This window comes from Salminus brasiliensis, chromosome 5 (genome assembly GCF_030463535.1).
Source record: "Salminus brasiliensis chromosome 5, fSalBra1.hap2, whole genome shotgun sequence".
Classification (NCBI taxonomy): domain Eukaryota; kingdom Metazoa; phylum Chordata; class Actinopteri; order Characiformes; family Bryconidae; genus Salminus; species Salminus brasiliensis.
The window spans coordinates 9,466,276-9,572,036 of record NC_132882.1 but is presented as its reverse complement, the minus strand read 5'-3'; the positions used below and the strand labels follow the sequence as shown (position 1 = coordinate 9,572,036).

At 42.6% G+C, this 105,761-nt stretch overlaps 3 protein-coding genes across 4 annotated transcripts; 1 reads left to right on the top strand and 2 right to left on the bottom strand.

Annotated features, from left to right (window-relative positions):
* Positions 1 to 11,390: 11,390 nt before the first annotated feature.
* On the top strand, positions 11,391 to 23,682 carry LOC140555959 (uncharacterized). The gene is made up of 7 exons (XM_072679354.1): positions 11,391 to 11,797; positions 13,604 to 14,233; positions 17,306 to 17,605; positions 19,068 to 19,196; positions 19,995 to 20,105; positions 21,821 to 21,925; positions 22,100 to 23,682. The coding sequence occupies exons 1-7, from the start codon at positions 11,611 to 11,613 to the stop codon at positions 22,189 to 22,191; spliced, it is 1,554 nt and encodes a 517-aa protein (XP_072535455.1). The 5' UTR covers positions 11,391 to 11,610; the 3' UTR covers positions 22,192 to 23,682.
* A 1,691-nt stretch (positions 23,683 to 25,373) lies between these two features.
* Positions 25,374 to 82,809, bottom strand: rreb1a (ras responsive element binding protein 1a). 2 transcript variants are annotated; one of them, XM_072679353.1, is made up of 13 exons: positions 82,399 to 82,809; positions 57,712 to 57,791; positions 46,185 to 46,313; positions 45,776 to 46,002; positions 40,187 to 40,276; positions 39,931 to 40,094; positions 35,385 to 35,532; positions 35,075 to 35,217; positions 32,778 to 32,967; positions 30,078 to 32,610; positions 29,829 to 29,993; positions 28,402 to 29,154; positions 25,374 to 28,021 (listed from the first exon to the last, which is right to left on the bottom strand). In XM_072679353.1, exons 3-13 carry the CDS (start codon positions 46,309 to 46,311, stop codon positions 27,498 to 27,500), a joined length of 5,064 nt encoding a protein of 1,687 aa, XP_072535454.1. In that variant the 5' UTR covers positions 46,312 to 46,313; positions 57,712 to 57,791; positions 82,399 to 82,809; the 3' UTR covers positions 25,374 to 27,497. The 2 variants fall into 2 exon arrangements, with proteins under 2 accessions (XP_072535454.1, XP_072535453.1); XM_072679352.1 differs by lacking the exon at positions 57,712 to 57,791.
* A 15,028-nt stretch (positions 82,810 to 97,837) lies between these two features.
* ly86 (lymphocyte antigen 86) lies at positions 97,838 to 102,524 on the bottom strand. The gene is made up of 5 exons (XM_072678710.1): positions 102,333 to 102,524; positions 99,531 to 99,620; positions 99,166 to 99,294; positions 98,227 to 98,276; positions 97,838 to 98,128 (listed from the first exon to the last, which is right to left on the bottom strand). The coding sequence occupies exons 1-5, from the start codon at positions 102,460 to 102,462 to the stop codon at positions 98,045 to 98,047; spliced, it is 483 nt and encodes a 160-aa protein (XP_072534811.1). The 5' UTR covers positions 102,463 to 102,524; the 3' UTR covers positions 97,838 to 98,044.
* Between the last annotated feature and the right edge of the window lie 3,237 nt (positions 102,525 to 105,761).

Below are 105,761 nucleotides of genomic sequence, written 5' to 3'. Positions count from 1 at the left end.
AGGGCCATGGCACAGTCAATTTAGCTGTCTCGCTCTGAACAGCAGCATCGTCAAACCCAGATGTTTTTTTTTTCAGCCAGTTTCTGAGAGCAGAACATTAGAGAAGTGATTTAAGCCGACAGGTGTAATCAGCAGCTTGTTCATAATTATAAATGGCAAAGATCAGCGGGTTGTGACCTGCTGCGTGTATTCAGGAGCTCATTTTCATAGGAGCAGAGCACACCTCGACCCCTTTTGAAAGGCTCGAATGAAAACACACGCTTTTTGTGATCTGTAAAAGCTTTCTTTTTTTTCTGCTGACATGTTAATGTCTAATATTTCACCGTTTATGGGATTTCGCTTTGGATGTTCAGAATCTAGCTCACTGCAGGGACGTAACGAGAGCTGCTGTTAATTGCACGTTATTTTTAACCTGCAGAACTCTGTGTGAAGCCCTGCGGCTGACCTCTAGAGAGGGCCTATGCTGTGGGCCGCTGGACCACCGCAGCGCTGATATCGATTCAGTCTTTAGCCTGCGCTGTCTCTCAGGTACCGCTATCAGGTCCAGACACATTCTGCTGAGGAGAGAAGCAGTCAATACGTGGCCTGCCTCACCGTCTGCGCCACATCTCACCTGTTTCACAGCACGGTGGGGTGGGGAGCGGTTCACACACAGCTACAATGAGAGTGTGCACAGAATTCTAAACACCCTTCTTAAGGACTCAAATGTCTTTCCTGTAACCTTGATTACAAGACTCAAAGATAAACAGAGTGGATTTGAGAACACGACGGCAAACATCAGACAAATATTTCTGTGAGTAGGGATATTTAATTCTGAGAATATATCTGCGATATTTTACGGTTGGATAAGTCATATAAACCCGAGGTTATCTTTCTCATTATTTATTTACTGGCATACATCATTAAGCAGTACTCTCAAAGTAAGCATTCAGGTTTTTCACACTTGTGCTGTAAGTCAATCTAAAAGCAGGGGAGAGAGTTTTCAGACTTTGCAGACAGACAAAGTTAACGAGACTAACAGATACAAGACAGAGTTGAGTTAACTGTGTGATACCCTGTGCATGCACCCAATTAGACACAAGACTCTAAAGTACGGCTTAAAAAAGCACTTCAGAGGGCTCAGAGTGGCTCAGTGGTTTATTGCGCTGCCACTATGGCCTGGGGGTCCTTACCCTCCTAGAATGGGAAGCATTGCAAGTGCTAGGGAGACTATCTAGGCTTAGATAAGCAGGCTAAACACTACAGCACAGACCATGTTCCAGCTAATTGAGGCTCATATCACACGTTTAAAAGGATAAAGCCTCATACCTGAGAGCAAATGGTCTTTGGACAATTTTCGACTCTTTTCAGGAACATTGAGGAGACTGATTCATCCGGGTTTGCTTGCTCTCCCTTTCAGTCAAACTCAGCAGGTCGCTAAACTCACAATGATGATGGGATTGTTTTTTGTTATTGTTTTCAGAGCGTGACTTTACCAGTTAGTAAGCTTCCACAGCGTCCCACTCTGTGGTTCTCCTGAATGAACATGGAGGAGACAGAACAGAGACACACATCGTAATTTTGAAATACTGTCCTCATTTTAAGATACTGTTGAATACGGTACTACCGTTATACCATCCAAACCTAGTATAGATCTTAGAAAAGTCCCACATTGAGTTAAGCCCAGATAGCCACACTTTCTCATTTGGGACACATAATGAAAAAAAAAACAGTTCACTGGACAAAAAAAATGCTTGAAACAGCTTAAGGTAAAAGCTTTATGGCGTTTAGCTGACGCTCTTATCCAGAGCGATTAACCTTGTAAGCAAACTTACAAGGTTAATCGTATTACAGAAGAGGGCCAACGTAGTGTTGGGAGTCTTGCCCAAGGACTCTGGTGTAGTGCAGCAAAGTCACCCAGTCTAGGAATCGAACCACAGTCTCCCAGGTGGTGTGGTAGCTCACTTGTTGGTAGAGGTGTTTTCTGTTGCACCACACTAATATATGCTTACAAAGATTTTTGTGTAAAAATCTGTGACTAGTTGTAAGTATTAAGTATGAGAGTAAGAGTGTCTAAATAAATCTTATTATGAGAAATGTCAGACATATTCAGAGGTGTGTAGAATACCCTTAACCTAAAAAAGCCATATTGTTAGTTCTGTGGAATAATGACTTGAGTAAAGGTTCAAGTAGCCCAGCAAAATTATATTGAAGTAGTAAAAGTAAAAATCTCTATTCTTCCTTTCTTAACATAGATTTGGTCTGACAAAATGCTAAACCTCCAAAGAGAGATGTGGCAAACTGCAAGGTAGTACAATAAGCCAAACAGCTCAGAACAAAAGGAAAAAGTAACAAATATCTTAACTGTATCAGGATAGATAGAAAGATTCTGAATCGATTCACTAAACCCCAATCCTGCATAATCTCAAAGACGTTATTATGAAGTTGAATTCACAGCCAAGGACTTCATAAAGCGGAGAACTTTAGCACAGCTGGGTTAGGAGGATGAAAGAAAATGCCAGATTGCAGATGATCTTGAGATGGTGAACCTACTGGATGGTAAAACAAGTACAAGTACCTTTAGCCTACATTCAAATTTCACCAAGAAGTGATTCCCTGATAAAAATAAATAGCTGGTCAACAAACATAAGAAACATACAACAAACATAGTCTTCATGTTTTCAGTTGACTTTCTAGCATGATCTAACAAGCTGATCTATCTACGTTAGTCTTATTGACATTCTGAATTGAAATTTCAGAACTTTGTTATTACACCGTATGTCTGAATGTTTGTGGACACCCGTTCTAATGAATGCATTCAGCTACTTTACATTGCACCCATTGCTGACACAAATGTGCAAATGCACACACACATAGCTTGTCTAGTCCTTAGAGAAGTATTACCAATAGAATAGCAGATGAGAGCAGATACACATGGGCCTATTTCCATCATACCTAATGCCAGGCATGGGGTGGGGTGGGGTAGTTATCCAACAATATTGTTACTGCATGCAGTCAGATCCGCACATCAGTGCTCCGAAATGTAGTAGAAAGTCTTCCCTGGACACTTTTTTAATACTTTTGATTTCAGAGGAAACAAGGAATGCACATATATGTATTTGCACAGTAATGGCTTTCTTCTGGCGACTCGACCATGCAGCCCTTATTATGCATCTTAAAAAAGCCACACCACTAGTTTTCAGAGAGTCCTGTGTTTCAGCTGATTATTTGTGGGTTTTTCTTTGTATCCCGAACAATTTTCCTGGCAATTGTGGCCTAAATTTTTGTTGGTCTACCCGGCCGTGGTTTGGTTTTTACAGAGCCCCAGATTTTCCATTTGTTAATCACAGTTTGAACACTGCTGACTGCCATTATCAATTCCTTGGATATCTTTTTGTATCTCTTTCCTGTTTTATACAGTTCAACTACCTTTTCCCATAGATCTGTTGACAATTCTTTTGCTTTCAGTGGCTGAATGAAAGGTGCAAGAGTCTGTCTGGATCCCAGAAACTCACTCAGCTTTTATGCATGTACACTGATTACAGGCAAACAGGTCACAGGTGAGGATGTTACCTTTAGTAGCCATTCAAACCCATTTGTGACAACTTCTGTGCACGTTATCAGGCCAAAATCACCAGGGTCATTTGGATGTTTTGGTTGTCATTATGATGATGATGATGACAGTCGTTTGACAATAAATGGCTTCAACCACTAAAACGTTTTTGTGTTATCATTCATATTCTCTGATAAAAGGCCAAGAAAGCATAAATTCTGCCAGGATATATATATATGCAATACTTTTGGGATGATCATTCAACTTCCTAATGATATACCTAATGATCTAATCACTGAATGCAATTAAATCCTCAGAGCAATGCTCCAAAATCTAGTGGAAAGCTTTCTCTCCTGGACAGTAGAGACAGTTACTCCAACAAATACAGCATAGACTCTCTTGTTATTGGAAGAAACAATGACTAAGCAGATGTCCCAAAACTTTATGGATGGTTTGTCATCCAGCCTGTCAAACACAAAACCATCATCTAAAACCATCAACCAGATAAACTTGGTCTGCTGTAAAAAAACAAATGCAGGACAAGACCATCATGTAGGCCGTAGAAATCAAAAAAGTTAGATGCATAGAGAAAAGGTTCAGAAATTCGTCTTGGCATTTTGAAAAGCCCTACATAAATACATTGGAGCTGAATGGAATTGGATTGGGAGATGCTGTTGAGATTCCCAGCCCTGCTCACACTGAGAGTGTTCTGGAGTGTCTGAAACCAAGATATACAATCTACAAGCACCGACTGCTATGAAAGCGCACAAGTATGAGTGTCTCCTGCTGCAGTGAAAGAAAACTAGCTGCCTGCGAAGGGCAGTGAGGGTGAAGCATGTGCCGAGAGAAACGGGCACCAAACCAGCTGCCTCCTCTCTGAGTTAGCCGGATAGTGGGGTAAGTTTTCTGCTGTGCAAGGCAGTTTAAGAGCCCATAACTGACAGCCGAAACACACCTGGGAGAGCAGATGGAGTTGGTGAACAGGTTTGACAGGTGTTGAGAAAGTGCTTATGCACTTGCTTTTTTAATGCTTCAGTGATGCACACCCACATACGCGCACACACACACACACACACACACACACACACACACACACATACACTCACACTCACTCAACTCTGCTCCTTCCTCCTATCCCCATGTGCAAACCATCTCTCATCTGTCTCACACACGTTCTCTCCTTCTGGCTCAGATGGGCGTATGCAATATGGAGAACTAACTCACCTTGTCTGGGATTCTGTTTCCAAAAAGCAACAGTATGTTCTCTGCCTCCGCTCAAGTGTGAAAACTTATTTCGCCTCGCAGAAGGCGACGTAGCGTGAGGTGTGTTTCTTGTGCAGAATGAGAGAAGGAGCCGTTTGCTTGTTGCTGTGTCTGGACGTGAGCCAGTTTCTGAGAGAGAGAGAGAGAGAGAGAGAGAGAGAGAGAGACTGACATGACAATGGAATATAATAGAATATGCTACAATAGGCAATATTACAAAATAGTAATGAAATATATTGCAATGCATTTTTCATTTTTTATTTGTGCGACCCAGAGAGACCTATAAGGGATGTACTAGAATGCAGTAGGCCTCTTGAGATTTACCATAATATGAACACCCGCCATCAGCAGTTCGCTTTAGTAGCCTTAGCTAAACACTGCCTGACTTATGTCCTCTTTCTGAAAAAAAATAAGGCAGCCCTGCATGGAATCGTCAATGGCATTTCAACAATGGGGAGTTTGGGGCCTTGCCCTTAGAGCCTTAAGGTGTAGACCACATATTTGCTAGTTAGTAAGGGCCCAGGACTAGGGCCCAGGACCTCATGAGCATGGCTTGTTACTAACACTGCAGTAGCGCTGATGTGTGAGTAGCGATGATAACACTGTGTTACACTGCACTGATGGATGAGGCAGACGGCTGGTGTGGTAGCAATGCTAAGTTGACATGCTATTGCTATGGACTACAGCACACACATTAATGCCACAGTATGTCTTTGCCCAACTTCCCTTTACAATAATATCTCAAGCAAGGAAACTCAACCTCAGCTTACCTAAGAGTTCATCTCCTCTCAGCAGCACGTATACAACACATATACATAGCTATGTGGCAAATTTGTGGTCCTCAAACCTTCAGTACGAGAAAATCTACAGGCAATCTCTAGGCAAACAAGAGGCAGTTCTTGCACATGTACGTTTCAAGAAGGTCCGTCAGTCAGTCAGTCGGTCACTCAGCCAGTCAGCTAGGTCAGTCAAGCGAAAATGTGTCCGGCAGGGATTTCTAGATGTAGGCGTAATGTCTGCTTTCTCGCAGTTACTATTGGTCTACATGGACCTGAATCTACATCACCCATTTCTGAAATTGAAAGTTTCCCACCACAGCTGACTAACCAGAGCCTAAAAATGCCTAAGCAAATGTAAATGTACACAAACAGACGGAGGGGACTTGGTCTCTCTCAGGGCACTGCATTGGTGAGTAGAGTAGTGGAGATGCTTTGCATGTGCATGCAGATATTGTGGTAAATCTGCAGCGTCTGTAGAAATGCCAGAGATGATGATAAAACAACTGTAATCAATAAACTATGTTTCACAGCATATCTGCTTCTGCTGTGGCTTTAAGTTTGGCTGCTCAGGCTTTTGGCTCTGCTGCTGCTCTGGCTTTGGGCTCTGCTGCTGTTGCTGTGGCTTTGGGCTGAGCTGCCGCTTTGACCTTGGCCTCTGTGCTGCTGCTGGGGTTTTGGGCCCTGCTGTTGCTACTGGGGCTTTGTGCTCTGCTGCTGCTGATCTGGCATTGGGCTCTGCTTTTACTGCTGGATCTTTGGGTTCTGCTGCTACTGCTTCTGCTGGGGCTTTAGGCTCTGCTTCTGCTGGGGCTTTGGGCTGTGCTGCTGCTGTTCTGCTTTAGGCTCTGCTTCTGCTGGGGCTTTGGGCTGTGCTGCTGCTGTTCTGCTTTAGGCTCTGCTTCTGCTGGGGCTTTGGGCTGTGCTGCTGCTGTTCTGGCTTTGGGCTTTGCTGCTGCTGATGCTGCTCACGCTTTAAGCTCTGGACCCTGCTGCTGCTTTGGGCTATGCTGCTGCTCTTGCTTTGGGCTGTGATGCTGCTGAAGACTACAGTGTGCCACTTGTGACTGGAATTAGAACATGTTGGTGCTGTGGGATGACTATTCTGTAATTTGTTGAGGGGGTGGTATCAACTGGAAGGAACAACAGGCTGCAGCACATGAAAATGAACTCGCTTTGACAAGCAGATTTTCTTAATAATCAATTAAGGTGCCGAAATGGTGTTTCGGGTCATCACAGCCCACTTCAACCTCTGTATATACCCCACCAAAACCTTCTCAATTGCCCAACCTAACAAGAGTCTACAAATAGACCACAAAAAGGGCCATCCTGCTTCAAGGCAAAATCTTGACATTGAGCTGAGCAGCTCAGCTTCAAGAGCATTCACTTTCCACGGCTATTCTGTGTACCACCACTCACACAATCAAACTCACATCAAGGTCCTCCAGGAAACCAGTGGCTATTAAACAGACAAAACATACCTTGACCATGACCATGCCTGACCTCTGTGAAAGTGCCACCAAGGGCCGTGTTCTAAACATCCTCTGCATAGAAATATATTTAGCTTGTTTTTATTTGGACTACTGTCAAGTATTATGAAGATCTATAAATCTGTAATCTGTAAATATTATATAAATAATAATAATAATAATAATAATAATAATAATATAAATAAATATCTTTGTCAATCAAATCAATCAAAAAACTTGATACATGTCCAGCACAATTTCTGAGATGTAAACTGTTTTTATAAGTTTATAATTATAAAATTAATACATTTTCATTTTTAATGTCCTGCAAATTGACAATGTCCCGCAAACTTGGGCTAGGGCTCGAAGGGTTAATATCCATAGTTATTGTCACTTCCATGTGCCAATCTCTCATTAGTCAACTATGCTAAAGACATTTTCCCCATTCTTGGAATTTGATACAAAATATGATGAGGCTAACATTCGTTACCTAGTTTTAGAGTTAGGGCTTTTTGGGGCACCAATAAAACTCCTAACTCTATATTTAACTGCCTCTGATTGATGGCATCTGCCAAATGCCATAAACGTAAATGTAGGTTTACTCTGTTACCTTGAGGGCACGTTTTATATTTAATACCACTGCTTAATTCTATTCTAAATAAATAAATAAATCATTGAAAGGCAAAGCTGGACAGTTACAGCTGCAGTGAGTGGAAAATGAAATGAGTGACGGGAGCAGTCACCCAGAACCCCACTCATGCTCTTCTCAACAGGCTGGCTAGGACACTTAGCTTATAGCCATCAAGTCTTCACACGGCATTGCAACAGTGTGTGTATGTGTGTGTGTGTGTGTGTGTGTGTGTGTGTGTGTGTGTGTGTGTGTGTGTGAGTGTGTGTGTATTTGTGTTCTCATCAAGCAGAAGACAATTGACAACAGATCGACCAGATGAGTGAAGCGCTGGATGAGATGGGGTGTGTATTGACTATGAAGAGCAAGTGATTTTAAAGGGCAATTCCACCAATTTTTGTAGGTTTCTGCACAAATCTTGAGATGAGATGGGAAACAGGGGTCTTGATGTCTGATGTCAAATATAGCCAATTCATTTACTACCTGACACCACCAGTAAACCTGCACGTGTCTTCTGGGTTGATGATAATAATAATAAAATAGCCATGCAACACCCGTCTCTCTATACTTTTTTTAATTGTAAAAACGGTGTGCTTGGCCAAAAGTGTCTCTCAAAACTATCGTACAACAATGTCTCAGACATCCAGCAGTGTCTTCATAACCATTTTATGTAATTGTCGCGATGTCTTCCCCCTGGGGGTAACAACTTTATGTGATGTAGCTTTTAGAGGCATTAAAGGCTTCAGTGATTTTGTTCCTCATAACTGCTAAGCACAATTCTCAACTTTCTCTACAATGCCATATTTCACACTAGGCCACTCTGAATGACTGGCTTTACCTCATAACAAAAAAGCATTGGTTTATGTTTTAGTGCTGCTGCCACTATGACCTGAGGATCGCTGGTTTGAATCCTGGATCATGCAGCCTGCCATCAGCAGCCAGGGCCTGAGAGAGCACAACTGGACTCTCTCTCTCTCCACACATCACCTCACTGTGATGCTGGCCGTGCCGGCTACCCGATGCATCAGAGTTGGGTTCCTGGCACTGTTGAAAAGAGGCGGTGGCTCTGAGTGTGTTGGTTGCTGATGCAACACCTGGTCAGTCGTCTGCTATTACATGTGATCTGGGAGGGTACTGATACATGGGATAGGTAAAACTGGGGAGAAAAATGCCACAGAATCATGTCTGCTTAGGGGTGGATTTTGGGGGCAACTGTATTTCCTATCTTTAACTTGTTAAAGTTATTGTTAAAGTAGTGTATTTCCTAAATTGCTTTAATTGTACAAATGGATATTTGTAATAAAAACAAAAACTGTAATTTTGTCCTTATGGCTTCTTTCCACAAGGCCGGAGCTAAGTGGACTGGCGTAGCCACTGGCATCCCTGATGTTTGCTGTGCCAAGGTCCTAGCAAGGTCCTTAGTTGTCTTTGCATAATTTCTCAACGCAGTCCGCAGCAGTGTAGCAAAAATCTGACTCGTTAATGGATCCAGTGGCATTTCGAGGAAAAATGTATGAGCTTTAGAAAATTTTGTTTACCACAGGGCATGATAGCAGCGATTTTCACAAATCCAATTTTTATGGAATTACATATGGAAATGCAGCTCTGCAGAGAGCTGCTGGATGGACCCAGCTGGTACCAAGGGGACATGATAGCCATGATTGCTTTGAGATGTCTTCACTAACTGCAGCATTTCAAAGCTAAACTAAATGTGGGCAACTACAACAGGACGATGTCCAGACGATGTTCTCAGACATCACATGTCTAGTACAGTTCTGACCTGAATACCTTCACCTTTGCAGTGCAAGCAGACTTCCTGAACTGGAGCAGTGGCCTGTGTCACCCTTTTGCTGTACTACTAAATGTGTAATACTGTCTGTTGTTACACACAAACATGGTATCTTCTGCTGTAGGTCATTGACTAATTCTGCCGGCAATAAATCAGTGTATAATTACAGGACTTTAGTTTACAGTACACAATAAAGTATACAGTATATAAGCAGAGACACCAAAGCTTCACTATAAATGAGCTCCAAGCCAAAGGAGACAGTGCTGTACAATGACTGCCATCTTGTGGACGTTAGGTCACATTACTCCTAATCTGTGTTATTCAGGGGCCATTAAATGACCCTCCAGTAAAACTGAAACGTATCGTTGAATTAACCTGAATGACAAATTAAACAACAAACCTGAATAAATGAGTGGAGGAATGTAGGACAGATGCTTTCAAACAGGTGCATTATTACAGTGCTGCTAAGCTCCATCCTTTGGGCAGTGGCAAACCTTTGGGGCCTTCCAGGCCTTTAGAGAGCCTAACTGTTTTTCATTTATTTCTGTAATTTAAAACAAATATATTTAACATTTTTATTATTATATAAGGGATTTTAAAGAGTTTATGTTTTTAAAATTCAGTTTGGGTAAAAAATAAACTATTATACAATATGCCTGAAAAACAGTCCAGTCAGGATCTTTTCTTTAGTAAATAAGCTACGTTCCAAATGCTGCAGGCTTTTGCTCTATTTAGGTTAGATTTCTGGACTTCTATGACTGGACAAGACAAGACAACCATATTCACCATTTGGTGGAATTTGGCTTCCGTCTTAACCCATCCATGCAGTGAAACACACACAGTCACAGTTATAACATGCCATTGCTGCTGCGCCCGGGGAGCAGAGAGGGTAAAGGGCCTTGCTCAAGAGCCCAACAAGGATGATCTAATCTGAATGATCCTCCCAATACAGCTGAGAAATGCAGCCTATGCTCTTCTTCTTTTTCTTCTTCTTCTTCTGTCAAAAAAGAAACATCATAGGAAAAGGAAAACACCTTCTTAACTTTCAAAGGTCAGTTTAAAAATATTTGACATATTCCAAGTTATTTTGGAGCATTTCTATTGGTTTATTCCTCAAAAAAAATTGAAACAAACTAAACAAATTGAAAGAAATTTTATGCATTGCTCCATTTCCACATGTTATTGACTTGTGCTTATTGACTTGCTTACTGACTTGTGTTTAGTAATGTCTAAAGCTTAAAGGTATCTTTGAACTATTAGTCTATTCTAACTAGGTTTTTCTTGGGTAAATAGCAAAGCACTTTTGTAAGTCGCTCTGGATAAGAGCGTCTGCTAAATGCCTTAAATGTAAATATAAATGTTATGAATGAGTGTGAGAATGAATGAGTAGGTGTGTAGAGGGGACGGACTGACTAAAGGAAAAACTTGACATTATCTTATTATAAAAACTAAGATACATATAATAAGTTCATACTAATCTCTACTAAATCTCCACTTTTAATATTTTCAAATTTACCTTTAATTCTAGTCGACTTGTTTAAAAAGATAATTTGTTGTTTAGAAGACTGACCTTCTTAGAAACTCTTAGAAAATATTTAATATTTTGTTATTGTTGTTTTTTTTTTGTTTGTTTTTTTTTGTTTTTTTTTGTTTAATACCAGTGGTTTTTAGAATTTCTTTTAAGAGGAAAGGTAAGACAAATATAATTTATTGTTTATTTAATTGTATTGTATTGTTTTTATTTTATTGTTTTATTTTTTTATATTTTAACAAGGCACTTCTGTAAATCCAGTCCCTGGTCTTTATAATATATGCCTATATTGTTTCAGTCTATCTAAATTAGCTGTCTTTTCTTTTTTCCAAATAAAAGTCTCCATGGTTCACGAGCAGTAGACACTTTTATTTTGAAGCAGATTCCGCTGGTGTCTTTGTTGCTGTCTTCACGTGGTTGCTTGCGTGCTTGTGTGGCTGTAGGTGTTGGGGGTGGTCGGGAGGAGCAGCTGACGGAGTGTCTGACTGTATTTAACGTTGTCTTTACTCTCTTCTTGTTTATAATAAAGTCACTGGTCAAACCCGGGCTGACAGCTGAGCATGCAGTGGCCAGCGACACAGGCTTCAGGGGCCTGTTCACGTGCTGTTAGACAGTGATAGGAATGGACCCTGTGGGACAGAGAGTCAGTGGGACAGAGAGTGAGGGTGAATGTGATGCACCTGATCAGCACCAGTCTGAGGGGACAGCAGTTGAAGTGAAGATCAGTGGAGAGTCTGACTGTAACCTGGAGGAGCTGGAGAGGAAACCTGCTGCAGCTTCTTCAGCAGAGCCTGCAGCAGCTGGCTGTAGTGAGTATTTGAGGAGTTTGGTGAAGGTAGGATAGGATCTCCCCATCTCACTTATCTCCTCTTCTAGGTGACAGTGTGAATATACAGATTTAATGATGATATCTGCATCATCCATTTGTAAAGGTTTGATTTTCTAAACTCAGGCTTGTTTGTTTTCATGCTTTCTGGCTTTGGTGGACATTTCAGATGATAGACCTGTGTGATAGACCTGTGTCCATGCAGAAGCAATCCAGCAGGGCTTATTAATATTATTAATTCATGTTAATAATTAACATTAACATTATTCAAAGACATTGATGTGTGTATATATATATATATATATATATATATATATATATATATATATATATATGGGAGATATTTTTATGGCATCATGATACATTTGGTTATCGTGATACACTATATTTTTTCTGTATTGTAAGTGAACACTGATCAGCTGCAGGTTTCATTACCAACAGTGTAATTAGGTTGGTTTAATTGGATGACGTTCAGCAGATGTTGAATAGAAATTCAGTATTCAGTACGATGGAGTATTTGAAAACATGGCTACTATATTCATAATGAGAAATATTGTGTATTAATTGGATGACGTTCAGCAGATGTTGATTAGAAATTCAGTATTCAGTACGATGGAGTATTTGAAAACATGGCTACTATATTCATAATGAGAAATATTGTGTATTGTGAAAATTGCATTTAAATATTGTGTATATATATACTTTTACGTTGTGTAAATAGATGTTACCACAACTCTTAGACCAAGATCAGTCTGAGGAGAACTTTAAATAATACTAGACTCCATGAGGAGAACTTTGGAGATGTTCTAATGATGAACACAGGGATGGAGAACCTCCACCACTTTCTGTAGGAGTGTTATTAGTGTTTATTCTAATATCAGTGTTTTACTGAGTAATAAACACTTACAGCCCACAACTCTTAGACCAAGATAAGTCAATGTTCTGAGGTAGCGGTCATCAGTCACCGCTGAGCCACCGCTGAGCCACCACTGCCCCTTAAAAGCTCGTCAGAAGTGGAATTTGGGGAGACCCCTAAATATGCAACTACTGGTATTTTCCATATTGGTTCATCCCTACTATGCTGTCAGTATAAGTAACAGTATAAGATCCCTGAGGGACTTTTGGAGGTTCTTCAGTTTGAAACTGTGGAGGAACCCCTTAGGCTGCTTCAGGGAACCTTTTTCTTGAAGGTTTCTCCACAGTTTCAGATTAAAGAACCTCCTACTTTTAACCGTGTAGAAATAATCCTTGGCACCTTCGCATATTTTTTAGAACCTTTTCAATAAGGTGTCTTTTTTCACTGTTGAAGCTCCAGATCTCATCAGAACAGATGCAGGTAAACATAGATACAGTAAAGGGAAACAAGAGCTTCTCATTCTGAAGAAAGTAGTGAGATCTTTTGAGCTAGTCTGAAGAACAGAGCTCGGTTCCTCCAGGTTTCTCCTGGACGCCCCCCAGTCCAGCCAGCACAGCGTGGAGGATGTGTTCAACTCCATCAGCAGCAGCAGCAGCTCACCTGATTTACCATCATTAAGCCCTGATTTACCACCAAACCAGGTGTTGATCTGAGGAGAACTCTACATAATACTAGACTCCATGAGGAGAACTTTGGAGATGTTCTAATGATGAACACAATGATGGAGAACCTCCACCACTTTCTGTAGGACTGTTATTAGTGTTTATTCTAATATCAGTGTTTTACTGAGTAATAAACACTTACAGCCCAGTGAATTGATCACTATTTGGTTTACTTTTATTAATATTAACAGTGACTTTTTCCTCCCGTTAGGGAATGATGACCATGATGGGAAGTGCTTCACCTGCTCCTACTGTGGAAGAAAGTTTGCGCGGCGTCAGACATTGGAGCAGCATGAGCGAATTCACACCGGAGAGAAGCCTTTTCGCTGCTCCGAGTGTAACAAATGCTTCAGGCAGCGGTCAGCCCTGCGTGTGCACAGGAAAGGTCACACAGGGGAGAAGGCCTTTGAGTGTTTCGTGTGCTTTAAGAGGTTTTACAGGTCAGGAGATCTGAAGGCCCACTTAGGAATACACACTGGTGTGAGAGAACACAACTGCTCTGTGTGCTCCAAGGGCTTTGGACGTCCCAGTGATCTGAGAAGACACATGCAAACCCACGAGGCCGAACCGGTGATGGTGGACGTAGACAAGAGTCCGCACGAGTGCTCTCAGTGTGGGAAGAAGTTCACGAGACGAGCGCAGGTTGAGATCCACCAGCGCGTTCACACAGGAGAGAAGCCGTATCAGTGCACTCAGTGTGGGGAGAGTTTCCGCTGGAGGCAGAACTTCAAAGCTCATCAGCGTAATCACACGTGCGAGAAGCCTTACCACTGCTCGGACTGCGACAGACGCTTCACCTGCTTATCAGCACTGGAAAAGCATCACGTTCTGCTTCATTCTGGTAAGAGGGCGTTGTTTTCATACTCGAGTCAAGATGTCCAGTAGATGATTTTCTTGAGGTATTCTCTGTCGTCAGCTTCTTGATGAGATACACATTATTTGACAGAAGTTTTGGGACACCTTCACTGACACCTTTCTTCTGAAATCAAGGATATTTAAATGGAGTTTACCCTGCTGTTGTTGGAGTAACTGTATCTGCTGTCCAGGAAAGAAGGCTTTCTACTAGATTGCTGTGAAATTGCTGTGAAAATTTGATTACATTCAGCAACATAAGTGTTGGATGATCACCAACTCCCCAACTCCTCCCAAAACTATTGGATGTGGCACCATAATCATTCCAGAGATCACAGTTTTTTTCCCCTCTAGCCCACACCTGGCATTAGGCATGGTGATAAAAAGTCAATGGTTATCTGCTCCAGAGAGTCCTATTCTACTGGCATTACTTATTTGCAGGCACTAGGTAAACTCTGTCAGCAATGGGTGGGACTTCAATGGGTAGGACTTCAAAGTAGCTCAATGCAGTTATTAGAAGGAGCGTCTATAAACATTTGGACATATATATATATGTGTGTGTGTGTGTGTGTATTTCCATGCCACTTGTACTTTTATATTTTTTTTAATTTTTTTTATATTTTTTTATAATTTTACATAATTGCAAATAATTAGAAGGAAGCTGTCAGTGTATTTAATATTAATACATTAATTTAAGCAGCACTGTGCAGAAGGTTTAGGCACCTAATCACATTATTTAAAGCCATTAGTCTCAGTGTTCAGTATGGAGTATTTAGTTAGATGCTGAAACACTGTGGTGAATAATAATCATTCCATAATCATTCCAGAGATCACAGTTTTTTTCCCCTCTAGCCCACACCTGGCATTAGGCATGGTGATAAAAAGTCAATGGTTATCTGCTCCAGAGAGTCCTATTCTACTGGCATTACTTATTTGCAGGCACTAGGTAAACTCTGTCAGCAATGGGTAGGACTTCAAAGTAGCTCAATGCAGTTATTAGAAGGAGCGTCTATAAACATTTGGACATATATATATATATATATATATATATATATATATATATATATATATATATATATACAGTGAGTCCAAGAAGTATTTGATCCCTTGCTGATTTTCTTCGTTGGCCCACTAATAAAGACATGATCATTCTATACTTTTAATGGTAGATGTATTCTTACATGGAGAGACAGAATATTAAAAAGAAAATCCAGAAAATAAATCTAAGGAATATATATTAATTGATTTGTATTTCATGGAGTGAAATAAGTATTTGATCCCTTAGTATTCATTAGCAGTTCTGGCTTTTACAGACCAGTTAGACACTCCCAATCAACTTGTTACCTGACCTGAAGCCACCTGTTCTCACTAATCACTTGTGTGAAAAACACCTGTCCACAGAATCAGACAGATCACACAGATTTCAAGTCTCCAACATGGGTAAAACCAAAGAGCTGTCACAGGACCTCAGAGTCAGAATTGTTGACCTTCACAAAGCTGGAATGGGCTACAAAAAGATTAGTAAGGTGTTGGATGTGAAAGTAACAACTATTGGTGCAATTATCAGAAAGTTTAAAGAGTATAACATGACAATCAACAGACCTCGGCCCGGTGCTCCAAAGAAGATTTCGCCTCGTGGGGTGGCAATGATGCTGAGAACAGTCAGAAATCGTCCTGCAACCACTCGGCAGGAGTTAGCAAATGACCTGAAGGCAGCTGGGACCACAGTTTGCAAGGAAACAATTGGCAACACTTTGCGCAACAATGGATTCACATCCTGCAGTGCCCGAAAGGTACCCCTGCTGAAGAGAGCACATGTGGAGGCGCGCCTCAAGTATGCCAATGATCATTTGAAAGATGAACCAAGTTATTGGGAGAAGGTTTTGTGGTCAGACGAGACCAAAATTGAACTTTTTGGCCTCAACTCCACCCGCCATGTGTGGAGGAAGAAAAATGCTGCCTATGACCCCAAGAACACTGTGCCCACCGTCAAGCATGGAGGTGGAAGCATAATGTTTTGGGGGTGTTTCTCTGCCAAGGGTACAGGGCTACTTCACCGCATCACTGGGAAGATGGATGGAGCCATGTACCGCACAATCCTGAGGGACAACCTCCTCCCCTCTGCCAGGGATCTGAAAATGGGCCGTGGTTGGGTCTTCCAACATGATAACGACCCTAAACATACAGCAAAGGCAACAAAGGATTGGCTCAAGAAAAATCACATTAAGGTCATGGAGTGGCCCAGCCAGTCGCCAGACCTCAATCCGATCGAAAATCTATGGAGGGAGCTGAAGGTCAGAGTTGCCAAGCGACAGCCCACCAACCTTTATGATTTAGAGAGGATCTGCAAAGAAGAGTGGGCCAAAATTCCCCCTGGTGTGTGTGCTAAACTTGTGGTTAACTACAACAAACGTCTCACCGCTGTGCTTGCAAACAAAGGCTTTGCCACTAAGTATTGAGTGTGTTTGGCAAGAGGGATCAAATACTTATTTTCCTCATTGAAATACAAATTAATTAAAATATATTCTTTAAAATTATATTCTGGATTTTTGTCTTGATATTCTGTCTCTCCATGTTAGAATATATCTACCATTAAAAGTGCAGAAGGATAGTGTCTTTATTAGTGGGCAAACAAAGAAAATCAGCAAGGGATCAAATACTTCTTGGACTCACTGTATATATATATATATATATGTGTGTGTGTGTGTGTGTGTGTGTGTGTGTGTGTGTGTGTGTATTTCCATGCCACTTGTACTTTTATATTTTTTTTAATTTTTTTTATATTTTTTTATAATTTTACATAATTGCAAATAATTAGAAGGAAGCTGTCAGTGTATTTAATATTAATACATTAATTTAAGCAGCACTGTGCAGAAGGTTTAGGCACCTAATCACATTATTTAAAGCCATTAGTCTCAGTGTTCAGTATGGAGTATTTAGTTAGATGCTGAAACACTGTGGTGAATTTAAATAGGATGCAATTTAATCCTTTTTAATTGGACTAATGTGTTGTCAATTAAATAAACCCTTAATGTGGTTTTATTTTATTTTTTGTCCTAAGGAGTTTTACTCCAGAACTCCCAGTGCCGCCAACGCTCCTATAAAGAAGACAGTCGGCATCAGTGCTGTCAGTGTGGGAAGAGTTTCAGCCAGGCGAAGGATCTTGTGGTCCATCAGCGGATTCACACTGGAGAGAAGCCCTATAAGTGCTCTCAGTGTGAGAAGAGGTTTCGTCAGATAGGACACCTAAAGGAGCATCAGCGGGTTCACTCCGGCGAGAAGCCGTACCAGTGCTCAGTCTGTTACAAATGCTTTCCTTACTCGCAGTCCATGAAAAAACACATGCGTGTGATTCATGAGGGTAAGCAAAGTTTGTGTACTGTACTGGATCATTGGTTCTGTTACTGTACTGTGCACTGAATACTCTTGTATTCATAGGATTTCAGGGCGGACGTGAAAGTGACGTTGTTACCCACACATTTGTAAAGTGCTTTTTAAAAAAGTCGCAAATTTGGAAAAGATTTTATTGGAAAGGACAAAACCACTTTGTTAGTTAATGTGGTCAGGGTACGACTGGCTGTTTTGTACCACTGAATTAGGTGATTCTTGTTGTTCTACAGGTTTTGCAGTCTTTCTGCAGTCAACTGCAATTTTATTCAGATTTCAACTATTTATTTTAATGTTAAGATTAAAAGAATAATTTTTATACATTGATCCCAACCAAATTGTTGGGATTTATATTGACAATATTATATGGTTGAGGGGTGATTCCAAACATTTAAACATCAGTGAATAAAACACTTCACAGGGATAAGTGTGATGATAATTAGGGGTGCTTAGTATCTGCATCTGTCCGATACTGGACAAAATTACTGGGAGGGGCTGCTTCTTTCTCTTTCTTGCACCCAAACACTTTAAATTTCAGAATAAAATCCCTGAGGCCATATAATACTTATTAGTAATAGTAAACAAATAGTAAAAGACCTTCAGGGTCTTTTTTCAGTAAAGTTAAACTCCCTTGGAGAAATATCCTTTTAATGTTAATCAATAACAATAACTATCAATTCTTGCTTTTGCAGCATAAAATCCATCAATGTACAGACTTTACAAGCAAAACAAAAAAAAAGTAGTGTGTGAAGTAAATATTTGATCAAGAAGTTATAGTACAATAAACAAATTGGTTAAAAAAGGGGGAAACGATGGCATCGGACTGGACTAGAATGAAAATTGCTTTGTTTCCAGGCAAGAATTGCTTCTAGAAATCAACACAGATCCTTCAACACTAATCTCTGAAAGGGAACTGCTATTTCATTCACAAGCAGTGAAACACATCGGCTGTCTCTGTCCGTCAGTTTCGTATTTTAGACACAGTTCTGATGAGAATTTCCTGTAGACTGGGATTTTTGCCACTGCTGGTAGACCCGTATGACCGTCTGCTTCCAAATCACTCCTTTTAGCTAAGCAATAAGCAATAATCTACGATCCATTTTCCACACATGGAACGAGAAGCTTACTGCACTGTACCACCTCTTCTCAATCTGTGAATCCCATCACACACCCTACAATCTCGTCCAATGCTATCTGCAGGAGCCTGAAGTTACTACCACCTTGAATACACATGGTGATCATTTTTTTGTCCAGGGAGTTTAGCCTCTGGTGCTGATATGATTTTAAACATCAACGACGATGTATGAATCTTGTGTGTGTGTGTGTGTATTCTTGACATTATACAAATGTGTGTGTGTGTGTGTGTGTGTGTGTGTGTGTGTGAGATTTTCAAAACTATGTGCTTCCTTTTTATTTATTTTTTTATTTTTTTGCAGCACGAAGAGGAAACCCTGTAGAAACAAACTTCTCTTTAATGGATGATGTGGAGGAAGTCAAAATAGGTTCAGCTCCATCCAGCCCATCCTCAAAATTCTCTGATGACCCTGAAGCTTCTGATGAACTTAGTCAGTATGGGTGATGGTTCTTAAGTAATGTGCAGCTACAACGAGCTATTCGCTTGGACCCAGTATGGGTTCATTGGTTTGATCAGATGATCGGCTGATGAATACACATTACATACATGTGTCATATCCTGGAGGTGATGTTTTCAGTGGCGTCTTCAGAAAAGACTGATTTATTAGCAAACCATATTAGACCTAAAGACCTGTGCTTGCCTTTAGTAATAAGTTTAGACCCTGTTTGCACCTGGTCACTTTATGAGTATCAGGATTATATCTGGATAAGGCCCAACCACATAAAAATGCCTAAACAAAGTGTAAACACACCCAAAACGCTTTAGACCAGATACAAATCCCATCTCTCAAACCACTTCAGGAGGTGGTCTGAGGCGCATTTGAGCCACATGTTACATATCTCTTCAGGATCAACATCCAAAACCCCTCCCAGTACAACCAAAACACTGATAATTATAGCTGTGCAAACAACAAATTAGCTTTTTCTGTCCCACACATCAGTCAGACGCATCAGTCTGACTAACCAGAGATGCATTTCACTAGCGAGGGTAAATACATGAGGCTAAAATCTTATCAGGATACAATCTAGGTGCTGGTCACATGAAGTGAGCAGGTGTAAACAGGGTCACAGACACCTCCTTATTCAGACTGTTCTGATGATGATGAAGGTTCAAATGAACTTGAAGGGTTTTTTTATTATTATTATTATTTATTTGATTAAATTAATGGGAGTTTATAAGTCATAATGTGACTGCTGCTGTAGTTGTAGGCTTTATATTTGTTTTACAGCACAGCATATAAAAACTGAAGACAGCTTTCTGCCATTAGTGAAGGGAGGAGAAGAGGGTTTGACACCACCCTCAATGCTCTCTAAATATTCTGCAGTTCTGGATGAATGTTGTGAGTATCTGAGATCATTTTTCTTTTCTGTTTGAAACAAATGTTCAATTCACTGATTGTTCTTTTTACCTTATTGTTCCCCACTTGGTAGAGAATATACAGAGTCTCCATCTGAGAAGCAATTGTTGGGAACTATGTGCATTCTGTTATACTGAAGGCTGGTTCATACTTACTGCAGATGCGCCACAGGGCGCAGTGATGTAATTGCGGACGAAGCGGCCAAGCATGGAGGGACGGAGGCCGCATATGACTGTGTGTACCACGCGGAAACTGAAACCGCGTGGTCAGTCCACGTTGAGATGCAGCCACGCTTCAATCATTCATTGATTCAAATTCACACTTCTGCCTTTCAGAGCGCACATGCCTCCGCTTTCTCCGTCTGTCAGCCAATCTCAACAAAAGCTTTGACCGTGGGTGATCAGTGGGTGTTTACATTGGTCTTATGGTTCATCAGTAAATTAGAATTAACATAATTTTATGCTAATATGAAATATAATGTGATCTCTGGAGAAAAGGGGGCCTCCTCACCTTCACTCTGTTATTTATACAACCCCAAATTCCTTTACATATGAACACTGGAGTCTGTTCCCTTTGTTCCTCGTTTGTACTATGCTGGAAAGAGCAGCTTCCAGCTTTGTGGTTAAATAACTCTCCGCCAGTGTCCGTGGCACGAGGTATTAACAATTGTATCTACGATGTATTGAGCAATGCAGACAGTTGGGGGGCTACTGCATGTGCACCGTGTATGAACCAGCCTTTATGGATCATATAACTTAGATGGAAGAATATCTTCTAATATTGAGGATTCCCCTAAAGCATAAATACCTGTTTAATTAGAATACATGTAGTAATTAGAGCCACTTTAGACACAATAAGTGCTTATGATATTAAATATATATAATAAAAAATGTGTGTGTGTATATATATATCATCTTCCCTTATTGGCACTATGAGCCTCTACCTGTGAACCTATGCTGTAAGACCTGAGTCCAGTGGTCACCAACCCTTCTCCTGAGGATCTACCTTTACACAGACTTTAACTTTGACCTTTGTTTGGACAATCCATTGATTTTGGCCTTTAGAAGTCCCTACTACTTCAGGAGGAGAGAGTTGGTGATCAACACAGGACAATATATGACAACTATATTTACACAGATAGAATTTGGCTTCTGCTTTTATCCCGTCAGTGCAGTGCACACACACACACACACACACCGGTAAAACACACACAGTGGACAGTGAGCACACGTGTCTGGAGCAGTGGCCAGCCATTGCTGTGGCACCTGGGGAGCAGAGAGGGTGAAGGGCCTTGCTCTGCTAGAGGGCCCAAGAGTGGCAGCTTGCCGAGCCTGGGTTTTAAACCCACAACCCTGTCATCAATAGGCTGGAGCTCTAACCGCTGAGCCACCTCTGCCCTCTCTGACCAATGACTGAGACTCTGACAGACTCTAAGGGCTACAGTTTAAGAGATGATGTGGCTTTAGCCCAGTCAAACCCGTCATCACACCCGTCATCAGAACTCTCTTAAGCTGACCCAGGAGTGCCACAGATTACTGGATGACTGGAAGTAATCAGGATCAGTGCCATTCAAATATTAAATTATGTCTGATTTGTCAACCATCATACGAGACCCTTGGACCACCCCTGATCTGGAGTGTTTGCATAACAGTCTCAATTTGGAAGCCCTTGATTTTTTTCCCAATTTGTTTTCACAGCACACTGTGTTAAGTCTGAGCAGGACTTCATTGTGGAGGACGGTTCCACTTTCTCCAGTCCAACATCAGAGCTCTGTAAATATCCGGAAGTGTTTGATCGACTTGGTGAGTGTGTGATGAGCAGTGGCCTATGGGTTAATAAAACTACTGCTATTAATCTATTAATAAGAGTGACTCTTAAGCTGTGGTGTGGACTAACAGTGAGGATAGCCCTAACTCTAGTCTTCAGTTTTCCTTGATGAAAAACCTCATTTTTGTTCCTACTTGATCTTTCAACAGCTCATCAGGTTAAGATTGAGGAGAAGTGTTTAACCATAATGGATGATGTGGTGAGAGTAAAAATTGGTTCAGCTCCAGTAGGAGCTCTTTGATGACTGGGAAATTTCTGATGAAATGGGTGAGTACTGGTCATTTGCTATTCTGGCAAGTCCCTTCTTTTTTGCCAGTCCCAAATGTCTGCCACGGATGTGGAGTTGCACTCCTGTGTGAATTATACACGTCGTCCAAATGTTAGTGGACACCTTTTCTAATGAATGCATTCAGTTACTTCAAGTTGCACACACTGCTGACATGGATATGCAAATGCACACAAACTTGGCTTGCTTGTAGAAAAGTATTGCCAATAGAATAGGATTGGCAATACTTGGACTATTGGCAGCATGCCTAATGTCAGGCATGGGCTAAACCTCAACAATGAATGAGTAGATGTGCCTATACTTATAGTGTATCATAGACTATAGGTCCAAAGGTTTATGGACATCTGCTTATCCTAAGTTTCCTAAGGATATTAATAGGGAATTTACTGCCGTAACAGTGTCTGAAACGATGCTGCAGGAGCTTTACACCCTTCTAGCTGACACTTGGCACTGGGCAAGGTGACCTTAGACTCATGTTTGCCTATTCTTCCTGCTTTAAACACACAACTGACTGTTCACTTGCTGCCTAATATATCCACCCCTTGACCAATGCCACTGTGGATGAAGATAATCAGTGTTTTTCACTTCTCCGGTCAGTGGTACTAATGTTATGACTAATCAGTGTAAGTATACACAGTAATGTTGCTTGTGGAATCTACTAAATACTTTCATTGTGTTTACCCTTTCAAAAGTCATCCATTATGCACTTAAAGAAGTCTCCATTTTCAGAGACCGCTCAGAGGTGGCGAAGACTGAAGTCGGCTGCTGAACCTCAGCATCTTCTCTAAAGAATAACGCAGATGATACAAACCCATTTCAACAGCAGCACTTTCTGAAATTACTGAACTTTCGAGACTGAGCTTATGAACTTCTTCATTCTCAGAGACTTGCCTCCTTTCTGTGAGTTGGAGAAGACTTCTGTTAACTGAGGAACATCTGCATTTCAACAACCATTCTTTCAGAGCCTCTGAGGTGCCAGCTGTCCTGAGGCAATTCTTCCAGTCATTTGTGTGTGGTGTCGAGGTTCTTACACCTTACATCTTCTTTGAAATCGTCTCACCATACAACATCTTTATTTACATTACATAACATTTAAACCTGGTTGAGCTCCTCTGAGAAACATCTCATTAGTAAACCTGAAACAACACTTACTTTAGCAGCTTCTTTACCACCAGCAATATATAGAGCTCTTCATTCCCCTTAAAAGAGACCAGTGGTGGAATACTTACTGCGTACTGTATGTCTCTGTGATACCCATCACTGGCCATCACTACAGACTGCTTATTGAACATTGAAATCCATGCTTATTAAAAGTATTCCTAATTGTCATCATCATTTCTGCCCTAATACATGTTCTGTGTAAACCTTCACAGTAATAATGTATCATTTCAAATACAGTCATGTGATACACACAGGCAAATAAAGAGAAATTCAGATTTTTGGAAATGGCTTATGGAAGTTATCACACTCAACAATCCCAAAAGCTGGAAAGACATTAGACTAAATTGTGTTTACAGTGAAGAGTTGATGATGTTTAGTCCACGACTGGGTCTACAGTTGCTGTTTCACAGCTAACCATAAACAAGTGCACTTGTTCCATAAATACACTATATGGACAAAAGTATTGGGACACCTGCTTGTTTATTCTTTTGTTGGAGTAACTGTCTCTTCTGTACAAGGAAGGCTTTCCAATAGACTCTAGATTGCATTGCTGTGAGAATGGGAGTGCTTTCAGAAACAAGCGTAAGTGAGATCAAGACGTTGGCTGATCACCACCCCACGTCATCTCAATCTCCCCAAATCATCCCAAACATATTGTATGGAGCCAGAGAACACTACTACAGAGAGCTCTACATCCGAATGCTGAAGGGGCTTTATACCCCAGTGTCAGGTCTACATCATCGATGTAAGAAGCATGCTGGGTATTGTAGGCAGAAAACACTGAATGACCAAAAAAATAAATAAATAAATAAATAAAAAACACCACAAAAGGTTGCACTACAGACCATTATGAAACATGATAAATGAGGTTAACCACTAATTTTAGATTAGTCAGAAGGTCTCTTCTTTGAGAACTAGGTGCTTTTACAGACAGCAAAAGAACATCAGGCAAGTCTTGTGGAGTGTTCCCAGTATGCAGTGGTCATTACATGCCACAAGTGCTCCAAGAAAGGACAACCAGTGAACCGGCGACAGGGTCTTGTTGATGCACTTCATGGAGATCCCATCTCAGAACTTACAGGACGCAAAAGAATCTGCTGCAAACATCCTGGTGCCAGATCCCACGTCCATGTCTCAAATGGACAGATCTGTTGTGGCAGCACAAGGAGGACCTACTCAATATTAGACAGGTGGTGCTAATGTAGCGTCTGATAGGTGTGTAGTCTTCGGGTAGTGTAGTAGTAGACAAGTGTCTTCTACTAGTCTTCTTGTCTGAGTCAGATGTGATTGGACTACCGATGATGTTAACTACCGGACACGCTTGTTGGCTTCGACTGGTTACAATAACAGACGTCAGTTCACATTCTTTTAATAGGACTTTATTGCTTTAATAGTTTTGATACAGAACAGCTTACATCTCTGATTCTGAAGCACTCATTCAAAGAGCAGTAGTGTACCAAAATAGTCTGGATTATTCTGGTTCCATTCATGTCCAGTAGAATTATTTGTGTGTCTGTGTGTGTAGCAGCGACGCAAAGCTCCCTTTGATATGGGTCAGAACTTCGGACAGTGACAAACCTGCCATTTCATAGGCCAGTCCAGGTGTTTTCTGTTATTATTGTTCTTCTTCTTTTCTCATGAGAGAGCGATCGAGAAGGAACCAGCAGTGGGGGGAAAAAAGACTGGAAAAATGAAAAGTTAATAAAAATAATGCAGGGTGAGAGGAATGCGGGATTGCTTGGATTCAGTAAATCCTGCCCACTGGTTTGAATTCACAGTCAAGTGCTAAAAGTAGTGATTGACAGTTCGACTTGTTCAAAAATAAAAAGGAAAATCATAAGTTGGGGGGAATTTTTTTTGCAACTCAGGAAAAATTGAATTTTCAGTAAGCATTTTGTAAAAACCCTGAGAGCAAGACAGTGTGGGAGGGGACCAAAAAAAAAAAAAAAAAAAAAAAAAAAAAAAAAAAACAACACCCATAACTGAACAACATAAAAAGGTTAACATGCAAAAACTACCCTAAAGATTCACCCATAGCAGAATAACACATTTCACAGTTTTATATGCCTTATATATCAATCAAAGAAAACAGAACTCTTATCTCTCAGCCAAACTGATAATAATGGAAAACAAAAATCCACACAGTCTATAAAACACATACAAATGTCTACATAAAGCTTTTGGATCAATAGTGATTATTGCTAGGAAAAAGCCCAGTTCTAAGCTGAGCCACTCTGAATCTAGGTACTGAATCTACATCATTTCTCTCTGCAGCATAATCGCGTTAATACATGGCTTCTCCACGTTTCACTTCTTCACCCACACTGGGCTACAATAAATACAATTAAAACAGTCTGTGTGCATCCTTAACAAGAATCCCGACACACAGCCACACAGCCATGCGCATATATACACACATGCGACACACTCTCTCACACACCCCAACCCAGGGAAAAAAAGGCATTAGGAGAAGCAGAGTCCCAGTAATGTCATATACAGATTGAGAAAGCGATTGCATTTGTTTTTTTTTTTTCTTTTGTCCGTTCAAGTTCATTCAATACTAGCCTTGTGCCTGAGAAGCAGAGTCAGGGAAATACTAGTGTTTCACAACTAGAGGGCACAAGCGCACCTTGTGGTTTGGGAATCTGTCATCCATACTGGTTGCCCCGTCGCTTATCCCAGAAAGCCTTGCTTGTTAATACTCTGTTTCATGCTGCACAAAGGTCACACTATCCATTTTTTCCCTGTCACACCAGCACAGACTGCGGTCAGAGGGAATCGTCCAGTCAGCTGACGACTGGTCCGGAAAACAGGAGACGCGCCGGTCCTAACAGTCCACTGTCGTTTCAAGTCTCCGCGCCTTTTGAGGTTTGCTTTGTTTGAGTCTGAGGTTCACACACTTTGAAAGGAAAGTAAAAAATATATAATAACAATAATAAAATATACCCAACACCAGAAATGCTAACGTGATTGATGTCTTGAGATCCTTCTCGGGGGGAGGAGCTCATGAGGATGATGGACCCACAAAAAACTGGCGCCATATCCAAAGAGAGGAGGCAGCAGGGTGACAGTTTTCAAGTACACGTCAATGGAGAAAGAAAACGCAGCCTAGTAGACTAGTAGACTAGTGTTCGCCCAATAGGCTGAATGGAGGCGGCCTATGTAAATACTATGTAAGAAGAAGAAACACTAGTAAGGCTTGAAGTAGAAGGGTTTCGGGTTTTGGAAGACTTTAAACCTGGACACAGGGCCCCTTTTAACGTTCCTGACGGATACAATAGATCTGCTCATGTGGGCCTGACATTGGTTTAGAGGGAGAGCAATTCTTGAGCCCTTTATTATAAAAAACACTGCAGTTCCCTCAGTAAAAACTTGGTTCCTTCACTTTCTTCCAAAAGAAAAACTGACATGGTCAGCGTAGCTGAGAAACTCATGATATTTCAGGCAAATATTGCCCATATACTTAATGAAGAAAGAGCTGTTGCACACCACTCCAACAGGGGCTGCCAACAGAGTGCAGCCTGATGAAACCTTGCGGCCTCCTTCAGGGAGAACACACTTCGTTACTGTTTCCGATGCTCTGGAGGCATTTCTACCATTGGAAAAACGATAGGCTGCAACTCAGCCCATGAAACAGCCCTTTGACGAGTAGGCCAAGTTTAACGTATTCCAGTTATGCTCACATTCACAAGCCTCGACACTGTGGTCTCAGTAGCCATATGCCAGCTTGTCGTCTTCTGCCTCTGCTGGTTTACCATCAAAACCAGTTGTGTTTTTTTTGTATGACCATTCTCTGTTCAGTCACTTAATCATACAAACCATTGTACTAAATTGTTTATTTATTGCTTAATGCAGTTGCTTTCAAAGATTCCAAAAAAAAAAAGAATCATCTTATAAAATACTCTAAAAATCAACTAAATCATCTGGTAGTAGATAAAGATATAGCAAAAAGTAGCAAGGCACTTGGAAAAGTTCATAATCTTTGTTTCTCTTCTTAAAAAAGTTTTGTCATAATAAATGTACTCCTATAGCGTATGGCACAACCTCTGGAGTGCGGTGTGACGCATTCCTGCCAGAGGATACTGGAGAACAGAGGGTCTTCACTCTACCCCCAGCAGAGTGGGCTCGCTGTTGGAAAGGATGCGCTCAATGTTGGGCTTGGAGTGGATCTCCAGCAGGCCTTCGAGGAACTCCTCTGACTTCTCCAACGCAGTGACTGTGGTGGTTTCCGGGTCTGTAGGTTGTTCCTCTGTTGGAGGTTCTTTGGATTCGAGGTTCTCGACTGCTGCTGGTTCAGATTGTCCCCCTTGTTTCCCCTCAGGGCCCTTCTCCAGTACCTCAGGCTCTGCAGACTCTACATCGTTCTCCTGTAAGCATGGACCCTCCTTAGTTATTTCCATGCCGTCGCTCTCGTTCTCAGAAGGAGGGTTGGTGCTGGTGGGGGTACATTCTCCCTCGCTGGCTGAACGACCGCTAAATGCCTCCTCGTCCCCACCTCTGCCCGTGATCTCATGGCCCTCTCCATCTGCTCCGCGGGGCTTCTGGTGGACCCGCTGGTGCCTGACCAAGCTGTGCTTCAGGGTGAATGTGCGCTCGCAGGTTTGACACTTGTACGGCCGCTCGCCTGGCGAAAACATGGGAAATCAAGAGGTCAGAATACTGTCTGGTTTTGTAGGTTTGCAGTGTACATTGTGGCGCAGCAACCATCTTCTAATATCAGGTCTGAATTCTGGATGTTCACTATATGGACAAAAGTATTGGGACACCTGCTCATTAATAGTTTCGTCTGAAATTAAAAAAAGTTTATTCTACTTTTGTTGGAATAACTGTCTCTACTGTCCAGGGCCCATTTCTCTGAGTACACCTCATCCAAGTATTGGCTAGAGCACCAGAATTCCAGAGAGACAGTTCCTCTGTCCAACAGTTCAATGCATATTGTATTATCCTCTCACTCGCTCACATAATACATTACGCCATAAATAAAGTTATTACTGTATTTCTCACCAGTGTGAGAGCGCATATGTCTCGTCAGGTCCTGAAGGCTCCAGAAGCGCTTGTTACACACACTGCATATTTTCTTCCTCTTGTCAGTTTTGCTTCTGGTGGGTCCGGCCTCGCCTTCACAACTCTTTGGTTCAGCTGCGCCTCCCTCATCATCACTCCTGTCCTCCTCAGAGCCACTGTCTATAGTGCTGCCTGCTCCTTCACTCTCTGCAGTCCCCTTTTGCTCCTCTTTCTCCATATCCTCATCCACTACTTCCATCTTAAGCTCAAAAGTCTCAGCTGTCTCACTGGTCTCATCGCTTTTGGGAGCCACAACAGGCATGCCAGCAATACCTTCCAGCTGGTGGACTTTTTCATGTCTAGCGAGAGTGGTGGCGTATCGGAAGCTCTTGTTGCAGCTCTTGCAGGTCAGCTTGGACTCGTCCAGTGGTGGTGGTGTGTGCTCGTGTGATTCGCCGTCCACGGGGGGAGAGGGGTGCTGCTGTTCACCTTCAGCGAACGTAAAGTCAATCAGCTTGCTGGCAAAGTTCAGGTCCAAGCTCTTATTGCTGTGGGAATCGTCGTCATTCTCTGTGCTTTTACTCTCCATTAGATGATCTGTCTCCACCTGGTGGACGAGAGGCTTTACTACAGCTGCCTCTGTTGGCTTAGCGGGGGAGGGTTTCTCTGCATCAGATGCAGTTGGCTTTTCAGGTCCAGAATTTGTAAGATCCACTGCATCTCCACTAGGGAACTCTGTCTCAGACATGCTCTCTACAAAACACAACAAAAACATGTTAAGTCATGATGGCGTAAATGGAACATCAAGCCATCATTTATTATTCTCTGGTCTGTACTGTGTTGTGTTGTCTGTCCGCACTTGTTTGTTTGTGTTGCACTTGTGTCTTGTATGCACTGTGTCTATGTTGCACCATGATCCTGGAGGAACGTTGTTTCGTTTCACTGTGTACTCTGTATGTAGTTGAAATGACAATAAAACCCACTTGACTTCACTTGACTCAGAACAGATTCAGATGCTAACAAAAAGACAGTTTCTGAATATCTAAATATTTTAAAGAAATAATAATCAAAAAATAATAATAATAATCATCAATAATAATAAGTGTTGAATGGAGCATCACTGCTCACTGCTGGGAGGGGTGTCCAAATGTTTGTGGACACCCCTGGAGCCCACACCTGGCATTAGGCATGGTGCAAATAGTTTCATGTTTATATACTCCAGAGAGTATTAGAAGGGGTGTCAACAAACATTTGGACATATCATACAAAAATAGGTGTTTTTTATATATATATATATATATATATATATATATATATATATATATATATATATATATATATATATATATTTATTTATTTATATATATAAATTATAAAAAAAAATTAAACACCTATTTATGCACATACGTAACTATGGACATATTTACCTGCGCTCTCTGGTGAGCCGTCCTCTGTCTCCTTGGGTTTTGGCATGGCACCATTTTGCCGGAGGATCCTATTGGAGATGCCATGTTTGCGCAAAAGATGGCGCTCACAGTTAGACTTGGTTGAGAACAGGGCTTCACACTTGGAGCAGGGGTATGGCTTCTGACCTATAATCACACATTTTACATTATTATCGACAGACATTCAGAAGACGATTTTTAAACTTTTAAAAGAGCTAAAATGTACTTTACCTGTGTGCGTCAGCATGTGGCGCTGGAGAGAGCTCGCCCATGGGAATACTCTGGGACAGAAAGGGCAAGTCATCTTCTGCACGGAGTTCGAGTACGCATTCTTTTTACTTTTGGACTGTGGGCTCTGCTTGGCTGCCAGATGTTTTTCGTCTCTAGCCTCTCTCTTGCCACTTGCACACGATTCGTCTTCTTTTCTTTCAACCTCAATTGTGTTGCTTTGCAAGTATGTGCTAAACTTGTTGGCATTAGTGGTGGCCAGCATCTTCTCTACACTGGCAAACTCTCCGCTGGACTCCAAGTCAATACTGGTGTCTGTAATGTTCATTGTGGGCTTCTCCCTCCCTGTGTTGATGGCCGACCTTTTCTTGCATCCCTTCTTGGTGCCTTCTAGGGGAAGCTCCTCTGATGAGGAGTCTATGGCCTCCTGCTTACAGGACGAATCAGGACCAGGTGGACAGCTGTTATGGTTTTTTTCTGCTTTCAGGAGGTCAGGAGCACCAGAGACCGAGGAGATTATCTGAGCAATGGAGGCTAACGGCGGCAGCTCCTTCACTCCAGCAATGGTAGGTTTGGGAAGCAGGGGCTTTAGACGCAAGGCTCGACTTGTTGTGCTGGCTGCACTAAGGGTGGTCAAGGCTACTGGGACTTGGTAACACTGCTGAGGCTTCTCATCAATGGGTCTATCTGTCTGGAGGCCCTGGACAAGAGTGTGATCCTTTATGTTGAAGTAAGTCTGCTCCTTTTTAACTTCCCTTTGCAGCACTGCATCAATGTCCGCCTTCAGCTTCTTCTCTGGATTTTTGGGAATGGAGAGATCAATGGGCTCCATGGAACTGTCATAAGAGGCAGCCTCCATCTTAATCCCAGGAGAACCACCCGTGCTTCCAGCACTGCTACCTCCTCGGCTTTTGTTCGAGAAGTCCAGTGGTTGCTCAGGATCTGTGCTGTAGAAGCCTTGATCCTCCACCTTAATGGGATGCAGGGGAGCGCTTGGGGAAACTCCATTGAGTGGAGAAGCGTTAGTACTGGCCTGAGAGGGAGCAATGGCTATGTGATTTTTAATGTCCTGCTCTTCGACTTCAGGGTGTTGTTTCAGCAGGTGGTGAATGCAGTTCCTCTTCGCCAGGAAGGCCGCTCCACAGCGTTTACACTCAAACGGCTTCCGCTGGAAACCGTTGTGAGTACGCAAGTGGATCTGCAGGGCTCGATAGGTCTTCAAGTTCTCGCCGCAAAAACGGCAGGCAGTGTCACCTGAGCCTGCCTGTTCCAATGCATCCGGTGTGGAAGTCGACGTAACGTATTTGATGTTTTTCTCGATCTCCTTACGAGTATTCTTCATGTGTTTCTTGCGAAGGTGGCGCTCACAGTTTGCTTTAACAGTGAACGGGTAATGGCAGACTCTGCAGACGTAAGGCCTCTCACCACTGTGTGTGCGCAGATGACGGATCAATGTGGCCTTGTCTGGAGCGACGTAGTCACAGATATTGCACTGGTGGGGCAAGATGCCCAGGTGATAGCGCATGTGTGCCTGGAGGACGCCCGAATATGCAAACACTTGGTCGCAAAGACGGCATGGATATGAGCCTTTTCGACCCGTTCCCTTCTTTCCTGACGTTTCTTGTCCTGTCTTGTCATCTTCCTGCTTGATCTGTTGTTCGTCCATATCCATGGGGGTGTGGGCGTCACCCATGCACTCCGCCTCCATTTGCATTCTCTCCATCGAAACCTGGTTGCACGTAGATGACGAGGAGGAGGAAGAGGATGGGGACAGTTCTTTGCCAGCTTTCAGGGGATGGGCAGCAGGGGGTGGTAAGCTGGGGCTTATGCAGCCTAGTGACGCCTGCTGGGTGCTCACAAGGGGAGGAGGGGTGGAGGCTGCCATGTTGGTCCTGGGAGCCACCAGGGGCTTTGGTTTGAGTGGGGGCATCTGCTTATAGCCTGACTGCATTGCACTGCACGGGGCCTTGGACAACGGTGGGAGGCTGATCTGCTTTGGGGCAGCAGAAGCCACTTTGAGGATCTGCTGTATGTCAGCCAGTTCCATCCCAGCCTCGCTCACTGGCTTTACTACCATCCCGCCATCCGGCTGGACAAGGAAACCAGTCTGGAAGGGTTGTAAGGACAGAAGTTTGAGGGCCTCATGCTGGGGCAGACCCCGGAGAGAGGATGGGTCCACCAGGGAAAGGCCAAGTCCACCAAGGAAGCCAACCTCCTCCTGGGCAGACGTCAGATCAACATGGATGACTCGGATACTGTCTAACTGCGCCTGCAGGGCGTCCTCTTCGGATGGTGCAGGTTTGACCTGAGAGACATGTTGCAATCCCAGGGAATCCATAAAATTCCTCTCGTCAGACGCAGCGGTCTTGACACTGGAGGGCTGAGGAGTAACAGGCTCTTGAGTGCCTTCGGATGTCTCATGAGTGGACTTGTGCAGGTCTAGAGCTGAGCGCAAAGGGAAAGCTTTGTCGCAGGTCTCGCAAACAAAGCGATGAAACTTGCTGGTGCAGCGGCGTAGGTTGGTTTCACACCAAACCTGATCGATTGGAGCACAAGAGAACATTTCTTAACACTGTTCACTGACCAGATTCATTATTTAATATCTCATTATACTGTTAACAAGAGCTATGAAAGGTAGTGGACTCATGTGTACAGATCAATCCGATGACCAGCTGAACACTTTGCTAAACTGCTGATGCTTACCTGGGCAATGTGAGGGAACTTGTGGCAAGAAAAGTCAATGAAGGCCAGGTCATTAAAGCCAAGGGGTATGGAGGGGTTGTTCTGAATAAATGGCTGTCCACTGGGGTCAGTTGGCAGCTGCTTATGGATCGCGGCGTTGTGGCGAAGCAAACCTCTATGCGTCCGAAATGAGATGCAACAGAGCTCACACCTGTGGGTAAGAAAATATTTAGGACATCGGCCACAACTGAGCAAAAATGGATCCTGAAGGCAAAAGAATGCCTGATTCTAAACTAGACAAGGTTTATTAAAGCAGGAGGATGTTATGGATTAGTGCAGGAACTAAAACAGCAATGAAATGACACTAATACTCTGTGAAGCTTTCAGGTTTACTCTGTAGTCATTGCTGAAACTGTGAAGTTGGGGGAAATGCTCCCCCTAGGGGAGCCAATAAGAGTGGTTGGTTAGTGGAGGATAAATGTAGCCAGGACTGTGGTGGTTCTTTGGGTCTGTTTGTCAGGCGCTGAGAGAGACAGCTGGCTAGTGTCTGTGACGCTGCACACAGCCCTTATCATCAGCCCTGCCCCTCACCACTGTGCCGAGGTGTCTGCAGTGACCGTAAGCTGCTTTATCTCAGTGCATGCACACATTCTCACACACACACACACACACACACACACACACACACACACACACACACACACACGTAAACTACACTGCGGTCAGGTCTGTGTGTAGACTCCAGGGACTTGTTAGCAACATTTGGTGTATTAATAAATTGATTAATATTCAGTGTTGGCAAAATAGCAATTGACAAAGTTTAAGGAACTGGCTTGATAAGTCATGACATTTGTCCATGCCCTTATCCCTCCCTTGGGGAGTTTCAGATGGCCTGTAACTCATTTTACTAGGGGATGCTTCTGTGCATATGGGCGGGTGTGCAACAGCGTGCAACTGGGAGTGATGCTGCTCTAGTAAGCATTTGCGTGGAACAGATAACACGTCGACGTCATGTGTGCATCCCTGTATTCGCAGGCTTGTGTGCTCCACTCTGCTGCATTAAGAACTCTGCACAGTGGAACTCAATTCAGAGCAGCCTAGATCCTCTTAACTAGCTCTCTTAGCTCTTGCGATTACTCAGGATTAGTGCTAAATTTGCTGTGCTTCCATACAACAGTAACAGTGCTGTGAAACCCAATAGGCCAAGCACCACTAACTCACTTCAGCAAAAACCAGCTCTGTGCAACTCCCCATTACCCATTAACTACAGTTGGAGAAGTTGGCCATTGCATGAGTGGTTTTAGGGCAGGAGACTGCAGACTGTGATGTCTCCAAGGATACGGCACCCCCACCCCCCAACAGAGAGGTCCGGCAGACTGCGTCCTGAAGCCTCCTTCTGTGACTCATTAAATCCCCTCACCACACACACACACACACACACACACACACACACACACACACACACACACACACACACACACACACACACACACACACACAACCTCCATGCTCTGTGGTACTTTCCCCCTCCCTCTGCTTTTCCTCCTTGATTTCCTCCCTCTTTTCTCCATGTTGCTCCCTAGTTTGGAGCCTGGAGGCCAAATCGGGGGAGGGGATGAATCCGTTAAACTTCTCATGACTGAGAGTGCTTGCAGACAAACACCATTAGAAATCACCCAGGTATGACCATTTACCATCCAAACGTTACAAGGATAACTTCATGAAACGACCCAGGGGGGCTCAAGAGCTTAAACTATCAGGTGTTCTGCAGACTTGGCTTCTAGTGTACCTTTCTGACAGGGCATATCACTAAAACTGCCTCTAAAAGGACATTACCAAAAGTAAAGTGTGTGTATGTCAACGCGGAATAAACTTTTAAACTCTAGACCTAAAAAAAAAAAAACCCAAAAAACACTTCACACCTACCGACTGCCGTGAAACAAAAGCCGCATTGGTATAACAAAAAAAGACTCTTTAGCCCCTCTGTGCTCGGATGTGTTAAATTATGACTGTTTCAGCACAAAGAATGCCACTATAATCTCCCAGCAACTGCAGCGGCCCAGCCCAAAGCCCCAGCCTCTCGTGTCCCCCGGCAACACAGCTCCCACGTCAAACAAAGAGTCAACAGTCCTGCCCTAGAATAGTGGACATCTACCATGTCTAATGGGCCTACCTAGCAACTGGGGGAAATTGGCAGAGGATTTTTATTGTTGATAATTATCCTTCGCAGGCTTTTTGGCACAGTGTATAAATGTGGTCAGTTTATAAATGGACTTTCAGTAGAATTGTCTTTTTGTGTTTGCAGGCGCCGTTCGAACCTGAGAGTAGTGTCAGGATGGGATTCCATATGGACCTCCAGGTCATATTTGGAGCTGAAGGTCTTGAAGCAGATAGGGCATGGCAGCAGTTCCTCTTGCCCTTTATTCAGTGCCGGCTCGTCCACTCCACCATCTTCCACACTCTGCAACAGAAAGAACCAGTCAGCCACATACAGCTCCAATGACTCCAAATGCACTTTGCTTGGGGCCAAATAGCGAGGTTCATGGGTATGAGAATAAGGAGGGATAGGTAGGTTTGGTAAGCAAAACTAAGGTCATGTGAGAGAAACACCAAGGTATAAAATCGGACCTTTTTGCTGGCAGGCTCATCAGCTCGCTCTCCCTCGTCGTCATGGCTGAGCTTCCTCTTTGCTGCGGATGAGCGCCTCCGTTTGATGGGTGATGGAGGGCTGGTGGGGATGGGGATGGCTGGATCTTTATCATGGATCTTCATGTGCCTGTGGACAAATAAATATGGCAGATCTTTTATCTCAGTGGTTAAGGCCAGTACAGGTCATCCAGTTCAGCTGATAATACTATGGGTATGTCTCATTTCTTACAAGTCCCATCATTAGTTTTACTAATCAAAAACACAGCATTGTGCTCGACATTTAACCTCGGCACTTAAGCAGGTCACACTGAGGACCAATGTGACGATGGTTGTTCACTTGCAAATCAGTTAACTGAACCCCTGGGTGGTTTGTTATTTTGGAAAGCTTGGCATGCCAGGACAATTAAAGGATGGATTATCTCTGGATGTTAGTGGAGAGAGAGAGGAATCTTTCTGCATCCCGTCTCCATGCTTCCTGATGGAAAAGGCAAGATGAGGAAAGGCACTAATGGGCTGAAAAACCCTGCAATTATCCCAGTGCCTGTGTTTGCCCTTACATGGACTGGAGTCTAGGGCTTGGGGACCAGCCTCAAGGAAAACATTGCAGAAGGGACAGGCAATGTTGCGTGAAGAGGGCTGGAGGCAGGTCCTCTTGGATCCTCCTGCATCTTGGTAGTCAGGAAGTCGGGGGTCACAGCATTTAGAAAATATGCACTTTCTGCCCAACTTTTCTGCCCTGCTCATTTTTCCCTTACTTTCTTCCTCTCCCCACTACCTACATGTCTCCCACGCTCCACTCCAGCGCGAGGTGAAAAGGCTTTAAACTAAGCCAACCCGGGCAAAGGATCAAAGCTTATGGAGCTCTTATGCAACAGGTTTGTACTGATAAGAGTGTGTTTCCATTGACACACACCATCAACCAGTGCTCTTTAGGCTGGATGAGTTTGTGCATCCCTTCTGAGAAGCTATGCTTTTGTAACACTCGTGTGTGTGTGTGTGTGTGTGTGTGTGTGTGTGTGTGTGTGTCTGTCTCTCAGAGAGTGTGAAAAAAGGTCAGCCAACTCTGGTCCTCAGGGTTTCAGCTTTCAGTCGGTGGTTTATTAATAGCAGGCAGTAAACTGGCCGCCCATGTGGGGACCTGACTATTTTGCGGCTCTGGACTCTGACCTCAGGCCTGACCAATCGCAGCATACCTGCACTGCCAAGTCAGCAAAGCGTGATTGGATGGAGGATCACCTTAGCCCCCCCATAGATGACTTCAACCTACATAACACACACACACACCCCAATATAAACCCAATAGTGTAGAAAAGTAAGCTTCACTGGTGCGGCCTCAATAAAGCTGCCACATGAATGGCATTACTAACAGCTCCTTTCTTTCTCCCGAGATGAACTCCCTAAGATTAAACACGCAGATAAATCCTAATCCATCAATTTTTTATGACCCGCTGCAAAAGGCTTCCTGTCCTTGGATCAGGAGTGTTTGTTTAGAGGTTTGCAGAGCCAACTAGCTAATCTGTAAAGGACCATAAAACCTGCTGATGCCTTAACAGGTCCGTTGCATCTAATTCATGACATTCCAACACAGCGCCACAGAGCGAAGGCAGGGGGCGCCGTCGTGTCAGAAAGTTCTCAATGCAATGTCACACCAAGGGCACCACTCAAGCACTACCCTGTGGCCGTTGAGCAGAAGTAACCAATGCCGGCGGAGTTGAAGCAAATAAAGGCAGCCAATCGGCTCGCACCCCTGCGCTCTCCTCTGCAGAGTTGTGATCCCTCTCTCTCCATGGCAACGGTGACTCCCTCCTCCCTACCACCCCCGTCCATGTGATGCTTTGGCACAAAATGGCTGCCTCCTTGCCAGCAATATAGACAACTTCCTCATGCATCAGGCTTTGCAACAGCAGCCTGACAACTCCAACTTCTGTAGAGATTTTAGCGTCTGTCACTGCAGCGTCAACTTTGGGTCTCTCTCTCTTCATGAGTTTTTAACAGCTACATGAAACTTGACGCTCAGAAAATGTAAAGAAAGAAGCGAATTCGCTGAAAGAAACACACACTGAGACCCAGGGGAAAACAGGGATGGTAAAGAGAGACAAACAGGCCGTTCTAGAGGCAGACAGACCAGATTCTCTACTCGTCAGTCATCACACCATAGAAAACGTGCTAACCTGCAGCAGTTCTCAACTACTCGACAGCTTCACGCTGAAAACCAGCTTACTGCTCACCCACACTTTTCTGATCCAACCCTCTTTATTCAGGTTATAACACAGACATGTACCTTATGACTTTACTGCGGACTGATCTACAGCGTCTCTTTGTTGTCTGAAAATACACTTTATGTCCAAATATTTGTGGACACGTCTTCTAATCGATGCATTCAGCTATTTTAAGTGGCACCATTGCTGACATAGTTATGCAAACACACACACACACACACACACACACACACACACACACACACACACACACACACACACACACACACACACACACACACGAACCTGTTACCACCATGTCTAATAATGCCAGGTGTGTGAGAGAAGGGTATAAAGCCCCCCAGCACTGAGCTGTGGAGCAGTGGAACTGTGTTCTATGGAATGATGTTGCTTCATTCAATACCCAATACTTTTGGGATGAGTTGGGGAGTTGAGGATAAGGTAGGGTGGTGATCACCAAACGTCCTGACCTCAATTACGCTCTTGTTGCTGTAAGCAATCAAATCCTCACAGCAATGCTCCAAAATTTAGTAGACAGCAGAATGAGGCAGAATCAACTCCATTTAAATACCTTTGATTTTGGAAAAAACAATGAATAAGCAGGCGTCCCAATACTTTGGTCCACATAGTGTAGATCACTGCTGCGCGCATATTTATATATATATATATATATTTTTTTTTTTGGTTACATGATTTGCTTCTCTTTTACATCTTAACTGAGGCGATAACTCTGTAGATTTCTCTCTTTCTCCCTGTTCCTTTGGACCCCACCCACATGCTTCACACCTTCACCCCCTGCAACTCCGAGAGGATGTTCATGTTAACCCCTCCACCGGCACGGCCTGCTGGTAGAAGATACCACAAAGTAGAAAGGAGGAGGGGGGCATCAGAGCCATCCTCCATTTCCTGCTGGCCACCCTCCTTTCACAACAAACTGTCTGTGCACAGGATAGTCATGAGCACCTCCACACACACACACACACACACTGTCTCTTTCTCTCTCTAACACCAACGCCCATCTATTTATCTCAGCAGCACACTTGTCGAATGTGTAACCCCCACTGAGGCAGGCTGGCAGAGCAGCATCAGGGTGAGGTCTGGGTCATGTAACTGATGAACCAACTCTAGAAGACTTTCCTCAGGTGATTTTTAAATATTGTAGTAATGCTGCTCATTTCTTCCACTGTAAACAGACCTGACCTGCCGAACTCGCATCATATAGTAAGTCATAGGATGGTTTAGTATCCAGTGAAGGATTGCCTGTGATGCATTCTTGTGGCCCAAAAACAGAAAAATACTGTTCCAATGCTCATTTGCTGAACCTGGAGTATCCCTACACTTTACTGTAGAGCCCTTTCTCTGCTCAAACATCACCTAATTAACCACTCAACTCAATAATCTGTATTACATAAGGACAAACACTAAAACTAAATATTTATTTCTGGTGCAATGCCACTGAAGAACCACTCCTGGGTCTTGCAGAACCATTCTGAGATGTAAATAGCCTTTTTAAGGTTTGAAGAACCTCCACATAATGTAATACTTCTATACCAATTAAATGTTTCCTAGAACTGTACATCCAAGCCAATAACCACTTAGAAACCTTTCTTTTTAAGGGTGTATTCAGCAGTGCTGCTCTGCAGGACTGAGATTATAGTCTCTTCAATAAGACTTGAATAGTTGGGTCTATCAACTGCGTGTGTACCTGACAAATATGAGCCCCTGAGCACCTCTTTCACTTGCTTCAGAGTAGAACATCTCTCCTACACACACACACACACACACACACACACACACACACACACACACACACACACAGAACCTACCAGGATACACAGTCATTAGTAATCTGGGGATTAGAGCTCATTGTTTGGTAGCTAAGTATGAAGGCAGAGTGGCACAGGTGTCTGGATGCTTCTGCTCCACTCATGTCCCTGCCTCTCTCTCTCTCTTTTTTCTCTCTCTCTCTCTCTCTCTCTCTCTTTCCCTTTTCTCTCTCTGTCAAACACACGTAAACGAACTCCTACTTAACCACCACCACAGATGAGTCACCTGTGCAAATATTCATACACAGTGTTCAGACTTGTGTGCACTTGGCCCTGTCCCCAACAGCCAAATACCACTTAATTGTCTCAGTGGATCCCATCAATATCAGAATGCTATTTTTGTGGAAACACTGAGAAACACTGAGAAACACTGAGAAACGAGCGTGACGCTCAGCTGCCACCTAGACGCAGACTGGCCAGTTGCAGTGCTCCTTTGACTTAAAACACCCAGATGTCCTGCCACCTTGAGACAGTGCTGACCTGTGCATGTTGCCGTTGGTGGTGAATGTCTGGCCACACACAGAGCATTTGTAGGGCCTCTCCCCGCTGTGCACCAGCATGTGACGGTCCAGTGAGCTGGCCGAGCTCAGGCACTTTCCACAGATGCTGCAGGAGTGATCCGTCGCTCCAGTATCAGAGTTATGCTACGGAAGAAACGGATTTAGTGAGTCTTAAGGGGGTTCAACAAAGCACTCATTTGGTGATATGCAAAGGTTTGTGTGTGTATTTGCCTCACCTGGCGAATGTGCATGGTGAGCTGGTGCTGGGATTGACAGTTCTTGTCACACAGTGGGCAGACGAGAGTAGAGCTGTTATCTTTGGCTTCCTAAAAACAATACAAAATCAAAAATGACAAATTAATCAATATTATTCATCTAAAATCATTTTCCACATATGGCAAGATACTGAATAACCTGAATACTGATACCAGCTTAGCCATTTTAATGACTAATTATTTTAATCTATAGAGACCTTAGACATGTGGATGCTTTAAGCAAAGGCAATGGCTTCCAAACTAACTGTTAAGGACGCATACAAATCATACAATTTCTGGATATATTTATACTACTGCTACTACTACTCCTATAACTACTACTACTACAACTACCACTATAACTACTACTACCACTATAACTACTACTACTACCACTATAACTACTACTACTACCACTATAACTACTACTACCACCACCACCACTATAACCACTACTACCATTATAACTACTACTACTACCACTATAACTACTACCACCACCACTATAACCACTACTACCGTTATAACTACTACTACTACCACTATAACTACTACTACCACCACCACCACTATAACCACTACTACTATTATAACTACTACTACCACCACTATAACTAGTACTACCACCACCACTATAACTACTACTACTACCACCACCACCACCACCACCACTACTACTACTACTATAACTACTACTACTACTACCACCACTATAACCACTACTACTACTATAACTACTACCACTATAACTATAACCACTACTACTATTATAACTACTACTACCACCACTGTAACTAGTACTACCACCACCACTATAACTACTACTACTACCACCACCACTACTACTACTACTATAACTACTACTACTACTACCACCACTATAACTACTACTACCACCACTCTAACTACTACTTCTAGACAAATATATTAGTTTTTATCAAAGAGGAAATTACATCATTTGCCATTGGAGCGGTCAGGAATTTAAAAAGCTTGTCATGCTTTTTTACTTGTGCTTTGAAGCTTTGTAGAAAAATTACCATAACTGTATTGATTTTAATATCAGAACAGAAACATTTGTCATCTCCAATATTTATTCGCGATTTACGCCGACATGAGGACAGCTATGCATGCACATAACCGTAAGCATACTGTAACGATACACAATGGATAAGAAACACAGCTGTAAAACTGCTGTAAACGATAGAAATTCAGCCCTGCAGTTCTTTTGCTGCCATGTGTGCAGGTTTGGTGGCCAAAAATAAAAAATAAAAAAGGGCTGAAGAGTGTGGGTAAAGTCCCATCTGGTGGCCAGGAATGAGGCCCTGCCTTCTGACCTTGAGTGGGCTGTCGGTCCTCGCTGTATGTGTAAGATACTGGGTTAAATAAACAGTCAGCTGGATAAATAAGGGGGAAAGCCTCTCATCCCGTCCGTTCAGTTGAATTAAGACCGTATCTGTTCTCCACTTCTTGAGCTCAAACAACTCAAACCATCCAGTCTCTTTGAATTGTCACTCAGTGGTTTGGTTTCTATTGTGTGACAGAGTTTAAGCCTGCAAAATGAATCCAGATATTTTACTCATCGCTGTGGGCTCAGACTGAACAGTAAGCGTGTCTGTATGTTGAAGACACTGTGGCTCTCTCTTACTTCAGAGCTCGGTTTGTGATTCAGTCAAAAGTGAAGAAGTAGTTTCCATCCTCTCCGTTTTTTCTTTCTGTGTGTGTGCATGCGTGAGAGGAGCATCCTGATTGTGAATAGTCAGTTAGTCTGTGTGCAGAAAAGTGTGTGTGTGTGTGTGTGTGTGTGTGTGTGAGTGTGTGAGAGAGAGTGTATTCCTCTTTCACCTTGAGTGGCAGATCAGTGTAACCCGACACCATGTGCTCCCTCCCACTAGTGTTGACAGTAGAGCAGATCATTAACTGAGCTTTGTGTGGAGCTCTGCACGGCTCACACTGCAGGCCCACAAGGCCACATCCACGCTGCATGTCATGCCATCACACACAGCATCACAAGTAGAGCAATTGTTTAGTTACACATTACACATACGTTTTAAGCCCTAAATGAAAGTTGTTTTTTTTTAATTAAATGAAACCCTAAAGGTTCTACTTTATTTTATTCAGAAAATTAATTAATTAATTTATTTTTTCCAGTAATTTAGACTCAACCTTTATTTGTTTTTTTACAACGTACAAACAATTGTACGCTGTACTTACAGCTTCTATTTTAATTCTCTTGAAGAAAAACAAACAAATGCAGAATCCCAGTAAACTAGAAACACTACGATAAGCTAACAAGCATAAATATAATATTTACTCATATACTTTTCCTGCTACCATCAAAAATATAATCTATCATCGTATTACAAAACAGGCTATTCCGAAAGATTCATTCCTACAAGTCTAAAATGCTCATACAATCTACAAAGGCTGCTCTTTCCACTGCAGTGTTAAATTCTAATATGGAACTCTAACAGCCTTGTATTTCACTGCCCCGGATGGGTGCAAGTTCTGTTGGCACAGTTACAATGTTAAGCAGTTACTGCATCTAACTTTATGACTCTCGAAACGCAGACTACATGAAGACGGACCGTCTGAACTTAGAAGTTAATAATTCTACAGCAGAATGGGAGGCAGAAGTCAAGGCGTGATGGATCCAAGCACAAATCTTCTGAACTGGAGCAACCTCAGGTGAATTAATACATTTGTAACTAGTGTGTGTGTGTGTGTGTGTGTGTGTGTGTGTGTGTGTGTGTGTGTGTGTGTGTGTGTGTGTGTTGTAGTAAGGCTCTTCAGTTTATTACAGCGATCATCTGCACAGCAACAGAATTTTTTAGATAAACTAAGTTTGATTTGCAGAATTTGGGCTTTTCGGTTTACAGTTTTGGAAAGTAAACACTAATAAAACATTTAAGCAAAAGCATAAAAAAACAACACTTCCTCTTCTCCAGGTGGAAACTTTCTGGCAGGTTTGAGAAGTTGTTCAGGATTAGATGAAGCATATTAAGGATCATCCAGTCGCACTTAATCTGTGTTACATGGGATGTAAACAAAAACATCAGTGGTGTAACCCCTCACTAGAGGAACCTGCACTTATTAGGGACTCATTTTCAACCAACCATTTCAACCAATCAAACCCTCAGATCCATTCGAATGTGTTGAGAGCTCCTCATAGTAGATTTCATTATATCCTTCAGTCACTCCAGTCTCTCAGGTCGACACTCTGAACCTTGAGCAGGTCAACAGTCAGTGTACACCTGTGTTAGCAGTGCAGGGCTTGTTTACCACCGTGGCAGAGTTGAGCACTGCCCCTCTGCAGAGTTCACGAGTGCTGTACTTTATGTGGGGTTAATCCATCCAATTACATAACTCGTCATAAGCCTCTTCCGTTTCCTTGAGAAAGTAGGACTTCTACAGGAGAAAAGAGAATAGCCCAGCATTCGGTTTCACAACACACCACTGCTGAATGAAACCATTAACTGCAGCCTGCTGTACTGATGCCTATGCATGCAGTGATCAAATGCATGAATATTATAGTCTTTTAGATACGTTTGGGCACCCCTGGTTCAAATAAGAAGCTTCCTTTTAATTTGTAAATAGAAGTGAACAAATTCTCTACAGGGGAAAAAAAAATTATATATATATATATATATATATATATATATATATATATATATATATATATATAAAATGACAAATATTACTGCACTTCTTATATGTTGATTTGTTTACTTTCCAATATGTTAGAAAGTAAACAGAAATGATAAATAAACACAAATATTGTGCTCCAAAATATGCAAAACATTCCATAATAATTTCTGCCAATTATTATTTTTTCTTTTATTTAATTTATTTGTCCCCCAAAATGTTAGGTACATACACAATAAATGTGCATTAAAATTGGGCATATGTATAGAGTGTCCTCTGTAGATTATTTTATTATAATATATATACAATTATAATAATATATGCAATTATAATATACAAGTTATACATATAAGTTTGTTGTATCCGTTTTTTTATTTAATATAAAATCATAAAAACCTATAACTTAAAACGTATATTTATCTGAAACAAATCATTTAAATAATAATAAAAACTCATTAAAAAGGCATTTAAATCGAGCATCATGTCCAACATCAAACCTTTTCAAAAATAACATTCAGATTCTGTCTTTCATTAAAATTCTGACTGCGTTAAAAATGATAAACAGCTAAAGACGACTGATTGAATGATTCTAGAGTCTGAACTGCTGAAGACTTCAGTCTGGAGTCCGAATTGACACCTGTTCTGTCCTCCAACACAGGCGCAGTTACAGACCCGAAGTGCACGCTTTAATCGGAGCCATGTGAGGCCTAGCAGCGTGGACAAAAGGAGGATTGAGGGCCAGAGGACCATGTGTCACTCTGTTTCAACACTGGAGCGCACTTTGTCTGCAGGAACACATACTCCATCATCGGGGTCATGTCACCCTCTCTTACAGCTGATACACACATACACAGAGGATTCAGACACTTTTACACACACCTGCCACTGAGCCACACACACTAACGCGATCTCCGCATCAGCCCAGCTGAGCTAATAAAATATGGCCTTTGCTTTAGCTGTGCTCATAAGCCACATATCAAAAAGCATGACTTTTGCCAAGCTACTATTCAAATGGACATCTCGTATATCACTACGGCTCAGCGGCACATTCAGTACACAAGGCACCGGCATAGAGGCTCCTATGGTCATCGGGTCATCTCCTCTCTAATGTGCAGCAGGCTGAGGATATTCCAGTGTGGATAGGGGGTACATAGACTCACATATTGCCCTTTTTTACTTTCTGACATAATGTGAATCTGGCAGTTGTTATTTATATAGTGTCAGAATCTCATGATGAATGGACCAACAGAAATGCTCCAAAATGGCTGGGAATACCTGCTAACCTGCTTTGGGGAAAGCCAGCCCAGATAAGGGTCTTGCAGCACTTCTCTCAACTGCTTTACTTTTCTGTAGATTTCCCTGATATTAATGCAGTTCTCTTTTAGAGGCTACTTCATCCGCAATACTCAGTTTTAATATTGCCCTCCCTCAAAGTCTGAAAACCTCCAGCACTCTGCTGATGAGCTGGTCTGAATGTGACTGGCAGCAGAGTGCCAGAGAGCATCTGTTGAGTGCATTGGACATGCAGCTATGTGCAGCGGCAGCTGGAAACTTGCTGGCAGGCTGCGGTGTACACCAGTGCTTATTTTAAATGGACAAATGAGAGCATCTGTGAGGGTGAGTGTACAATACTTTGCATTTACTGAGTGAATACACACACACACACACACACACACACACACACACACACACACTCGGAGTATGACGATAAGGTTTAACTGAGCCACCATTTCTTATAGAAACATAATGCCGGTTTTGTAAGGAACTCTCAGACCTTGTCTATTGATTCAGTCATGATATAATATTCATTATATATCCACTGTAAAGGGACAGCAGGGTCTCAGGGGTATGTGAGAGGTATCAGAGCAGGACATGTGCTGCACATGTATGTGTTTATGCTTGTAAATACATACACACACACACTCATACCTGGTTCTTTCTGGCATTGCGGCTGGTGCCTGGGCTCTTGATGGGGGTCTTGGTGGGTGTGTTGGAGGCCGTCTGCACTCCTCCATTTAGAGTCGCTTTCATCACAGTGCTCATCATCGAGTTAATGGATGACAGGTCCTCTCCGTCTGCTCCATTTATCCCTTCCACTGCTCTGAACTGTCCATCCACACGTTCTGACATTCTGTCTTCCGAATCTCTCGGACTCTCTGAAGACAGTTCATACATATTTTGTTGATGATGAATACCACATAACTGAATCACATACAGGGGTCTTAACAGTGATGCAGTGTGATCACACACACACACACACACACACACACACACACACACACACACACACACACACACACACACACACACACACACAGCTAGGTGTGGCCATTCTTACCGGTGTGTTTCTCTTGTGTTTGTGTGGGAGCGGCTCTCTCTGTCTCTTCCTTCTGCTTGGACTCCTTGGTGCCAAGGATAGAACTGAGCACCTCCCCGGTTCTTTTCTCCTCCACCAAACTCTCCATCACTGCAAGAGAGGAACAAGGGACATTTAGAAAGGAAGGATGAGTGGCCAGACTTGATTCAGTTCCGCTGCTTTATTGATTACTACAGAGAATCAGTGTGACAACTTAGTCTTATTTAGTTCATGCAATAAAGTGTGCCAAAGTGCCCAACAAAACAAACAGAGCCGTTACAGAGCCTTATTATTTCCTCCTAACAGTGTACAATATAGCATCCCCAATAACTGAACACTGCAGAACAATTAGGAGTGGCAGTAAAGTGGCAGCACTATTAAACATAAGCTGCTTTTACAGCAGGCCTGCTGGTCTGACGGGCAGTCTAAGGTAAGGGGTCACTGTACAGAGCAAAATGTCCTCTATCCCTTCCTGAGAGACGAGGCATAGCGCACACTGACATGGCTTTGGCCCTGCGCATGCTTTACGACTCCAGCACCTGTCCACAGAGCACAAGAGAGAGTGTTTACGTGTGTGTCTGTCTGTCTGTCTGTCTGTCTCGTGACCACACAAGTGTGGCTAAGGCTAGCATAAGCACATGAGTGGAGGTCAAATAATCCCTGCCTGCCATAAGAAAGTATGCCTAAATTACTGACCACAGACATCTGATTCAATCTGATTCACCTTTCTGCCTTTATACCCACTGCCTTTGTACTGTGTGAACACTTTAGGAAATATGGACCAATAGAAAAGCTCAAGATTAAAGAATTTTTCTGATGTTCAAAAAGCCACCTGGGCTGAAACAGTCCTTCAAGCCAGTAGTTCAGGATGAGAGGGTGTGGCTGAACTGCTGTAGGCTGAATAGTCTGTATATGTAAATACACTGGCTTCTGTGACAAGTCACAACACAGAGTAGCCAATCAAAACATCATCTCATTTACATACATCATCCTTAAATGGACAGTAACAAAAACAGCCTGTTAACTCGAGATAACTCTAGAGGACTAGATATCTCCAGCCCACCCTAAAAGCCTGGGAGACACGTCTCTCGTCGTATGTCCAGAGGTTTGTAGACACCTGCTCATCCAACATTTCCTCTGAAATCAATGGAATTTAATAGGGATTTTATTTAAAGGGACAGAGGGATTTAAAAAGGCCATGTACAAATGAACCCTGGCTGTTCATGGTACACAAAGTCTTAAATGTCATTAAAGGATCTTGGTAATAAGTAAAATAAGAAATGTGGGACATTTTAAACCCCTTTGAGAGTATATTTTGTCCTTGTCTGGAAGGGTTACCATTTTGGAAAGACAATGTATATTTTAATGCTAAATACTATTTTGTGTCCTTGAATATTTGATGTTTCTCAACGTTTTTGTTAATATATTTGTGATAATACAGCCTAGAAATATGGTTTCTATGAACAATAATTACAATATTTCCCGAATCTGTAAAGCCGTCCCTTTTCATTGCACCTTATTGCCAAATCGTACCTTGCCTCTTGCGTTTTGGGTAAAATTGACCAATAGACTCATACATTCCACTACATTTATGAACCTAAGACTCTGGTAAACCCATTTCAAGCACCACAACAATTCATCCACATAAGTAAATGTACGTTTTCACAAGAGATATGAAGAATTTGTAAAATCTGACTTAAATTTTCAGGTTTAGGGTCTGGGTATCTCTTTACACAGTGCTCTAGGTCCCTAGGTTTAGAGCGGATATGGTTCTGAACATTTTGATATAAAACATGGGTATTATCTTATATGCAGACATGTGCAGTTTTTGGCAGCATGGACAAAGTGCAGTGTTGGTGTGACCAGACAAAGACTGTGCTTAAAAGTAAAAAGCACGGACTGGAAAAATAACAGTGAGGGGAATCCCTGCACTGGAAACCAGGATGAAAAAGGATGCAGGAAAATCTGTAAAGATGTAAAGAGACAGAAAGAAAGGGAGAAGAGAGAAAGTGGCGAGGAAAGAGCGCTAAAGAGAAAAAGATGAAGTAGCTGGCTTCTCCCTCGGCTAATTGCCATTTCCCGTTTATAGCCCCACAGGAAGCTCTTCTCCGGTCCAGGCCACTTCCTCCTTACAAGAGAGAGGAGAGTGGCGCAGCAAGAGAGAGAGAGAGCTCATGTGTGCTGGTCTCCTGAATTCCAGTGCAGGTGATGAAAAAGCCCTGAGGAAGCCATGGGTGCTGGCTGGATCACTGTGGTATGATGGGCGTGCTCATCAGAGGCCTCAACGTCACTTATGTGCTTGAGCCAACTGGATGTAGACCAGTTTCAAAACACAGAGCGGCCAGCGCTAAAGCCCGCTAGCCTTCCACAGCGTCGAAGTTACCTCACTGCTGGCTTAGCAACTAGCTTAGCTTCCCCCAGTAGAGAAGATGAGCAAGACAAGCATGATGAAATGTAACCTGCTAAAGCATCAAATGAGCAGAAAAGGTAGGGTGGGTAATGCAGAGGGGCCCTGAGGGGGAGGAGGAACACCGACATGTTTGTTCAGGAAAGGAGAGGAAAAGAGAATGGGTGGGTGAGAGAGAGAGGGGGGGGGGAGAGAATTGTATCAGGGGCCAAAAGTTCTTCTGACACTCAGATTTCAACCATCCCCCAAACACTACCCAGATTATCCGCACTTCACTAAGTAACTTCAGTACGACCTTATCCATTATTCAAAGTCTCAGTTTGTGAGTTCAGACCACACCTTCGATATATATGGATGTAGAACGAGGAGAGACTGTGGACCTGGAGGAGGTGCGAGAAGTCAGGACATCTTGGAGGTCTTTTGCTCTAGACTAGAGAGCTCTAGCCCACCTCAAAAAACTGAGATACACTACCAGTGGTTTGCAGACATCTGCTCCTCAGATGTCCAGATGTTTGAAGACATCTGCTCATATTAGTAGGGATTTGTCTTCACAAGAAGACTTCACACTAAATGCTGAGGATGAGGATTTGATTGCATTCAGCTACGAGACCATTAGTAAGGTCAGGTCAAAAAGGTATGAAGGAGCTTTACCACTCCAGAGAATACTAACACTTCCAGTGCTGGGAGGCTTTAAACCTACACTGTAGGTCCAAATGTTTGCGGACACCTCTTCAAATGAATGCACATCACCAATCCCCTCGCAGCACAACCCCAGATCATTTCCCCATGCTTTGAGCATCCTTAAGCTCTGATTGGCCCCGGCCTCTGCCCTGATTTAGCAAGCAGATGCTGGGCCAGCCACTTTTATGAACAGCAACAGATGATTGGGGGGGGTGCAAAAACACCATGAGGAAAGACGAAAGAAGAAAAAAAAAAAAAACAGAAGAGGAACAGTCTTATGCAAGAAGGAAGAGAGAAAGAGCGAGCGAGAGAGCGAGAGAGAGAGGTGAATGAAGAAAAAAAAAGGCAGCGAGGAGAAGAAAGATCGGAGTGTGTGGCGCAAACGAGCTGAGAGAGACAGGGAGAGATAGATTGGATTGCACAACAGCGGGGCAAGTTTAGAGCTGTGCGGTTGTGCGAGAGTGAGGGAGAGGCGGAGGGGCACTTGTTATAAGATTCTCGCTCCCTGACTGGGAGAAAGTGCGAGGGTTAGGGGGGCTGCTGTTACTACATCTGTTCCCACCCATCACTCTCACTTTAACACACACACACACACACACACACACACACACACACACACAGGTTCTTGCACATCCTTGCAAGAGAAGAGAGAGGGAAAAAAAAAAAAAAAAAAAAAAAAAAAAAAAAAAAAAAAAAAAAGATGGTGTGAGAAGAGAGAGGTGATCCCACTGAGGTTGTATATGGAACGGCATGGTGTATAAATGTGTGTGTATGTGTGTGTGTGAGTTTGTGTGTGTGAGAGAGAGAGAGTTGGAGTGTTTGTGTTCAGTGGTACCAGAGGTATATGAGGGTGGAAAAGTCCTCACACAATGCCAAACACTCTGGAAAATACCCCCCCCCCCCCCCCCACCTCTCTCTCTCTCGCTTACCTCCATTTGCACTCTCCCTCACTCCTTCCACCATTTGCGCTCTCTCTCTCTGTCTCTCGATCTCCCTCTCGTTTCATCTTCCTTTTATTTTTATTATTTTACCCCCAATTTGGATTGCCAATTACCAAACCCATACATATCCAACCCCATCACATCAGCGCAAAGCTCCGATGCTCACCTCAAGCATCAGAAGGGGGGGGGGGTTCGGCTTTAGCTTCAAATGGTTCTGTGATGGACTGAACAACTGGTTCAATATAGAACCGTGTTTGTTATAGAGATGAGACAGCGTGAAGAACCTCCCTAAGATCTCAGGAGGTTCTTGATGGAAAAAAAAAAGGTTTATGGCCTCACTCCATCTCAGAACCATCTGAAACACCTTTATTTTTGAGAGTGCAGGTAAAAGCCGGGCTGGTCGGTCCAGCTATGGGCTTTCGACTGCCACACCACAGGGCAGAGTAGGGGAGAAAGAAGAAGCGTATGTGTGTGTTGGAGTTGGGGGTGATTGAGGTGTGAGACCCCTGGAGTGTGTAATGTGTGAGACAGAGGGCCCATTCAGAGGTTTCCCGCAGTCCTAAGACTCCACAGACACACACTTTACAGACTGTAGATGGGTTAAAGGCCATCTGATAAGACTAACACACACACACACACCACATCTAAAAAGATGTACTTTGGAAGTGCAGCAATGATGTAAAGAAAAACACACTGGTCAGGTTTAGGGCCAAAAGCATTGAAAAACAAAGTCTGATTAAAGCTCTACCCTTTCGTTTATCATAATATAATTAATTTTTATTTTGAGATATGGACTGACTACCAATTACTTTTAAATGTACCAGAAAATCACCTCATATTCAGTAGAATATCTGCCCAATATGAACTTTTTAAGTAGTCACAAGCTGTAGCTCTACATGGTCTCATTTTCGACTGTAAAAGTTCCACTCTGCAGACCTTTGAAGAGCTCAGGAAACGAGCCTCACAGCCCCACATTGTGAATAATGCATGTCTGCCACCTCCGAGCCAGTGGCGTAAATGGAGCACAATAGTATAAAACAGCTTAAAGAAAGGATCAGGGTTTGACCTGGTCTAGTATGACTATAATACTGATCCACACCTTAAAAAAACACAGCACCAATCAAATCAAGACATCTCTATGACTAGTTCATGTTAATGCTTCTCTGATTTTTACCAACGACCAACAACACGCTATGACTATCACAATGGTCTCAAATGCCTGTCTGTTCTCCTACTGTGGCCTCCCATGTCACACTGCAACACCTGGTTATTTATTAGACTAGCCGGCATTTTTTCCCCAGAGGCCAAAGTCTCAGCTCAGCATCAGCCTCTCCACAGCCCTGCAAGATTTGGTTCCTTGTTCCAGGTGTACGAATGCTTGGATACACTGTGATGCACTGGGCTGGAAGTAGAGATATAACAGGTATAAAATGCTAGAATCAATTAGAAAGCATTATAATGATTAATTAGGGATGCACTGATATGGGAATTCTGAACTGATGTCTACAGCCGATCATTTTTTCTTTTTTTTTTTACAAAAAAGAATTAGCCAATTTTGCCAAAGAAAAACATCCAACTATTGTTGAAACTTCGCTTCACTCTGAACTGAAATAAAGGCCAGCTTCTCTCTGGAAGCGACTGTTGCAACAAATGTGAATGTGATCATGGGACACCCTGATACAAATATTTAGGTTCTACAAATTCACCAGTCCTGGGGTGACCGTTCTCGAGTAAAAAACTGAAGAGTCAGGGGGTCGTTTTTTAAACCGCTCTGCTCGTCTGAACATTCCCAGGCCGGAGCTGCAGAGAGCTTCTCAAACAGGGCTGACAGACAATGGCTCAGAGCCAAACTGCCGAAAGTGACACATGCGCTTCAAAGCTAACAGGAGTCGGGAAGGTACTGTTAGGGTGTGTGTTAGGGTGTGTGTTGTGTGGGGGGGTTAGAGGCTGCTGTATGTCACATGGTACTGGTGCGAGAAACTGAGGGATAACAAGAGGAGGAGAAAAGGAGAGAGAGAGAGAGAGACATTCGGAGAACAGGGATGTCTGGGGGTGAGGGGCCTGAAAAGCCTCAGATCCGGTGACCATATGTTGGCTATTTATTACAGCCTCCTGTGTGTCTGTCTTGACACCACACTCCTCAAAAAGCCATACGGAAAAAAGAGGGAGCAGGAGAGAGATAGAGAACTCCACTTAAACACACCCACAAGCAGGGTTGTGTCTCAGTAAACTGTGGTCATTAGTGAACACAGAGTGGAGGAGGAGGAGTGTGTGTGTGTGTGTGTGTGTGTGTGTGTGTGTGGAGAGAGATGGAGGAAGGAAGCAGCCCTGCCTCAATCGCTTGCTCGCTCGCCCCTTCCCTCAGGAATACAGTGTGAGCAGCCCAGCACAAAACCTCTAACACACTTTAACAGTTCACTTTAACCACAACACTATCATAACCAAGTGTGTGTGTGTGTGTGTGTGTGTGTGAGAGAGAGAGAGGTGTGTGTATTTTTAAGGTCCTCAACAACCCTCGACTACTTTCTTTCCTCCCCAGTCTCTCTCCCTCTCTCTCTCCTCCTCTCCTGACTCACTCTGAGCTACTGAGGCTCGTCCTCTGCTCACTCAGGCCTGCATCCTGCCCCAACATGCCACAGATCCTCCCTCCCTCACTGTGGAGCTCGCTCGCTCTCACGCTCGCGCACAGTAGAGCTGTTCTGGTGGTTTCAGCTACTACGTTGCACACATATGTGCTAATGCGCACACACAGCTTGTCTAGGCCTGGTTGAGAAACATTGCCAATAGAATAGGATTCGCTCGAGCAGAAAGCCATGGACTTACTGGCACCATGCCTAATGCCAGGTGTGAGCTAAACTGTGTCCACTGAAATGATGGTTGGTGCTTCGTCCAATACTTTCGGGATGATTTGGGGGTGGTGATCATCCAACATCTTGACCTCACTAACGTTCCTGTCGCTGAAGGCATTCAAACCTTAACAGCAGTGCTCCTCCAAAATCCAGTAGCAAGCCTTCTTCCCTGGACAGTAGAGACGGTTACTCAAACGAAAGCAGTAGAAGCTGTTTTTAAAGCCTGTGATTTTGGAAGAAACAAGAAATGAGCAGATGTCCCATTACTTTTGTCCATATAGCTTATGTGCAATGTTATTCCCAAGCTCACACACTAGCCACAAGCGAATATGCCAGTCACAATATGACGACAAATACTTTTACATCTCCAACAGAGAAACACATGGATGACTCATTCTCACTCATTCACCCCAGCCAGCCAGATCACTCCTACCTCACGCTCATCACTGACTGAGTATCGTGAGCATTTCCTTTTTATCACCACCACAGTCACTCCTTTCTATCCTTTCATTACTTCATCTATCCATGCATTCTCCCCCATCTCCTCCATTCTCTCTCTCTCTCGCTCTTTCTCTCAGGGCAAAGATCAAGGTATCAATGCAGCGCCATGTTTACAGAGGCAGAGGGCAGTGGGGTTGAATTGCGGCCAAACTAGGGGAGGAGAGAACCTCTCTCCGACAGTCTTTCATTGACAGTTCATTCACACTAGCTCTTCCTTATCGCCTCATTGTGTAATTCTCCCAAGGCAGCTTGTTGTGTATTATACAATCTTTTCCTCTTTCAGGCAGCTCAGAGGGGAATAAGCCTCTGTGATGGCTTACTGAGCTAGATTTGGGCTCTGGGTCTTGCACAATGAGGCACTGTAAACAAATCTAGGCACTCATGTTGGTGAAATATGAACAAAAGGGGTCAGTATTTTGCAGCACGTATTCCTTGGCTGGCCTAGCGGGCCGACTAAGCGGGCCTACGCTGGAGCATCAGTCTACAGAGAGGGCGAATTACTCTTAATTATAGCAACAGTGGTCAGGTCAGGCCTACTGCTGGTGCGCAGTGTTTACTCAGTGGGCTTAATGACACCAGGTTTAAAAAAATGCATAGTTGCAGCAGCGAAAAATAACAAAAAGCAAACACTGAAGAGTGTAAACCGACACGCTTGCACTCCTTTTGGAAATGCTCATGCTATTCCTAGATGGCCACATGCGCGAGACCTGGAGCATCTCAGGCTGGAACTCTTAGACCCCCTATATTCTTACAAGTCAACTATTTGAGTATTTCGTATCATTACTAAAGCACAGGCTTTACTCAAGATCAGCCATACCATTAAAACCACCTGTAGCTCCTTGTGCGATCACAACTGCTTTGACAAGTCAATGCATAATGGACTCTACAAGACCTCTGAGGGCGTCTTGCAGTCTCGGTCACTAAGACTTTAGCTGCAGATCCTTTAAGTCCCGTAAATTGAGAGGTGGGGTCTCCATGAGCCTTAGGGGGGGGGGGGGGGGGGGGTCGCCAGTTGTAACCAGTTGTCCATAGTTGGATAATAACCACTGCATAACAGGAACATCCCACAAGAACCACCTGAGGTTTTGGAGATGTAACTATCAGTGTTTTGCTCGTCAAAGTGTCTCAAATCCTGATGCTTGACCATATGCCAGCTTTCATCACATTGCAACACAACTGCAAGAGCTGACTGTTCACTTGCTGCCCAATATGGGAGATCCCACCCCCTGACAGATGCCACCTTTTACCCATTTAAACATCCAAAATGTTCTTTGACATGTCTTTGTTCTATACAAACCATTGGCCATAGTGGAGACTTGGACTGTCTTGGACTTTCAGCTGCTTTTGTTGGAGTGGAACTCCTCTCTCTACTGTCCAGCGAAGGCTTTCTACTACATTTTGGAGCACTGCTGACCCCACCTCATCCCAAACTCCCAGACTCATCCCAAAAGTATTAGTTAGATGTAGCAACACAGTTCCACTGCTCCACAGCTCAGTGCTGGAGGGCGAGCCCACGCCTTGCATCAGGCATGGTGCCAATAAGTGCATGTTTATCTGCTCCAGAGAGTCCTATTCTATTGGCAGTACTTCTCTACAGGGACTAGACAAGCTGTTTGTGTGCATTTGCACAGTTGTGTCAGGAATAGGTTCAACTTAAAGTAGCAGAATGCTTTCATTAGATGGGGTGTCCACAAACATTAGGTATATATAGTGTATATAGATTAACAGTCAGGCACATGTCTCTAAAACAGTCCCAACTTTGACTGTGAGAAAAAGCTCTTATTAAACACTTCCTGTCTAGTTCTGTCCCATACCGTCCACAGAGCAGAACAGAAACAAGTTTGTCTAAGCATAAGTGGGTATTTAAGTGCATGCACACACACACACACACACACACACACACACACACACACACACACACACACACACGCTACTGTTAAATTCGGCTGAAGCTGCAGCGATAGCATCAGAGCGCTCTCTGCTCCAGTCAGTGCTGCCCCGTTCCGTTGCTGCCGAGAGAGACATGGAGGGTGTGTCTGTCTGCTCCAACCACAGAGCAGAAAAACTCAGCAGCCATCTCCAGCAAACGTGCACGAATCCACCTCTCTGCTCCTCTGCTCTGACATACTGCAGGCCTACAGCCAGAACTTGAGCGCCTGTCATTACGGAAAACCATGCTAATCCAAGCCAGCGCCATTTCTCCTCTAGTTCTCTTCTAGCAGTTAGGCCGCCATCTTTCTCCCAAGTCTTCTATGAGGAAATCAAAGTTTCTAGATAGTTTCTCCCACATCAAAGGTCATTAAACTTCTCTTTTCCCACCTCCCCTCGTCGTCTCTAGTTAGCTGATCCAACCAAAACTGCCAAATTTGATGACAGTATGTTTTTTCCGCTGTATTAAAGGTTTCACTTAATAAAAAAAGAAAAGCCAGGCTTTCGCTGGAGCGAGGGCTTTTACATGAGAGCAAGCTGTTCGCCGGGGTGTGTTTTGATGAGGCAGTGTTAGTCTGTTGAGGCCGTGTTTAGGATCTCGGTGCTATCTTTCTGCATCTCTGCCTCTCAGCCGCTCAAACAGGTTCTCACTGGCTGACGGCATGCCTCAGCTCAGATGCCTCGGGGGCCAGAGCAGAATCATGGTCTACAGGAAGGCCTCGAAACTAGGCTACCTCGTCTACACAACGGCACCACTACATCAGCTTCTTTTAGGCCCAGTTAACGCCAACGGATCTGACAGACTGCAGTATCTGAGCTGTGACCGCACCACATGCGGTTAAAGTAGCTAAACCTCGTCTGCACAGACAAAACAAAAGTACAGAGGGAAAACTAAGAAAGACAGAACTGAGAAAAGGGCGAGCGTCCGTCTGACTGCAACGTCCCAGGTCTGACGTACAACTACCATCATCACGGATATGGAAGCTGACCTTGGGCGTGTGCAGGGATGGTTCGGCCCTGTTCGGTGACTTTGCAGGGATGGAGTACATGTCTGAGCATGGGGGGAGGGAGGGAATGAGGGAGGGGAGGGGGGCGGGTCCTGAAAGTTAAGTTGAAGTACTGCTTGAGTAACAAGTGGTGACTCAGGAGAAGTTGCTTTAGTCCACTGAAATCACAGGATTTGCTGTAAAAGCAATGAGTCAAAAAGTGTCAAAAGCCATATCATCTCTGTAGTGTAAAAACCTCTTATCCTCAAAGTAGAGCTTCACAGGAGAAGAAGTCAAACACCTTCTTAACTTTCAATGGATGTAAATGTAAAATTCTTCCAGGTGATTTTTAGGCCACTTTTTCCATCAGCGTCTCCGTTCCACAGTCCTATTCCAAAGAAACTACAGTATCCTCGGTTTAGCTGACCAACTACCGGCGAGTGAACGTTTGCTTGACTGACCAGCTGTATCAGATTCAAAGTCTGACCTCAACCAGACCACAGATTTTTTTTTTTTTTTTTTTTTTACATAACCTTGGCTACACTGCGCAGCCTGCAACATCTACACGACCCTGATCAGACAGAGAAATGCGATTTGTCTTGCTTTTCACTTCATTTTAAACAGATTTTAGGGATTATTTTGCTCAAAACTGCCTTAAATTGGTTAAACAATCCTCACGTGTCAGAGCTTCAGCATCACTAAGACAGTCTGCAGCCGGGTTGACCGCGTTAATAACAAAGTAAGCAAATCATAAAGACAACATTTCACTGTTCTCGGTTTCCATCTAATTTCACAAGCCAAAGGAAATGCATGGTCTGTGGCTTAGGCTGAGGACTGGGGAAGCAGGAATGGGGAAGACTGCATGCTCCGTGCGCCGAACAACAGAAAACAGCAAAAGAGGGCAGCAAGCCGAGGCACAGGGGCATGAAATGGAGGACATAAGAGTGGTCACTGATAACTAAAACCATGACTGAAAATGAAGAGGGACGAGAGCTGGCAGGACAACAAAGAATGGGGAGGGGGGAGGAAGGTCAAACTCCAGGGGAAAGTTTCAGGGGAAACTTTGCATGCTTGCCCCAAAAAAAGCAAGTAAAAAAATATATGTAATATACGGGCAACTGGCACAGGCCCTCCATGCTGTGTGTGTGTGTGTGTGTGGAAAGTAAGGATGCGCTGAGGTGGAGAAGGCACAGCCCGGGAAGGAGGTATATTTACCCGTCCTCCAACGAGGCTGTGTTAATCTGGAGCTGGGGCAGGGACGGCCGCACCTTGAGTGTCAGCACCCACGGCTCACACTGCAGGAAGACCACAGACAGGTTTTACTAACACATACACACACACGCACACGTACACACACACGTACACAACAGCCACAAAGGATATCCTGATGACACATTATTTTCCAAGATGCTTGTAAGGAAGAGCAGATGCGCATTTTTGTTCTCAACAAAGCAATAAAGTCACAAAAACAGAGATTCAGAAAAACACGGCTGTAAAACATGATTAGATAAAAACGAGACGGCATGCGATAGAGAAGCACAGACGAAAATCCACTCATCTACTGAAGCTCCGGCTCCATCTTAACAACTGATGAGATATGGGGAGTATTCTCTACGGTACTGACATATGGAACACTAATATACACTGTAAATATACAATGTATCCTCATCTTAAAGGTGGCATAGTAAAAAAATAAATAAATAAATAAATAAAAAAAATAGAGAGCTCAGTACATGAAAGTGACAAACCGTGAACCTCCAACACCGCCGTCTCCACACTGAAAAATACATATAACCAAAGCAGCTAGAAAACAGGCCTCAACCCCATAAATTACGTACACCCACCTCCCTAGCAAAAGTCCTTTTAGCCCCAAATCTAGGGGCACAACTGAATATGTTGGTTCTGATATCTGGTCGGTTTTCTGACAATCCTTGGATGTGCACTGGTAACACTGGAGAGCAGCACATAGCACACAGCCAGCTAGAGCTGGGCGATATGGAAAAAATATATATAAATGGTTGGTAAATTTTATATTGTAAAAAAAAATTAATAAATAAATAAATGAATAAATAAATAAAAAAAAAAATTCTCAATATACAATATTTATCACAATATTTCATCATGTAGACAAATGCACCAACAGCGTAAAAATGTTAAAAACTCCTATGCAAATACTCTCCCATACTGAGTACCGTCATTTTTACTCAAAATGTGCCGATAATATTCCGATAATCAGTGCTCTTCAGGCAGCGACAATTTCCACACACTCATAAAAGCATAGCGTACCACAGCCAGCCAGCCATGATATCCAAAAACGTGCCTCTATGTGAACAAGACAGTAGGGGAGCTTAAAAGCAGCACATGGCGAAGCCATGCTAGGCTAAAAGCTAACTATAGCAGACCAGCTTGCGTATTAAGTCAATAAGTACGGTTTTTGTTACAGTAATAAAATCACAAAAGGAACAGAGGGTTTATAAATGGGCTCGGACATTAAAGCTAAGTCACATACTTGCTATTTATACATCAAAACAACAACAACGTACCTACTGTAATAATAATAAAGGAATTCGACAGCACCTCTGAAGCTAAACGTACTCGAGTCAAATCAGGCTAGACATGCTTGTTTTGCTCTTAAGCAGAACTGTAATGGAAGCTTAAACTCCACTAATTATTATTGTGTAAACTGCACACCCAACCATCATCATCATCACGCTTACCTGAAACCAGGTAGAGCTGTTAAGCAATCACAAATAGACTTGCTTATGTGGTCTCTGGTCCTGGGTGACATACTGTTGTCTATACCATGGGCTTTAACCATGGGCTTTAAAAAGGAGTCCAGGCCTTTTTTTGCACTTTTATCACATTCACAGATAGTAAGAGTGTGTCTTACAGGCTCAGAAAGCACACAAGCACGTCTATTTGGAATTACTTAGCAGCCCGACATAGTTTCGGGCAATTGTGCGAGACCAAGCGCATGTGCTGAGGCTGGGAGGGCACAGCTCAGCCCGCGTTAATCTGGAGCTGGGGCCGGAACGGCTGCACCTCGAGTGTCAGCACCTACAGCTCGCACTGCAGGAAGACCACAGACGGGCATGTGATGCTAATTGGTGGGGTAGTAAGTTTCATAGCTCAGCAAACTTACTTTGGACGCCTGATTGGACACTTTTGTGGCGAAAGTTGATTTGTGACAATAGTCTTCAGGAGTCTTCTGTCGTCTCGTTGGCTAATCAGGGATCTCTACTTTACTACAAAAAGCGCAGTCGGTGATCTTCAGGTGTTGTAGGACCACTGCTTGGTCCACTTAGGCCCAATCCCTGCCTGGATGTGCGAATGTGTGTGTGTGTGTGTGTGTGTGTGTGTGTGTGTGTGTGTGTGTGTGAGAGAGAGAGAAAGAGAGATACAGATGGGTGCAGACAAGGGGGAGGAGAGATTTACAGCTTATCGTCTTTGTGAAGGAGCTTTTGAAAAGACGGGGGAGACAGGGAGACAGTGTGATGGAGAGTATGTGTGTGTGTGTGTGTGTGTCTGTGTGTGTCTGTGTGTGTGTGTGTGTGAGCATGTTTAATGCATGCATGTTGAGGAATGATGAAGAAAAGAAAAGGAAAAAAGTGCCTTGCAAAATAACAGAGCCTGTCATGACATCCAACAGTGAAGAATAGATAGAAGTTGGTGATGGAGAAATTTGGGATGCCAGGAAAGAAGGGAAGTCCAAAGGAGCAAAGGATGGATGAGGCAGGAAAAATGAGGGAGGCGGGGGGTGAGCAAGAGAGAGAGAGAGAGGACAGTGATTATCAGCTTAGTGTCTGGTAAGACTGTCTAATTGAGACACACAGAGGTAGTTATAATGGCTGGGTGGAGGAGACATTTAGGTTGCAAAGGTCTTTAGCCATGCCAGTGTGTGTGTGTGTGTGTGTGTGTGTGTGTGTGTGTGCGCGCGTGTAAGAGAGAGAGAGAGATGCTTGAAACACACCCTGTCTGCGTGTGAGGGGGTGAGTGTCAGATAGGATGGAGGAGTCTGTCGCAGCATCAACACGAAAATCTCTAACCAGGTCAGAAACTCAGCCTGCCACCGATTCAGCCATCAATTCTGCTAATATTCGAGTTGCTTAGCAATTGATTGGTGGTTAATGAAGTGGTCATCATTTCACACACTCAAAAACATGCAGTGTCTGGGGAGCTGGCGGACGATACAGCAAAAATATGGCATCGCAATACTTGAAGACACTTTTACAATACACATTGAGATGTTTTGGCACACAGACTAAATAGAATAGTAGTTATTAAAATAGAAATAAAGTAATCACTGAGTCTAAAGATGATTTATTCAGAATTTGCTGTGCTGCGTTCAGTTCATATTTTTGTAATACAGAGTATATAAGACCCTGAATAGCACCTGGTCTCCAACCTCTAGGGGGCACTCTAGTCAGATCTGGAACAGCGGAAGTGTAATTTCTTTCTCAACATAAACAGGCTTTTGTTGGACAAATCACTTGTTTTGCTACAATAAGTGTCTGGAAATCTTTAAACACATACTTTATTTTTTTTTTTTATTATTATATTACATCATACTTTTTTCATAAACGTGCCAAACAATGTTTTTGGATAGGCAACATTAAACATGAGGTAGAGTTTGATTGGGTCTTGTGTGTCAGTATGTCGAGAGGTTACACTTTAATCAGTGTTTTTTTTAATTAAGTTAAATTTACAGCCTCAGAGTGGACTTTGAAATGCTTTGGCTATAAAAGCAGATGAGATAAGTGCAGATGAAGTGTCAAGGGCAAGTGCTCCACTCTAGTACCTCTCCACCACACAAAGTCGCACGCATACACACACACACACACACACACCGGATCCATTTACCCTGAAATGTACAAAAGACACACACAGCCAGAGCCGGCCTGTGGTCTTCAAGCCTCTGCTCTGACACTGCGCAGAGCAGCAGGTCGCACTCAGGAAGACCCGATAAGAGGACTGGGTTTATTTTTATGAGCCGCTATAACGACTATACAGCAAGGCTGCTATAACTGCAAGAGGTTTGAGGAACTCTGTAGTGCTCATGAATATAGGAAGTCACGGGAGATGCGGAGTTAGGGTGCTGAGATGATGCAAGCCAGTGGTCCGGCTTTTCTGCAGAGACATGGGCTTGTTTTTATAGTGATAGTTCTCCACCTTTTTGGTATAAACATAACTGGATCAGCCATGACAAGTTTGGGGCCTTAGGTTTACTGCAAAAACAGAAGGTTTTATAACATAACCTGAGGCTTATGCTGCTAAACAACTAATGACGGCTTCTATTAAATCACTTAACACTATGAAAACTGCAACGTCTAGATCACACACTTGCCTCAAACCATGTCAGGTCGTTACTCAGGGGTGTAACGAGAGACGTTTCCAGGTCCAATGGCACGTGTCAAGGTCTGGGATATATTATAGGGTACAGTCGGATTTTGAATGCTGGAGAAATGGTCCGGTGTGAAGACCTGACTCAGGTGACTCAGACAAGGATGCACATAGTCATGGGCAGACGAGTCGGGAGGATCTCACACAGCTAGACTTGGAAAATCTTGGGGGCCGAAGGCTCACTGAAGTGCGAGGGCAACGAAAGCAGTCACACATTTGAGTGTGACAAAACTTTTAAAGGTCTTAAAGTACCTCCACTCGATGTAAAAGGTGCTTTACCAATTCAGAGCAGTTTAACATTTGCAGTTGTTGCCAGATCGACCGTTTAACATTTAGTGAATGATTGATTTGAAGACGAGGACGTTGAAGCATCTGCATCTTTTTAAAAACAGTATGACGTAGAGCTGGGAAATATGACGATATTCTAGCACATTGTGATTCATTTTGTTATCATGATACACAAAACTTTTCTGAGCATATTGAGGTTATTTATAGCATATTTTGTTAGGATTTTGCAGGATTCATTACATACAGCGTCATTAGACTTCATCAGTCTTGGTTTTCTCAGTAAAGTTCTGTACTCAGTACTCAGAGCATCTGAATAGCAGTTTTTAAAGAGTCTGCCACTACTGATGTAGTCTGTGCAGCCTGTAGTCTGTGCAGCCTGTAGTCTGTGATTGCATGTATCGGGCTAAATATTTTGAAAATGTCTTTAAATATTGCAATATAGTACTATATCATCCAGTCCTAGTATAACGGTATGAAAAATGGATAATGTCCAAACTAGTGCTAGCACAGCAATTTCTTGTAGGAATCCAGCCATCCATTAGCAGTAGGGATGCACTGTTATGCGGACTATGGTCTGATCTTAATATTTCTGATCTTTTTCTATGTACACGTCTGCAAATACGAGTCCATTTACAGATATTGGGATTAAATATACTTGTATGAGAACAGAAATGTTTACTTTATTTCTGTATTACTTTATTTCTTTATTTCTATTTTTTTTTTATAAAAAGTCTGCTTTTCTGCTTCTAAATATCAGTTTGAAATACTGGTCACATTTAAGCATCTCTCCCAAGATATGATACGGTCATCATCATCCTCCTTAGTTATTAGTGCTTTTCTGTCCGGTTAACTCTGTGTGTGTGTGTGTGTGTGTGTGTGTGTGTGTGTGTGTGTGTGTGTGTGCGCGCACGCACTTGTGCGTGAGTAAAAGAATGCTGCTGTGCTGACTCTGTGCAGGATGACAGGCACAGGCAAGTGCAGGAACCAAAGGCTTTGAGAGTGGTTGGCTCTGCGAGATAGAACAGTTTCTGCCTGCTCTTTCCCATATCGGCCCATAATATCAGCCTCCTACGGTGAGAGGTAACGACAGACACACACACACACACACACACACACACACACACACAAAGTGAAGGACAGAGGGGGGAAAAGAAAAGAAACAAACAAAATAAAAGTGTAAGAGCAAGAAGGGGAGCTGGACCTGGGTTGGACAGCAGAAGAGACAGAGGTGGCGAGCTGTGTTATAATAATCAGAAGAGTTGATGTAGGAGCTGAAAGCTAAGAGTGTGTTAATAATGAATGAGTGTACGCGAGCACAACAGGCAGAGGAGAAAATCTGGGTGAACAAGACAGGCCAGTTTTCTCCTAGGTGGCAGCGAGGGTCGCTCAGGGGTTAAAAAAAAAAAAAAAAAAAAAAAAAAAAAGAGAGGAAAAAAAACTGCCTGCCTGCCTCGGTCACTTTGTACCAACTCCTCAAAACAGCAAGGACAATGTGGAGAGGAAGGAGGAGGGGGCATGGGGCACATACTGCACCTCCCTGAACATCCTTATCAATGCAAACCGTACACTCTGCAAGCCACACACCAACTCTCACTCTCGCCCACGCCCAGGCGCTCTGCAGCAACCTCAGAGAGATGCAGTTATTTTTCTGTCCAGTAAAACTGCTTCATAGATCAATGTAGCTATTGTGAGAGATAGGGACAGAAGAAAAGATTGATATATCGAAGTATTGCGATATTACGATATTGCGATATTGTATCGATTCTCAGAAAGCCGGTATTGATTTTAGTAAATAATTTACATGTAAAGATTTGTGTGGCAGTCTAGTGAACCTTTGGTTTCGTCTCGTTTAAATGCATGGGCTTTAGAGGGGTAAAGTGTCGTCCAGTCCCTGGCTGGAACCAAGTACTATTCGATAGGCCTTATTTTAGCAGTTGTACTTCAGCTGTGAAAGAGCGAACTGACCGCATAGCTCGGAGACTCTGAGATTTCTTGTCTGCAATGCAAAAATCATTTGACGCTAATTGAAGTCATCTGACTGGCCAGTGTGTGGAAACGTGTGGCAAACTCCAGCTGGACTCCTTCAGCTCTTTCTGCAGTCAGCTCTCCTAAGCGGAGAACAGCCGCTGGACTGCAGGAGGTACTCGCCGGCGAGCATTCGTTACGTTCTCCTTTAGAAACAAAGCAATTCCACAGCGCTTCCAGCTCCCAGTTCATCTTCCCACAGATATTACCACAAATTTCAGCCAAGAGCCAAAGAAAGATGGGGGAAAAACAGAGCTCTGACAACATGATGAATGGTAAGGCAGTTGCGTAACTAGCTCATGTCGGCTTTCAAGCTTGACTGTAACATGAAAGAACCTCAAAACCTGGGACGAGGAGAGCAGGTCCTCCTTGAAAGGTGCTTCACCAGTGGCATAGAGCACTAGTCCTCGGGGCCTCCAAAAAGGTCCACAAGTTTTTGCCCCATTCCAGCTCCCAACACTCAGGGATGGAGCAAAACATGTGGGCCATCTGGGGGGCCCTGAGGACTTGGCGTTTCAGGCAGAGCTGCAGGCCGCTCATCCGTTATCGAGTGAGAGAGAAAAGTCAGATTTAGAGAATTTAGAGACCCTAAATAGTCAGGAGTGACCATGTGTGTGGTGACCTTCGCAGTTTTAAAAAGCAATGGTCACCAAGCAATTTCCATGACTTTAGCCTCATTGATTCAGTGAGAAACTAAAAACTGCAAAGATGACCGAGCTCATGGTCAAAAAACTCTAAATTGTGTACATTTCGTTTTACTGATTCTAGTCCGGTCATTATAATTACTCGACTTACTGTACAATATAAGGACATGACCTCAACTGATTGACCTGATTTTCCCATTAACGTGAATGAGCTGGTTGTTAACTTTGTTTAAAAACGGTTGATTTCTTTTACTTGTTTAATTTTTTGATCATAAATATTGTGATAGAATTTTTTAACCATTTTGCCAACCCTTACTTCCAGTGTCTTCCAATGGCAGATGAAGGTTCAATTCTGTAGCTGAACAAACATCAGTAGTCCATCGACAAAACTATGAACACTACATCCTGCTACCTGTGCAACATGATTTGAACGTAAGTCACTCTGGATTTAGGAGCTTCAGCCAGATGCAGAAAATATACAGCTGGTTGTGCTGAAATATCTGCGTTTTAGTAATTTAACCGATTTTGTAACCCAATAGAAATACATGTTCATCCATCAGCATTAGCAAATATGTACATTTACTAAATAATAATAATAATAATAATAATAATAATAAATAATAATAATAATAATAATAATATTAATAATAATAATAATAATAATAATATTTAGTTTTGGTAATATAATAAAATATGCGATCCCCATATGTACCTCCCTGTTTGTAACTATACAGTGACGGTGGTCCCTCATGCTGCCAACACTGCCCAATGTCCATCAAGTGTTCGATGTGTTCGATGGGAGAATAGGTAATTAATTATAGCTAATACACTGGATGCACAAAATAAAAGCTGGTATTATTTTTTTTAGATATATATTTAAGTTAATATTGCTGTATTATTACTGTAAAAATACTTTCCGCACTTTACGACATTTAAGAACTGAGTGCATTCTAATCCATAAACCTGAATGAAACCAAAATAATTGAACATAAATTGTGAAGAATTTTGAGGGAAGCCTCGTAATTATTTTCCAAAAAGCCAGGATTGAATCCATAAGGTTAGATTTACACCCCTAGGGAACAGCCAGTCCAGCTGTGGAGCAGGCCCTGTAGCTTTTAGCTCTTCAGAGGTTAAGAGATAGCACAAACGGATCTGGAAAACCAAGGTCCTTGGCAACACACGACTCAGCTTTCACCCGTCACAGGTGCCAGTGACAGACGCTTTTTCCCCCCCTCCCCTCCTCCGTTTTCCTCCCAGGCGGTGCGTCTTTATTTGGGCCTGAATAGTACGTATGCAGCCTGTGCTTGGCTGGATGCACAGTGGGGCACCAGCAGAGACGCTGACTGGTCATATGAGCTTGATTACTGGAAGAAGAAGCTGCTCATGTTCAGCCTCCTTTCCAGAGCCATGTGAACATGCAGAGGAGTGAAAGAGCGACAGAGCAGCAGTGGTTATGCAGCACAGCACGCAATGCTTCAACAAAGGACGATTTGGAAAACACACACGCCTCACACACACTCACATACACACAGTTACAGGGTGTGAGTTACCAAGCAAGAGCATAGATGCAGACTGTGTGCTGACGGATTGGTGTGCCATTGACAGCTGCCTGGAAAAAAAGCATACACTGTCCACCTCGCACTACAGATGGTGCAAGTGTGTATGTGCGTGTGTGTATTCACCCAGGCTTTCTCACAAGACCATCACTATGCTTCTAGTTCATTAAAACACTGCAGCCGTTGGAGAGTGGGTTTGAACTCTTTCTTAAGAAATGGGCCTAAACACCCAAAGAGAAAGAGGTCGCATTGATGTCAGGCTAAAAGGCCTCCCAGTCAGCCCGAGACACAGCGGTGCTCTTGCGCTGATTAGTTTGTGAGGTGTTAATCACTGGGGTGGGGGTAGGAGGTGGTCTGTGCTCCTAATCCCTCCTCCAACTCATTGATGCAATTCTGATTAGTCCTTCATTTTGCAGGCATGTTGCTGCAGGGAGATTCAGACCTCTCCCTCTGTCTGACCTTTTATATTGCAGAGTTTTTAATAATTTCATGTACAAAATGGAAATAAATAAATACTTTTTTTTAAAGTTTAGGTTTTACCTGTGTCTACGAAAGCGACCAAAGGTATAGCAGTTCCTCCAGGGATTTGCCACGACAAGAATTTACCCTATATCAACCGAACATTGCAGTATTTGCCAGGGCGAGCAATTTGAATGATTAAGCATGTTATGTGCCTTTAAGCCATAGGCTGTGTCCTAAACCACACACTTCTGTGATGTGTGATGTGCTATTAATGTGGTATGTGCATGCTAGTGGTAGCATACTAGTGTGTGATTTTGGACATGGCCGTAGTCTCATCCCCACATGGGCCGCCCACACGGAGACAGAGCATCTGATATCCAAGTTGCTAAGCTAAGACAACCATGGTCACATTAAACTAAGTCCATTTAACGAGAAATAAAAGCAGTTGCACATGGCTGTAAATGAACTGTGTATTTTGTTGTTGTTGTTGTTAAAAAGCATAAAGTTTTCCTTTCAAGTTTTAAACCCCTTAAACCTTTTCAACCCCTAAGCACTGTACTGCTATCATGAGTTACATCACTTTTGTAGGCCCTAAAAGAGAGCCCTGTGGCACGCCACAAATTCTGATAAACTAAACGGCAACCAAATAACTAACAAGAGGTCCTTCAAATGACTTATTAACCAGGGTGGGCAATGGGGGCTGGAGTCCAGCACAGTTTGTTGATTTCCCTGCTCTAACAGGCCTACTAAACCAGCCAATTAACAGGTGAGTTTATCAAAAAAAAATAATAATAAATAAACACTGCAGGAATCTTGCCCTCCAGGACCGGAATAGGCCCACCTCTGGTTTCAAAGGTACACTTAAATGAAAAGGAATAAACCAGGTCACATTTAAAGCAAGCTCAAGAAATATCAGACTTCATCTTTAAATATTTCTAAATGTAAATTATTACTTAATAAATATTGCTACAAAAATATTGCTCTCACAAAAAAAGGCTGCAAAAATCGATATGGCACGGACGCTGCTAGTGTTTTTATATATGTGATGAATGCGTGTCTATTTTTGTAGATAGCAGCACATCATAACAGTGTCAGAAACCACATAAGCAAGTTTGTGAGCAAAAAGCAAAACGTGTGAGGATTTTGCCAAGCAGTTTGCACACTGCTAACTAATGGCCATAAGCTTCCATTAGCTGTTAGCTCCAGTGCACCACACGTCTTGGCTAATCAGCTACAACTAGGGTTAAACTGCCCTTATTTGACCGTTTTTGGCCAAACTGCCTCCTTAAAACTCAACTTAAGTATTTATATATTAAGCTAGCTTCACTTTTACATTGTTTTTAAGCAGGTTTAAGTAAAACTGAGAACATTTGTGAGGCAAGTCCTACCTAACTTTGCTAAATCATCAATGAGGAAGAAAAAAAAGAAAGAAAGAAAAAAAGAAAAATTCCCGGGAAGCAGTCACATGGGAATTCCTCCCTCCCTCTTTTCCCTGCTCTCTCTCCTTCTCTAACCCCCTCCCACCCTCTCTCGCGTTCTCTCCGTCTCTCTCTCTCTCTTTTCCCTGCTCTCTCTTCCTCCCTCTCTCGCGTTCTCTCCGTCTCTCTCTCTCTTTTTCGCTCTCTCTCTCGTGTTCCCTTCCTCCCTCCCTGCCTGCCTCTCTCGTTGTCTCCCTCCCTCCCTCAGCAGCCCCATTCTGGGCGCTTGTATTTATGACAGGGAGGACCGCTGCAGGCCTCGGCCACTCTCTCCTCTGACAGTTGTCTATCCGCGCAACAAATGGCACATTCATTCGCGGGCGGCAGCGACGGCTCCACTCCATAAATCGCGAGTCCACACCGGGGGCTGAGGGCCATGCGCTGAGGGCCATGGGCTGACCTCATCTCCCATCACCCACAGCACGGAGCAGGTCGCGGCCTTGGAGCCAGCAGCATCAGGAACTGGGGCAATGGAATTATCTTTGGGTCCTTTATGAGCAAGCATTGTTTGATGCAGGGCCCCACGGACAGACAACATATGACGGCATTAAATAAAGCTTTATGGCGGCTCTATATAATGTTTTTCTTAGTCATTTGCACAATACCGGCCGGGGATGGGCAGTATGATGGAATATGATTTTTTGGCACTAATGGGGCTTCTAACTCATTTCATCTTCTCAAACCTCGCAAAGGTCATAATATCACATGTTGGCTGTATCGCCCTCCAGTATCCAACCTTTGCAAGGCAGATATTGCAGAAGGCTGCTATATGCAAGTGAGACTTTCTGGTCAATAACAAAAGTACCATGAGCATCCCAACTAATTTGATCATTTCCAGATGAACAGTCTGATCTATGTTCCATGAGTATATTAATGAAACATGATGATTTTATTTATCATTATTGTGATAAATGGAGGCATGTGATTAAGTACATACAGATGTAGAGCAGCACACCTTCAGTGAAAATCATTGTGGGAGGAGTTTCTGCCAGCGGGGTCCAAAATCTGTGTACCTGTGTATTGTGATCGGATATTTTTGCCCAGCAATAATAATTTTAGCCAATCATAATGCAGGATAATTTCTCACCCAGTTCCCTTGTGTAATTGTTATTTTTAAAAAACATTTAAATGTCTTTAAATTAAAAAAATTAAAAAATTAAAAAATTAAAAAAAAAAAAAAAAAAAAAAAAAAAAAAAAAAATATATATATATATATATATATATATATATATATATATATATATATATATATATATATATATATATATATATATATATATATTTGTAAAATTAAGTAAAAAAAAAATAAAAAGGTTTGCTTAACAGCAGCACCAGTTATGCATACCTAGTTTTCCATTGGACAAAACTGCATATAATATACACACAGTAGTTGGTAATGCTCAGACAAAGTCCTTCTAAAGTCAAACTGGGTTGGGGATAATGTTTACCAGAGCTTTACGGCAGTTTCTTGACATTGTTTTGCATATACAATGGAATCTTCTTTGTGATTTACAGCTCGAGAGCAGGTTGTGTGTTCAGGGCATATTGGGGTTTGGTTCAGGTTGGGGCTTGTTGGCTTAACGGGCCTGAAAGCCCTAGCTCCCAACCCCCCCCCTTCTCTCCATCTTTGTCTGCTTTCAGGTGTAAGGAGGCTTTTCGGGTTTTGCCTCACGAAACCGACAGCCACGCCCTAACCTCGCTTCAAAAAGAGATTATCTTAAGCATCTTTAGTCCTTTATTTTCCAAAGATGTGGAGATGCAGCAGTGAGCTCAGCTCAGCGACCAGTATGACTTCACCCAGAGCTAATCTTAGCCCATTACCACAGTGTTTTTCACCACGTCCTGGCCAGTACCCGATGTCTAAAACCAATCAGCAAATGTTCTGGCTCTTTTTCCCATGAGGCTTTTTTTTTTTTTTAATATTCACTCACCTAGTCATCTTTCACACCCTTATTACAACAAGGAGTCATCTGATCCAGCCCTGCCCATTAGTGCAACTGCTACTTTTTAGCAGATGTTAAATCCCCAGAGCCTTTAAGTGGAACCTTTTTTTATGCTTTCTCTGTTTAATGAGCCTCCTGTTGAGGTCCCATTTGATCAGCATCCTACATCCTGCATTCTTTCTGCCAGATTTCATGGATTAAATGCTTCCATTTCTGACCATGCGCAAATTCTAGTTTTGACTAGAATTAGACTAAATATATATATGCATGTCCACAGTGGTAAAAGGCTTGCAACTTTGAATGTAAAGAGACTGCATTGAGAGTTATTCTGGACAGTGATGATATGTAGGGAGAGGACCAATGATGGACAAGCACAGTCTGACTGGTCATGAACCACATATTCCTATATCTGAATACTGTTAGGCCTATAAATCTGTCAAGAGTAGAGCCAGGATGGGTTTCCCTTGCAAAGCTCATGCAAGAGCAACTAAGACACGTGGTGAAAAATGGTGCGTGTAATTATTTTAGCAGACTTGCAGTGACCTCTTCACGTTTTTCCAGCATTAAAATCCTACCCCCTGCACCTTCCAGACAATTAAGGAATGCCCGGGGTAGCTTGTCCTGAGAAGCCATGGTGCCAGCCCTCCGTAGGATCCACCTTGTCTGTTTGGGAGACGAGAGGAAAACCGCTGGAGGGGGGCTCGATGGAGGACTGGGCAAATACGCCTCTTACAGCATGCCATAATGGAGCTCTTTGTGAAACCAAGAAGAATACACCCTTCATCTGGGCTGAGACTGAGACTCTCCCTATGTCCGTCTCTTACACACATACACGCATACTGTGACCACACATGATTTGCGACCGTCGAGACCTTTTTTTTTTCCCCCTCTCCTGAAGAAGAGAGGCACTTGGGCAAGGAGGGGAAAAAGCACAGCGAAGTCACTTGGTGAACAACTACTGTCAGAACAACCGTGATGTTATCTGCAGTTCCAGATGAGTCAAAGCACACACACACACACACACACCTCTCACCATCTAGCACTCACTCCTGCAACCCCCCCTCCACACCTCCCCCATCACCCCCCCCCCCTTTTGGCTCCTGTTCCCATGTTATATGACCTAAACTCCAAAGTGAGGATGGAGGCCAAAGTACAAGGCCATAACATCAGCCAACTGTTGCAGTGGAGCCTCTCACCCACCCACTAGTGAGGAACCACCTCCTGAAGCCAAGGCATGTGACTCCCCATCAGCCAATGAGAGCCTGGGCAGCCAGCTGTTTGCTGTGGCTGTGCGCCTGAGTGACAGCCAGGCCGGCCCTTGCAGCGGGGGTTATCCATCACACCCAGGGGTATGTGGGCATGCTGAACTTTCTCGGCTACACTGAAGCGACTCCCCAGCATCACATCACGTACTCCGCTTTCCCCTCCTCCGGCTGAAATAAGAGTCACATTGTTTTTTCCCCCCTCCGCTCCACAGTCGCTGTGCTGGTCTCTCCCTCACTGTCTCCCTCTCTCTCTCCCTCACTCTCTGCATAGGCCCCTGCCTGAGGACATGCTCCTACAAGGGAGTAATTCATCTGGAATAGGGGGGGGGGGTGGAGGCTCTGGAACTTCAGAGAGAATTTGGAGGCTGAGAGTGTTAAAGGGACGTGCCTATTTATTTATTATTTTTTAAGGTGCTAATGCACACTATTCCTAGCATCAGGCTGCAAATGTCCCAGGACAGCCGGCCTGTGTTTCACTGATCCTTGCAATATCCTGACGTTAAATCAACAGCATGTGCATCTACGTCTGCAAAACACACACTTTTTCATCCAGTTCTAAAGTATACCATTGTCAGTTGTTCAGTTAGCACTCAATGAAGAGCAAGACAGTTTACAACACACGAGAGACTATTAAGAGTAGAGCACAAAAGCAGAATCAGTGGATTGCGCTGTTCACTCTGGTCCTCCCAGCATTCTTTTGAGTGCCTTTAATTAGCTGTTAACTACATCCGAAGGACGGCAGCGACAGCCAAAAATGTGAAACAACAATTGATACTAACATGAAAGAATGTATGCGAGAGATCGCTGAATGAGGAACATCAAGATCTCTGTCGTCCAGCATCGCACAAGTCAAGGGGGGGTTGCTCATGACAAACCGGTCCCCTTTGTAATCCCATGGCACTCCGCGGAGGCGTTAGGGCAGTAGCATTTCGACTGTGGGACTGTAAAGGCCTCATTTCCATCTGTATGGGCCTCCTCAATGTTTGCCAACAGGGTTATAAAGAGAGTCCCATCAGATGTTAGCCAGTACCAGCCTGGGTACAGATTGGTGGGTAGGTTCCAGCTCTCTATACCATGAGGCACTAAGAGGATGAAAAGGGTTAAAAGTCCTGCAGGAAAGGAAAGGTCGTCATGTCCGAATGACGTCGACAAGTGTGAGGTAGTGAAGTGTCAAATGAGAAGTCATGGTGTTTAATGAACAGGTGTCCCTTGTTCACTTCTGGGTTGGTGAGATGTTTCAACAACATGATCATTACAGCTGGAGAGCGAGATCCAAAAGAATGAGGGGAAAAAAAAAAAAAAAAAAAAGAAAAAAAAAAATCCACCTCATCCAGGCTACAGAAAATTCCTTTCCTGACCATTCCCTGCTTTAGAAGAACTGAGGCCTTCTGCGTACCACCATTCATTAGCCTGCTTCCCAACTGCAATTGTCTTAATGTAGCACAGTGCTTATCATAATTATGAAAACCTGAAACAACATCCAGAGTCCACCATTTCCTGTTCTGCGGAAGTCTGAAAGGGTTGCAAGTCTTGTGGGATAGGCCATTTCCTCACCGAGGGATGAAACGAACAGAGGAAAACCCAAACCTACAAACCCACGTGTCGGTTCTAAACTCCTTACAAACAACTGAGATCTATTCTCAACGTAGATCATGTTTACATCATCAACACAGACTTATCAGGACCCCTCCCTGAGGCCTTGGCGTGTTGGCATTCAGGATGCTGGGGCTAACTAAGAGCAGGAGAGGCTCAGTGACCTTGCTAAAACTTGCTAAAAACATAATAGCAGCAATAAGCGGAAGCAATCTAGATAGAGTATGAACGCACCATACATCAGTGAACAATGTATGTGGTCGGATTCAGGGGTCATGTTTGCAGAAATGTTAATTACTTTCATTTACATTTTAGACCCGAAGGGTGCAAAACAGGAAGGCCTTAAGCATATGGATGAACCTCGTTAGCTTTTGGATGTAATAGATATATTTAGAGATGTTTCGCCAATTAAAAGGAACGTTCCAAGATTCACAGCAATGGAAATGTACATTATGTTGTTTAGGTGTGTAGTAGATCAGTGGATTATGCATTATGAGGATGAAGCCAGTAAGCAATTTTACCATCAATGGATAACTATGCGGTATATTTTGGGTCTAATAAGCACTCCTGTATTTATTCGAGTCTAAGGATAGTTAAAAATAATAATAATTGGTTTTAAATAGTTTAATTTAGCTGCTGAGGTCACTCTTGCAAAGACCCTTGGCCTAGCTTCCTCCTTATGAGCCAATCAACAGCCTGGTTATCTCGTCCTTCTCTGGTGAGCTTTATTATTGCCTTTGCTCCATTTTTTTTTTTTTCAGGTGCTCGGTACCAAAGTTCACAAGTCTGACTTACTGGTTAATGATAACACTCATTTGAAGGAGTGCTCCAGTACCTTGATGCTGAGGATGCAGGGCAAAGTTTGTTGAAGACAGGCAGGCATGGTTACTAACTGATTTCCTGGTGACTAAGGCACAGTAGTTACGGTTCATCCCTTCTCTAATCTAGACAGCAGGCACAGGCAAGTCGGACCGTATTGCGCTTGCCTGTGCTGTTTGTTTTCATCCACATCGTGAAGTGCAAGTGCAGCATGTGAACGCTCAGCGGCTGCGAAAACAAGACTTATTTCTTTATTCTTCTTGCGAGTAACCTACCAAATTAAAGAGCATGCAGGGAAAGTATTTGTGCAAGGTGTGGCGTGGGGACCTGGGCTTGCACGGTTGAATAAGGTGGGCCTCTCTCCGACAAGTTAGTGTGCATGCCTGGTATGAAATAGGTGTTGAAGGTGGGCAGGGTTTCTGGTGGTTCATTGTGTGCTTGAATCCTGATGGGAGAGGCCAGGTTTCAGGTGGGAGAAAGAGTCCAGATCACTCCCTTTTGTGTCGCCTTGCTCAGGGGCGCGGCAGCAAAGCCTGGCCCATTGACTCCTTCACTCCCATGGGAGGTCGGCAGTGTACCATTAACCCCAGTCCAGCGGACCAGGCGCGTCTTTACCTTTTTACCTGCCCCCGCATAACCACAATCCAAATTTAGGCCAGAACACGCACTCTACAAATAGCCCAGTCCCCACCCCGACCTCTACACCAGCGCTGGCTCCGTCCCTGTATGGCGCATTTATTTTGGAAACAGTACTGAGTGTATCAGCATCCACCATCTTTTCAAACGTTGATGCACCAACACATGAGGGAGGGTTTCTCAGCCGGTTGGTCGTACGGACATGGCTTGCAGCACATCATCCATTCAAACCGGACTGAGTAGGATGTTGTTTCAGCAGAGCTGCGAGTGTGGCTTGGGTGTGGCGTCCAGATAACAGTCATTCCCTGCCTATCATTCAGCCACTGGCTTCATACTTGTGAGGTTAGACCGACACATATTTAAGCAAGACAAACTGAACTGGAAATCCCTGTCTCTCCCTTCAGCAGAGAACTTGTCTTGCCATTTGAACACGAGCCTGAAAATGCTACAACTTTTTTTTTCTTCTTCTTTTTCTCAAATCTGTCCAAAAGCCTGCGGCATGATATCTCATCAGAAATTCTTGCAGCCTACTTTTGGACAATTCACAAAAAAACGTATCTGACAGCTCCTTGTCTTCTCAAATCATTCAGCGAGGCCTTGCTGAAACGGAAAAAAGTGCAACTGGAGTTTCAGAGTCTCGAGTTGCTCAGTCCCCTCCCCATCACCCCCACAACACCATTCTTCCACGTCTCCTCTAAGCCTCCACCTCCATTCCAGGTCACCCCACCCTTACCATCCCTTCCCCCCAACGCAATAGCAGCAGCAACTGCTTGGGGATGCTCTCAGGTAAAAGCCATTTGTTTGCCAGAGAAGCTGCGAGAAGGTGCGTGGCCAACTTCTTTACAAGCCAAAGGAGCAGCCAGACTAGGGACATGAGCTCGCGTCTCCGTGGAGACGAGGTGTGTCCCGTGTTTGCAGAACAAACAATGGTACCTTTTCAGCCCAGTGTGAGGGGGGAAGCAGGACATTGTGTATGTGGGTGTGCATGGTGCAAGTATGGTGCAGTTTGATTGAAAAGGCAACACCACAAAAGGGGCTACAACAAGACCATGGGGTTACCGCAACAGGGTAGACCCGAAGACCACCCTCATAATTACACGTTTTTCAAAGCAGAACGCAGCCACAAACAGCCTGGTCAAGGTGCCGTCAACATGTCACATCAGCTGAAAGGCATGCCAGGATAACATCCTCTCCCAGCATGCAGCGCAGTTCTCAGGTAGGGTGTCATTAGGGCAGCTCAAGCTCATCCTCCTGGGCTATATTTGTCGTCTGGGCCGAGTGACGGCACGGCACGACGGACGAAAGCCGACAGACGCAGGCGGCCTGCTGCCTCGCTTTCGATTAGCGGCCCGCTGCGAGAAGTCCAGATTAGCACTGTTTACACAAAGGCACTCAGCAGCTCCTCTGCCTGTCTTCAAAAGTGGCAGATGTGGAAAATACGCCGTACCACCCTGGGGTAAACCTAAAATACGCAGCCCTGCCGGGCTGGAGAAGCAGTAGGGCTTTCCTTTGGCTTGCTTGTGGGATTTTCAAAACCCTAGAGAAGTCTAAAAAGACAGGAAGGAATGAAAAATCTGTCCAAATAGACTAAGTCTCTATTCTACAGCATAGCTATTAAACTTTGATTGTGGTTACAGCAATCTGGCTGTAAAGAGATACAGTCAATTTAACTGAGTAGCATTTGCATTCTCTTCCCTTTACTCTGGCAGAAACTGGTTGGACGATGCTGTTGCCTGCCACTTTTTTTCCCCCTCTGTCTCTCTACTCCTCTCTTCTTCCCTCCCTCTTTCACTCACTCGCCCTCCCTCGCTCGCTCCGTTCCACTGAGCAACAAGTGCTGCCTGGGAGTACCACCCCTCCCCCCCGTCCTCCACCCCCCCCTCCTCTTTCTAACCTCCAGAAGCTATCGCAAATCCTCAGCCTGCACACAACTGCCAGCTGACAAAACTGTTTAGTCAGCAAGAAAGCCAGGCAGGGAGGGAGAGCCATGGGCTCAAGAGAAGAGAGAGCGGGAGCGAGGGAGTGTTTGTGAGAGAGAGAGAGAGAGAGAGAGAGAGAGAGAGGGAGAGCGAGTGCGCGAGAGAGACAGAAAGAGGAGGCAGCAAAAGAGGCCGTCTTTATTGCAGTCTCCATTTAGCCCCTCTCTCGCTCTTCCATCAGTCTCGACATTACGTTAACCCTTTCCAACCCTCTGGTTGAAGTTTAGGAAGACAGCAGAGAAGGAAAACAGGTTTTGTGATTAGCCAATCAGAATCAGAAGATGAACACGGCAACTCAAGACAAAGCCTTAAGCTGTTGTCGAGGTTGTCCAACTCCTGGAGAGGAGAAGAGTAGAGGGCCAGTCACTTTAACGCCATTGTTCTTACACTTCCTCCATCACTTCCCTGTCCTTCCACCTCAGAGAAGAAGCAGTTTCGCTTCCTGTCAGGCCTCCTGTCGTCTCCTCCTCGCTCGGATTGGCCCACATTTTTCTTTACTTTTCGCTTTCTTTGTCTTTGTTCTCTCCTTTCCTTTCCTCTCCTCCAGCACGGCATTCTTTCACATCAGCGACGCGGCCGTCGAGTTAGACTTTGAACCCACAGTAAATACGCGCTTTATTTGCCGGTTGGAGCTGAAAGGGGGAGGGGGAGGTGTAGGGAAGGTGATAGAGTTGGGACTCAGGAACAGGGTGCTGGAGGTGAGCCTGACTGACACGTAGGCTTTTGTGACCAGGTCGACAAAAACCAAGCTGATGTGCTCATCCCGATGGCTCATCAGTCTGGTGACGGCTGAGCAACAGATGATTAGGTCACTGCGGTAATGAAAGGCTTTCTCCATACAGTTCCTAAAAACAAGACGTTTCACACATCCAATCACTGCAGCAAATTATTCAGAGATAAATGCAAAAGCTTATAAAGCCTGAAGGTCACCATGTTTTATCCTTAAAACAATTTTAACCAAAGAACTCTTCTCTTAACCTGAGCATCTAGAAGCAGATCATCATGCTCAAACTTTACAAACACTCGATACCTCACACAGACGGAATACACATGGCACGATACCAATACTGCTCAATACTGAGATGTCATGTCTAAAAGTAACCCCTCTAGAAAGCATACTCGAGTCCTCCTGACGTCAAGTGAGCATCAAGAAGGTGCCTCACCGTTTAAGTAAACCACGTTTCTCCACAAAGGTCCTGTGGCACGAGCATGTCCAAACAGGCTAGGTATTGGCTTTTCTACACTTTTCACAAACAGTAGCCTACCCTACACACTACAGGCTGCATGTAAGAGCAGTACTACATGTTATCACAGCCAAAGATAGACCAAAGTTCTGCACTAGGATTCCATAGAGGACATTAGTGAGATTCTACCAGGTACAGCTTCTATTCAATCTTATCTCCAAAACACACACAGTAAACAAAAGAATCACAGACTCACAGAAAGGCAAAAAAACTCAAATCTGCAACACTGACACTGGCACCATTTACTTCACCACTAAGAGTGTGGACCACAAGTAGCCATAAGAGGCTACCACAAATATAGCCATTGCCAGAATGTCTGCGACCAGCACTATTCCTGTGAGGACCTCCAGACGGTCCTGCACCGTTGTATTTTTTTTTAAGCAGCTTCCATTCACACCAGTTGAACCACATCTACACAAATTAATCCACACACCCTTTTCCTAGAGAATTCCTAGAGAAAGCACATTATGCAAACACAATGCAATCCACTACTTTACTCTTTGTCTCTGTGCTTAGTGGGGTTCTCACATTTCAGACCACTGTCTTTATATTGGTCCAATATAAATGAACTGATTAGAGTTCGCGAAAAGGGTTGATGGACTAGACCGACTACATTAATTGACTGCGGATTTTGCGAAAGTGAATAAACAGTCTGAACAGGGTTAGCCTTTTTAAGACTGGACAAATTAGGCTGAAATAAGAACTAAATGCACAAATGAACATGGATGTTTTATACCAGAAGCAAAGAACAACCTCATCAACAATAGCTAAATACTAAGCTAAATACTTAATTTGGGTTATTCCCCAAATCCATCCTACGTTCTTCCACCACAGACACACGTTCACTCCCTGCCTCCGCTCCACACCCTCACTCAGATGGAATATAATCTTATCTAAAAAAGGCAAGATAAATTTAGCCCGAGAGCCAAAGGGCCAGCCCATCAATACCCTAGGGGAACACACAGCCCTTTGCATCAGGAGGAAAGAAACTACGACTCCTTTAATGACATTCTTTAGCACATCCACCATTCTGATGCATTTCTGAGAACTTATCATGGCCCACCTGTTGGCTTATTTCAGTCAGATGTTCTCTTCACAATCCAATAAAACAATAAACTGCCCATCTTCAACAAAATGTGTAAACACCACAGGCGGATCAATGCAATATGACACCCAGCAATTATTCTGATGCCTTAAGAACAGGGTGGTCATGTAGCTCGGGCACTTGGAGAATGTATTTTATTGAATTAAGGCATGCTAATGGCACTTCCCTGGACAGTTCCCATGGAGTCCCATGGGAGAGCGCAGTGTTCTTAATTAGCTTATCTAAGCCCTAAGGAGATATTTCTTTAAGAGCTCACACGATCCATCTCAGAATGCCGGGGACTAGCCTAATTTAACCATGACGAATATTAGGCATGCACAGCAATATCAGAATCGTATAAGCATCAGCAGATAACTGCTTAAACTACAGCTATAAGCCAAGGAGAACTCGAGAGGAGCAGATGGGTCCTGGTGGGACTGGACTTCTACTCTAGAAGTCTGCATTTTGTTCAGTTTCAATTAAGATGAATGAAGCTCTCACACAAAAAGTAACATGAACTGAATAAGCAATCCAAACCATCCTTAGAAGAACTACCTTAACACTAAAAAGGCCTTCAGAGATCAGGGCTGGATATTGAGTCTATAGATGCTTACATGTATCCTCCACTACATCAGCGTCAGTAAAAATCATTTACTGGTCCATTCACATAGAAATACCCCCAAAAACACAATGTTACACTCAAGGTTATGCTCATGGTCACATGTTGAGGCTGTAGTTTGAAATCACATCTTGCTTCAGTTTTGTCTGAAGAACTGGAATTGGGTCTTCTAACCACAATCATCCATCACAACCTCCATCTAAAGCATGAAATTTGGCTTGGTGAAGCTACACCCTTGCAAGCTGCCCGACTGTCAGGTTAACAGTTACATGCACCAATTGACAAGGCTATTAAGACAAAGACCAGCCAAGTAGCGTAACACTGCAAAACCCACAAAAGAGCTCTGGTCCTGAAACTCTGTTCAGATGCAAATGCAATTGACAACTGACACTTGGCTAAGCAGGCCCACTTTTCTCATCACTCCAGCAGCTTGGTCAATCAAGCTGCATCATCCTGGCTGGGGGGTGCATGCCCATTCTCACAAGGGACTGTAAACTTAGTTTTTTCCCCTTTACATTTGTAAGTTCATCAGTCATCTCACTGCATTTGTGGTTCAGAGCCAACAAACGTCAACAAAAGTCTCCCTTATCCAACCACTGGCCCTATCCTCCATATTGTTCATCTCAGTAGAAACCTGCGATTTGTATATTTTGTCAACAGACATCACAATGGAGTCGGCCACATCCAGCCTAGGCTTGCATACCCAAACACAGTTAACGATCAAAACGGGGAACGAGCAGCTGCGAGGAGAAACCAAAAGCGCTTCATTTTGCCTTGTGTTGGACGAAAACAACTGGGCTTTAATAACAACAAACTCAACTGTCTAGTCTGTTTTAGCAGTATATCGGAGGTCACAGGCATGGCAAACAACTGCAATCAAATGCACGATGCTTTATATCAAGGCTAGGGCCTGTTTTTTTTTTTATTGTTTTTTTTATGAGTCTTTCTTTCTTTCCGCTAATCACAGGACCTTTTCTACAACACAGAAGCTGCACAACATCCTCTTACACCAGTCACTTCAGTTCAAGCGGCATGCCCTCACTTGATCATAGCTGTGGGGCCCCCGGAGTGGACATGTGCAGGGCGCTCCTCTTCGAAACGCCCTTTTGACATTGTGTTCAGCGAAAATGGCAGCACTTTGCATAAGAATGTGTATCTTTGCAGCACTGTAAGCCCACTATCTCACTACAGATGCCCTATCAAGGAGTGTTTACTTTTTATTCACAGGCCCATTAAGGCTTAATCTCAATCTTGGCACGTTTGTTTTTGGTTGACTACCACAAGAAGAGGCACCCTGACTTCTAGCATCTCTGTGGGGGTGAGAGAGACCGAGAGACAGAGGCAGAGAGAGGAAGAGAGAGAGAGAGAGTGGCGTTGCGCAAACTCAGTGCGAGAGCACGGCTGCAGGCCCTGCTCGTCTACAGTGTTGAATTTCGTAATGGAATGCGAACTGCTCATCCGGATCTGTCCTCCCTGCCTCCTCCTCCTCCTCCTCCTCCTCCTCCTCCCAAATGGCCAAAGAGGAGACCGGTTGGCCGTAGAGAACATCCCTATTTAAACCTGGGCTGCTTCCAGACACTCAAACTCAACTAACAAACTAACTTAGCTTGCTAGCTAACACACAAACTCCACAAATGAACCTAAACCCTTTTCAGATAGACTTATTTTTTTAACCACTTGGTTATTTTTAAACCAAATAAACAAAAACAAACAAACAAACAAAACTCGAAGTGCGCGTGAGGGCCGGAAACGGCAGCAGAAAATGCCTAGCAACCATTATGGAAGCAGCTCAGCTCGGCTCGGCTCGCCTGCCGTTGCCCCCCCTCGCCTCGCCTCGCCTCACCTCCTCCCCAACGCTCCCATCAGTCGCTAACTTCGCTAGCTAGCTAGTGCGCGTTAATCGGAGTTTAATTAACGTTTAACTAAGAAAAACCTGGTAAATAACATCGTAGAAATGTTTAGAAATACGGTACAGAAACGTAAGCGTCGATAAACACCGGAGCATCAACTTTAACGAGCCGTTAAAGGTGACCAACCGCCTCGCTAGTCTTCCCTTCTCATTACAGTCTAACTATTACCGGCTACAGTGTAAACACCCCCGCGCCAGGTACCGAGGCCAAACCCGCAGCTGGGGCATCGTTAAGTTTGCTAGCTAGCTAAATTGTAGCTCGCTAAACATCCTAAAGTAACGCGTTTGGCTTCTGACTTCTCAACTTTGAAGGGTTTTAATCGTCGACCAGGTTATATATATATAATATAATATAATATATATATATATATATATATATATATATATATAGACGACCCATGTCCACAAAGCTGCCCCGATCAAAGTGCACGGCAAGGGGGAACCAGACCGAGCAAGTCATGGATGCTCCGCTCAGCGCAACACACACACACACACACATATATATATACACACACACACACACACACACACAGCTAACACACTCTTAACTTCTTCAAAACATCTAGATAACCTCGCCGCACAAACGTTAAACAAGGTCTCAAAGTTGATCAAAAGGCGAAGCAAGCAAGCTGAAGCCCCTCCGAGCTCAAAGCTGGAGGTGCTACAAAGAAGCGTGTGAAGGATGTGAGGAGAAGCACATTCCCCAGGTTTGTAGGTTTGAGCTCTCGGGGATGAGCATCAGGTCCTCGCAGCGAAACTAGGAAACGACTGGGAAGAGAGAGAGAGAGAGAGGGGAGAGAGGGGGGCGACACGCGTACTCTTCTCATAGTCTGAGCAGCTCTGAAACTGCCGCCCGCGACGGGAGGTTCGACTCAAACCCCAAAAAACATCACTTGGAGGCACCAGAGAGGATGAAGGGGAGAAGATAAGAGTTAGGAAGTACGAAGGCACAACTTACGCTTCACTTTGTTGGGGTTGGGCTGCTTTCGCCGAGACATGATGATGATGGTGGTGGTGGTGGTGGTGGTGATGATGATGAAGATGGAGGTGGTGAAGTGATGAGTTGAGGAGGAATGGAAAAGGATAAAAAAAAAAAAAAAGAAGAAGCAGTAAAGTTGTTCCGGAGAGGAATCAAAATGGCGTTTCCTGAAGATGTGCAAAGTTCGTCAACTTGCTTGTTTCTCCTCCTCTCGGTGAATTCCTCTACAGGAGGAGGATGAGACGTGTCATGGAGGAGATGAAAGTCCTTACTTCGTTGTTTTCGTCCCTCCTCGGTGTGTTCCCCAAAGCGTTGCTCTCTCTCTCTCGCCTCTTCCCCTCTCTCTCTATGTCTCTCTCTCCTCTCTCTCTCTCTAACCGTGATCAGTAAGTCTGCGGCGCATCACGTGTGTTGCTCTCTCGCCCTCTCTCTCTCTCTCTCTCTCTCTCTCTCTCGCTAGTCTCCAAGGGGACGTGTGTGTTCCTGAGGCTGTGGCCAAGCAGCACGGCAAGCATCTCAACACGACTGCACTGTAAAGCTCACCAAAAGGGAGCACAAGTTCCCTCAGAGCTTCGCCACGACTCTGCAGAAGTTCTCATCATGCCTATTTTCCATTCGTTAGGGTTTCCCAGTCAAATGAGGACCACAGGGATACGCCTGGGAGAAAAGAAGGAAGCTCGTTGAGCAAAAGCAAAAAAAAAAAAAAAAGCTACCGAGCAACAGGCGGTCGCTGGTGTAGACTTGTGGCGGCGAAACACGACGATGTTCGTCGCACAAACCAATTCAGAACCGCAAAAAAACGAGTTTTACTACTTTCCCCGACTTTCTGCTGTCGTCGCTGGGTGCAACTGGCTCTCAAATTTCCACGAGTCGTGAGCCCGTGATACTGCAGACCCCTCCCCAGCTGCTCATCAACCAGGCTGAAGCTGCCGGAGCCAGCCTGCCTCCCTCCCCCACTCCAACTGCTGCACTGGCCACTCTGACTACCTGAGCCTGTAGGACCATCAGCGTGGCCGATTAGCCCACCAAACCGCTTCTCGGGCCATTTTAGCTTTTGAGCCTGCTTACAAAAACCAATATGAGGTTTTCGACTTTCCCTAAGAATGAGATTCCCAAAGCTTGTTGGGAAGACAAAAGCCGAGCACACTTTTCTGTGTACTAATCTGTGTTTACACAGGCTGGGGTAGGCTATTCATCAGTGGTCGAATTAGCTGACTTTGTAAAGTAGGCCATTGGAGCTTATTTTACTCACTTTTGAGGATTATTTAGTGGGAAGTGGTTTTGTGTGGAATCACAACAACGCAAGAACTGTTTAGATGCCTAAATGGTTCCGAAACACTCCAAAAAAAAGTTAATATAACTTAATATAATTCTATGGGGTTCTGTAGGAAAGATGGTGGTTCTATATAGAACCAAGTCAAGTAATATAGCTATTCAAAATCGTAAAAAATTCGTAACCTGGTTATTTTCGTTTTTATACACTCTTAAAAAAGTTCTTTAGTGGTTCTAAGTATATGGAACTATAACAAATCAAAGAACGATTAGGAAACATAAGAGAATCGTTCTCCAATAAACTTAATATAATTCTGTGGGGTTCTGTAGGAAAGGTGTTGGTTCTATATAGAACCAAGTCAAGTAATATAGCTATTTGAAGGCTTAAATGATACGTAATGTTGTGCATACACTCTTAAAAAAGTTCTGTAGGGGTTCTGTAGGAAAGGCAGGGGGTCTACATAGAACCATGTCAAGTAAAATAGCTATTCAAAATCTTAAAAAATTCGTAACTTGGTTATTTTCGTTTTTATACACTCTTAAAAAAGTTCTGTAGTGGTTCTTAGTATATGGAACTATAACAAATTAAAGAACGATTAGGAAACATAAGAGGATCGTTACACGGTAAAAGTGTTCTCCAATAAACTTAATATAATTCTGTGGGGTTCTGTAGGAAAGGTGTTGGTTCTATATAGAACCAAGTCAAGTAATATAGCTATTTGAAGGCTTAAATGATACGTAATGTTGTGCATACACTCTTAAAAAAGTTCTTTAGGGGTTCTGTGGAAAAGGCAGTGGTTCTATGTATATAGAACTATGACAACTCCATTAGGATCTTTACAGTGAAGCTGTTCTCCTGTAAGTCAATTAAGACCACGACAACTGAAACAACCATTTGGATGCCTCAGTGAAGTTTAACATGGTAAATTGGTTCTCTATGATGGATAAGCTGTTCTGTATGATCATTTAAAGAACCATTTAAAATGGCTGCATACAGCACCACTATTGCTGTGAGTTAAGATAGGCACTTTTTGAAAGTGAGCACAGATCTCGTACTATATCCTTTACAAGTGGGTTCTTCAGGAGTTCTGTAGTAAAGGTTCCATATAGAAACAGGACATCTCCAAGAAACATTTGGATGCTTAAATGGTTCTTTACACATTTTTTTCTGGGTTCTGCAGGAAGACAGTGGTTCTATATAGCACAATCACAACCTAAAAGAACCAGTTCTTTACGTGGTGAAATGGATGTCCTCTACACTCTTAAAGGTCTTGAAGGATTCTTTAGTAAAGACAATGGTTCTATATATAAGAAAATAGTTCAATATAGAACAGTGACAACCCAAAGAACTGCATGGGTTTTCTCGCACATGATGAAATTATTTTCTCCATAATTAAAAAATGTTTTGTGTGGTTCTTTAAAGAACCTTTTAAAATGGCTTCAAATGTCAGTCAAAATACCTTAACAGTAATGTATAGAACTTTTTGTTAGGAGTAAACTCAAACCTCAGTGTGTATTTAAAAAAAATAAATCTTCCAGATCTTCAAATCAATCAATTATATATAATAACCATGATAACTCAAAGATCCATTTGGAAATAAGTGGTTCTTTCCTTGGTTAAAGACTTGTTCTCTGTGACGGAGAAGCTGTTGTGTATGGTTCTTTAAAGAACTTTCATCTGTGTTGTACCTGACCTGCTCTTCTTTTATAGTTAATGTATTTAGAAAGGTTAATACAAATATATTTGTAATAATTACATTACTCTAACCTGGTTTTAACAGATGTATATTTTTGAGATGTGCAGTTAGAAACCTAACAGAGTTTACAGACTGCTCCTAAAAGCACACTCGTACGTATAGCAGTGGGCAGACTGTGGACATTCCTGTATGGCTACATTACGCACATTTGGTATGTAGTTGAGCTGTAGCCGGCCTAACATCATGGTAGAGTCATTCCGTTGTGAATTTGTCACTTATGTGACTCAAGGCATGAGATATTAAACACAGCCAATGAGATGCCGTAAATGTCAGGTCAGAATAAGCTTAGAAATGCATGCATGAGTGATCAGAGTGCAATCACCTTTCTTTGAAGTTATATACCTTTATCATCATTATGCTTACACTATATTGTAAGAGAAATGGATGGTCTACAATCATCCCAGGTCATTACTTATTCACAATATTATAAAATCATTTGCTAATCATATATAATATTAATTGTTTACCAATTATATTTATAACCAATTAAACTTTAATGTAGTATTAGTTCATTTGAAATGCATGCAATGTGCCGAAGTTGTTTTGTCTTCCAGCAGGCCCAGAGGAACAAGCTGACACCTTACTCCATCCCCTTTATCATGTTTATGCATGCATTCGTAGTGCTAAAGACAGATCCATCACACCCTGTTCCTTTCCTCCAAGGCCCCATACACATATTCACTGGCCACACAGATAACACATCTTCACACACATACTTCTAAAGGAAGGCCTACAACACCCACCCTGACCAATACACCCCCACCCTCACGCACACATTTCCAAGAACACTCATGACACCCGCCCTGATCAATACAATCCCCATCCTCACAGATGTACATTCCACAACATACATCTATTACTCCAATTAATCCTTCCCTCCTCACTTTCACACATCACAGATCTCCTGCCTGCTGCTCCTGCCGGAGAGACTATCTCTTCGTGGACAAGTTCATCGCTAGTAATTATTTGTAATTGTTATATCAGGTCCCGAACATTCATGGCAAAGGTTGCTGAAGAGACACTTAGCTTTAGATGTCATGCTGACCCTCTAGCAGGGCGCTAACTGCCTGTCATGGTGTGATGAGGGGATGCGACCTCACCCGTTAGGGTATAAAACCTCCAGCAAAAGTGCACTGGGGGTGGAGTCTTTTGGGCACCCGCCTGACGACTTGAGACCTTGAGAAGTTGACAGCCAATACTCTCGGAAATTCTCTCAGCTCAACTCGTCCTCATGGAAGTTCTGCTTTTTACTCTGGCTTAGGCCAGACTTCTGATTTTTGGCTTTGGATTTACTCAACCTGACTTTAAACCTGTGATTCATTTTTTTTTTTTTTGCATCATCAGAAACTTGTTTTGACCAGAATTAAACTGGCAAAGCATCTTCAGACATTTTTTGTCACCAAAGACTCCAGAAAACCTTACAATATGGACAAAAGTATTGGGACACCAGCTCATTCATTGTGTTTTACACTGCTTTTGTTGGAGTAACTGCCTCTACTGTCTTGGAAAGGCTTTCTACTATTTCTAATCACTGCTGTGAGGATTTGATTGCATTCTGTGACAAGAGCGTTAGTGAGGTCAGGATGTTGGAAGACCACCATCCCACCTCATTCCCAACTCCCTAAGTCATCTCAGAAGTATTGGATGGAGCACCAACCATCATTCCAGAGAATGCAGTCCCACTGCTCCACAGCTCAGTTCTGGAGGGCTTTAAACCTGTCTAGCCCACACCTGGCGTGGTAAGCATGGTGCAAATAAGTTCATGTTTATCTTATCCAAAGAGTCCTATTCTATGGGCAATACTTCTCTACAGGAACTAGACAAGCTGTATGTGTGTGCATTTGTGCATCTCACAATGTGGCATAATGGATGCCACTTAAAGTAGCTGAATGCCTTCATTGGATGGGGTGTCCACAAATATTTGGACATATAGTGTGTATATACTCATAATTGTACTTGTAAAATTCCAATCTTCACATATCACAGCTTAAAAGGTCAGGGTCAGCCACCCTGTGGTGCCCATGGAGCAGAGATGGTTAAGTGCCTTGCTCGAGGACACAGCAGTGAGCTACATAGACACAAGTATCAAGCCCACAACCCTGCGATCAATAACCCAGTGCATTGACCACTGAGCCAGCATGGGTTTTCATACCTACACATTTATCTGTTACACACTGTCAGCCTTTGTAAAAGACTACTGTAAAGTACTACTGTAATTAAGATAAATATAAAATACCAAAAGAAGTATGGTTTCTGCCGGGAGGAGTGAGCATCCCACTGAACACACCGCCAGTTAAACTGACCTCAACACTGAGGGGCTTTCAGTCATTGTTGAACAGTGGTCCCCATGCCTGCACATTTGAGTGGTTTCCTGGTCTAACACACGTTACGGAACGTACGTGCACCTTAACTTCAACTCAGGAAGGGCTTGTTAAGTTGCACCCATTGCTGACACAGATGTGCAAATGCACACACATACACAGCTTGTCTATTCACTGTAGAGAAGTACTGCCAATAGAATAGGACCCTCTGAAGCAGATAAACATGAACCTATTGGCACCATGCTGCCTAATGCTAGAGGGTTCAAAGCCCCCCAGTATGGAGTTGTGGAGCAGTGGAACTGTGCTCTCTGGAATGATGGTTGGTGCTGCATCGATACAATTGGGATGAGTTGGGGAGGTGATCATTCATCCCTGCCCTCACTACCACAGCACTCTTGTCACTGAAAGCAATCAAATCCTCACAGCAATCTCACCTCCAGAATCTAGTAGAAAGCTTTCTTCCATGGACAGTAGGCAGTAGACAGTAGACAGTTACTCCAACTCTTTTTAATATCCTTGATTTCATAGGAAACAATGAATAACAGGTGTCCCAATACTTTTGTCCATATAGTACATTTCCTTCTATTATGATTTTGAAGAAAAGACACTTCAAAGTTCAGTTGTCTGAACTTTTTACAGTTTGGAACTGTGTGGTTTTTATAATGTAGTACATTGAAGTCTCACACATGTACAGCTGTGACCACAGTCTTATGATCCTTCAGCTGTAACGGGACGATACCCTACATTTTTCATGTATTGAAGGGTACATTGTTAAACTGTTTTTAGTCACTGGGCCTTTAAGGTTGGAATATGCAAATGACATCTGTTCTGATTGGCTGACTTGTATTATGACCCATCAAAAAGCAGTCCAGACTATGAACTGCTCTATGTAACTTCAGGTTTAATGGGTGGAGCTAAGCTCTTGTAGGGTAAATAGTTGGATATATGTAAAGTGTTGATTTTTGTGACATCACAAAAATGTTTAATTGAAAGCTGTCTCTCTATATGGATTGTATTGACTGGAGATTCTGTATATTTTAAACATTTCTTTCCATCAGTTTATAAACTACATCAACTACATCTGCAATTCAGGAATCTACAATATGTGCCCTTTAATGAACTTTGAGCGCAGCAGTGTGCTCCAGTGTTTTCAGTGCAGGCTCAGGCTCAGAAGGCCCTGAGAAGATAAGGGAAGAGGGAGTGGCGCAAAAAAAAACCGGTTTGCATTGGGGACTGGTGACTTGTTTGCCTTGCAGCCTTCAAGGCGTAGCTCAGCAGCGACTCAGCGCAGACGTTTTGGTCCTCGGTTACAGCATGCGCTTAAATTAGCTGCTGCTATCAGAGCAAATGATGCACAACTCTAAACACATTGCATCCATGTACTGCAGTGCATTTTGACCCTTCCCACATGTGGACCTCTCCTCCATACAATGCATTAAAGGATTTTTCGCTTGGCTTGAGGCAGCATTCCTGTGGCAATTCAAAGCAGAGCAACAGCAGAGGGATTTTTTCAGCACACACTACAAGGATGTTCTGTTCAACTCCACAGATATGAATAAGGATTTTGCAGAGTTGCCAGCGTAGTTAATGAATACACGTCTAACTCCAGTCTAAATGCTCGGGTAATCCGGGACCAATCAATCAAAAGCGTGTGTACATTGCAGTTAGCTGAAATATGTACTTTCAAACTTTTCAATGCAAACCACACCTGCTGTGAGTTTTCTGGTTTAGCGGGTCCATTATTAGACTAGAGTTACAGACAAAACATGGAAACATTTATTTATGAGTATTATGTGAAATGAATCCTCTCGAATGCTCTAGCAGAGCTGGGCAAAGTGACGATGTTTTATCGCATCGTGATATATTTTGTTATTGTGATGCACAGTATGCTTTTCTAAGCATATGGAGGATACTGTTAGTGCCTAATAAACACTGATCAGCTGCAGGTTTCATTACAGACAGTGTAATTAGACTGGTTTAATGAGATGAAGAGCAGCAGATGTTGAATTAAAATCACTATATTCAGTAAAGCAGAGTATCTGAATAGTAGATTTTAAAAATCTGTCGCTACTGATGTATTTTATGGTTACATGTATCATGGTTAATATTGTGCATCGTGAAAGTCTTTAAGTATTTAAAATATCGTGATACAGAATTTTGATCGCCCAGCCCTGTGCCCTAGTATAGTGTAACAGAAAATGCAATGTTCCACCCCCAAAATACTAATATCAGGGAGTGTGATGATGTATATATATATACTACCTATATTACCCCAATAATTTACACTTTACCCCAAAGGGGTTTGACTTGTAACAACAGTGCAACCCTTTTTAAAGAGGCTCTATAAAAACTGCTATGCAGTCATTTTTTCTTCTATTTAAAGAAACACACAAAGAACCATTTATGGTGCCTGGTGTTGTCTATAGAACTCTTGAAGGACTCTTTTATGTGAGTGTAGAGGCCAACTAAACTGTGTAAACTAGAATATGGTCAGAAACATTATTTACAGTAATATACATAGTGGTTGAATTGTAACATTGTAACATGGCCATAGGGGCTTAAATACACTGCAGAATACAGTCATCCCTGCTGAAACATCCGGCTCAAGCCCAGCTGGTTTCAGATGGCCTAAGCTGGCCTTCGATGGTCAATGTGATTGAAAGCTGGTCATCCAGGCAATAAGAAATCCCCTAACTGGTTAACCAGTACTTGACCAGCATAATGTATGTTGCATTTGATTCTGGTCCTGCCGGTCATCCAGTGTGCTCATGCTGGTCCTGCTGGTCGAACAGCTTGGTCATGCTGGTTGACCATCGTGGTCTTGCTGGTCATGCTAGTTGTTTAGCCTTATCGGGTTGATCTTGCTTATAGACCAGCTAAACCATCAAATTCAAACAGAAGCATAGCCTGTGCTGGTCTAGAGCTAAGCTGGTCGACCAGCTTAACCAGCTTGATCAGCTTGAGCTGGCCAGGTTGGTTCTTTAAGCAGGGATATGCAACAGTTTGGGCACCTCTGGTCAAAGAAGTCCTCCATAGGGGCCTGACTTCTGCACAGTTTAATACACAATTAAAATGATATATTGATCACAATTCATGCAACAGTTCCTCTTCTGCTCGGTTAAGGCTGATGTGGGTGTGGAGCTTATCTGGAAATGCTGGTCGCAAGGCAGGAATTCCCACTAAATAGGCCACAAGTCCATCACACACATCCCAATTCGCTCACACCTAGAGGGGCAATTTAGCATAGCCAAATTACCTACCATGTGCTTTTACGAGGTGGAAGGAAACCCACTGGGAGAACACACCAGAAACTCTCCACAGGCCATCCCATTTAATACAGTTTGAAGTTAAATTCAGCAAATAAATAAAAACTGTGCTCTAGAATTTACGTAAAATTACCATTGTGGTTTGTCTGCATTCGTGAACTTATTTTTACTTAGAAGTCAACAAGAGTTTTGCATATGACTGTATGCTATTTGCATTCGTTGAATCAGTGGTATGTAATTTACTTTCCGAGTGTTTTAATCTTCCCCAAGCATAGATTTTTATTGCTGTGTTATTTTTCCTCAGTGTTTATTTATGTTTTCTGGTCAAACGTAATCAGGTATTAATTCTACATGAATTCTTCAGGTTTACACAAAAAAACATTATGACTTGGAAGGTTCAGAGCCCTCAAAATTTGGCCTAACATGGCCTAAACAGCTCATCGAATAGTTACAGTAGGGTGAAGGCTGCTGCAGATGGAGTTGGAACTACCGCTCTGAAACTGCTGCTCCATGCCTGCCGGTCTGTCTTCCAGCTCTGCTCTAGCACTGGATGCTCTAAAGTTGCTGTGAGGTACTCTTTCAGCCCCGTTCACGGAGGATAAAGGAAACCTTTTGTTGCTGTGCTGGGTTGTTCCTTAGCAACAGGGCTGCATTTGGATGCCCTGGCAACGGTCAGTAAATAACATCACTCTCAAGTTTCCCTGCTGTTCGGACAGTCAGGTTTCAGCACATCTTCTCTTACTTCAAACTACTGTTATTAAATAAAGCACTATTATTTTGTTTAACGGACTAGATCTCCATTTATGGTTTGTTTTAAGCCACACAGTGAAGTTGCATGTGACCTAGTACAGCGGATACTGTTAATAAGTACTAACCCACTTCTTATGCATTCAAGACACCATTACAAATTAGGCAGGATTACATTTGTGTAGGTCTTGGCAGCTCTGCTGTCTGAAACTGCACACATAAGGTACATAAATAAGTTACCCATTGACTCAAATAGCCCAGACCCATCTTAACTCTTGACTTTCTGTTGTGGTAATCTCCACAGATTTACTCCAAACATGTCTACTGTTATTAAACAGATTTACACGTACATTTATCTTCAAGTGTTTATCCATTAGAATCAATTAGAATATTTGGAAATTAGAATAAATGCATAGAAACAAAACCAGGAGGACCTGCTGGACCCCTTTGAGGCTTGTGCTTGTCTAACAGGCCCATTTCCTGCTAAAAGCAGTGTAAGCTGTTGCTTAGGGATCCAATGTCATCAGGAGCACATTAAACATTAATATTTGGGTCAGTTACTATATTCTCATAGAAATACAGAGGCGACTGGAGCCTCTCAGAAACATTAGGCAGGTCCTGTGTTTTTTTTTTTCCTCTGGTATGTAGTGGTCAGTCCCTACAAAAAGTGCTCCAAGGAAGAACAACCAGTGAACCGGTGACAGAGTCATGACCGTCCAAGGCTCACTGATGTGATACATAGGGGCCCCACCTCTCAGCTTACAGGACTTGAAGGATCTGCTGCTAATGTCATGGTGCCAGACACCACAGGACACTTTCAGAGGTCCTGCGGAGTCCATGCCTTGATGGGTCAGAGCTGTTTTGGTGGCACGAGGGAGGGGCAGGTTTTGGCTTGGTAATGTTATGGCTTATCGGTGTCAATATTGGGAACCTAATCTGGTTAAATGCAGGTTGTGGCATTGGGCAACCAAAATTCAACATCAGGACAATGTTTAATGTCAACGTCAATTTGACGTAGAATAGTGATGAAAGCTGACATGGACAATGTGTTGCCTTTATATTGTGATGTGAAGTAACTGTAAAAATATCAACATTTGGTTGAAGGTTTTGGAGGTTTGGAGACCAAAACCAAACGTCTGCTAAACTTTGCAATGCTAACGTCTACACAACGTGAAACTCTGACTTTGTCAGACGTCAAGATGTTGATGGGTTTAAGTCATGGTGCTAACTAACCAAAATTCACCATCTGTCTAACGTTGGAGGTCAACTCAGAGTACCTGCTGGGTTAGCTCCGTCCATTCACACTGAAGTCAAAATAAGTGATTCAACCTGGACTGCTTTTGCTTTTTGAGTGAGACACACTGCATTCACATTTACATGTATCAGTCCTGAAGACACAATAACCCAAACAGGCTGCTTCATTCTAATGGCCAAAGGGAGGTTGGAATATGTTTGTGTAAACATTAGTTATGACTGTTAGCAAAAGTATTTGGACACCCTTGAAAAAGTCAGTTCTGCTACTTTGCTGTTACAAGTATTTAACTGTGTGCACACAGCTTGTATGATCTCCACAGAAAATCTTTCCTTTGCCAATAAAATAAAGCACTCTGGTTTAAGGTCACCATGCCCAGTGCCTAGCATTCACACTGCTCTTCTGTTTACTTAGAACAAGGGATACACTTCTTGAAAGTCTACTGTCATTTTTTCCAGGGATAAGCACACCTTTCTGCACATTTCATGCTTTGCCCTTATTGCAACTTGTTGGGTTGACATGAAGAACTGTGGATATGCTTGAGGCAACGTAGAGTGTCTCCATCATGGAATTGGATGGAAAACCTTTACAACAGACTGTATCCCATAATAATAATTCCATCACGATTATAAGGTATATGATATCTTTTAAAAAAGGACAGAAATTGACAGTTTTGACTAAACGGATGACGTCTGCTTACCTCCCCTTCAACTCAAGCCCTGGCTACTGAGGTAAGTTACAGAAAAGATGTGTAATGGAACATCACTAACACACATTGGCAACACCCAACACTGCCTTTCAAGCTGATTCAACTTAAGCCATGTCCTGATATTGAGTCACCACTTTACACATAGTAGAGATTTGTGAACATCATCATCCTTCTATTATCAGTGGCAGATGCATCAGATGCATATTGGTCAGTATTTGACTAACAATCCATATCAGAACTATCATTTACAGTTTCAGCTACAACTGAAGAAGGCATTACTTTCCTCAGACTATTATTTCATACATGTAAATGTTGTTGGGCTTTTCTACAGTCGTCTTAGTTTAAGTCGGTTTAAGTAATAATCAACCCAAAACTTCCCAAGTATGCTCTGAAACGTTACACTATGTGTGCAAAAGTATTTGGACACCCCCGAAAAAGTCAGTTCTGCTATTTTGCTGCTACAAGTATTTAACTAAAATATATCCTTTGCCAATAAAATAAAGCACTCTGGTTTAAGGTCACCATGCCCAGTGCCTAGCATTGGCTAGATGGGTGTAAAACCCCAGCATAGGGCTATGGAGTAGGGAAACTGCATTGTCTGGAGTGATGAAGCCCCATACAACCAAAATCCTCATAAGAATGTTTCAATATCCAAAACATGAAATCGCACTGTTGATGTTTTTTGGCCAGATGAACCTGTTTGTTTGTTTGGTCAGTGTAGCAGTGTTGAGTAACAATCCACATTTTCCTATTGGCTTCTGGCATCAATCTATTTGCATACTGGTGTTTGTCATTCCTCTCCCGGGACTACCTTCACTAGTGTGTATGTCTTTCTTATTGTCACTGTCACACAAAAACCTTGTCTCTCCATTTTTGCTGTATTTTCCCCTTTGGACACAATTTGAATCTGGCTATCATTCTTTACATGACGTATAAAGAGTGATGGTGAATGGACCAATAGAAATTCTCCAAATTAGAATAAAATCTTTTTATATTGATTTCCATTGAAAGTTAAGGTTTTTTTCTTCTCCTGTGAATTTGCCATTTTGGAAATACAAATTACGACCGCAACATTATCTTCTTACACCTAACAACTTACAGTATGACCACCTAGCCTTGTTGTTGTTGACTCCAAGTTGGCTGAATTTCAATGTGTCCTGCTGCACAGTGTTAGATCTGACTAAAATGTGTAAGTTGTGTTGCTTCTTCTACTTTCATAAGTTTAACATAATCCTATTAAGTTGATTGTAATGAAGACCCAGCATCGGAATATAAAGATGATCTTAAAGCAACATTATGTAGCATTTTTACTTCAAAATGACAGCTTCAAATAGCTCAGCAGGCTGCTACCTGTAAGTAACTTTGGAGAAGCAGACAGGAAAATGTCTTCAAGAACCAGCTGTAAATGAGGGAGCACTCAAAGCTGAATTTGCATTTACTACAATGGAGTAAAAGTGAATGACACTCCGCACCTGCAGGGGGAGCTCAGGATCAAAAATATTAATTCTCGCATAATGCTGCTTTAACTGAACAGAGACAGTGTTTAATGTGATGCTCGGTCCACTATGTAGGAATCAGTGTTGCGTTAACATGCTTTCGGGACATCCAACCCAGTCCAGTTAATTAGAATGGACTCAAATCACATTAGAGTGATTCACTTCAATTCATTGAGCACAAATAACTCAATCAAACTTCTTAGAAGCTTAGAACCACTTAACACTTTAAATTTCATTTGCAGAAGAAAGGAGCAAAGGGGGTGGAGGGCGGGCAAATGTGAGATCAGACACCAGAAGGCATTTCCACAATTTCCCCATTTCTTCCCCATTTCAAGAAATGTCATAAAACTTTGGACATTTGAGTTTTTTTTGGCGACAATGACATATTTGAATTTAACACATCAGGTCTGATCGCTGAACTGTACACTTATCATAAATAATTGACAGTTTGTGTGTGGTTGCATGTGTTGTTGTCCATCACCCAGAAAAGTCAAGTTAGGAAACAAGACTCATCACCATGTTGTCACACACACACACACACACACACACAACCTTTGGCTGAAATTGGCAGCTGCCACAACTGAAAATATGCATAAAAAAAGGAACCTATGAAATTGTTCAAAGCTGATTTTAGGAAGATCAGGTGCACAGCAATGACTGATGCAGTTTGAACTGTGTGCTATAAATAATAATGCAGAGTACATTTCTTGAGACTGGGTCTGTACTGAACCATGATAAGCGCTGGCCATGTGACTGTGACAAGAATCAATGGCAGGACGAGAAATGTCTAAAAAAGGCTGAAATAGAGGTAGATCTGAAACTGTACATAAACTAAATTCTACTATACTATACTATTTTACTGTACTATACCGTACTATACTATACTAAACTAAACTATGCTAGATTACACTATACCAAACTGTACTATACTAGATTATATTACACTAAACTATACTATATTAAACTATGCTATACTTTACTACACTAAACTATACTGTACTACACTTTACCAAATTATACTATACTAAACTTTACTATGCTACACTAAACTACTCTATACTATTTTATATTATACTATACCAAAATATACTATACTACGCTATATTATATTACACTAAACTATATTATAGTATACTATACTATACTATACTATACTGTGCTATACTATACTACACTAAACTATATTATACTTCACTACACTATACTATACTTTACTATACTAAACTGTAGTGTACTATTCTACACTAAACTATATTATACTACACTACACTATACTATACTAAACTGTACTATACTATACTACACTATACTATGCTTTACTATACTAAACTGTACTATACTTCATTACACTATACTATACTTTACTATACTAAACTGTAGTGTACTATTCTACACTAAACTATATTATACTACACTACACTATACTATACTAAACTGTACTATACTATACTACACTATACTATGCTTTACTATACTAAACTTTACTATACTATACTACACTATACTATGCTTTACTATACTAAACTGTACTATACTATACTACACTATACTATGCTTTACTATACTATACCACACTAAACTATATTATACTTCACTACACTATATTATACTTTACTATACTAAACTGTAGTGTACTATTCTACACTAAACTATATTATACTACACTACACTATACTATACTAAACTGTACTATACTATACTACACTATACTATGCTTTACTATACTAAACTGTACTATACTTCATTACACTATACTATACTTTACTATACTAACCTGTACTATACTAAACTGTACTATACTATACTTTACTATACTAACCTGTACTATACTAAACTGTACTATACTACACTACACTATACTATGCTTTACTATACTAAACTGTACTATACTATACTACACTAAACTATATTATACTACACTACACTATACTATACTTTACTATACTAAACTGTACAATACTTCACTACACTATAATATACTTTACTATACTAAACTGTACAATACTTCACTACACTATACTATACTTTACTATACTAACCTGTACTATACTATACTACACTATACTATACTTTATTATATTACACTATACTATACAATTCTATAGTGTAGGGTAGTGTAGTATAGTATTGTATAGTACAGCAGAATACAGCTGTAGTAGAATACAGCTGTAGCAGATTACAGCTACACTATACTTTTAAAAATGGTTCTTCGAGGGTTCTTTAGTAAAGGTAGTGGTTCAATATGGAACCTCGACAAACAACACCATGGCTCTTTATAGAACCTTTTAAAATGATTCTATATAGCACCAAAAAGTGCCGAATCACCTCTTTTGCATGTAGATAAACAGGTGCATATTAGGAACTTTACTACAGTACTATACACTATACTGTACTAACCTATACTATATTATGCTACACAGCACTATACAACACCTCCTTGTACTATACTATACTACACTACACTTAACCAAAAAATACTATACACTGTACTTTACTACACTATACACAGCAATGTCTTGCAGCTTGTGTCTCAGTGGATGAGAGAAAGGCACTAGAGGACCAGAGGAAGGACATGCACAAAAGGGTTTGATGGCGCCATCTTTTGGAAAAGATTTATATTGCTTCTGCAAAAGATTAAGGATTCATTTTAAGCACCCAGTACTAAAATCATGTAATTAAGTAATGAACACTTTTTTATTTTATCTCTAGCATCTCTCATAGTTATACAGAATATTTACTTCACTTAAGTTGTTCTGTGGGGATTTTAAGACTTGTTTTCTTATTTGTCCTATTTTTCTACTCTGATCACTGAAACTCGATGGTGGAATTCACACAGGCAACTTGGAAGCCGTTTTGGTTTATAGCATGGAATATCAAGTTGTACTGACCCTGTGGGGAGAGAGAGGGAGAGAGAGACAGAGATATGTGAGGCTTATTAAGAATGAATTACAGTGTGTAACTGGTATTCTGTACTATAGGGAACGAACCTCCAGGTGGATCGGCAGTTCAGGCAGAGATTTCTCCACATTGATCAGTTCTGAAAACGTCACGACATCAATCAGTTCATGTACTGCTTCAGCTCAGTCTACATCAGTGTCTACAGGTTTAACAAGACTACAGTACAACGACTGACTGAGGTCCAGTAACAGAGAACCCTTGCTGAACAGTTCAGATTCTTCCTATTCTTATGCTTAGTACTGTTATCCCTGGTACGGCTGGTCACTACTGTTATTCTGAGGTTGAGTCCATGTTCTGTACTCCCACAGCTTCCATCAATCCATCAGTACATACATACATACAGTTGCAGTTGCAATGATTTAACCCACAATTAAATTTATAAGCAAAATGTACAAACTTCCAGCTGTTTGCAATAAACCAATCAAACAAGACCAATTTAAATAGCTTAGCACAACTAATAGAATGAGTGCTTTGCTCCACATTCACCACAAAGACTGCAGTCTTACTCAATTCCTTCATGACGAGCATCTTTAGTGCTTAGTAGAGACTCTTTTGCTGTGCTGCAAATGTGATGCACAGCTAAACACCAGCTTCTGGCAGCATTCCTAAGGAATCTCAGCCCATTCCTCATGGCTAGTGGCCTTCAGTTCACTCATTTTCTTGGGTTTGCTTCTGCAACCTCCTTCTTCAAATTCCACCAAGGATTTTCAATAGGGTTCAAGTCAGGCTACTGTGACGGTCCTTCACTCCAGAATCTTCCAGGACTTTGAGATATGCTTGGGATAATTGTCCTGTTGGAAGGTCCAACAACGCCCAAGCTTTAGCTTCCTCATAGAATGGCCTGATGTTGTCTCCTAGGATACTGGATTGAACCCATCCTGCCCTCGTGTCTGAATGGTTTATTGCAAACAGCTGAGAGAGTGTACATTTTGCAGCTGTTGATGTCATTTTCAGTCCCTTATTCTTACCTCCTTTCTTGCTGCCGCAGAAGGTGAAGCGAGGAAAGTGGGGCAGGCAGAGTGGCTCATCAAAATGGAACTGGGAGACTCCATCAACAGTTAAATCCACAGAAATGTAAAACTCATCAATGGATTGTCCTGGAGACAACACAGGGTTCGTTTTATGTGCCTAAACCTGCTTGTTTGTATCGTTACTCTGCTTTCTTCATGTTTTACTGAAACTGAATCATTGTGCTTTTACTCAATTACAACAGAAACCAGATACACCTACCTGTAGACCCTCCAATTACTCACACATGATCAACATAATCACATGCGTGAACTCTGTCAGTGATACGAGCTGAGTGGGTATGAGTGAAAAACAGGACACTCACTCAGGAGGCTGGACAGTCTCAGTGTAATTGGCTTCGTCCAAATCTGAGCACAAGGGCTGAGGAGGGTGAAGCCTATGTCCTGTAGAGGGTCTGAAAGAACAATGTCAGACAATGTCGGAGGGCTGACATGGACACACACAAACGTTTGTGGTTTCACCATCTGATTGCTCTTTTCACATGATGAGAAAATATAAACTAGTGGTCATCAAGTCCCTACTACTCCTACTGCTACTACTCCTACTGCTACTACTCCTACTCCTACTGCTACTACTCCTACTCCTACTGCTACTGCTACTGCTACTACTACTACTGCTGCTACTACTACTCCTACTGCTACTACTGCTACTACTCCTACTGCTACTGCTACTACTACTACTGCTGCTACTACTACTCCTACTGCTACTACTGCTACTACTCCTACTACTACTACTCCTACTACTACTACTCCTACTGCTACTGCTACTACTACTACTGCTGCTACTACTACTCCTACTGCTACTACTCCTACTGCTACTGCTACTACTACTACTGCTGCTACTACTACTCCTACTGCTACTGCTACTACTACTACTGCTGCTACTACTACTCCTACTACTCCTACTGCTGCTACTACTCCTACTACTACTACTCCTACTGCTGCTACTGCTACTCCTACTACTACTACTACTACTCCTACTGCTGCTGCTACTACTACTCCTACTGCTACTACTACTACTACTCCTACTACTCCTACTGCTACTACTACTGCTACTACTACTCCTACTGCTACTACTGCTACTACTACTACTACTGCTACTACTACTACTCCTACTGCTGCTACTACTACTACTACTCCTACTGCTACTACTACTACTCCTACTGCTACTACTACTACTACTCCTACTGCTACTACGACTACTCCTACTACTACTGCTACTACTACTACTACTGCTACTACTACTACTACTACTACTACTCCTACTGCTACTACTACTACTCCTACTGCTACTACTACTACTACTCCTACTGCTACTACGACTACTCCTACTACTACTGCTACTACTACTACTACTGCTACTGCTACTACTACTACTACTACTACTACTCCTACTGCTGCTACTGCTACTCCTACTACTACTACTAAGGCCCTTTACCCTCTCTGCTCCCCGGGCGCTGGAGTTGGCTGCCCACCGCTCTGGGTGTGTGTGTACTCACTGCCCCTAACACATGTGTGTGTGTGAGTGTGTTCACTACCAGATGGGTTAAATGCGGAGGACACATTTCGCTGTACACTGTACAGTGACAAATACGTGCAACTTTACTTTTTTACTTTTTACTACTACTACTGCTGCTACTACTACTCCTACTGCTACTACTACTACTACTACTCCTACTGCTACTACTACTACTACTACTACTACTACTACTCCTACTGCTACTCCTACTACTCCTACTACTACTACTCCTACTGCTACTACTACTACTGCTGCTACTTCTACTCCTACTGCTACTACTACTACTACTACTACTACTACTACTCCTACTGCTACTACTACTACTCCTACTACTACTACTCCTACTGCTACTACTACTACTGCTGCTACTACTACTCCTACTGCTACTACTACTACTCCTACTACTACTACTCCTACTGCTACTACTACTACTCCTACTACTACTACTACTGCTACTCCTACTACTCCTACTGCTACTACTACTACTACTCCTACTGCTACTACTACTCCTACTGCTACTACTGCTACTACTACTACTCCTACTGCTACTACTACTACTCCTACTGCTACTACTACTACTACTCCTACTGCTACTACTACTACTGCTACTACTGCTACTACTACTACTACTACTACTCCTACTGCTACTACTACTCCTACTGATACTACTACTACTACTACTACCACTTCTACTACTACTACCACTACTACTACTGCTGCTGCTACAACTACTACTACTTCTACCACTACTACTACTGCTGCTGCTACAACTACTACTACTTCTACCACTACTACTACTACTACCACTACTACTACTACTACTACTACTGCTGCTACAACTACTTCTACTACTACAACTACTACTACTACTACTACTGCTGCTGCTACTACTGCTGCTACTACAACTACTGCCACTACTTCTACTAGTGCTACCACTGAAGAAAAGAGAGAAAGAAAAATAACTCAATTTAGTGAAATACAACAGAAAAACAAACTATTATAAGATAAAAACATAAACTGTCTGTTGGTCGTTTACAGTCTGGAGGAAACGTGTGGAGCGTTCTCTTTATCAGCGCTGAAGCGCATGCAGGCGGGTTTAAAACTGAACTGAATCTGTTAAAGTAACAGTCTGTGACTGTTCACAAAACCACAGTCAGTTTAGAGGCGGCGGTAAACACACACACACACACTCACTCAAACACACACACACACACACACACACACACACACACACACACACAAATTCAATGTTTTGTGGCATAAAAAAACATCAGAAAAACAAAATCTCTTTGTAAAACTTATTTTCTGTATGTGTTTATTGTATTATATTTAAAAGATATATATAGTATATATATAGTAGTAGTGTAGTATAAGAAAAAATAAAGTTAATAAAAGTAAATACAAACAAATTACACTTTTAGGATTCAATCTGGGAACTGTATAAATGAGGTTTGAAATATTTGACCCTTACTCAGGTCATCAGTGTCTGAAATCGTACACTCTGAATAAATCTGTATTAGATACTATCTCAATGTCCACCCAACTACAAACACACACGCAGTGTAATTATAGACCCATCAGATCTCACCACAGCTCCTGTATTTGACTCGGATCTTGTTTGAGTTGCACACAGTGTGGACAGGCCAGTGACCGTCCTGCATGTCCACAGAGGGTAGGAGCACCATGCCCAGGATTACAGCAACACTGAGTACCTTCATATTGACCAATCGGCTTCTTCACATTCTCTGTAGATCGAGCCAGAGTTAAAACCCAGAATCTTCTACTGTTCTTTACTGCGAACAGGAAACAGACTAAGCTGAAAAAGGTCGCAAAACTTCCCATTTTGATTCAGCTTCTATGAGAACAAGTTTCGCTTCCCCATGCGTACTGAAAACACTCTTCTGACCGGTCACAGTGAACTCTCATTGTTGTCCATCAGGTCAGAGACTGTGTTTACAGGGGTTGTCTTGGTGTTACCAAATATTACCTCTTCACGATGCTTCCAGAACTGTTCCATGATAAGGCTAAATGTACAAAATAGACCTATTTAATCCTAACTACAACTTGAAAGGACAGACATACCTCAGACAACCTATATTGCTAATTAGGTTTATTAGCAAAAATGCTAACTTTCAGCTGTTTGAAATAAACCAATCAAAGATATTAACTATTAAAATATCTCAACACAACTAATAGAACAAGTGTTTTCTCCACATACAACACAAAATATCACTTTACATGATGCCTACAGTCTCAGAATTATTCAACCCCTTCATGGCAAGCATCTTTAATAGAGTGCTGATATAAACACACTTAAAAAAAGCACCAATTTTGTTTCATCACTTCACAGAAGTTTTGTGATTCTACTCTGTGGATCAGTGAGCAGTATGTCTGAGGGAAGAAGGATGAAGCATGCTCTGAAAAGAACACCCTGCATATAGTGAAGCATGGTGGGCTCAGTAATACTCTGGGCTGCTTTGCTTTCTCTGACACTGGAAACCTGCAGCAAATGCAGGGCAAGATGAATTCAATCAAGTATCAGGAAATGCTTTGCCCTCTAGTGGCCATAAAACGACACTACTGAGCAATTTACAAATCAGCAAGTCAGCAATACATGTGTAAGTCTCCTCAAACAGAATAGGAAGATTTTTCCCCATTTGGTTTTTACAATCATAACAACGTTTTGTGTTAGAGTTAGTCCCTGAAAATATAGTCCACACTTTCCCACAAATCCTCATTGCATATACATTAATTTTTTTATCTCACACTTTACCTTCCATAAATTCTTCCATAGCTTTGTGCTTTTCTTTATGTTTATATGTTAATTCAGTTTTAGTTGGGCTTTGAATACATGGATAAATAAATAAATAAATAAATAAATAAATGTCCTACTTTTCTAATATCACTGATGCTCACTTTAATATGACACGCTAAGTCAACTTAGACTAGTGACTAACCATTCATATCAGCTGGAGCTGTAAGAAAACATCGTATTACAAGCTGCTGTCAATATGTTGTTTGAGTAATTCGAGACGAATTCAAACCATTGTCACCATCAATGATAGATAGCTAACATAGTCACTCTCAACCGCTATGAAACCGTTACTGGTGTGTGCACCTATGAGTGAAGAACTGAAGTGTGAATATGCATAGATCCTTAGAGATTAGACAGTGAATCTAAAAACGTAACATTAACATTAACATTAACATTATCATTAACAAACTTAACATTAGACTAGAATTTACAGTAATGTAATTTACAGACATGATTTCACAACAGTTCAGACTGATTATGGTAACCATGGACACTACTCAGTGCTCATATTTCACTATAAATCTACTTTTATTAAACATTTCGGAATATACATATAGGAATAACATTGGAATATAGGAATTTTTTTTAGATACCTCTATCTATCTATCTATCTATCTATATATATATATATTCTTTTGATTATTTTTTCTTTTGTATTAGGAATTCCAATTTTAAACCCCCAAATCTTTGGATCACAAAAGTCCTAAGAATGTAGTCCAGTTTTATTTTGGACAAAAGATAAAAACACACTTTATTAAATATTACTATTTTTACAGACTAAAACACTCTAATCATTACATTTGAATCTGCACCTTTAGTCTGATGAACACACCTACGGGGGGCCGGAAGTGTTATTACAAACTTCTGTTACCAGAGAATAGCCCCACCAGTTTGTACAGAAGCCCCTGTAGTTACTGAATAAGACACCTTGGTGTGTAATTAGCCTTTCTGTATTAAGGGGTTAAACAAGAATACTGTATTTCAGAACCTAAAGGCTGGATAGTCGAGTCGAACTGTATAAACTACTCTCAAAAATAGTCATTCTTTAATGTCAGCTGTAACGCACTGCAGCACAGAGTCAGAACAGCACACGCTGCGTGGAAGCTACTTACAGACTGAAGTGTGTGCAGATACATACATGTGTGTAAATATGTAAATGAGTGTGAATATAATTTCTGTGTAATTGTGACATGCAGTCATTGCTTATTAACAACATTTCAGTCAGTGTCAGGAGTTTGTGTCATATTTCCATCACTGCTAATTAAACACATTACAGTGGGAGCTATATGTATGACAGCGGCAGCCAATGACTAAATGGTTCAGTAAAATCAAAATGAGCAAAAAGGAAACAGAGCTGCAACACAAATATACAATGATACATTCAAATAAATGTATAATTAATAAATTAAGATAAATTAAACTTTTATTTGAAAAAATAACAAATGAAAGAATCTAATATTACAAAAGAAGATTAAACTGGAATGAGGAAAACAATGAAGCCATAATTTTGTCTATATCTTAAGAAAAGCTAAACTATGACAAAATCACAATTTCTTTTAGATTACTTGAGAAATGTAACCGTTTCCTTTCTGGTTTATGTTTTTTTTTAATGGCCAATGACCTAAATACTAGGTCATTGGCCCTGTCTACTTAAAATAAATGAACTAACAGTCAATGATGTATATTTTCTATGTAAAGTTGCTGATCTGGGTTTTTTCCCCAAGATTTGTCCCTCAAGGTTCCAAATGACACCTTAAGTACTGAGTTATAAGTAACAGGATATGAATACAGTAAAAAGAATAATAATTCACTTTCAATCAGCTGGCCAGTGTTTATAACTTTATTTATATACATATTAATGTGAGCCCATTCCTCCATTGTTCATTATTTCATCTTCTAAATTAAAAGTTTAGTCTAATTTTTTTTAAACAATAAGACGTTGCATTGGCAGCAGACATCGGAGGCACACTGTATGTCTAAATGTTTATGGACACCCTTACTAATAAATGCATTCTGCTACTTTGCTGACGCAGATGTGCAAATGTACACACACACAGCTTGTCTAGTCCCTGTAGAGAAGTACTGCCAATAGAATAGGACTCTAGTAGATAATAGATAATAGAATATGACCCTATTGACACCATGCCTAATGCCAGGCGTGAGCTAAATGGGTATGCACTCCCTCCAGCACTGTGAACTGTG

Excerpts from the sequence above, each read along its gene's own strand:
- LOC140555959 (XM_072679354.1), top strand. The coding sequence starts at position 11,611 with ATGGACCCTGTGGGACAGAGAGTCAGTGGGACAGAGAGTGAGGGTGAA. Across the intron at positions 14,234-17,305 it reads TCACGTTCTGCTTCATTCTG|GAGTTTTACTCCAGAACTCC; the intron begins GTAAGAGGGCGT and ends TTTTGTCCTAAG. Across the intron at positions 21,926-22,099 it reads GGAAGTGTTTGATCGACTTG|CTCATCAGGTTAAGATTGAG; the intron begins GTGAGTGTGTGA and ends ATCTTTCAACAG.
- ly86 (XM_072678710.1), bottom strand. The coding sequence starts at position 102,462 with ATGAAGGTACTCAGTGTTGCTGTAATCCTGGGCATGGTGCTCCTACCC. Across the intron at positions 99,621-102,332 it reads AGTCAAATACAGGAGCTGTG|ACCCTCTACAGGACATAGGC; the intron begins GTGAGATCTGAT and ends TTGTTCTTTCAG. Across the intron at positions 99,295-99,530 it reads GAGACTGTCCAGCCTCCTGA|GACAATCCATTGATGAGTTT; the intron begins GTGAGTGTCCTG and ends TGTTGTCTCCAG.
- rreb1a (XM_072679352.1), bottom strand. The coding sequence starts at position 82,438 with ATGTCTCGGCGAAAGCAGCCCAACCCCAACAAAGTGAAGC. Across the intron at positions 46,003-46,184 it reads AACACAAGAGAAACACACCG|AGAGTCCGAGAGATTCGGAA; the intron begins GTAAGAATGGCC and ends AACTGTCTTCAG. Across the intron at positions 40,095-40,186 it reads TCACCATGCACATTCGCCAG|CATAACTCTGATACTGGAGC; the intron begins GTGAGGCAAATA and ends TTTCTTCCGTAG.